The sequence below is a fragment of the Cryptomeria japonica genome, chromosome 4 (assembly GCF_030272615.1).
Source record: "Cryptomeria japonica chromosome 4, Sugi_1.0, whole genome shotgun sequence".
In the NCBI taxonomy this organism is placed as follows: Eukaryota; Viridiplantae; Streptophyta; class Pinopsida; order Cupressales; family Cupressaceae; genus Cryptomeria; species Cryptomeria japonica.
In genome coordinates, this window is record NC_081408.1 from 543,381,171 (window position 1) to 543,525,349 (window position 144,179).

The following is a 144,179-nucleotide window of genomic DNA, read 5'->3' on the forward strand; positions in this document are numbered from 1 at the left end:
GAGGATCAGTTCAAGTCAACCTTTACCATAAAATGGGAAACAACGGCTTATAGGAAAATGACTTTTGGATTTTCAAATGCAGGATCCACATTACAAAGGGCCATGCATATGGCTTTTGAAGGTCTTATGAACAAGCTTGTGCTAGTATATCTTGATGACATTAGTGTATTTTCAAAGGATGCTAATGATATTTTTCTTCACTTAAGGAAAGTATTTGAAAAATGTAGAGAATATGGGATTTCATTGAATCCTAAGAAGAGTATATTTTTTGTTCATGAAGGAAATCTTCTTTGTCACATAGTGTCCAAACATGGTATATCTATTGATCCTGAAAGGGTAAGTGTCATTCTTGCTTTACCATTGTCAGGTCACAAGAAAGCACTCCAAAGTTTTCTTGGTAGAATTAATTTTGTAAGGAGGTTTATTCCTAATATTGCTACTCTTTTGAAGCCTCTAACTTTTATGCTCAAGAAAGATACGAGTTTCAGCTGCACCAAATAAGGCAAGAGGAGTTTTTGTTGAGAATGGGTGTCTCAAACTTACTAGTTGAAATATTGAACAATTGGCACTTGGTCTCTAGAATGAGTAGTTTTGACTAAATAACCTTCATGTTATTATTATAGTAGTTGATAACCTTGATGTTATGCACTTGGCTGGAGAAGCAGTGATTTTGGTATAGCATCTGGGTTCAGTAAGACTCCACTAGGCAGTTTGGAGAAGTCACTCCTCTTACCGATGTCAAGGAGATAATTGATGTGTCTTGTCGACATGAAGTGGTTTCAGTGTGACATTCTCTATTGCTAAGATACTCCAAGCAGCCGGTTGAAGTCAACTTTTTTCTCTGATGAGATACCATGTTGGTAAGACATCACAGTGGTCTAGGCAAAAAAGACCATTTCATTGTAGCTTGGGGTTTTTCAGTAAGATTGTTTGAAGGAGGTAACAAAAGTCTCACTTTGTAGTGATAAAGGCTATATTGGTATGGCGGTGTTTAAGTCTTGGCGACAAAAAGGTGTTTGGTATGACATTAGCTTTAACTGAGACTTACCAAGCCAACATCATGCAAAAGTGTTAATGGTCGAACATGAGATTTCGGTAGCCAAAGTCACTTTTCTAACAAAGTGCGATCAACCGATAAAAGAATTGTGAGGGGCCCACTATCGAGGATCAGAGATTGGGTGGAAAAAAGCGTGAAGAATTAATGAGTTACACTTACGTCGAGTAGCGATATGGTGATAACCTTTGAGATTTGGTGGGGACCACAATGGACTCATTTTGACTTACCGAATTGTCTCCTGATGATTGGTGGAAACTGGAATGAATCAAAGGAAGTGATGACGACAACATGTGTGTTATTGACAGTCTATGAAGTTCGATAGTTGGACAATTGAAACGAACTATTTTTCAACAAAGACATATAAAACATCTGGAAAACAATAGTAGTTGATTAGATCATGTGGTGATTTTTCTATCATGGTGTAAAAGAGGATTGTAGCAATCAATTGGTAATTCTGTAAAAAGTTTAATTGAAAGGCTGATTAAGATTGTAATCTTTTGTACTGCTCCTTGAATAGAGATTAGATCAAAGGTCTAAAATTTGTATGTAATTGTTTTACTATAATACAAGGGATTACTATGGTGTGTGGGTTTTTCACCTGTAAGGGTTTGTTCCACATGAAATCTGGTGTGCATCTCTATGTTTGTGTTTTTCATGTTACTCTATTTATCCTGTATTGTGTATCTTAGTTGTTGTAATTCGAATTGAAACACCCATTTTCTTCACTTATCTAATAAATTGACATTAGGAAGGCGATTTCTGCACTCTGTTTTCCTTTCAAGTGGTATCAAAGCTTGGCCAGTGGTGTTATCCTTGTGGGTAGGACAATTTTTTTGTGTTAATTCTGTAGTGGGAGTTTTGCAGAGGTTTGTTTGAAATTGCAGACTGAGATCACGAGTATATCAAGAAGAGTGGACATTGAGAAATTCAATGGTAGCAACTACGAGTTATGGAAAATCAAGATGGAAGACCTATTGGTTGATAGAGACCTCTGGGTTGCAATGTCTGGATCAAAACCAATAGGCATGGAACAAGAAGATTGGGATCTCATATATAGGAAGGCCAAAGGGTTGATTAGATTATGCCTTATGGATTTTGTTCTCTTAAATGTTCATGAGGAGAAGACAACAACTTCTTTGTGGAAGAAATTGGTGATATTTATCAAGGAAAGTCTCTGGTAAATAAGATGTTCCTAAGGAATAAGTTATACTCCTTGAAGATGAGTGAAGGGACATCTATGGCAGATCATTTAAATGCCTTTAACACAATTGTTGCACAGTTAACTTCTGTGGGAGATATGATTAAGGATGAGGATCGATGTATGCTTCTATTATGTTCCTTGTTGGAAACATGGGACCATCTAGTGATGGCTATCAAGAGTACAACAACCACTTTCAAAATGGAGGATGTGGTTTATTCACTTCTCTCAAAGGAGGAATGAAGAAAGTCTTTTGAAATGGAAAAGGAGGCCCTTTCTATAAGATGTTCCTGAGGAATAAGTTATACTCCTTCACTAGTACATTCGGAGCTGATTTCCGACGGCCGTTTGTTGGATTTTCAATGAATTTTCATCAGAGTGTCGACAAAATCCACCATCAAAAACTCAGCGTCGGGTTGGTCAATGATGCCATGCTCGTCGGAAATTCGACAATCCAATGGACTTTGCCGACGGTCAAAGAAGTCATTGGTCGAACGCTTGGTATTCGTCGTAATTCTGACGATGATCATTTTTATAAAAAAAAAAATATAAAAGAGCCATCGAAGGAAGGAAGTTCTTTCAATTTGTTTTAAATCGTAAGGGGTTCAGGGTTTAGGTTTTAAGTCACTTCAATACCTAAGAAAAACCCTTTTGGTTTCTAATTTGGCGTTACTTTATTCACTTAAGTGATGGGTCCATTTATCATAAAAGTGTTCTCCCCTTGTCATTTACCTAGGCGGTCCCTTTAAATATTTTATTCTTGTTCATTTTTAATCTTCCTTTTCTAATGTCCGTTGGGCCTTATAAGTATCATGTGATTTTCTATTGATCTGATGGCTCGCATTGATTCGCGACCAAAAAGTGCTCAAAACTTAGTTTCCGTGAAGTAGCGAAAGGTGAAGGTGGACTCGGCATATAGGTTTGGACCAAAGCTAAACACCGATCAAGTTTCATCTAATTAGATAGACAACGTGGTTTCGTGAGATCAAGCTGAACATGTTTTAACCTTTGCGAAGTGGCGAAAGGGTTTGGCGGGTCCCAGAGATAAGCAATCTTCTTTGGTTAAAGAATGATCGGGTTGGAAAAAGATCAATGGCTTCTTGTTGTTTCATGTCTAGGAGATCCACGAGCTATACCTTTAGCGAAATAGCGAAAAGGTGGAGGGTCTCGCTAAGAGTGGTAGTAAATGTGGTAACCCCAGTTGGCAATGACATGGCAGTGACAAGGCACTCAGTTGGCAGTATGCAGTGGGTCCGGGCAAGGTTGTCATAAAAAGAGTAAACAATGAGCAAGTTCTTGAGATCTAACAGCTCGTGTGAATTCGCGAAGATAAGATGCTAGCAAGTTAGTCATTGCGAAGTAGCGAAAAGGCCGATGGGCCCAAGGGACAGACATGGCATGAAGTTAAAAGCAGATCAAGTCTGTTTTGATCTAACGGTTCTCGTGGTTTCATGGCTGCAAGCCAAATGAAGAATAATGTTCGCAAATTCATGAAAGACAGATGGAAATCACATGGAGGAGTGATGTGGCATAACAGCTGCCACTTTTTGTAGAGCTTGATAGTAATGTGTCGAGTGACACGTGGTTTAAAAAAGTGGTTGAGGGCCCGCCTAGGTGTAACCGGCAGTTATGTGGGAATAGTAAAAGGGAACACGTGGCAGATTAAGGGTGGAACCAAAGGGAGTTTCCAGGGCTAATGGCCGACTGCCATGTGGCATTTATTAACTGGATAACAAGTGGGGTAAGTAATTCCCAGATAAAGGGCCCACTTAAAAGGCATTCATCTCAAGATTGATCCAACACTTCTCGTTGTTTCATGAACCAAAGATGCCTGCAGCTTAACCTCAGCAAAATGGCGAAAACCGTTAGCCGTCAAGATGAGGCGCGGTTAGTTAAAAGGATTGACGGTCCCGGTTGGAGTTAAAGGCCGAGTGATTTGAGTTTGATCTAACTCTTGGCACGGCCTCGCGAAGGAAAAGTGCATGACTATTAAATTCCACGAAGTGGCGAAGAGGAGGTAGGGCCCGACACTAAAGCAAAGAGATTAAACAGAGATAAAGGTGATGTAAGTTCTTGAGATCCAACGGCCAGTGTTGTTTCGTGAAAGAAAAGAGCACGGGTTTTCTGTTCTGCGAAGTAGAGAAAGAGCGAAACAGAGGAAAGACTTAGAGAAATTATGACCCGTTGGAGCCAGTTTTGAATTCGATTTAGCGAATTTAATTCTTAAAAGAAAGCCGAAGCATGTGGAGTTAATTTCTAAAAACTTAAATGCCAACTTGCCCTTTTCAGTCCGCATCAACTTGATTGCTAAGTATTGTTTCATCGAAGTTTATTGCAGAGCAAATTGTTGCAGAGTGACTTGTTGCAGAGTGATTTTCTTCAAGCGAATAATCAGGTTTCTTGTGCTTTTCTTGATAACTCTTGGTTTTTCTCAAATACTGTTGTGTGAATTACTTCATTAGAGGTCTGTGCTAGCTTCTAGTGGTATAATTGTTTGACCAGAATGGCACCTAGAAGAGAATTTACAGGGAAAGTGAATTACCAGGACCAAAATATCTGTGATGATTTTTTAGAGCAATTAACCATGTCCACCAATGTTGGGGCTAAGGCCAAAGAGCTAGTACCTAAGAACCCTCGTCTAAAAATTGGAGATGGCCTTTATGATAAGGGTAATTGGTTGAGGGACCCTGAAATAGGATTGTCAGGCTTAGGACTCTTCAAAGTCGGTTTTGGGTAGAGGAATTCCCCAGCTCCTTTGAATAGCATATGGGAGCAGGCTGTAGGAAAGCTTGTGGTCCTAGGTGTTTTTATGGATGTAGATCTGTTAGCCCCGATTGCACAGAATTATGACTCTGTGGCAAGATGCATCAGGAACATAAAGGGATCAGTCTTGATTGAGATAAATGAAGATGAATTCAGGAAAGTGTTTAAACTCAGTGAGTCCTCCAATTTGTTAGAACCTATTGACTTTGACTCATTAGCCCGGGTTTACAATACACAAAGGGATCATCTTAGAAGTGGCCCATTGAAAGAATTCTTTGTAAAGATAGGGGGGTTAACAGTTGTAGGCCCCAAGACAATGGAACTATTCTCTCTCAACCTATTCACTCTAAGAGCTAAGGGTATGTATTGGGCATTATGCCAGATTTTTAGAGAGGATGCTGAAAAGAATATGCCAACCCATTATATGTTAATGATTGCACAAATTCTAAACCCCTCCCTAGCAATAACATTTGATTATGCCTCATACCTTGCTGATGCAATTCATAAAGGGCTAGTAGGAATAAAAAATGGTAAGGTGGATAGGCCATTTGGATGGTACTCCATGTTAATGCATATGTTTCTGTTCAAAGGGGCTGATTATTTTGGAAAGGAGATGGACCTGATTAAGGTCAAGGATAAAGAGGAGATGCTAGTACAATTGTGGAGTACTATTCTATCTTGGGATAGAGAAGATGGAAGTTATTTGAAGTGTGATAGATGCTTTTCATCTAAAATTAGGATTCTTCTATGCAAAGAAAACCCTAGAATTCCTAAGGCTCTTTTGGAGTTACTTAGACCAAAGGACTTTGCAGAGGATATCAAGATTGTTCACAATTGGGGAGACATATATTTGTACCTCGTGTCTACTATTTTTAGAGTGTTTGGATTTAGAGGCACCCCCTTTTTACTACCCTATCAGGTCCCATTGAAGATAGGGATTGTAGAATTCTTGAGACAAATTGGGGGAGTACAAGAAGCAAAGTTAACCAATAGAGGTAAAGGGACTATTTTCCCAACTATTACCATGGCTCACCATTTTGTGATCACTAAGGGTGGATGGAGATTTTTTGAAGAATTCTTTAAGACATATAGGCTGTCTACTACAGTGTCAAGATGTGCAAACCCTGAGGATTTTTTCAATGGCATGTTCAGAAAAAGAGCTGCATGCAGAGGTAGGCCACATCAATTTCAATTCCCAGAAGATCTGATTAGAAATGAATTCAGCTTAGATGAGCAAGAACTAAGGAAGGAGAAGTGGGTGGCATATAAGAAAGCCCTTGATTTTATCCATCAATTTGACACTGGCTATGACCCCCTTTCTAGCTTCAATCCATTTGAGGAGAAAATAAAATTCCTGATTCTTTATTTTGAAGATCTCATGCAGACCTTAAAAGAAAAGAGGGAGGCCATAATGCAAAATGAGCCTGATAAGGCTAAGATGGTATTGGCTAAGCCTGCATTTGCTAGAGATATCCAACGTGGTGACTATGTAATGCACAAAAGGTCAAAGTACACTATGATAATGCTAGTGATAGGTGAGCCTTCCACTTCAAAAGGGAAGAGGAAAATTGAAGATGTCATTGACATCCAAGATTCCCTTAAGAAGCAAAGAGTGGGAAAGGAAATTGAAACTGATGAGCCTCAATATTCTCCATCTTAGTCTCCTATCCACATTGGAGATGAACAAGTTTTGGCTGAACAATTATTGCAGTTAGGGAGTCTCAGTGAGATTGCTTATACCTATGAGGAGACCCAAGAGGGGATGCTCGAAGAGCCACCTAATGCTGAAATGGATTTGACTGACGGTGAGTTAAAGGGCCAAGAAATGGACCTTACTATTAAGAAAGCTAGTGAATAATTCCTAGCTGATAACAATTTTGTCACATCAGGAGCTTTTATACAGTTTCTATGGAAGCAAAATATTGATCAATTCAAGACTAGATGTGAATAGAGGAAAAGTGAATAGCCTCTTAAAAATACAACTTAGGTAGAAGAAGAGGTTAAGCAAGAAATGATGGAGGAGTTCAAAGAAATCACCCCTGAGAAATGAAGAGAAATGGTAGCAAAGGCTGGTGTGTTGATTCTCCCTGAATGGGATATAGCTGATGCCTTAGTGCTTGATGTAGTGAGGAAAGAAACAAAGCCTATGGAAGGAGTGACATTTAGCAAAGATAATGCTGCTCTTGTCATGTGGTCTTTAAAGAAGAATGAAAACAAAAGAAGGAAGGATGCATAAGATTCTAGCCTCTTAGAAGGCATGATAGTTAAAAAAGTCCAAGACATAGGGGTAGTGGAAGCTGCAAGCACAGTCGTAGAGACTGCAAAATTCAGTGTTGCGGTGGCAGAGAAAGAGGCACAAGAATAGGCTAATCTCCAATTGAAGTTGGAGACTATTTTAAAAGCTTAAAATGATGCTAAAGAAGGAATAGCCAACAGAGACAACATAATTGCTAGACTCCAGAGTCAACTGGCAGATCAATATCACCCTGACGAATCTTCTACACTTGTGATAGCCTCCTCTCCAGCAAGACCCCCTCCTACTAGTCCCATCATTGAATATCCCCCTTCTCCTATGCCTTCTAGTTCCAAATTACCTGAAAATGTCCAACATGAGTTGGAAAAATTGAAACAAGCTCATGAATTGTATGCAAACAAATATGAGGAGAAGGTGAAAGCCACCATCTTGAAGTTTGCTGACTCAGTCAAAACCTCCAATGTATACATAAATATGAAGAGGATTCTTGAGATTTTGATCAAATTGAGAGAAGAAAAAGCCACTTTGGAACCAATCCTGAAAAGTGGGTTCCTAGAGGTAAAGAGTTAGAGCTCATGTGTTCTTCCCATGCAGATGCAGAAGAGAATGACAATCTAAGGTCCACATGTGAGTTTATAAAAGAGATGAATATTCTTTTAGTGGAAGGAGCAGCTATAAAAAGGAAAGCCCAACTTTATAGGAAAGAATATTCAAATCATAAATTTGAAATGTTTCCAGGAGGTTTCATTGGTCCTGTCCAGCTAAAGGAAGAGAAGACTTGGTTAAAGGAGGTGGACCACAATTTGTCCCTAAGGATCAATCAGATTATTAGTACTGATGACACATCCTTATTTGTCTAAACAATTGAGGAAATTGAAAAAGTGAAATCTCATTATGGTTTCATAGAAACAGAGATTGGGCATGTATGAGTCACTTGGAAGTAGCTAGAAGATATGAAACAGAAGATTGCTAGTTTTACTTGGCCCAGTGATGATGTGTATCAAGAGTGGAAAGATAAGCATATGGGATAGAAAGAAGATGCTCATGAGTAGTTACAGGAGGTTGCAACAGAACAACAAGCAGAGGAAGTCGCAGATGCTGAAAAAGACTTATAACCGCTTCTTGAAAATGACCGGTTGTTTGTAACAAACTTTATTTTGAAGGGTCTAAAGCTTGTATGCATCCATACTATTATAAATGGATACCAGGACTCCTAAAAAAATGATCGCAAGTAATTGTAAGAAAACGTTGCAGAAATTTATCTGAACTTTTTTCTAGTCTTATGGAGAATACTCTGAGTTTTGTAATATTTTCTCAAAATTAATATCAATATACAGATTAGAAATAGTGTATATACATAAATGTGCATAGCAGTCATAGGGAAAATCATGTCAAATGTGCAACTCAATACAATAAATAATCTTAGTTTTTAGCCCTATAGCATCATAATGCAGCCCTTGACCAAGTATGCATACAAGAAACATCTAGTTCTATTAAGGCACAAGCATCAAAGTTAGAGGTTATGACAACTAGTGAAAAACATCAAGAACAAAAATTTTAGTCTCAAGAATTAAGAGTTGTAATAAAAAACTTACAAGGATGAGGCATATTCATAACTTTTGCAGTCCCACCTTGGATATCAACACTAGAAGCAACTCATATTGTTCGTGTACAGACAAGACAATAGGGGAGTTCATTATACCCAGCAACTCGTGGTGTTGTTGTTCGTGTTGGCTTTGTTGGACCCTACAATTAAGATTCAATATACATTATTCAATAAGATTAACTGTGCAACATAATGAAATATTGAAAAGTGTGTTACCTTGTTGAGCTTCGCTTGGTTTCGAGAATAGTTTAATATTCTCTACTTAACAGGGCCAACCACATGAAGGTGGAAGCTCATTTGGCCCCTCCCCCCCCCTAACATCACTCTAAATTCCTTGTTAACATCTTATAACATTCATTTATTAATTCTTTCTACCATTAATAAAATATAACATTCATTCATTAATATCACATAATGTTCATTAACACATAACATTGATTAACATTAATTAACATGCAACATTAATCAATATTAATTAACACATATCATCCATAACCATTAATTAGCACATAATTACATTCACTAACACATAAAAATCAGTCATTATCAAATAAGTTAGATTACAATCATTTCTTTCTTTGTCTTTTCTTTGAAGCTATGAAAAGACTAAGTGGAACATCGATGTCTTCATCATTTCCCCCCTCTACAGATGTTCCGCCAATTGCTCGTGATCTCAATGTATGCCTAGTCCTATACTAAGGATGAGGACACTGAAGCGAAGGGGGGTCCTCTGCAATAACAAAGAAATGGGTTAAATTCAAAAAAAAATAAAATTTATTGTTACAAGTATTTCATTAATTTAGAGAACATAATTGTTGTGCTCTTTACCTGATGGGGCCACATCATTTTGTGTAGCCTCAACCTCAACATGCTGAACACCACGGTCCTCTTCACCTGAGTGGGGAACATCACGTTCTTGAGGTTGTGTACCCAGATCATGCTCCCCTTGCTCACCATCGACTACATGCTCTAAAATATTAACAGGAAAGGTTACATTAATTACTACTCTAATTACAAATTAAGATGTTTAATTGTATTAATAGCTAAATAAATAAATTTGAATAGCAAATGAATACCTCCACTACTGGGATGCACATCCGGACCTTCATGTGCAAGTGGTGTTTCACAATTAGCAGGCTGCATTCCAATGACATGCACATTGGTATCATTGCTTGCTTATTTAAAACAAATATATTCACTTTATGTTGGAACTCAACATCAATTAGATTATTGGTAAAGTATTCAATTTGAAACGACTTCCATTTAGCATATTTACCTGTGTGACGGATGCACTCGAATGTTGTGTATGCCCACTCAATTCTTGTAGCCAATCACCCACGGCTGAATAGCCTTGCTGGTAGGTAATTCTCTTGTCATCTTCTGTGGGCGCTCTATTGAATTCAGAGCCCTGCATTTTTGCTTGGTACCATGAATTTTGCTTGCATTGTTTGATAAAAAAAAAGTTTGCAATTTATTAATATTTTGAGACAATATGGGAGTTTACATGAGATACTTACAATTCGTGCAACAAGTTTCATGTAACCACCAGAGCCGAGTTTGTGTTGCCCGTGCTTTTCTTGCCTTGCCTTGGTTGCCTTTGATGTGTCACTCAGTCTATAAAAAGTTTGAAATATATTAGATTATATAAATATAAAGAGTAATTAATTAGTACATAATTACATTCTTAATAGTATCTCGTACCTTCTTCTGGCATCTACTAGTGTATTTCTTTTTTTCCTTTCAATTCTCTCCTTGGCATTCAAAATTAGGTCCTTCCACTCCCTCTCTGGAATCATGGGGGGACGCTTGTACTTTAGGTTCCTCTCCAAATGGGTCCTGTATTGGTCCCTCACATACTTTAGATATGTGCCAACTTTTTCAAGGAGCTTGGTTTTGTCAAAGGTGTCATTTCCAAACCACTCAACCATTTGGTTTGTCAATTCATCTTTTAACCTTTTTTCTTGGTCATTCCACCTTTTAAAGCAAAAACAAACCTGTTAGATTCAGAAATGAACTGAAGCTACATTTATTACACTTCAAGAAATGGATCAAAGGAAAAGTATTCTAGCAATGATATGAAATCAAAAGTTGATAAGGGTTAGTTCACATATGATGTACTACCTTTTATGTATGGTGGGCCCAAATATCTGCAATGCAATGTCACTAAGATGTTTATAGAAAATATCATTGCCTACAAAAAATTCATGGTATCAATATTAGTCCAAAATGAGTGATCATAAAGTAAATTACAATTAGAGTATATATAATAATAATTTTAAAGTACCTGGAACCTTTTGTATCTTTAAGGGAAGCATTTCTTCGTCGCTCACCATGAATGTGGCCTGCAATGTTCCCATACTAGCAATACAAGAAGATCCAGGAAACGATGCTATGTTATCAATAGTAGTCGCCTGTGGCACATCTTCATGTGCATCTCCTCCTACAAAAAATGAATCCACTATGAAATGGCATTAGAATTCAAGAAAGAACGCTTGAAGGGAAATAAACACATGACAGAAGATAGAGCAAAAGAGGGATCTACCAATAGTGGGTGGGCCAATATGATGTGCACTAGAGGATGTCTGCATGCTATGTGTTGCAGACATTGGAGTCGGCAATATAGGTGAGGGTGACCTCTGATGAGGCGGCATCGACATTTGCACAGTAACATTGATAGCACCTAAAGAATAATACATTAAATATATCAAACATTAAATATATGAAAAGTGCAAGAATTGTAAACAAGGATGAACCTTTATTTTGAAAATTGACAGTATCAAGTATGATGTGTTTTGGGTACTCAGAGTGATAAGCCAAGCAAGTGATAATACAAGAAAATCGTCATCACCTGATCCTGCAACACCCTGATCATAGGAACGACTTTCATGAGGGCGGATAAATTGCTGTAAAAACAATACGTACATATTTTAGTTAATGACATAAAAAGAGAATAAAATATAAACCATTATTGAACTTTTGTTATAATTAAAGCTTTCATTATTGCTTACTTGCAAGTTTTCTGTTGTCTTATACAATAATTCCACCCTCTTTCGTATCTCATTAGTGGTAGGATGCATGGCTGCCAAAGCAACAATCTCTTTTCTAATTTTTATAAGAGGCATTTTAAAGAATTTCACAAGGTTTGTGGGATCTTTAGGGTCATTATTGCTTAACCCTAATGATTCCACATCCATAGAAAGGTGCTCAAGTACTGCAACTCCCTTTACCTTTCCCCAAACATCTGTCTGTGTCAAGAATATCATTAACAATTACAAAATTAGTATAAATCACTAAAAAAAAGAACAAAATAATGTAACAGTTTGCTTCTACCTAATTTGTACAATTACAATGAGGTTTACTTGCTCGGTAGAAGTGTCGCAAGGTACATCTCTGTCTGCGATATGTGATGGATCCATGTTGGCCTGTGACAAAGAAAAAATATAAAAAACATTAGCGAAATTACATCATACACAACATGAACAACATGAACTTTGTAGACAAAAAGAGTATTAAATAATAAAAAGATGTTGTCATCAAAGTCATTGTAAATTTTGTAATTCCTTACCTTTACTTTATGTAGACTATGTAGGATCCTCAACTAAATGGTCACATAAATAGTCACATAGCTAATAAACAATCCAATTTCCATAAATAAACACAGTTTAGAAATTGTCACATAAATAGTCACACCCCCTATCTCCATCTCCATATTAAAAGGTGCATCATGAATAAATTATGTAATGGCATTAGAATTCAAAATAGAATGAATTAATTATGTAAAAAAAATTCTATCAAGAAGTCAATATTCAATAGATAATATACTAATCGCATTCCTCATCATCATGAACATCAAGGTCATCATCATCATCATCATCATCAACGTCTTCACCATCATCATCAGCATCATCACCACCACCGTCATCATCATCATCATCATCATCATCATCATCATCATCATCATCATCATCATCATCATCATCATCATCATCATCATCATCATCAACGTCTTCACCATCATCATCAGCATCATCACCACCACCGTCATCATCATCATCATCATCATCATCATCATCATCATCATCATCATCATCATCTTTTTCTTCTTCTTCTTCTTCTTCTTCTTCTTCATCATCATTGTGAAACTGTCAATCGTGATCATCATCCACGTCATCTTCTACTTCTTCGGATCTTCTTCTTCCATCACATTATACTTTATTGACCTTCCTCTTGGATCATGTCTAACAACAAATGACCAACCCGGTTTATGTGGAACCTCTGAGTAAAATACTTGCTCACATTGGCTTGGAAGAACATAGGGCTCATCCCCAACTAGTTCAAATAACCTTGTATTTAGCATTATAAAACCATTATCATGTTCAATAACAGTTCTATTAGGATCATTTTTATTCAATCGTAGCCTGTACCATTTGACGACAAACAAAACTAATTTGAAGGAATTAAAGTCACACTCAAGTATATCATCCAAAATGCCATAGTATCAATTTTGAGACTATTGAGGATGAATGTCATTTCTCGATGAAATATTTGTCACCTCAAAGACTGCAGTGATGCCAGAATCACAAGTTTTCTTCGTGTCATCTAACTTTTTTATGCGAAATTTATGACCATTGCAGCACATAGCGTTGTGGTGTTTGAATTGCAATATGTGAAACATGTAAAATTTATTGCATTGTGAGTTGATAAACATATGGGTGATTAATAAATTTATACTTACCTGTTTATCTCTTAAACCATATGCTAAATCAATTTCCCTTTGCATAACATTGGAATCTCCATTACGATGTGCTTCTTTAACCAATGAAGCCACACCTTTCCATGTTAACGTGCGTCCAGAATGTTGACAACGTTCAATCCATACCGTCATCCAATCAAGATTGTTTGCAATATACAAATGTAGTGCATCCCCCTCTCGACCAACTGTACAAAAAATAAATAGATGTCTTACAATCGATTTATTTTGAAGATTAAGAATTAATTAACTACAATAACATCTTATAATTACCTCTCACTTTCCTCAATCTACCTTTTGCCGTCAAGTATTCCCCTTCAAATTTGTTAATGGTGTTGGGATCCCAAATGCGATCCACGTGGATCTTTGCTGCAAACTTAGGAAGATATTCAGAAATGTACACCATAGTCTGGTATACCATATATCCCTCCACCATAGAACCCTCAGGATGTGCTCTTTGTCAAACCAAAGCCTTCAAAAATTTCAAGTGCCTCTCAACCATCCACATTGACCTAGTGTGTACAGGTCCAAGCAATTCAATCTCCTCAACTTGGTGTATGAGGTAGTGTTCTTGTGCATTGAAAAAAGATGGAGGTAGACACTTTTGCATTTCACACATTAAATGAGGAATTTTTCTCTTCCAATATTTTATATCATCTTTATGGATTTCTTTACATGACAACCACCTACAAGGTATTCAAGATGCAAAAAAATATATTACATAAGAAGTAAAACAAATCGCAAATATAATATCTATAGAACGAACTAAACAAATATCATACTTACCTCATGTATTTTCCAAGATCATATATGACTTGCTTGACACTATTGTCAAAGTCGTCTGGGAGAGATAGAGGTAGAATGTACTGCAACAATTATAAAATTATCTTTTCATTTTTTTGTAACATAATGAAAAGTACACGTACGCTCAGTACTTAGATACATACTAAAAACACAAGAACATGAATTACCTTAATGAAGGTATGCCAATCATGCATTTTCATCCCTGGCCCAAATTCACTTTTCTTTGATATGAGATTATTTATGTTCGCAACAAATCCTGTGGGAAATCAAATTTTTTGTATGACTTCTTTTATAGCATTGCTTTGCTGGTCCGTTAATAACCAAGGAAGCTCACTTATATTAATCTGGTCTTCATGGCTATTTGATTGAATGCCATTTATCATTGCATGATTGGAATCTTGAATGTCACTACATATTTTGACAATTTTTTCTTTGTCACGCCTTCCATCCAATATTTTCCATAATGTCTTTGTTATATTCTTTCCAATATGCATACTATCAAACAAATGAACAATTTGTAACTGCTCGTAGTAGGGTAACCTACTAAATTGTCGGGGATAACTTTTTATTCCCTTAGGAAGGTGGTCATTTATGCCTTCACGACCTTCATGATTATCAATCACATCATCAGTAAACAAAACAAAATAAAAAAGATGTTTTATGACAAACCAATAGATGGAATGGCATTACCTTGACGATTAATTCTATTATATTCCAACTTCCATAGGTGAGATGTCATTCTTCGTGGCTTTGATGCATTATCTTCTTTCCCATTGAAAATATGTTTTTTAGTATTTTGATACTTATGATTTTTATGGAGAAAGTGCCTATACTCATCAAACACTTGCTTTCCTAAAATTTTTGAATGACGAGATTTCATCTTTGGACCACAGACAAGACATGCAAATTTTCCCTTTGTTTGAAGACCTATGAGATAATGTATAATTGGATTAAATATGATAATCTTTTGAATTATAATGTTCATGCACAACTTAAACACTATAACATACCACAAAAATGTCTTAGCCCTGGGGCATCACGTATTGTCCATAGAAGCATCGCATGTAATTTAAATTGTCTTTGTCCTATTGGTTTAGAGACGTCATACATAGTGACACCATTCCATAACTCCAGCAACTCGTCGATAAGAGGCTCGATATATACATTCATATCTTTAACTTGGTACTTACCTAATCAAATGAACAAAAACATTATATAATTATTATGACCATTTTACTGCAATATTTATAATTAAATTTAGACGACTGTATTTAAATGATAAAATGCCTGGAACAATCATTGCAAACATTATGTGCTCCCTCTTTATTGACATCCATGGAGGAATGTTATTGTTGATAACAAAAATAGGCCACACTGAGTAAACAGGTCTCATCTCTCCAAATGGATTGACACCGTCCGCTGCCAATGAAATCCTGAGATTACGAAGTTCTTCTTTAAAGTGTGGCCACTTTTCCTCTATGTCCATAAATGCTGAACCATCCGCAGGCATTCGAATAATGTCATCTCGACTTCTATTGCGTGCATGGTAATCCATAAATTGTGCCAAGCTAGTGCACTTGAATAATCATTGCATACGTGGAATAATGAGAATATAGCGAAGAACCTTGCGAGGAACCCTTTTTGTTATTTGATCTATTCGATATCTACTGAGATGACATTCAGGGCATTTAGTTCAAAATTCATGTTGTTTATGATATATAATATGATCATTGGGACAAGCATCTATTGCTTGATACTCCATTCCAATATCTTTCATAACAGCAGGTAATTCTCGATATGAGCGAGGTAGAATATCTGATGGTGGTAACAAAAACTCACCTATCAATCTACAGCAACAAAATATAATTTATAATAAAGAATATTAATGGTACAACATGATTCATAGTTTATTATGACATATATGACATGCCTTAACATACGTGACATTGTTATGTAGGATAAACCATTCATAACCTTCAAGTTCACCAACAACAATACAACGGAGAGAAGAGTTGCCTGCGAGCCTTCATAAAGGGCCTCAGATGCCTTCTTAAGTAGAGGGACATCATGAACAACATCAAGGTCATCTTCATCATCATGATCAGCTGCGCGAGTACTAAATGAGTCATGGATCAATGTATTTGTACCATCATCTTCAATTGTGTTTTCTGGCTCATGATCGTCATCTTCCACGGGATCATTATCTTCAGCTTCGATATTCACACCTCCATGTTCGTCCACTTCGAAAACCATATTCTCAGGGTTGTGTTGATCCATGCCATGTGCTCCGGGGTGCTCAACCTATATAAAATTGATATACATAAATAATCCGTGATCATGATCTCATCATCACGTGATTTATTATGTATATAAATTGTCAAAATGATATAATGAAAAACTTACCAATGATGATAATCATGTCCACCTTCAATGTGACCATGTAGCCTACAATGTTTCTTTGTTGTTTTGATTAGAAGTCTTCTAGTCTTTAACCCCTTACAAATTTTACATAGACAATAACATTTTATATCACCTTTTCTTTTCAAGTTAGACCACAATCTAGCAATTGTCTCCTTATTTTGTTGTTCATTGATATTGTTTGACATGGTCTTTCTTCATAGGCAAGAAAATAGAAATTAATGTCTGACATGGTCTTGCCCTCAGGAGCTGGCAGATCCTGCTTCCATATTTTAATTCTATTTTCTCAAAGGACAATCCTAAAAATCCATGCATTGCAAACAACTTTTTACACCTTTGTTGGGTGTGGTGGCGTCACAGAGAGCTTACATCAATAAATGAAGAACATGCCAATGCTTTTAATACAGCAGTAGAAGTCTATCTCTTATTCAATATCTCTAGTGAAACCCCTATGATCTTTTGTTGGAGTAGAATTTGTTATATTATAGAAAGGGTATTGTCCTTTGTTGATGGGATATTCATCTACCTCAAGAAATAACTGTTCTTTTCTCCAACAAGAAGTGGAACTAAATGAAGATCTAGCACCATGAAATGAATCCTCAAAAGGATTACTATAGTTAGTTTTGGTAGATAATGATCTGGGTAAAATACTAATGTGGCTTTACGAAACATTATGTACTAGCTTAGCATACTCTAACAACTTTGGTGCGACATGCTACATCCAATTAAGTCTCCATCGGTATCTCTATTGTGTTTATGGATTGGGATTGAATGTACTCTTTTTATACACAAATTTTACTTTCAACTGAGGAGGTTTGTATGTACTTATCTTTCGCTTGTATCCCTATTTCAAGAATTTATTCTATCAACAAATCATTTGTTGTAAGTTGTACAAGTGGAAGCTTGAACATGCCTTCCATGCTAGCCTTGTTGATACATTCAACACCATCTTGTGCAACAAATCTTTAGAACTCCATTTTTCCGAATTGAAGAGTGAGTAGTAGGGACAATCTAGGACACTTACAGAGGTTTTGCAAGAGAGATAAATAGACCTAAATATTATGGTTTAATAATGATCAATAGGTAAACAGATAAGAAACTCTCAATATCAAAATGACTTTCTCAATTGTCTTTACTAGAACTGGAAAGATCTGCTAATAATAGCTTTATGACTGTATGTCAACTTTAGACTCAATCCAAGAAGAGCTATAACTAATATGCGATATCTAGATTTATGATCTCTATAATATAACAATCCCATAATTATGTTTCCATGCATCTATACCACAACACAAACATCATGCTAGTGTTCAGCCATAGCAATTGATATCCTAATTATAGAATGTGAAATATGCACATAACTATGAATAAAGATTAAGAAAAACAAAGAAAGATGCTTATTGCAAACATAAATGACTAATGGACAAGAATTGAATTCATTGTAGATAGTTTTGAATATCAACTTCACTTATTTGTGTGCATTTAGTAACTCATGTACTTGTGGCCAACCATTTATCTCTTTCATAAATTAAACACTTATTAATAACATTAAATGGCTGAGTAATTATGTTTTAGTTGAAATTGAAAATAAAATATTTTATTTTAGGACAACTCACACTATTCCCTATCATATTTTAGACTCTTGGTTTTGTTAGTAGTGGTTTGATGTCTTTGGAGCTGATCATTGCATTTCTTTAGTTACGTTTGCCAGCCTACTCCCAACCTGTGCCAAAATGGGAGCTTTGGAACAGGGTATGGACATCCATCAAAGCATAAAAGATAGAGGAATTTTGTCAGATGTAGTTGCAACTGCACAAAATGGATTTGTTGAGAAGGCTTTAGAAACTTTCAAGCAAATGCAATCGGTAGGTGTAAAGCCAAATTCCACGACCATTGCTACTATCCTCCCTGCCTGTACCAAAATGGGAGATTTGGAACAGGGTATGGACATTCATCGAAGCATAAAGGATAGAGAAATTTTGTCAGATGTTGTAGTTGTAACTGCCTTGGTAGACATGTATGCAAAATGTGGAAGCATAGACAAGGCATGTGAACTATTTGATAGAATGCCTGAAAGAAATGTCGTGGACTACAATGATTGTTGGATATGCACAAAATGGATTTGTCAAAAAGGCTTTAGACACTTTCAAGCAAATGAAATTGGAAGGCATAAAGCCAAATTCCACAACCTTTGCCAACATCCTCCCTGCCTGTGCAAAAATGGGAGCTTTGGAATAGGGTATGGACATCCATCAAAGCATAACGGATAGAGGAATTTTGTTAGGTGTTGTACTTGCAAATGCCCTGCTTGACATGAATGCAAAATGTGGAAACATGGACAAGGCTCGTGAATTGTTTGATACAATGCCGCAAAGAGATGTGATCTCATGTGAACAATCAACACGCATGTATACAGGAGGAAGGGATTGCTGATACAAAATTGAACACTCACTCCTCAATCACAATTCTATGGTTTTACGAGATTAAACTAGGACAATTAACCACCACATGTATATTTTTTGCAACATGAAATTAAAAACTAGGGCAATTTGAATCTACCTCCTGTGTGGGATTGCCTTCGATGTGGGTTTGATGTTCTTGGGGGTTGAAGTCGCCATGGATGCCTATGCGGGATTGCAATTCACAAATGAATTCCCCACCTCTTTTTTAATTTTGTAATGGCCGCTATCGTCAGAATTACGATGAACTCGAGCCATTTTTTGAAAAAAAGAAAATTCTCATTGCTAATGCCTTTTTCATCAAAACCAAATGGGTAATTTCCATTGGAATTACGATGAATGCAGGCATTTTTTCAAAAAAAAATCAAATTTGGCCATAATATACCTTCTCCGTCGGAAACCTCAGTCGAAAATCTAGTCCAAATGTATTAGTGCTTGAAGATGAGTGAAGGGACATCTATGGCAGATCATTTAAATGCCTTTAACACAATTGTTGCATAGTTAACTTCTATGGGAGATATGATTGAGGATGAGGATCGATGTATGCTTCTATTGTGTTCCTTGTCTGAAACATGGGACCATCTGGTGATGGCTATCAGGAGTACAACAACCACTTTCAAAATGGAGGATGTGGTTTCTTCACTTCTCTCAAAGGCACGAAGAAAGTCTTTTGAAATGGCAAATGAGGCCCTTGCTATTCGAGGCAGATCAAAATAGAAAGGAAAAAAGAAGGACAATAAGTTCAAATCAAAATCAAAGGAGAGATCAAAGTCTCCTTGGAAGAAGTCCAAGGTGAAATGTTGGAATTATGGGTAGACTGGCCATATCCGAAAGGATTATAAAGAGGAGAAAAAGAAGATTTTTTTTTTATACTGAATCTTCTCATAGCGATGCAGATGCCTTCATTGCTACCTTGGAAACACAGACAACTGATAATGTCTGGTTGATTGATTCTGGTGCATCTTTCCATATGAAATTTCATAGAGAATGGTTTTCCAAGTATGAAGAGTATGATGGTGGAAAGGTTTACCTGGCTAGTGATTCATCTCTTGAAATTGTTGGTCAAGGGAGAGTCAGAATTTAGTTTCCTAATGGAAGAACGAAGGGAATTGATGGCGTAATGCACATAGCAGGTCTGGCTCATAATTTTCTTTCTATTAGTAAGATAAATGATGCTGGTGTACAAATATTATTCTCAGGGGGTGGCTATAAGATGACTAGAGGCACTATAGTGCTAGCTAAGGGTGCAAGGATTGGTACTATGTTCAAGTTGGATGCACAGTCTGTTTAATGTAATAGTGTCTCTGGAAAGTCAAATAAGGCTTCTTGGAAGAAGAACATTGCAAGTTCAAAGGAGGTTAAACTTCCTGCTGAGAAAACCATGCTTTGTCATCATAGACTCAGTCACATAGGAGAGAAAGGCTTAAAATCATTGAAAAACAAAAACCCGGTAGAGGGGCTTAATGATTGTAACTTTGAATTTGAATTTTGTGAACACTGTATATATGGAAAGCAACATTGTGTTCCATTTTATTCTAGTCCTCATAAATCTTCTGGTTTGCTAGATTATATTCACTCTGATGTATTTGGTCCACTTATTGTTCCTTCATTGTCAAATTCTATATATAATGTTTCTTTTATAGATGATTATTCAAGAAGGGCATTTGTGTTTTTTTTGAAAAACAAATAAGAAGTGTTCAATCAGTTTAAGGAGTTTAAAACCTTCATTGAAAATTTGACTGGTAGGAAAATTAAATGCCTAAGGATTGATAATGGTGGCGAGTTTTGTTCAGCAGAATTTGATCAATTTTGGAAATACCATGGAATTAAAAGGCATAAGACCGCACTTTACACTCCATAACAAATGGAGTTGCCAAAAGGCTAAATAGAATGTTGATGGAAAAGGCAAGAAGCATGTTGAGTAGTGCTGGTTTGGAGTAGAAGTTTTGGACTGAGGTTGTGTCTACAACATGTTATATACAAAATAGATCTCCCACTTTAGCGTTGGTGAATAAAATGCCCATGGAAGCATGGTCTGGTAAGAAGCCCTCTTTGAGACATATTTGTGTCTTTGGCTGTGAGGTATATGCTTATGTTCCTGATGTAAATAGATCTAAGTTGGATAGCAAATCTTTTAAGTGTATCTTTATTGGCTATGACTTGGGAGTGAAAGGATACAAGATTTGGAATCTAGTAATTGAGAAGGTATTGTAAAATAGAAGTGTTATCTTCTATGAGTTGAAGACCACCTCAGTTGATTTGTAGTCTGAAAAGATAGAGAAAGAGGAAGCAGAAGTTGAAATTCCTCTAACCCTAGAAAAGGAGGAACTTCAAACTCCATGTGTACCTAAAAGTAAGGAAATATTTGATGTAGAGTGGGCAACAAGAAGGTAAGGAGACCCAATTCACCCTTCAAAGCCTAGACAAGGCTTATTTCAACCCACAACTAGGGTTCTACACACACACACCAATGTACTCAATCAACCACAACACTTCCTAAGGAGGGTTTGGTCTATTTGACACACAAGGTCACTCATCCTATGCCTTTAATCCAAGTTTTAAGACTTCCTACTACACTCAGGTCAAGGAACCCCCAATTAGGCCTATTCCTTGCAGCCCTATCTGACCGATGTTTCTCAAATAATACAAATTTTACTCAAAACACCCTAGGAAAAAATTACATTTTAGAGTACCCTTTTGGATCTTACATCCACATCCAAAAGATAGAGTTATGACCTTGCTCCATAACCCCTAAGAACCTACTAGGTTTGTGGACCTAATAAGCCTAATTAGGCCCATTTTCCAAACCAACTACTTAAGAATGGGGTTGCAGAATTTAAATCACTCCTTGGGAATATTAATTAGGTTTCTAATGGACCAAATCCACCATTAAAGTGGTTCCCAAACACTCCCTAGGTGATTGTTTTCTCATTCCTCTTTATGGCTAGGCTAAACACATGGTTTTGTTTAACCTAGGGTTTGGTGGAAACCACACCAAAAATCACTCCCAGATTCCACCCTTTTGTAACCACAATATACACACCCTCAACCTACATTTCCCAAAGGTCCATTTAATTCCTCAATAGGATCTGCAAGTTAGGGTTATGCTTTTGATGAAACCCTATGAACCGGGTCTTTGAGTGACAGATTTTGTTAAACTGCCCACCACTTTCTCCAGACTCCACCAATTTGAGTCAAACTACTTGCATTCAAACCAAAATCCAAACAATTCAAATTTTCATGCTAGCCAATCATCTGTCAGATCGTACAGTATGGAAAACCAGTGAAAAATGGGCAAAATCTAAGTTTTTTTTGTTTATTCAAACCACCAAATTCATACATTCATCATCCAATCCACGCATAGATGATCTCAAAGGCACAAATAAGCATTCCCCCAATGGCTAAAATTTATTTCCAACTAGTTATGACCATTGGAAATTCTTTACCAATTGGTGGGTAAATGTTGCTTAGCAACTTTTGCAACTTTTTACAACTTTTGACAACATTTCAAATTTGACATTCCAAAGTCCCTAATGGACTTGTAGACCAACCCTAGGCCTAAAACAACTTAGGACAACCTAAAAAAATACCTCCTACCCTACATGAACCCATGGTCATAGTTGGTTTCTAGGTTTATAAATGACCTAGAGCCAATTGACCTTACAAAAGGTTCTTTATTACATTCATAAGATCCAAAGATCCAATCTGATCCAAAACACCATCCTAGGGTGTAGGACCACCTACCAACACACAAAAAAGAAACAAAATCCAAAACCAAGAAGTTCCCTACACCAATCTTAAGCAGCTCTGATAGTTTTGGTCAAGAAGAAGATCAAGAACCTCCACCATTGCCATTGAGGAGGTCTAAATGGGAGAGAAGACAACCTAATAGGTATGATTTATCATTGTTGGATACAAATTGTGCCTATGCTTTGGTTACTAACATTGATAAGCCTAGGATTGTGAAAGAGGAAATACAAATACCTGATTTAAATTCTTGGTTGGAGGCCATGAATGAAGAAATGGCTTCATTAAAGAAGAATGAAACCTAGGATCTAGTGTCGTTGCCTGAAGGTAGAAGACCCATTGGCTGCAAATGGGTATTTAAAAAGAAAATTGGTCTAGATGGAAACATGGAAAGTATAAAGCCAGATTGGTTGCGAAGGGCTATTCCCAAGTTGAGGGAATTGATTATGGAGAAAAAATTTCTGTTGTAGCAAAGCTAACATCTATCAGATTTCTTTTGTCACTTGCAGCAGCATATGACTTTGAGATCAAGTAGATGGATGTGAAGACAATGTTCCTTCATGGTGACTTGGAGGAATAAATTTGATATGTCTCAGCCTAAGCATTTTGTGGTGAAAGGTAAATATAGAATCCTTGGTTCGCAAGTTGAAAAAGTCTCTTTCTAGTTTAAAATAATCACCTAGAATGTGGTACTAGAAGTTTGACACCCTTGTGTTGTCTTTGGGGTTTGTAAGGTCAAAATATGATCATTGTGTGTATTACAAGATTGAGAATAATCGTTTAATTATCATTTCTCTATATGTGGACAATATGTTGTTCGTTGGAAATGATAAGGGTATGATTGCTGACTTAAAATCTCAGTTGTCAACATGTTTTGAAATGAAAGATTTTGGTGCAGCCAAGTATATTTTGGGGATGGAAATCAATAGGGATAGAACGAATAGAAAGATTTGGCTCAATCAGAGCAAGTACATTAGTACTGTCTTGGAGATATTTAACATGTCAGATTGCAAGCAATTAGTTGTTCCAGTGTTGCAAGGAACAAAGCTTTCTATTGAAGATTGTCTGAAATCTTCTACTGAGAAGGAGGACATGGCCAAGGTGCCTTATGCAAGTGCATTTGATAGCCTAATGTATGCAAGGGTTTGTACAAGGCCAAACATTGCCCAAGCAGTGGGAGTATTAAATCTATTTATGGAAAATCTAGGAAGACTACATTGGGATGTTGTGAAGAGAGTGTTTAGATACCTGAAAGGTACCTCTTAGTATGCTCTGTTTTACCATGGGAATTTGGTTGGGTCATAGAGGATTGTAAGCATTCAGGGATATGTGGATTCTGATTGGGAAAGGGACATTGACAACAAAAGATCCACCAATGGATACATATTCATGTTGAATGGTGGTGCAATTAGTTGGATGAGCAAGTGACAAGTTGTAATTGCTTTGTCCACTACAGAGGTAGAGTACATGGCAACAACTTGTTCTTGTCAAGAGGCTTTTTGGCTTGCATTTTTGTTCTGATGTTGGGTTTAATGAAGGACAAGTTTCTATTTGTTACGACAGTGAGAGTGCCATTTGTTTGGCAAAAAAATCACACTTTTCATGCCATGACAAAACATGTTGATGTACGATAACACTTTGTTTGTGACATGGTGGAAGATGGAAAGGTTAATCTAGAAAAGGTGGATACTTTGAAGAATGTTGTAGATGCATTGACAAAAATTGTGAACACAGTAAAGTTAAAATGGTGCGCCAATTCGATGGGCCTTGAAGCCCATGAATCTCATTAATTTATAAGTGTTTTGGAGATACCAGTAAGTTCGTCAAGTGAGAGAATGTTGAGAATGGGTGTCTCAAACTTACTGGATGAAATATTGAATAGATGACACTTGGTCTCTGGAATGAGTAGTTTAGTTTGAATAACCTTCATGTTATTGATATAGTGGTTGATAACCTTCATGTTATGCACTCAGCTAGAGAAGCAGTGATTTCAATATAGCATCTGGGTTTAGTAAGACTCCACCAAGCAGTTTGGAGAAGTCTCTCCTCTTACCAATGTCGGGGAGGCAGTTGATGTGTCTTGCTGACATGAAGCAGTTTTGGTGTAACAGTCAATGTCGCTAAGATACTCCAAGCAGTAAGTTGAAGTCGCTTTGTTTCTCCGATGAGATACCATGTCGGTAAGACATTAGAGTGGTCTGGGTGAAAAAGATCATTTCAGTGTAGCTTGGGGTTTTCAATAAGATTGTCTGAAGGAGGTAACAAAAGTCTCACTTTGTGGCGATAAAGGCTATATTGTTATGACGGTGTTGAAGTCTTGGTGATAAAAAGGTGTTCGGTATGACATTAGCTTTCACTGAGACTCACCAAGTCAGTATCATGCAAAAGTGTTATTGGTCGAACATGAGTTTTCAGTAGCCAAAGTTAGTTTTTTGACAAAGTGAGATTAACTGATAAGACATGAGGGGCCCACTATTAGGGATCAGAGATCAGGTGGAACAAAGCGTGAAGAACTAATGAGTTACACTTCCATCAGGTAGCGATATGCCAATAACCTTTGAGATTTGGTGGGGACCACAATGGACTCCTTTTTACTTGTTGAATTGTCTACTGACAATTGGTGGAAACTGGAACAACTCAGAAAAAGTGATGGAGACAACGTGCGTGTTATTGATAGTCTGGGAAGTTCGATAGTTGGGCAACATAAACAAACTGTTTTTCAATAGAGACATAAAAATGTCTAGAAAATAGTTGTAGTTGGTTGGATCATGTGGTGATGTTTTCTATCATGGTGTAAAAGAGGATTGTAGCAATCATTTCGTAATTCTATAAAAAGTTGAATTGAAAAGACATTTAAGATTGTAATCTTTTGTACTACTCCCTGAACAGAGATCAGATCAAAGGTCTGAAACTTGTATGCAATTGTTTTACTATAGTACAAGGGATTACTTTGGTGTGTGGATTTTTCACTCGTAAGGGTTTTCCCACGTGAAATTTGGTGTACATATTTGTGTTTGTGTTTTTCATGTTGCTCTATTTATCCTGTATTGTGTATCTTAGTTGTTGTATTTCAAATTGAAACACTCATCTGCTTCACTTCTCTAAGAAATTGACACTAGGAAGAAGATTTCTACACTCTGCTTTCCTTACAGTTTTGAAGGAATAAAGGAAGCAATAACATCAGCCCCAACATTTATAAATCCTGTTTATTCCAAAAATTTCATCTTGTATACATTTGGGAGTGTTGAGACAATCTCAACAATGCTGGTTGAACAAAATCACAAAGGTTTAGAGTAGCCCATTACATTTTTCAGTCAGGTATTGAAAGATTATGAGGTTTCATATTCATTTGTTGAAAATCATGTCTTGGTTGTTATAAGAAGTCTCAAGAAATTTAGATACATGCTTTCAAATAATGAGATACATTTGTTGGTTGCTCATCCTTTTGTTAAAGAGCTTTTGTTAAGCAAAGACTTGAATGAAAATAGAGCTAGTTGGGTCACAAAAGTGATGGATTATGATGTGGATATCAAGGTTACTAAGCTTGTTAGAGGTAAGGGACTACGTGAGCAGCTATCTGGAGATGTAGAGAACAACAAGGAGAGTGAAAATCAGGTTGTCTTAGTGCATGGTGATGAAGAAGAGCTAGCTGTAGAAGCACCTTCTACAAGTTGGGTTCAAGAAATGGTGCATTATCTTCAGACCAGAGAGTGTCCCATTGGTTTAAATAATTCAAAAAGAAGTTATTTTAGATTGCAAGTCATCATTCATGGATTTTTGTTTAGGAAAGACTATAATGGAATGTTGTTAAGATGTGTTGAATATGATCAAACAAGTAGGATTTTTGAGGAGTTTCATGATGGATCAGTTGGTGACCATTTTTCTCCAATAAAAATAGCATATAAAATCATGAGGGTTGGTTATTATTAGCCTAATTTGTTCAAGGATGCTCATGAATGGGTGAGAAAATATAGGAAGTGTTCATTGTTTGCAAGAAAACAAACTTTGGTAGCCCTTCCATTGCAACTAATAAAAGTAGAGTAGCCCTTCATGAAGTGGGGTCTTGACTTCATAAGTCCTATTAATCCATCTTCAAGTGTTGGTCATAGATGGATTTTGATAGAAGCTAATTATATTACAAAGCGGACAAAGGGTGTGGCACTAAGAGAAACAAATGATTTACTGCTATCCTAAACTTCTATCAAGATTTGGTTGAAAGGTTTGGAGTTCTTGAATCAATTATTTCTGATAATGCATTATCTTTTATTGGTATGAATTGATTAGGCTATTGAAAATGGTATATATTTTAATACTTCTTCCAATTATTACCCACAGGGTAATGGACAAGCATATTTCACTAACAATAATCTGATTAGGATCATAAAAAAGGACAATAGAGGACAATAAAATGAGTTGGCATTGCAAGCTAAAGTTAGCCTTATGGGTTGATAGGATCACTCCTAAGAGATCCATAGGTAATTCTCCATATGTGTTAGTGTATGACAAGGAAGAAAGGCTGCCAATTTTAGTGGAGTTACCAGATTTGAATTTGATCAAAGAGTTGAAAATGATGGAGGAAGAACTAATGCAAATCAAATTTTCTAAGTTGATGGAGTTGGGATAAATAAGGAGGAAAGCTCTCATAAATATTGAGAACCATCATACCCAAATGAAGAGGACTTTTGATAAGAAGGTTGTCCCAAGAATTTTTAGAGAAGGTGATTTGGTTTTCAAGTGGAATGAGTTGAAGAGAAGACCTGGACAACATACAAAGTTTTATGTAATGTGGGATGGTCCTTACATCATCACAAATTGCAAGATGCATAATGCCTATCAATTGTCCAAGCTGGATGGAGAAGAATTACCTATCCTAGTCTATGAGATACACCTCAAGCTTTGTTATTGAGGTGATGGTTCATCTTTTGTACATATTAGAGTAGTTTCTCTTCCAATAAGATGTTGTAACATTATTGGTTAGAATATATTTGTGTTAATTAGTTATGTTAGTGTTTAGTTTGTGTTCCTCCAAGTGCTTCAACATAATTTTTAGGTCTGTTAGTAGATTAGGTGTTGTTTTTGATTAAGAAAAAACATCTTTTGAGGGGACCTGAAACCCCTTACATCATAGACCAATGATAAAGAATTAAAGCATCAAAACCAGAATGAAGACATAAAGACAAAATAGGCTACAACATATAAAAACAACACAATCCCAACAACCAAAGAAAAGACAACAAAAAGCCAACGAGGAGCTAGCAACAACAACAACAAAAAGAAACAAAGACCAGCTACATAAAAACTTTTAAGGCATCAAAGGCCTCTTTCTCTAGCATCAACATAGCTTTAGCAACTTCCTTGAGGTTAATAAGATCTTGTGGGATGGAATCCACCACAACCTTAGAGATTTGTTTGGTCTGCCTTGAGCTTCCAGGAGTATCCTTAGTAGTGGTAACCCTAGCATCCTTCTCCAAATCCACAAATTTTCTTTCATTATGCATCTTCTCCAGTCTAGTAACCAGCACATTCATATTGGTAGTAGACACCCTTAGCATAGTTGCATTGTTCTCCATAATCTTCTTGAGTGCTTCCTCAATTTTCTGCATTGTCTTATTAACCTCTTCAATATTTTCATCATATCTTCTCCTAAATGACTCAATGGCCTCCCCATTTTTCTTGAGGCACTCCAGCATCATACTTTTTTCACTCTCTTTCCATAGAGCACATTCATTGGTCTCAAAAATGGAACCTTTCCCCTTGTTCTTGTTATACTCCTAATTCTCTTTCTCCATAGCCTCTTGAACCCCTTCCACCTTAGCAATGATAGCCCTCTGCTTCAACTGCAAAGTCTTGATTTCATGGAACACCCAGCACTGAAACATGTACAAATCAATCGATGAGCTTATAGCAGTGCCCAAAATATTGAGCAGAGGTACTGGCTTATCCTGCAAGTCCTGAGAATCCAAATCCATTGGTTCTAACTCCTGGTCTTCAGAGATATGAGGGGGCAAGTCACCCCCAACTTCAGAATCAGAAAAAATGATTTCCATGCCCTTCCCCTTAGATTTTACCTTCTGAGTGGTAATGTCCTCCCCCAAGGGCTCTTCATTCTTCTTCTTGGGGATCCTAACCCTCCTCTTTGGGGGGATGGAGGCATCAACCTCTTCCTCAGAGGCAGAATCCTCAGAAGCCTCACTAGGAATGTAATCCCTATCATTATCTTGCACATTAGCCTGCATTCTATTAGCCCAAGCTTCACAATACTAAAAAATTAATAAAATAAGCCCTTGGTGAGACAAAGGTCTCAACTTGGGGTTCTTAATATAGTCCCCCAGACTATCATTAAGAGAATAAGATAGATAGTAAGGAAAAGAAACCTTAATCCCATGTCTAAAGTGATTAAGGAGAACAAAGTGGTAATTGTAAACTTTAGAAAACCTCCCATCAACCAAGACATACTCCATAATAACTTTGAGCATTTTGCACCAAAAACTCTTTACCTGATAGGGGGAAATGTGGGTTTTGTAGAGTTTCACAAGCTTCTCCTCTCAGCATCTTCCTTCAGGAACATCTTAACATCATTATTAGAGAGCTTTCTATCTCTGAAAAACTTAGCACCCTCCGTCGATAGGCTAGTAACCTCCGCCACCAACTTTTCATCCACCTTCACAATTTTCCCAAAGAGAATAACTTTCTTTTTATTCAAACCCTTTACAAAAATCTTGGAGATATGATCCTTTTTTCCATGTAATTTGTCCATATACCCAATTAGCCCACCTTTTTGCAATCTTCTCCATACTTTTTGTTCGATTTTCCATCCTTCATAGCTAGGTGGTTCATTCATGTTAATATTACCCCCATTGTATCTGTAGACCCAACAATGCCTCTCATGCCAAAGTAAAAAATACCTCTGCAAAGATACCAAAGAAACACAAAACTCAAACAGATGCCACAAAAAATAACCCACAATACGTGCGGAATAAGCTAGCTCACAACACCTAGAAACTTCCCACAATCAAAACCATTATTCATAATACAATTCAGTTTTTGAGCAATCATGAGATTCTAAAGGAATGGCATTTCCATTAATACAATCATAATATAATTTCTCTTTAGCCTCCAATAGCAGATTACTTTCACCTTGCCAAATAATAGGGGCAGCTAAATTAACTCCAATGTTAGCAAAAGTGTCTGCCGCTTTATTTTCTTCCCTATAGGCGTGAGTAATTACACACCTATCCAAACCTTCAATAATTTTAAGGGTTCTATTTATAATGTTATTAATTCCCCAAGAGGGTTTCGCTGACCCATTGAGGCAATTAATAATATTTAAAGAATCCCCTTCTATCCACACTTTTTTCAACTTTAATTTTTCAATAATTTTAAGAGTTTCCAGAGCTCCCATAGCTTCAGCTTTGTGATTAGTCTGAACTCCCATTGGAAGAGACACAACAACAACACAAAGACCATTAGAGTCTCTAATCACCCCTCCACTCCTAGCCATCCCAGGGTTCCCCTTAGCCGCTCCATCAAAATTGGATTTCACTCTACCCTCAGGAGGGTAGTTCCAGACAACTCTTTCTCTAGTCTTCTTAGCTTTAAACTTACTAATATCAAGCTCTAACCCCCAATCTTTAGAAATATACCCATCCTCCTCACAAACATATGAAGAGGGAAGGTGGGTGAAACTTTGCCAATTAACTTCATATTTTCTCTGATAGACCTGCAGATCTTATCAAAAACAATTTTAGTTGTACAGTAATACACAAGATGCCACTGAGAGGGGGGGTGAATCAGTGGTTTTTTATATTTTAACCTTTTAATCCTAAATGTGTATACCAGTTAGCTATTCAGACACTAAGTGAATGTACCAGTGAGATAGGAGAAGACCAAAATGGAAGCACACCCAAAAGGCACATCACATAACACCAGATATACAAGGAAAACCCAATATGGAAAAACCTTGGTGAGAAATGCTAGTAGAGTCTACTTCTCTAATCCAACCTCAAAATAAACAACTGTTACAATGTTTAGGGTACCAACCCAAGGAGCACCAACCCCTGCCGATTTAGGGCACCAAGCCAAGGAGCACCAACACCTGCTGATTTAGGGAACCAACTTGATGAGCACCAACCAAAAGGAGCACCAACCCCTGCACTGACCACCAATTCAGTGATTACAATGAATACTAACAATACAATAGTAATAACCCGGTTACAAATGAGTTATGTAACATCTACAATTATCTCTTCACCGATTCACCTCTTCTCACTTTCTTCGACTCTTTCTCTACTCTACCTCTGCTTCTGCCTTGCCAGATCTATTCACTCTGTCGGTTATGTTCACTCTGTCGATTCTTTGCCTTTCCTTACTTCTATTCTCTGTCGGTTCTTTGATCACTCTGACCCATTTCTACTTGTCACCACCGATACTCTTCTTACCCTCTCTGGATCTTCTGCTACTCAGCCTATGTCGTGTCTGACCTCTTCTCACTCTCTTTGCTCTCCTTTGCTCACTACTGTTGCCTTACCAGTTCAGAATCAATCGATTAGTTGAACTATCAGACCATGCACATGGTTATTGGTTACTCTCCTTACCAGTTAAACCCTTCTTACTAGTTCTCTCCTCAAGCACTCAGTTACTTCAATGTTCTTCGATGAACTCTCTGACTGATTAACTCTCTGATGCACACTCACCCTGTCTCTGGTTTGGCACCATGACATCAATCATCTTTGATCTTTGGTCTGCACATTTATACTTGTTCTTTCTCACCAAAAACATAAATTCAATCTTGGTGTGCTAGGGTTTTGTCCACAAACTTCATCCATATTAGATCAGATCTGATCTCATCTATGAGATTCACAACCTACAATAAATCAGATGACATCGACATATCTCTTTTCTTCCAATACACATTTTCTATACTTAGCAAACTACGACCTGTTTGTCAGCATGTTTTTTGATCAATCACCATGCTCTGCACCTGGACACCCTACATCAATCATGATGTCAAGGAATTAGATCTCTGTCCTTTGATATGTCTTGAGTTGCAACCCTCTGCACTTCAACTGTGATTTTTGCAGTCGACATTTATTGCAGACTCAATTGGAAACTACCTCACTGACTCACTCATCACCGACCACTGCATTATTTACACCTGGATTCCATGTGTCTTCTTTTTCGGCATCCACCTTAGCTTATTCTTTTGGTTTAGGTATGGTCACCGACTACAACACACAATTGGTGTATACCTTATACTGTCGATTCATCTTACCTTGTTGATGATGCTCTAACCATTTAACCTACATGCCAAATCTTCTTTGTTCTGCTGGTGGGATCACATTTGCCCAGTCACCAAACTTGCCAATCCATAGCATGTATCTAGAGTGAGTCACTATATCCATCTTCATCTGATGAGAGCTCTTTAGTTTGCCTATTTTCTCGCTTACCGGTTGACATAGACATGTCACCAGTCTCTAATGCATGCTTCCTATCATACCGGTGGCATGATAATCTCAGACATCAATCATCAATAGACAACTATGTTGATATCAATGACCTAAAGTCAATCCATGTCTACAAATGCTAACACTTACCTTCTTCTTCATTTGACCGGTTCTCCTCTCAACTAGTTTGTCAAAGTGACAAACTCATCACTCCTTAGCTGTCCTGGTAGCTCATCATGCTTTTGCTGATCCGGTGCACATCTCTGGTTTCATGGACCTAAGGCATCATTATGTTTTACTTTGTTCATTTGGTGTGTGCCTTCAACCACCTACCTTATATCTCTTAATTGTCTTATCTCAGAGGGTTATGATGCATTCCATGCATATTGTGAGATAAACTAAGTAATACCACTTACTGGTAGAAGTGGATCTTTGTTGCTTTCTAACTACCGTCTGATGGGAACTGGTTAACATTACATTGCTCAGTCTGCTTCCGACATTGCACAAATATGACTTCCCGGTTTGAGCAGACACAACTTCAACTAGACATATGATCTGATTGAGCACACTCTCTATCAGTCTTCTCTTCATCCTATGATACTATCTTCATCTAGTGGGAGTCCTGCTAATTATCATCAAACTGCATATCGATTGCTTTCACTTTCTCTATTTTCTTAACCTTGCTTCCTTATCGGTCACATGCTTATCGGTTGGCAAGAACACACTACCAACTCATCACTCACCTGTTGACATTGCCATAATGCTAACTGTCTCTAATGTCAACTCATCAGTTAATAGTCCATACCGATCTCCAAACTTACTCATCGGTTAACTCCAACTTGTACTATACCGGTTGACATCCCATACTTATCGGTGATAGGCTATACCGGTAACATGCTATACCAGTTGACATCAATGACAACATAATGCCAACAATCTCCCCCTTTGGCATTGATGTCAACACATGTAGTATCCGGTATACTACAGGTTTTCTCTCCCCCTTTGACAACAATGGAAAAGGGTATTGACAAAACTTTCTACTGGTTGCTTCTCCCCCTTTGACCATTATACTCTGCATCCTCTCATCCAACAACACATGAGATAGAGGGCCCAGATGCCAACTGATACCAATTGAAATAAATACCAATTGTATATACAAGTTTGATACCAATCAGATACCTCTGATACCCTTGTAATAGGTGTGTCAGTGAATTTAACTTAGCCACTGGTTAGACTGCATCTTCTCCCCCTTAGATATGTAGGTAGTTATTCTGACACCAATTTGTTGACACCAATACTAATACCAATTGTTGAACATAGGATACCAATTGTATGTTCTCCCCCTGTGTAGGCAACTCTCTCAGTAGACCTAACTAGTGTTCCTTTCACCCGGTGGTCCAATTGTGATTTCAATTAAGTATAAATTGAATAGACACTAAAGGAAATCACAAACAAGAACTGATGAGCACTTCCCAATGTCTCAAACATACCGGTGCAACAACATAGACACTTGATCTCCCCCTGTGTCAAGAATGTCTGATACCAATCAGAAGATATGGTTGTGAACTCCCCTTGAACCGTAGGTCTCAGATCTTCTTTGTCTGCTAGATGTTAAACCAAAGCTCCAATTTTCACCTTGTATTGGTAGAGATGAGTATATGTGATCTACTGATGATCTTCCGATTCCATGACATCCATCACAACTTATGACATGATCTTACATGACCACAATGCCAAACCGCATCATAATCATGTCAACTATCAAACCAGTTAAGACAAAATGAAGCATGCATATAAGGTCACCTATTGGACCAACACAATGTCATTTAGGACTTCTCCAATATCGCCTGAGACATAATTTCATCAAACCAAGACATCAGAGTCATTGCAATTATCATAATCTGCAATACTGGTTGACCCTATACTGGTCCAATATTTCCACTAGAACACTTTGTCCATCAGTCTATGTCTTCTTGTGTCAAGTGTCTCTAATCCCAAATTCAGTTTGAACCATCCATTGACACATGTAGCAGTAATCCATCTCACATATGTAGATGTGTAGCCAAAGCAGTAACTACACACATGGTCATTTCATTTTCCCCCTTATACTGGTAGCAAATAGTCCTTTCATCTGTCCATTTCCACTAAGGGGGTGAATGGTGTGATCAAAATGTAGCTCCCCCTAAAGTCTTGCATCTCCTTTAAGCCTTGGGAGATATCACATGTGCATTGAATGCACAGTGCCTGCCCATGGATATTTTCTCTTGCTTCTTTCTCCATACCTGCTTGGTCTCCCTCCTTTTCTCATTTGCTATCTCTGGAGTAGTGGTAATTTTCTTTTTCTGATTTGTCCTTGCTCTACAAGATTCTGCAGTATGATGAAAAACATTGCTGTAGTAGCGGATTGTGTTCATGCCTGACAAATGATTGGAGGACCTTCTATCAAACCGGTTTGATCTTCTTCTCCAAACCATGTCATTGTGACCAACAGATGGAACAAAAGAATTTCTTGACATTCTAGGAGCACTTCTGATTTTGTTCCATGCAAAACTTTGTCTCTCATACATTCTATTATCTCTTTCATGTTGACCATAGTTGCTATACCTTGCAATTTTGTTGGAAGAGAAGGTGGAAGGGCTGCCATATGTCTGACAATTCTTCTTCCTACACTCATGACTTCTATGGCCAAACCATTACACTTTGACAAACTAAATTACTAATCCTAGGAAAAATATTTTGTCTATTCCTAGACCTCATTTTACATTCATCTTCTCTATGACCATATCCTTTACATGAAAAGCAGTAACCAGAGAAGGAGGGCTTGTTACTTACAAATTTATTCTGCCAAACATGTGGTGATCTTGCAGGCTCGTTTCCTCCATTCCTTCTTCCTTTGTTGCTAATCCTGGGATTCTCATTTACAATAAACATATGTCTTGGCCTTCTCCTACTCTCAATTTTGTATGCAGCAACATCTCTTAGTCTTCTACCAGCTGGAGGTCTTCTAGGTTGTCTTCTTATGTTCTTATTTATGATGAAGTCATCTTCTCTCAACATTCCTTTCCTTTTTGGATCAGCATTGTTTCTTCTTGTAGCACCAGTCTTCATCCTCATGTCTTCACCACTTGCATTTAGTTCTATCTTCCTTCTTGGAGAATTTATGATTGTGAAGGTTTATCTCTTGTTATTTCCATTTGAGGAGACAAACTGAATGTCTTTCTTGGAGATGTCCTTGCTTGTGGAGCATTTACTGGCATCACATCCAATTCCTCTGGTAGCCTTGGAGTATTTTTGTTTGCTCAACATTTTATCTAGAGCTTTAGGGCTGCTAGCATACCAGATTCTCACCGTGAGCTCTCATCTTGACACTTCTCAAGGTCTTTCCTAAGTTTCTCTGTTTCTACCATTAGACTTTGACATTATGTATCCTTGGCCTCTAGCTCTGATGCTAAATGTTTACACCTACACTTCTTGATATAAAAATCTGATTTTGATTCTACACTCACCCTTTTAGCATCATCCACTTGAGATTTTACATTAGCAATGGTTGACTCTGACTCTTGAAGACTCTTTAACAACTGGCCTTGTTCCACAATAGCAACATTCTTGAATATCTTGTATTCTTATCTTACTCTACTAAGATCCTTGAGTGCACTTACAAGTTCTTCAAGATATACTTCAACTTCATCTTCTTCTTCATTACTGCCAAATAAATCTTGTTGGTAGGATTGATCTGAGTTATCATCTTTCAGTGTGTGCACCTCAGTGGAAGTCTTTTGAGCCATGAAGAGATGGGTTTCTTCTTTATCATTGTTGCAACTACTAACCAAACTATATTTATCATCGGTATACTCATGTGTTCCATTTCTCTTCTCGTTCCCACAATCTGGTTCAACAATGGTAGGTTCATTACCATAGAGCTTCTTCAATATGTCCCACAAACTCTTTGCAAATTTTCACTTATCCACCTGTGAATAAACATCACCAGAAAGTCCACTGAGTACAACTTTCATGTCTTTAGCATTTCACTTAGATCTTCTTTCAACTTCAGGACCAGTGGGAGGACTGACAGGACTAAAGAGACCATTAACAACTGACATCCAGACATCATAGCCTAAAGAGGACATGTAGACTTCCATTCTACAACTCCAAATAAAATAGTTTGACCCATTAAACACCGGAGTGAGAATTGACTCAAATTTAACCATTGTGTTCTCAAAATCGGAATCTACCAAATTTGGAGAAAGCTTATCTAACCAGGAACCTAAGCTCTGATACCAATTGTAATACACAAGATGCCACTGAGGGGGGGGTGAATAAGTGGTTTTCAATATTTTAACCTTTTAATCCTAAATGTGTGTACCAGTTAGTTGTTCAGACACTAAGTGAATGTACTAGTGAGATAGGGGAAGACCAAAATGCAAGCACACCCAAAAGGTACATCATATAACACCGAATATACGAGGAAAACCCAATATGGAAAAACCTCGGTGAGAAATGTTACTGGAGTCTACTGCTCCAATCTAGCCTCACAATAAACAACTGTTACAATGTTTAGGGCACCAACCCAAGGAGCACCAACCCCTCCCGATTTAGGGCACCAACCCCTGTAGCAAGCACCAACTCAGTGATTACAATGAATGCTAACAATATAATAGTAATAACCTAGTTACAAATGAGTTCTGTAACCTCTACAATTATCTCTTCACCGGTTCACCTATACTATGTTCTCTATTAGGCCCAATATGGAAAGCTAATGTACTGAGAGGGGAGGGGTGAATCAGTACTCCAAATCCTTTTAACAACAATATCTTTACTGTTATGCATAAACCAAAAACTGCTGCAATATAACATAAAGCTAAAACAAATAAATAACAATCATACATGATTCACTCCATAACACATATATTTTGGTTACATAGAAACTCTTGGTTAGAGAGAAAAACTACGGTGGGGATGCCACCCACAACTTCACTACTGTAATAATAAAGAGTGCTTCATTAGAGCTACATGTTTAACTATTTCTGATAGCTTACCCTCTTAGGAGTATCAAGATCTGTTAGATCTACCTTGCTAAAGGATTTTACAACACTTAAACTAAATGGTGTACCTAGTTAGAGGCTTTACAATTTATAGACTTGGTTAGAGTCTTTTACCCTGTTAAAGGTTTCTCTTACAACTTCAAAATATTTCAATAAAATCTTTACAAATATCTACAACTTTACATCTGGAATGTTATAGCAGATTCTATGTGCTCAAAATAAGATTACCTTGCTTATAGCATACCTCGGTAACCCATAAAGTAACTCAGTAAACCCTTCTATTTACTCTATTCTTTGACTGTTCTCTGAAATCCTTCTCGGTGACCTCTATGTCTCTGTAACAGTCATAACACTTAGTGCTTTCTCATGTATCACACATGTCTTGCTTCATACACCTCCGTATGTCTCTGTCTGTCACATTTTTATCCTTAATCCGTGCTGTATAAATAGATCTCTTATGTCGGTGATCTAATTCATTGCTTTGATCTTATAAACATGATTTATCGAATGAATAACTATACAAAATATTTCATTGGATAAATGACCTCGAAATCATACACAATCTTTAAGTGCAATTTCCAATGAGATAACGGTTCTATGTTCTTCGATCTTGTAACACGTTTTCCCATGTGTGTCTAGATTCAGTGAATCTGGTAACATGTTTCACTTGGTGTATATCAACTCGGTGTATCATTATTTCTGCTCAATAGACATGGAATGATACTCGATAGACAACTCGGTGCATACTGGGCTCTATGAATACTTTCTTCTATAACCGACTCTACTGTGCATACCGACTAAATATTTTGGTAGTAGTAATTGACTAGAGTATATAGAATGACTTTGGATGTAAAACTAATGACAACTTGATAAGTAGTAATAATCTCCCCTTTTGACATTAGTTGAGATGTTTGACAAAACTACTTTCAAAGTCATAACTCAAAAATCTATATACTTACAAAATTTGACTAAACAAACAACCTATACATTAGTCAATGAAATAGTATATTCAGATATACTCCCCTTATCAATATACTGTACAAAATTCTGATTTTGCATGCTCGGTGATCAATGTCCTATGATAACTGCTCGATTCACTGCTCTGTCAAAATTGACTCTATTTTGAATACTATATTTTGCTCAGTATATACTCCCCCTGTATACTACACTCCTTTTGTTTAATACTATATCACTCCCCCTTTTTGACAAACATCAAAATTTAGTTACCATTCGATGGTGGCAACTGGTAAAAAATGGATTTATACTTTGTCCTTGCATCGGTGAGAGTGGTAGAGAGGGCATCCTTAACACTGTCCATGAGTGAATTCTGAGCTGTAATGTCAGCTAACAGTGAAATGAGTCCATCTAGTGTGCTTCCCTCTTGTTGAGTAGATAGGGATGTAGCCTTGTTAATCTCCTCTTGGACGGATGAAAGATCAGGAAGGAATAATGTTTGAAGTGTCATTATGTACATCCTTATCTTGTGTTCTTTGTTCCTTAGTTCCAATTGTTGAGCCATGAGCTGTTGTAGCTTGATATAAAAATTCTGAATGGAATTACACTCAGTGGTCAACTTATTAGAGAGATCGGTGATCTCTTTCTCAATCACTTCAGTTTTATTCTTGATATCTTTAATAAATAAAGAGAATGTATAGAGTTTCTGAAATAAATAAAGAATGTGCTTGAGTTGAGGGGTCAACTCGGCAATAAATTTGACAAGTTTAACTTTGCCAATGGCAATAGCTTTCTGTACTTCTTCAATCATTTTTGCAGTGAGCTCCTTGTCTTTTAATTTTCTCAAATATTCCGATGCATCTACTCCAGATGTCTCTATCTTGGTTAGGAGTTCATCCAGTTGTACATGGATGGCTGCATCTATTGTCACTATGGCTTCAAGTAGCATGTCGATTAAGAGTGCTTTCACCTTCTGAAGTACTTTATTTTTCTTTTGAATAGCCATTTTCTTCTCCTGTTCAGCTTTGGCTTTGCATAGTTCACCGAAATCAATGAGTGCTTGCCCCTTTAATTTGGACATATCAACATTGGGCAACACTATTGGTTTTGACAAATCTACTTTGAAACTATGCTTTTTCATCTTCTTTTCTTTACCTTTCACCGATTGAACTAAGACAATGGCTTGTGAGGCTTGATGACCCTCGGTAGGTTGCTCTGTAGAGGCAACACTTTGGTCGGTTTCTTTAGCCTCTGTAGTGTCCTTTGGTGTCTCGGTTGCAACATTTTCAGTGTTAGAAGGTGCTTGTGAGGTCTGTTCTTGAGAAGTACCTTCTCTTGCTGTAGACTTGTGACCTTCGGTGCCTTGTTCCGTATCCTGAGGGGCCTCGGTTGAGATAGGTTGATTGATCGGAGGATAGGGCTGAACTTGTTCCAAAACTGACTCACTGGATACAAGTTGGGCATAAGCATTCCCTTCTATCATTTCCTGTTTCGGTGCCTCTGTATCCATGATATCTTCTTCTACTTGTATGGTGTCAATAGGGTCTTGCTCGGTGACATCAAGATCTTTCTCGATGACATCAACTATTTCAACTATAGCTTGCTCACCAACATCCTTGATTCTAAAGATTTCTTGCCATTTTTCCTTGGTCCCTTTCTCTACTTCCAGATAAAGTCCATTCATCAATTTTAAAGCTTTTTGCTTGACTAGGAAGTTTTTGTGGTAGTTTGTCAGATTTTCTTTGATTTCATCTACCGACATGTCTGGAAAGAGATGTACCAGACTTCTTTCTCTAATCTATTTTTCTAAGTCCATTACATATTTCCACCGGTTATCAATATGCACATACAATTCTTTTAGAAGAGAATTAGATACTTCTAATGGGACCAATCGGAATTTCAGAAGTGTGCAGATGACAACTTCTTCTATTTGTCTCTTTTCAGCATCATTTCTGGATTCATACTTAACATATCTAAATGATCCAAATCCACCATATTGCTTCAGATTAGCACAAAAATTTTCAACACTATGTACATTTACCTTCTTGCTCTTAACAATCTGAAATTTGCTTGCATCTTCAGATTCAGTGTCACTAGACACTTTTGCCAAAATGAGTCTTTGAGTAGATTTCTTGTAAGTTTTTGTTACCTTGGGTGCGGCAACACTCTTTGTTTTCTTACTCGGTGATGCTTCTGATGCTCTTGTGTTAGGTCGCTTTGCTGGAGGAGTTGGTGAGGCCTTTGATGTATCCTATTTCTTTCTTTTCAACACTTTTCCCTTAGGCAATTCGGTGCTCAGTGTTATAGCTACCTCTTGGGCTTCAGATTCCTCTTCGGTAATGGCTATAGTGCCTTTGATAGGTGTGGAGGAAGAATCTTCTCCAAATTTCTCCGTTAATGCCTTTATCATCTTTGTTGCCTTCCTTGTAGCTTTGGGTACTACAATGCTCATTTTTACTTTTTCCTTCACTTCTTCATATGTTCCATACCTCAGCTCGGTAGCATGCCTTGGTAATGTAAGAAATGCATCAATTTGTTGTTGTGTGATGTCAAAATCAATCTCATAACCCATAGGTGGCAAAGATTGAGTTCTTGGTTCCACAACATTCACATAACAGTAATCAGTGTCCACTTCAAAACATATGTCATCTTTATATTTCTCCACTAGCTTGGGTGGAATCTGGTACCTGTTATGCATCCTTTCCTGAAACTTGCTGAAATAATCATCCATAATATCATTAAAATTATCACCTAGCTTCTTGATGAAGTCATTGATCTGATGGGTGATTGGTCGGTGTAGCTCTCAAACAACTTTACCGACTGATGGAAAGAATTTTTCAAAATAGAAAAATATGCATATTAACAGTGATCCAAACTTTAGTGTATTGGTGGAATTGTTCTTCTTTGGCTTCCTTATGTGTTCAGATTCTCAAACAGGTTTTTCAGCAACACCTCACATAAATCAATTTTCATGCCTTTCTTCACAATTTTATATGCTAAGTCTACTATTGCACAGGGTACACTGTTTTCCCTTGCTGATTGGAAGAAACAGTAACCTATTACTCTAATGACAAACTTTAGTTTTGCATCAGTGACATTGTTCAATTTCAGTCCTCTGCAATCTGATTCTACTCCAGTTAAACTGATCAATTCCTTCTGTGATATCATTTTCTGAGCTCGGGCATGATCATAAATAGGGTAACCAGTGATCAAATGAATGATCTCCTTGGTGATCTTAAATGGTTGGTCTTCTAGCCACATGAAGTCATCATGAACTCTGCTCAGAACAAACTTGATCCATTGGGGTTTGAATACATGGGGATAGGTTAGGGCTTCAATCAATCCCTTGATCTTAATGTGCTCATACTTGCTATCCATTTTACCATCGGTGCACAATTCATCATATGTGTCTTTGATTTCAACGTGACCTAGTTCTTCAACTCGACATTTGGTGAAGAATCTCACATCCTCGACTAATAAAACTCTATCTGGGATGAGTGAAAATGCGGTTTTGTCATCCGGTTCAGATGCAATTTTGGGAGTTAAAGTGTATTTCAGTGAGGGCTTTTTGATGTTCTCAACAACAACGAGATTCTGGATCTTAGGTGCCATTGCAGATTTTAGATAAGAGTTAACAAAAGATCCTTAGGGTTTGAATATTTTCAAACGACAGATGCTTCACACTTAGTAGATAATAACAACTTGATATGATCGGTAAACCAACTTAACAATGCGTTGAGATTGATGTAAATACCTTGATTTTTGCTTTGGAGGTGGTTTGATTGCCTCTGATTCTCTTTGCTCTACTTTCTTGAAAACTTGGTGAGTGAAAATGACCGCGTAAATGCTTTAAGTACACAATATACTTTATTGAGCTCCATGTAGGTTAGGTTAAAAACATTAAATTCACTCGGTTCCACTAAACTTTCTTTCCTTTTTGCGCTTTAACCGAGTAACCAGACTTCCTTCATTTACCAACTTGACAGGCTTCCTGTATTCACCAACTTGACAGTCTTCCTGTATAGTGCTCCAAAAGACTTTGATAGAATTTCAAACTTACGAATACATCTTAGCTATGCAAATTTTGAATTAAGTACATAACAAAATAGGAACTGTTAAGATTTGACCTTTGAGAGAATGCAGTCCCTTCATACCTTTACCGATTAATTTGGAATAGGTGCACCTAACTCGGTAGGTAAGGTGCTTTCTTCATTTGACACAATTTCCTTCCTTTTCCAAATCATCTGTAATTTTTCTTTTATTTCTTCAGTGTCTCCTCTAGGTTGATCTCTGCAATCTCTAGCCAAGTGTCCAACTTTGTGATAATGAAAACATGCCATAGCAAGATTTCTCCATGATCTTTAGTTGTTCTTTCCAAACCTTATAAAGCAGTTGGCACTTATATGTCCATATCTTCCACAACATTCACACCATATCCTTGTATTGTAATCCCATGGTACTGCAGAATATTGTCGGTAAGGATCTGTGTGAGTTCGGTAACCTCCAGTATTTGCTCGGTGTGCAGACCACATGTAGTTCTTTTTCTTAAGCCAACACTTCTCAGTACTATGTCCATATCTATTACAGTTTTTACAAAACCCTTTGAATTTTTCCTTCTGATAATTGTTAACAAACTTTGTCCTACATTGGTTAAATGTATGACCATATTTATTGCAATTGTAACAATAACCATTAGACTTAGTGACATTCAGTTGCTTACCTTTCCTGATTTGGCACATGTTAGTAGTATGACCTTGATTTCCATAGTAGTTGCAAATAAGCTTCTTTCTTTTGATGTGCTTCTTATTTCTAGCTTGCTTTGATGATTCTCCTCTCTCAGTTGTATGAATTCCCTTCTCGGTAGAGTCTTTTCCTTTGTAACCGAGTCCTGCTTCTTTGTTGGGTCTTCTTGTATTCAGTTGCTCATCCAACATCTTTGATGCTTCATATCTCTTCTTTAGTGTTTCCTTGGATTTCTTTTCTGTTTCAAGTTCATTGGTCAACCTTGATATTTCAAGTTTCAATGCTTGATTCTCAACATCTTTCAGATTTGCTTCATGATGTGCATAACCTAATTGATCTAACAGATTTTGTTGAATCCCAGTCAATCTTATGATTTCATCATTCTTTTTAGATACTAATGCTTCAAGCTGTTATTTTTCTCTTTCTAGATCTCTTACTTCATCCTCAGCTGTCCTCAATGCATCAAGATTCTTAGTCATCTGTGTGCTAAAATGTTCATGACCTCTTTTCATTGCTTTTAGTTGATCAACCAGTGCTTTGTTCTTTTCTTTCGATACTCCAATAATTTCTTCAGTCTCTTCAGATATACTATTCTCAGATGATGTCTCAATTTGTTCCACTAACTCTTGAGAGTCCTGCAAATCATCAGATAATCTTCTTCTCACTTTCAATGATTTTTGCATTTGTCTTTGCATGTCTGCAATCACTTGATTAACATGATCCAACTCTTCTTCTAGATACACAATTCTCCAAGATTGTTTATAACCTTCCATTGATAAGATCTTTCTCTTTAGGTTGTTAAACCTTTTTCCAAGATTCAAGCTCTGATACCAATTGTTAGGCCCAATATGGAAAGCTAATGTATTGAGAGGGGAGGGGTGAATCAGTAATTCAAATCCTTTTAACAACAATATCTTTACTGTTATGCATAAACCAAAAACTGCTGCAACATAACATAAAGCTAAAACAAATAAATAACAATCATACATGATTCACTCCATAACACATATATTTTGGTTACGCAGAAACTCTTGGTTAGAGAGAAAAACTGCGGTGGGGATGGCACCCACAACTTCACTACTGCAATAATAAGGAGTGCTTGGTTAGAGCTACATGTTTATCTATTTCTGATAGCTTACCCTGTTAGGAGTATCAAGATCTATTAGATCTACCTTGCTAAAGGATTTTACAACACTTAAACTAAATGTTGTACCTGGTTAGAGGCTTTACAATTTATAGACTTGGTTAGAGTCTTTTACCCTGTTAAAGGTTTCTCTTACAACTTCAAAATATTTCAATAAAATCTTTACAAATATCTGCAACTTTACATTTGGAATGTTATAGCAGATTCTATGTGCTCAAAATAAGATTACCTTGCTTATAGCATACCTCAGTAACCCATAAAGTAACTCGATAAACCCTTCTGTTTACTCTGTTCTTTGACTATTCTCTGAAATCCTTCTCGGTGACCTCTGTGTCTCTGTAATAGTCATAACACTTAGAGCTTTCTCATGGATCACACATGTCTTGCTTCATACACCTCTGTATATCTCTGTCTGTCACATTTTTATCCTTAATCCATGCTGTATAAATAGATCTCTTATGTCAGTGATCTGATTCATTGCTTCGATCTTACAAACATGATTTATCGAATGAATAACTATACAAAATATTTCATTGGATAAATGACCTCGAAATCATACACAATCTTTAAGTACAATTTCCAATGTGATAACGGTTCTATGTTCCTCGATCTTGTAACAAGTTTTCCCATGTGTGTCTAGATTCAATGAATCTAGTAACACATTTCACTCAGTGTATATCAACTCGGTGTATCATTATTTCTGCATGGTAGACATGGAATGATACTTGGTAGACAGCTCGGTGCATACTAGGCTCTGTGAATACTTTCTTCTATAACCGACTGTACTGTGCATACCGACTGAATATTTCGGTAGTAGTAACCGACTAGAGTATATAAAATGACTTTGGATGTAAAACTAATGACAACTTGATAAGTAGTAACATTCTCTACCGGTTCTCTTCTCACGTTCTCTGAATCTTCCTCTACTCTATCTCTGCTTCTGCCTTGCTGGATCTATTCACTCTGTTGGTTACGCTCACTTTGTCGATTCTCTACCTTCCCTTACTTCTATTCTCTATTGGTTCTTTGATCACTCTGACCCACTACTACTTGTCACCATTGGTACTCTTCTCACCCTCTCTGGATCTTCTGCTACTCAGCCTCTGTCATGTTTGACCTCTTCTCACTCTCTCTCTTCTCTCCTTTTCTCACTATTTCTACCTTACCGGTTCAGACTCTACTGGTTAGTTGAATTGCCAAACCATGCACCTAGTTATCAATTACTCTGCTTAACAGTTAAACCCTTCTTACTGTTTCTCTCCTCAAGCACTCAATCACTTCAACGTTCTTTGATGAACTCTCTGACTGATTAACTCTCTGATGCACACTCACCCTCTCTCTGGTTTGACACCACGACATCAATCATCTTTGATCTTTGGTCTACACATTTATACTTGTGCTTTCCCACCAAAAACATAAATTTAATCTTGGCGCGCTAGGGTTTTGTCCACCAACTCCATCTATATCTGATCAGATCTCATCTCATCTCTGAGATTCACAACCTGCAACAAACTAGACGACACCACCATATCCCTTTTCTTCCAACACGTATTTTCTATACTTAGCAAACTATGACCTATTTGTTGACATGGTTTTTCGTCAATCACCATGCTCTGCACTTGGACACCCTGCATCGATCATGATGTCAAGGAATGAAATCTTTTTCATTTGATCTGTCTTGAGCCGCAACCCTCTGCATTTCAACCGTGATTTTCACAGTCAATATTTATTGCAGACTCAGTCAACAACTACCTCATTGACTCACTCATCACCAACCTCTGCACGTTTTACACCTGGAGTCCATGTGTCTTCTTTGTCGACATCCACCTCAGCTCATTGTGTCAGTTCAGGTATGGTCGCCGACCACAACACACAACCGGTGTATACCTTATATTGTTGGTTCATCTTACCCTCTTGGTGATTCTCTAATCGGTTAACCTAAATGCCAGCTCTTCTCTATCTTGCCAGTGGGATCACATTTGCTCGGTCACCAAACTTGCCAATCCACAACATGTATCCAGAGTGAGTCACTATGTCTGTCTTTATTTGATGAGATCTCTTCACTTTTCCTCTTTGCTCACTTATTAGTTGACATCCTTATCAATTGACATAGACATGTCACCAATCTTTAATGCACACCTCCTTTCATATCGGTGGCATGATAATCTCAGACATCAATCATCAACATGAATCTCTATTGATATCAGCAATTAAGAGTGAATCCGTGTATACAAATGCTAACACTTACCTTATTCTTCATTTGATCGATTCTCCTCTCAACTGGTTCGTCAAAGTGACAAACTCATCACTCCTTAGTTGTTGTGGTAGCTCATCATGCTTACTCTTTCTGATCCAGTGCACATCTCTGGTTTCACACGCCTGAGGCATAATTATGTTTCACTTTGTTCATCTGGTGTGTGCCTTCAACCACCTTCCTTATAATGTGAGCATACAATATTAGAAGAAGATGGGCTCACACCTTTGATCTCCCCAAAAGCAACCAGTCTTTGAAGATACCTACTTAAGCTTTCTGCCATAATGGTAAACAAAATAGGGGAGATAGGATCCCCTTGTCATAACCCCCTCAAAGGCTTGAAAAATATAGAGGGGGAACCATTAATGATTACAAAAAGAGAAGGAGTAGAAGAATGTTGCCAAATGATACTTGAGACCCTTTCATCGAAACCAAAAGCTTGGAGGATTTTTCTCAAAAAACACTAATCAACTCTTTCATAAGCTTTAGCAAAATCAAGCTTAATAGTGAAACCCTCTTTCTTAGAAGCATCAAGAGAGTGAATATTCTCATGAACCATGATAATGGAGTCCAGGATTTGCCTACCTAGGACAAAACCATTCTACTGCAGGGAGATGAGGGAAGGAAGGATAGGCAGCATCCTAGAAGTGATAACCTTTGAAATGATTTTATACAGAGAGTTACAAAGGCTAATGGGTCTGAATTTATCCAAAGAATCCACACCTAAATTTTTTTGAATAAGAACCAGGAAAGTAGAGTTGACCTCCTTGAGGAGAGATTTAGTCCCAAAGAATTCCTTAACAACATTAACAATATCCTTCCCCACAATGTGCCAGAAAGAATGAAAGAAAAACATGGGATGCCCATTAGGACTAGGGGCTTTATCTCCCTAAAAGGAAAATGAATCTTCGGCTATAGGAATTGTTGAGATAAGTTTATTTTGTTAAGCTTCAATAACTTTCAGAATGTTCTCTAGCAAAGTATCTTGATCTTTCAGATAGAGATTAGACTCAATAGTCAAAAGAGCAAAAAAAAAGCGAACAACCTCAACAACTATCTCCTCCTCTTTAGTAATGATATTGCCATCAACCGCCAACTAGGATATTTTGTTTACAACTTTATGTTTCATTGTAGACATATGGAAGTATTTGGTATTTTTGTCCCCAGCAGACAACCACAATGCCCTCGACCTTTGTCTCCAAAATTCTTCTTCATTAGCAATGACCTTGTGGTATTTAGGAAGAAATTCATTTTCTTTCGCTCTTGGAACTGACTTATATCCCTCTTTCTGTATGATATCTTGAATATGTTTTAACTCCATTTGCAAAGCATTTTAGTAGCAAAAATGTCTCCAAAGACTTCTTTATTCCAAACTTTGACATTGTCCTTAACTGATCTTAATTTTTTAACAACTTTAAACATAGCAGAACCATACACAAATATGTTCCACCACCTAGCAATATTTTTCTCTAGGTTAGGGTGGGATAACCATATTTTCTCAAATCTGATGGGGAAACAACGTTTCTTCATGATAGAATCAACAAAGAAAGAGATAGGAAAATGATCTGAACCAACTCTATTGATGACCGATAAAGAACAATGATATTTTAAGTACAATCATTAGAAATTAGAGTTCTATCCAATCTTACCTAGATTAGATCATCACCGTCCCTCGTATTAGGCCACATGTAGGAAGCCCCATGCAACTCCACATCAAAAAGAGAAAGATTATTGATAAACATTGTTAAGTCAACTCTACTATCCAATTGTATCTGTGATCCCCCAGATTTTTTGGTTTCCTTTGGAGAGGGGTATTGAAATCACCCATAATCACCCAACTGTCTTGAGCAAAAACTTTCCTCTTCTCCTCAACCTTTCTCCAAAACTTGAATCTAGTTGCTTTGGTATTAGGGATGTAAATATTAGATAGCACCCATGAGAAATGATCCTTAATATGATTAAGTCTGACAGAGATCAGATTACTATCAACTTCAAGCACCTCACCCTCAATGATCTTCTTATTCCAGAAGACAACTCCCCCGAATGCACCTTCTGAACTACTCCCAATTACTCCCCAAGGTTTGAGGAGATTAACTTTTTTTACTTTTTCTTTACTCATCTTAATTTCTTGGATTAAAACAACTTCTAGCTTGTGGTCTCTAACCAGATTCTAGAGGATATCCTGCTTATGGGGACCATTAAGGCCTCGAATGTTCCAAGAGATAATATTCATTTTGTGAATGGAGAACAGGTCTCCAAGATAGTTTGTTGGCTACCATTAGAAATGTTCTATTTACTTTCAAATTCTCTATGACACTTAGTTGATTTCCTTCCCTTTGGTGGTTTAGAAGATCCTACATCAATTTTTGCCCTAGTTCTGGTAATAACTCCATTATTGACTCCCCATTTATTATTTTTCTTTCTCCCAACCACCGTGTCTAAGTCCTCACCATCATCTTCTTTTTCTGCAAGCTTGTTGTATATGGTGAAAATGGATAACAATAATAACGATATTGAAAGGTTAAATGAATTCAACCACAAAACCTTAGCCTAACAACAAAAAAGATCCACCATAACATATGAAGATTACCTAAGGCAATGCAAATCAAATGAATTCACAAAGATTATACCATCACATGTCCAATAGGGTTTGGATCTCCATTCTTCCTATCTCCATTGATCTTGCTTGATATATTTGCTCTCAGATTTTATGTGTGCACAAGAGCTCAACAAAGAACAGAAATGTGGTTGCAAGTAGGATCACATATGCCAAGTAGTCAATTGATCAAGTAGTTAGAATGATTGATTAGGGTTTGATAATGAAGGAAACATCTCCTTATATAGAAGACACTATAAGAAATGGAGGGATAATATTGAGAGGTGTAAAAGGAGGTCGGCTATGATTAGAGGGTAAGTAAAAGAAATAATAAAATAATGAAAGGGGTAGGTAGTGTATGAATTAAGAGATGAATGACATGTGTCATGGGTAGAAAAGGTTAATGAATTAATTAAATAAATAAAGATTTATTTAATTAATAGAAGAAGTGGGATAATTAAATAAATAAGATATTTATTTAATTTAGGAAAAGGATAATTTAAATAAATAAATGTATTTATTTAAATGAGAAATAAGGCTAGAAGAGGATAAATGAATTAATTAAATAAATAAAGATTTATTTAATTAATAGAAGAATTAAGCTTAGATAATTAAATAAATAAAATATTTATTTAATTAGACTGGACAATTTTGGGTGTCTACATTTTGCCTCTCTTTGAGACAATGCGGCTTGTCGTGTTGTTTCAAAGAAGATAATATGAACTGATACAGAGTTGCCCCAAGATGGGAATGGTATGCCCCCTCGAGAGATTGGATGAAAATGTCTGAAAAGATCGCAGACAATCTCTCGATAAGAAAGACGGGATAGAATGGATTGACCGGATAAAGTGACAAAGTCACGGGATAATGAAGGCTGACTCGGGAAATGAGAGCTAGGACTAGGACTAGGGCAGTCTATAAGACATCCTCATTGTCATCCACACATCCATGAGAGCAGAGTGCAGAGCGAAATAGAGCAGCAGCAGTCAGCAACGATAGCAATGGTTCACAAATTCGACCGCGTTTGCCGATTCCAGAGGCCATCAGAGGCAGGAGAGCCAGTAAGTACCATGAAACCTCCTTGTACTTTGTTGCATTTATTGTTGTCATTAATGCATACTAGGTAATGTAATAAATGCATGTTTATGTCAGGAAAGCACGTTTGTGTCCAAATATGTGAATTTTTGTCTTCTAGGTCAAATCAGCAATTCTGTGATGAACATAAGCTGTTGATTGGATAAGCTGCTGAGAGGATACACTCAAGCATGTCCTCTAGGGAAAACTAGGATAGCAAATAGGGCTAGGATTGACAATTCTGTGATAGAACATACGTTGCCAATTAGGAAACTACTCAAGAGGATTCACTCAAGCATAGGCCCTAGAATAAGATAGATCAAGGCACTTTGTGATGAACAATGAGTACCAAGATATAGTACTTTGTGATGAACAGGGAGTACTAAAATATGAGCAGCACTTTGTGATGAACAGTGAGTGCAAATGTGAGCAGCACTTTGTGATGAACAGGGAGTCAAACACGTAGTACTTTGTGATGAACAGGGAGTACCACTAGGATAGAAGCAACACTTTGTGATGAACAGTGAGTGTCACTAGGACTAAGATGATTGATTTGTGTGACTACAGAAGTATTTGCCTATGCTGGAGTCATGGGAGAGATTCTCATTGACTTAGAGGTTGCGACTTGAGTTGATAGCTGAGGACTGAGCTGTGATTGAGGCTATGGGTTTGCGATATATTCTGTATGTGCCTAAGTTTCGGGTGAACATGGGATTGCTGACTGCACTGGCGGAGAGGTGGCACTCTGAGACTTGCACTTTTCATTTGCCGATGGGGGAGATGATAGTCACCTTGGAGGATGTATATAGGATTCTGCGGATACCGATTGATGGGGAGCTGATTTCGTACGATTGAGATGGAGATAGGGAGGCCTTGAGATGAGTGTTTCAGGATCCAGGACTAGAGATGAGGGCCGAACACATGGCATGGGACACAATGACACAAACAGAATTAGCACTACCAGTAGTATTGGCAGGAGTTATCAGTGGGTTCCTCTGTCTGGATAGGGCAACACAAGGATTGGTTGTAGCCATATGTATTTTGACATCATTGTATCATGACACTTATGATTTTGATATATATATGAGATGATTCATCTTTGTGGCAGCTATATGCATGTGTACCTATGTGATGAGATGTTTCTATGTGATGCTTATGATATGGATGCAAATATGTATATGATGCAATGCAATATATTTTTTTGATACTTTTATGTTTTATATGTGTATGCATGATGCAAATGTGAATGTATGTAATGCAGATGAATATGATAATGCAAATGTAAATTTTGCTAACAGGTGTTGTGTGCAGGATGCGATGCAGTTGTGATATCTATATGTATGTATGAAATGCTTATATGTGGTAATGCAGGTGCAACTACATGAAATGCAAATGTTTTTGGTGTGTCATTATACTCAGTCATGTGATAGCAGGCTACGCGGACTTGAGAAGAACGATGGAAGTCAATCAAGGAAGGGGATGGAAGATAGAAGATATGAAAGTGAAAGAGCTTCTTGTGCTTTATCATCATTGAGCTTTATTATGGAAAAATAGGTTATGACAATCAAGGCATATGTTCGACCCAGAAAGTCATTGTACCCATTTGCATGGAGATAAGACAATGACAAACAAGGAATGCCCCAGTTCATACTTGACTCTCAGTGTCCTCATATCCTTGGACAAGTCATAGCATTACTAAGAGACAATCCACAGACAACAAATACAAGTAGGTGACGATACCCCATCCTCGCCTTTCTAGTCAAAGACATCCTGGAGATAGAATCTCTAGTCAGAGACATCCTGAAAAAGCTAAAAGATATGTCACCAAAAGATAAAATCAAAAGAAAACCAAGACTCGACACCAACATCCACTGTAGTCCTCAAATTTAGTGTCTCTTGTCACTTGTATAAGTCTTATTTGATTGTGGTCACAATGTTTACTTTCACAGAAAGGATAGATAGCACTGAACCATATGTTGTCTGAGTCTGTTGAAAGATTTGATTTGTTGAAGCCCATTGTTGCTGTTGTGTCTCATTTGAAACTGACTGAATCCATGAAACTGATACCTTATTGTGGAGAAGACGAAACTCTATTGTGGATTTGTGATGTAAATGTTTCTTTATTGCGAATTGTGCGCGGATAGACTGAAGGAAACTGGAAGAAATTGTACTCCTCGAAACATGTGATGTTCTCAGTTCCACACCCATCACTAGATGTAGGATTTGCCTTAGCCACAGATAGGATTTGATTTATTATGGATGGAAAGGGAGGTGAAAAGGGAGGTTTATTATGAATGGCTAACCAATCTTGGGTAGATCAATAACAAGCCATGATGGGAATGGGTAAGTTTATTATGGATGAATTGGTCGTGAGTGTGTGCAAAGTGAAGTGATGAAAGAGAATTCTGAAGGAGGGAGGAGCAATGTCTCTACACATGGCGTTGGTGACCCAGTTTTCACCATGGTACTTGCCCAGGGTGCCACCGAAGTGGTTTTCACCGGTGGACGAAATTATTTCTCTATACTTTTTTCGATTTTTCAATGTTTTTTGTGTCACAAGGCGCCTGTTTGCCAGGTTTTCACCAAGTAATGATTTTTTCTGTTTTATAATTTTTTTGTTGTATTTTTGAAATTTTTTGAATTTTTTTTGTATTTTTGAATTTTTTTTTTTTTTTTTTGTATTTTTGAAATTAGGATACTCTGAAGAGCTATGTGTAAAATCTGTGAAGGTGCATGCTGTTGATAGGATCCTCCAAAGGTTCACATTCTATAGTTGAGAGCTGATATGCACCAGATCCATATGCTGCTGTAATGATGTAAGGACCAAGCCAATTTGGTTCGAACTTGCCCTTCTTCTCTCTTTCTTGCTGATTTTTGGAATTTTCTCTAAGAACTAAGTCACCTACTTCAAATGTGCAAGGCTTGACTTTGTGATTGTAGTTGCATTGTTCCTTGACTGAATGATGTGTAGCTTGAGTGTCTGTCTTCCTTGATGAAGGAATTGAGATAGAATTACTAGTGTGTGGACTACGTAGGCCCGTATGCATGTCACTTGAAGAAGTTTGGGCATCCCTGATAACAAAGTCCCTTGAGGAAGTTCCATTAAAGATCCATGATGTATCACCAGAAGGGAAAGGATGTGTGGAACAAGTGGATGAGTGATGGAGGCTTATGATTGCGAAAAGAAGTGAAAGTAGGATAGCATGATGGAGACTTAGGATCAACAAGTATGCTTTTTGACTCAAAATATTAGAACTTTTGCCCCCAGTTATTTTGATATTAGGGGAGATCAACTCTTGTTCTTTTTGCTTCATAGGATTTTTATCCTTGACTTTGATTTTTGCAGAGTCCAATAGCTTTTGATTTTGATTTGTACTAAAGGACTTATCTTTAGTTTTGACTTTTAGTTTTTTCTTTTCAAAGCTTGATTTTTGATCTCCAATGAGTAAGGGATTTTGTAATTCTTGTTGATCCAAGTTTGGAAGTGGAGTGGAAATGGAATGATTGGATGATATGGTAAGGCTATGTGAGCTCTCAAGAGGGTTGGCGATACACTCAATAGATTCTTTGTTGGAACCACTCTTAGGATTATTGATATCAAGAGATGCTTGCACCACTGGAGGAGATTTGCATTCAGACTTAGTAGCCACAACACTAGGTGGTTCACACCCAATTCCTTGCAAATTGTTTATAGATTGATCCTGTTGACTCAATCTCTTAGGAGATAGTGGGAGTTGATCAACATGAAAGATATACTCACCACATCCCATGTCTTTAAACTTGAACTTTTCTTTGAGCTTTGCGTGCTTTGATGTAGAAGGTTTCAAGGATTCTGGATCCACATATGCTGATGAAGGAATAGCTTCTCGATTGACTGGAATTGTTATTTCTGATCTAGGTCGCAAATTGTTGCAATATATGAATGGATTTGGGTCAGCTTTGATGGTCACTTGAACTCCATTGTGTGGAAACTTGATGCATCGATGATATGTAGATGGTACTACGTTCATCTCATGAATCCATGGGCATCCTAGCAATATGTTGTATGTGAGATCCAGGTCTAGGACTCGACAAACCACATCCTTTGTAACTGGTCCAACTCTGAGAGGCAAGGTGACTGTACCTTTAGATGAACGCTCTTCATCATCATATGCCTTGATGGTAATTTTGTTTGTAGAATTCATGGCTTTATCCGAATATCCCAATTTTTTAATAGTGCTCAATGTACAAATGTTTAGACCTGCTCCTCCATCTATCAGGACTCGTTTGATTCTATGTTTGTGTATGAAGGCTTCAATGTGTAAAGGTGCATTATGTGGCTGACTTATGGAGGCGTCATCAGCTTCTATGAATGTAAGGGAGTGTGGAATGGAAAGGTATCCCACCATGGCTTGAAACTGGTCCACGTTCAGATCAGTAGGAACAGGAGTTTCTCTCAAGATTTTGTCAAGAATGGATTTATGTGTGGGGGATATGCGTAGGAGCTCAAGAATGGAGATGAGCGCAGGTGTCTTCCCTAATTTTTCTACAAGGTCATACTCAGGTTTGGTTGATGAGGAAGCGATGTTCTTGGCTAGAGCACCTTGCAAAGTGATTTTACCTCGATGGGTTGTAACATGACATTCAGAGGTAGGTTCGGAAGAAGATCCAACACCTTTTAGGACAATCCTGGGTCTCCGGGTAGAATTCTCAAGGTTTTTGTCCTTGATGATAATGGTAGAGACGTAATTGTCCATTGAAATGTGATTGATAGTTGAATCATAGTTATAGGTTGCTCTGGTATAGTTGGTTTGGTCATCTGTGGCTTTAGCTTTTCCCTTGTCATGCTTTGGGAATGGTTCCTTAAACATCTCATGTTCTTGATTGGATGAGTGTCCCTCAATCTCAATGTCACCTCTATCAATGAGATCTTGTATGATGTTCTTCAGTCGATGACAATTTCCTGTCTTATGACCCTTGCTCTTATGAAATTCACAATACTCATTATCATTCCACCAATTTGGTTTAACCTTTGGTTCATATGGAGGAAAATCTGGAACTGTGATTACCTTGTTTGCCACTAGCTTTTTGAAAACTGACTCAAGTGGTTCTCCCAATGGAGTGTACTTCCTTCATGAATTAGAAGTTGTTTGAGTAGTCACCTGATTTGATCCCGAAAAAACAAATTTGGGTCACACTGTATTGGCATCAACAACACCATCATTGACTGTGTTCTTATTTTTATTCCAAAATCTTGGCTTGTCTTTTCCTTTAAAGTCATCTTTGTTTTCCTTGAATATCTTAATGACTCCTTGTTCAATTAGGACCTTTTCTATTGCTAAGCCTTTTTCAATGATGTCCTTGAAGGTGGAAAAACAAGCTTTCCTTAGATCATAGCCAATGTCTTTGTTAACATTTTGGGTGAACATCTCTACCATTTGTTTTTGTGGAATTTCACAAGAGCATCTGCTGGCTAGATTCCTCCATCTTTGTAAAAATGATGCAAAAGACTCTCCCTCTTTTTGCTTGGTGTTGCACAAAGTAGTGACTGATATGTCTATCTCTATGTTGTAGGAGAAATGTTGAATAAATGCCTCTGCTAGATCACCCCATGACATAATGTCAGGTGGAAGTTGGGAGAACCATTCCATAGCTTGATCACCTAAGCTTTGTGGGAATAATCTCATCAAATATGTCTCTTCTGCTGCTACCTAAATGCAAGCTATGAAAAACTGTCTTATGTGTGCCTTAGGATCCCCTTTTCCTCTATACTTATCAAACTTAGGTGTCACAAAGTGTGTAGGAAAAGGAGGCATTGGGATGCTCTTGTCAAATGGATAAGGACATATGTCTCTCATTGTGTATGTTGGCTTTGGTGTATTTATGTCCTCCATTTTCTTTTGTAAGTCCCTGATTTGTTGCTCCAAATTGCTCTTAGGTGGAGATCGACTTCTTGGACCATACCCCATGCTTGAGGCACCAATTGGAGGAGGAGCATGTTGCATATATGGATGATATTGATCATACACATGTTCATATGGAGGAGGTCTATAATGATGCTGTGTATATGGACCACTTGGTATAGAGTCATGTTGAGGAACGAAATATCTGCTTTGTCCATGTATACCATACTCTACAGGCATGTCATGAGTTTGTTCTAGTGTGTTGCCCCCAAATTTGACATGGGGTTTTCTTGTGTCCAAATTTTGAGCATGCCTTTGAATATCCAATTGCTTTGGTAGTTGGTCCTTAGCATTGGTATGTGATTGAGCATATTTCTCTGCATAAGACTTCCATAATGGTCTGCGAAGGTGAGTATCATATGCTTGACCATGTGTATGTGGGACCTCTAGTTTTTGAAATAAAGATGATGGTGATTCAGGTACCATATGTGGTCCTCTATTACCTCCACTATTAGGTCTCCTTTGATCCATGTTGGAGTGAGGTTGTTGCAAAGGTCGATTTTCCATTATTTGAGACATGTCAAAATCATGAGGTATCTTGGCTCCACTTTGTGCCATCATTTGTAAGAAGTATTGTCTATCCCTCCTCACTATTTCCTCAACCAATCAATTGAAATGGGGATCCATAATGGAGTCTTCCACTTCTGCTGAATGTATTGAAATTTTGTCCATATTGTCATTGTGTGTATCATTGTTGTTTGTAGTGTCCATGTTCTCAACATTTGGAATGTTTCTATAGGCATCCATGTCAGGTAATGTAGTATGATCAGAATTGAAAAAGATATCATTGTCATACTCATAAGAACTCATGTTTGCGGACTCTTAAGCCTCTTTAGTTTCTCTCCTATATTTTTGAAGACGGGTTTCAACCATGAACTAGGTATTGACCGAGATGTGTGAGACTAGATGAAAATGGAAAAGAGTATGGAAGACCAAGAGTTGGATGGAATGTAAATGAATCTGAAGTGTACTTGCAATGTCCAAAGTGTAAGACCAAGTATGTATGTAGTAGAGTAGGTGTGACTTCCAAAGAGAGGATAGTTTCTCTTGATGAGGTAAGTTGACCTTGACTCTAAGTAAGACCAAATGAGACCCAAAGGTGATAGACATTGATGAGGGACCACTTAGCAAAGTGTTGTTGTATGTAGTGTGTTGACAAAGTATGATGAGGACAAGCAAGTGACCTTTTGACTCAAGTTTAGACAAATATAAATTTAATGCAAGATGTAAAGCAATGATGGACTTTGTGAGACCCAAAGACAAGTTGAATGCTAGATGAAAACTCGAAGAAACAACCTAGGAAGCTCAAGAATTCCGAAACTGATTGCTCTTGTTTGCTGGACTGTAAAATTTTTCCAATTTGTGAAGTTGTTGGTTGTGACCAAATCTGAATGTTTGACTATTTTTCATGACAAGAGGACACAATGTTGATGAGGACTCAATGTTTGCAAGTGTGTAGACTCAAAATGACTCCAAGAAAAGTGTGTTGTTTGATGTAAAAATGTTTTGCATACACTTGAAGACACAAAAGACACAATGTTTTGCTGTTTGGTCTTGAATGTTTGGAATGTTTAAAATAAGTCAAGCACAATTCTTATGGCTGGCCAAGACAATAGTTGTTAATCCCACATGGGGTATTACCCCCGAGGCTACGCTATTCAGAGCAGATACTTAGATGCTTGACCTCAATGGCTCCACCCTCGACACTCACTTCTCGGGTCAGCCAAGCATCAGTCCCCACGAAAACTCCCCGTGGCGAACTTTGTATCTCTACTAAGAACCGTATGTGTGTGGGCTGCTACTAGAGGTCCGACCTCCTGCCCCAACAACTAGAAGGATTTGGGCTTTTAAAACAAAAAGGTGCTAGTAAGGGCATTTGCTCGTGTGGCCATACATGCGGCACTTTCAGCTCTGTAAATACAGAAGGCTCCCAGCCGGTAGGGGTTACGCCCTACAACTGATCAAATAAATTTGATCAAATAGGTTTATGGGGAGACATAGTGTCGGTATGAACTAATCAGCACACGTTATCCATAGTTTTCACCATGAATACAATTGTTTATAGTGGTTCTTAAGAGGTGGGTTTTCCTCGCTACCACTTGGGTCGTTCTCTTCTCACTAGTAGTCCTAATGACACAAAAGACAATGGTTCAATTTTAGTGCACCAATTGAAGTGTTTGCTAGTCTATGAAAACAAGGCACATAATAAAAATCTAAAAACCCTTGCCAAGGACCTACAACAAAGATTTATTAGTAGTTTGGATTGTTTCAAATGATCACCCCTTCCTGCAAGCACACAAGTTAGGTAAATTTTAGATCCAAAAGACTATGTGAAATAGGGGCCTTCAACAATGCGTTTTGTTGACCAATTCAAAGATCTGATTCATCATAAAAAAGACCACCTGTAAAATTTCAAAAGATTTCCATAAATGTAAGAAAATCCAAAAAATTTTCTAATTTTCTCCAAAAATTAATTTTTTATGAAAAATCATAAAAAATTCATATAAAATGCAAAATCAATCCAAAAAATCTGAAATTTTTATTGGATAGTCTTGATGGTCTTCCAAACCTGCACAAAAAATTTGATGCCAAAATTCAAAGCCGTTTGTGAGATCTGATCAAAATAAAGAAAAACCCTAATTTTTAAAGATCTGAATTTTAGGGAAACATTTTGCATCAAAATTAAAATCACAAAGAATAGATCCTATGTATAATTATGAGAGATTTCCAAAAATGTAAAAAAATCTAAAAAATTCTCTCATTTGCTCTCAAAATTAATTTTTTATGAAAAATCATAAAAAATTCATAGAAAATGAAAATGTGCTCCAAAAATTCTAAATTTTGGAGTGAGAGCTCCTGATGCTTTCTTCAAGCTGCAAAAAACATTTGGTGCAAAATTTCTAAGCCGTTTGTGAGATATGATTGAATCTCTCAAAGATCTTGATTTTGTGTCCAAAACCCTAGCTACACAAGATTATTCTCCAAATTGTTTTACAAAACAGCAATATAGGGTTAGAAAAATCTGCAAAAAACACAGATCTAACAAAAATCCATGTCCCACAGGGCGTGCCAAAATGTATATGGTGAAAATGGATAACAATAATAGCGATATTGAAAGGCTAAATGAATTCAACCACAAAACCCTAGCCTAACAACAACAAAGATCCACCATAACATATGAAGATTACCTAAGACAATGCAAATCAAATGAAATCACAAAGATTATACCATCACATGTCCAATAGGGTTTGGATCTCCATTCTTCCTATCTCCATTGATCTTTCTTGATATATTTGCTCTCAAATTTTATGTGTGCACAAGAGCTCAACAAAGAACGGAAATGTGGTTGCAAGTAGGAGCGCATATGCCAAGTAGTCAATTGATCAAGTAGTTAGAATGATTGATTAGGGTTTGATAATGAAGGAAACATCTCCTTATATAGAAGACACTATAAGAAATGGAGGGATAAGATTGAGAGGTGTAAAAGGAGGTCGGCTATGATTAGAGGGTAGGTAAAAGAAATAATAAAATAATGAAAGGGGTAGGTAGTGTATGAATTAAGAGATGAATGACATGTGTCATGGGTAGAAAAGGTTAATGAATTAATTAAATAAATAAATATTTATTTAATTAATAGAAGAAGTGGGATAATTAAATAAATAAGATATTTATTTAATTTAGGAAAATGATAATTTAAATAAATAAATGTATTTATTTAAATGAGAAATAAGGCTAGAAGAGGATAAATGAATTAATTAAATAAATAAAGATTTATTTAATTAATAGAAGAATTAAGCTTAGATAATTAAATAAATAAAATATTTATCTAATTAGACTGGACAATTTTGGGTGTCTACACCTGTTACTATTATGATCCTGGCCATCCCCAACACTAAGGACCGAAGTGAAGGGATTCTCCAAAGGGACATTATGAGCTATCAGATTGATAGAACCATTAGACCCTGAACCAACTAATCCATGAGGGCTTGTTGGCATGTTAATTTTCTCAAAGACAGTATTAGGGTTTTTTGAGTTACAACTATCCAAAAAATCACTTACCTTATCAATATTACCTCTATTCAGAGATTTGTCATTTCCATTATTAGTCGAATCTTCAATTTCTCCCTCTTCACAATATTATTCCTCACAATTACCCTTTTATTCTAGGTTAGGAGTTGAGCTCGATCCTTGAGGAAGAACAACGAGATCTTTCCTGGTGGTTCCACCTTCAACATTAATCTACCTAGAGTCTTCCATCATACCATCTCTAGATTGGTTTAATGGAGGATCAAGATTATTCGTTTGTTACTGCCTAGTCCCTTCAGTATTACCCTCACCTTTATTTTGTTTTTCCCTCCATATTTTCTTATGAGGTCCATTACTTTTTAGAAGACTCCTTTGATTACTGGGACAAACCCTAGCCTAGTGTCCAATGTTTTTGTAGTGGAAGAAAACAAAAGGCAACGATTCATACTCAATAGGTTTCTCCCATTTCCCCAACTTTGAGAAAATATCTATCGAATAAGGAAGATCTATATTCTAAAAAGCATTCACACAGATCCTAGCGTAAACCAACCTTTTTCTAGCTATAGTCACGGGGTCCATGGCAAGAAGCTCTCCAAAGGAGCTGTCAATGCCCTTGAAAACATCTTGAAACCAGAACTCCATCGGTAATCCAGGCAACCTCACCGAAATAGGGGCCAATTCAGAAAAAGATTCGTTTAGCTCCAGTTTAGTAGACCACTTCCTTAAAGACAACGAAGTTTTTCCAATCATCCAAGGACCTCCACACAAAACACCCTCCAAATCTACCAAGCATGAGAAGTTGAAAGAAAAAAACCCTTTTGGCATCGCTAATATTTCCACTTGGCCTTTCAAATGCCACTTATTTTTTGCAAAAGATCTCACCACTTCAATGTTCGATCTTGGGCCAACAAATTTTCCAACTAGAGTAAAGGCCATCAATGATATATTACGTTCAATGACAGCATTAGGAATGGAAATGGCGAACTTACCCGTTGCCTTATCTGAAATATCTAAGACACTAGGAAAGACAGATTTTTCGGTGGGTTTAGTGCCAAATAGTCCTGACCAAGATTTGGAGGGTCCCTTTTAATTATCATTCTTTTTTAGCTCAGCTCCATCTTTCAAGATTCCCTCCCCATTTGAAACATCTTCACGTGAACCCCATTTGTCTTCTGGATCAAAAGGAGGGTCCCTAGGTCGTGGGTCCCCATCCTTTTTTCTATCTCCATCCTCTTTCTCTTCAATAGATCTGTTTGATTCCTTCTGCTTGTACAGAGAAGACAAAAAGATTCCAACGATTGCCAAAATAGTATTCCTGCCCAACTCCATTCAAATTTCCACGCCTTTCTCCTTGTTGATCCATTATAGCAATAGGTTTTTAGTTCTTTATGAGTATTTTTTTAGTCATGTCAAAGCTTCATTTTAGGTTTAATGTGGGTCTTAAGTGTTGTTCTATGTTTCTAACAACAAGATCTTAGATTGTTCAAGTCTGATTTCTAAGTTCTTAAGTCTTTGTGCCCAATGGAAGTCATGAAGGTCACTAGTCTATCATTGCTTAGTAGGAAAGAAACCCTGAGATGTTGCGAGATGTTATCCAATTTAATTGTGTATCTTAAATGCACTCAGGAAGTCTTAAGCCTCATTTCATGTTTGGTTTGTTTTGTTTCCATAAATAAAGTTTTAATCCTAATGATTTATTTAAAATGTAAGGTGGGTATTTGTTTTTATGAGTTTTGTTTTCTCCTTTAAATAATTCTTCTAAAGACTATAATATGAGTTCATTTTGGTCTCATGCTTTTAGAAGAAAAGGAAATAAGGTTTTAGAGGGAATTTTTGTCAAGAATTTTCAACGTATGCTCTAACTAAGGTTTTAACTCATTATCAAGAAAAAGTTTAAGAAAGAATTTGTGATTCACAAGGAGAAGACTACAATGTTCATAAAAGAGAAGCCTTGATTTCGTGCTAATAGCTTTTCATGGCCTTCAATGATAAACACCTCTTAGATGAAAGGAGCAGTTCTGGGAGTTTCCCTCATTGATCTCTCAGACCCAACAAGTAGATTTAAAGGCATGGAGAGAAATAAGGAAAATAACAATGAGTTTTAAGAAGCAAGAACATCAGATGGAGCCACGTTTTTAGTTTCTAGTGTAGATGTCAAAGAGTTTTCAAGAGAGAGAGGTAGGATCTTAACAAAATCTACAAGCCCAAATACATTGATCTTATTTTATATTTTCATGGAGAGTTAATGGCAAGAATGCATCCCCAAAACCTACTCTAGATCAGTAAAGAGGAATGGGGAAAAACAAAGGATGGGCACATTTGAAGGGTTTTGGACAATCAAAAGGAAAAATAATGTCAAATGAGTGTTCTGAGACCTTTAGAGATGGTTGTCCTAAGCACCCAGTCACACTCAGAGTAGAGAAAAGAATCTTTTGTTGCAACATCAATACAAATTACAAGGTTCCATAAGACAACAAATAGTGCAACATAAAGAGCAAGATCTTAGCCCTTGCGAGGTCAACAAAGCGCATTAGAAAGAAATAAAATCCAAAGAGATACTTGTCAAAATCATTCAAGAAATAATAAGCTCTAGGGCAGTCTTGAGCTATCTGAGGAGAGACAATAATGAAGCCATCTTTAAAATTGACGAATGGAAAGCATTTGTTGAAAAGCATGTGTGATAATAGTCCATAGTATGAAGAGAACAATAGTCTAATGCTAGATGCCATTTTCAAAGGAAGCCTTCAAATTAAATGACATTGTTTCAAAAGTATTCAATCATAATCCGAAAAATGACAACCTAACAGGGTTATAAGACCAAGATTTATGGCATATCAATGAAAAGCGTCATAGAAACCACAGTCATTAGGTAAAGCCCACACAAGCATATTAGTTTGTCCCAACCAAAGACAAATGGGTATGGACTAGCAGTGAGTAGCAATAAAGACAGTCAATGGGCCTTATAACAGTCATCTTAAACAAAGTCAAAAGGATCATACAAAGACATTACAACATTAGAATTCAGAGACATATAAAGTCTATTGAAGAGTAGGGCAGTCCTAAGACAAACATTATGATAGTGAGCATACTTGAAAAATATCATTATCAATATGAGGATTGACATTCAAAGACCAAAAAATGAAGAGATACAAGGATATTCACAAGTAAAACCGCATGGCAATATTAATCATAGAAAAAATTCATGCATTAAGGATCATCAAACTGTTGGCAATATGGAGGAATTGATTATGTGTTGCATTGATGTTTTGTCATTGATATCAACACTAGCTATTTTGGTTGGTTACCAACAGACATGTTTTGGTTACTAGTAGAAGAACTAGTGTTACCGGTAATAGTTTAAGGTTTTACCAGCAGAGCTTTTACTGAGAATCTTTGACATGATACATAAGTGGTGTTGGTGCTGCTTCAAGATGGAATACAAGATGTAGAAGGTGATCCTTGTTCGTGCCTCGACTGATTGGAAACATCACTTTGGCGTGGTGGACCCAGTTTAGGTCTGGTACCTATCTAGGTTATGGATCAGTATCATTTTAACATATTCTCTACACGTTACCAGGATGTTTTATGGATTGGTTAATGTTGTTTTGGTCTAAATCCAACATGGCATATCATTGTAATCTAGATGTATGTAATGATCTTATTGTAATATCTTTTAGGTGGTTGACCTAATTGGTTTAGGCCTTAGGGTTTGTATAAATTGATGTAAGATCTCATTGTAGATCATGGTGGTCAAATATGTTCGTGGTCATGGAATGAAATATCATATGTGAAGGAGATCTGGTCAATCATAGGTGATCGAATTGGGTTTAAGTAAGAGGTCAAAGGCCTCTGGTATTGAGCTTAACCAGGACTGTAATCAGGCATGGTAGATGCTATCTCTAGCAGTTCATTCTTCTGGATTGTTGTCCAATTATCTTGAGGTGGTTATAACCTCTTTGTAGTCAGTGAGACTCCTTTGTAATGAGCAGTACGCTCTAGGCAGTGTGCCTTCCTGCATGTGTAGACCGCTTATTATATCACATACTTTCTGCAGAAGTATCATCTGACTGTGGGTAGGCTTCCCACTGTGGTTTTTCTCTTTACCAAGTTTTCCATGTACAAATCATGGTGTTATGTGGTATGGTTGCATTGTGTTAATTCTCTGTTTCATTCTTAAGTTTTATTGCTTACCGGTATCTATTTTTGCTATTCTGATATTCAATGTTTATGTGCTCCGGTTAAAGGTTATAAAGTGGTTTGATTAATATAATCTGTTGACAACTGATTCACCCCCCCCCCCTCTCAGTTGTCCACTAGTTATCCTAACAATTGGTATTAGAGCTTTGGTCCTCTTTTGCAAAAGCTTAACCGCTTGAGGTAGATCCTATGGCAACTAATACTTCAAATCCACTGTCAACTATTTTTAGAAGAGAAATCCCTAAGCTTAATGGAACAAATTATGGGATATAGAAAATCCAAATGGAGACTCATCTTAGATTTCTTGGCAAGGATATTTGGGAGATCACTAAGAAAGGATATACACCTTATGATTCGGCATCTGGCAATCCTGCTCCTGTAGACTTGGACAAGAATATTGAAAATGATTGCAGAGCTAGAGAATCTCTCTTGTGTGCACTTATTGATCAACAAATCATGGGATTGACTGATAAATCATCTGCAAAGGTTATGTGGAAAATTGCAAAATCTGAATGAAGGTGATCCTACTGTCAAAATTGCTAAACTTGATGGTTACCGGGTAAGATATGAGAACTTGAAGATGGAAGATAATGAAAGAATTGCTACATTTATGTAAAGAGTAAATGAGATTGTCATGGGAATTCAATGTTGTGGAGGATCTTTGAGTGAAGATGAAATAGTTTCCAAAGTCTTGAGAGCCCTTCCACCGGCTTACAAGATGAAGGCAACTGCAATTAATGAATTGAAAACAATGGCAAACACTTTAGTTAACGGAGACATTCTGATTGGGAAATTATCTGCTTTTGAGCTTGAAGAATTTGGACCCTTTGGAGATGCAAAATCTGAACTTGCTTTTCATGCATCATCATCTACCAACAAAAGTGATTGGAAAGCCTTATATGCAAAAGAATTGGAAGATATGAGGAAATATGATGAAGAATTTGAGCAACTTGAAGCCTTATTTTCTAGAAGAGTACCTAAAGGACCGATAGGAAGTAAGTTTGAAGGAAAAGCACCTTTTAAATGTTTTGCATGTAATAAGATTGGTCATTTTGCATCTAGATGTCCTGAAAGGAATGCAAGATTTGAAGAAAGAGTTAAGAAATCAGAACAAATATAGTGGATGAGGAAGGAGTAAGTGATGACTCTGAGGACGAACCGGCAACAGAGTCTACTAGTGGATTCGATAATGGAAAGGAATGGGTGTTCTATGCTTTAAAGGAAGATGAACTGGAACCGGCTATCAAGAATGATAGTAGCAAAAGTTGAAGACAAGGATGAATGGGTAATTAATAGTGGATGCTCACATCATATGACTGGAGATAAAAGAAAATCTGTTCCTGTAAGAATACAATGGCGGTCAAGTCAGATTTGGGGATGACAAATCATGTATGATCAAATGTAGAGGTATCATTTCTATGGATGGAAAGCATAATACTAATAATGTCTATTATGTAGAAGGTTTAAAGAATAATATTTTAAGTGTTGGTCAATTGGTGGACAAGGGATTCCAACTTCAGTTTAAAGATAGAAAATACAAAATCATTAACAAAACTAGTTTAGAGATTGCAACCGGTACTCAGACTGGAGGTAATATGTTTCACTTGAACACTGGTAATAAGACATGTTTGATTGCTCATATTGATGAGAGTTGGTTACAACATAAGACGTTGTGTCATGTTAATTTTGATTATATTGTTAAGATCAATTAAACAAAGGCAATTAGAGATATACCTAAGATTATAAAGCCTCATAATCCGGTATGTAAGGAATGTCAATTGGGAAAGCAAGTTATAACTTCTTTTAAGAGCATACATGATAAATCTAATGATATGTTTGATTTTATTTATACTGACCTATGTGGTCCAACAAGGACTAGAAGCTTTCAAGGTGATAGATACTTCATGCTAATAATTGATGACTATTTTAGAATTATATGGGTGACTTTTCTAAGGGAGAAGTCTGAAGCTTTTGAGAAATTCAAGATCTTTAAAGAAAAGGTGGAAACAGAAAGTGGATTGAAAATCAAATGTCTGAGATCAGATCAAGGTGGTGAGTTCACTTCTCATGAATTTAACAATTTTTGTGAGACAAATGGAATTAGAAGACATTTATCTGCACCCCGGACTCCTCAACAAAATGGAGTAGTGGAAAGGAAGAATAGAACCATTTTGGATGCAACAAGAACCATGATGATGGAAGCCAAATTTCCTCACATCTACTGGAGAGAAGTAGTGAGTACAACAGTCTACACATTCAATAGAGTTCATATCAAAGGTGAAACTGATAAGACCCCTTATGAATTATGGTTTGGACATACACCTACTGTTAAATATTTTAGAATTTTTGGAAGTAAATGTTATATCAAAAGGGATGATTCAATTGGGAAGTTTGATCCTAGATGTGATGAAGGAATATTTCTTGGATATTCAATTCAAAGCAAAGCATATAGATGTTATAACAAAAGATTGCAGAAAATTATGGAGAGCACAAATGTGAAAGTGGATGAGCAATACAGAAATCAATTTATATCATATGACGGGGAACCAATAGTGGAAATGATCATAACTAAACTGACAATGTCTCAACTAGTACAAGACACTGAGACAGATACATTGACACAATCAAAAAATTCAACTGTGACAGATGATCAGAGTAGTGAACCTGAAGATCAGAAGACACCAAGGTATGTAAGATTAAATCATTCTGAAGATCAAATCATTGGAGATAGGAACAAGGGAGTTATGACAAGAAGAAGACTGGCAAATGAAGAGGTATGTCTTATTTCTCAAATTGAGCCAGAATCTATTATTGAAGCTTGCAAAGATAAACATTGGTTAAAGGTTATGGAAGATGAATTAGATCAGATAGAGAAGAATAACACTTGGACTTTAGTTCCCCGACCTAAAAATAAGAATGTTATTGGAACTAAATGGGTTTTAAAGAAATAAACTAAATGAGGATGGTCAAATTGTAAGAAACAAGGCTAGACTGGTTTGTAAAGGATATTCTCAAATGGAAGGAATTGATTATGGTGAGACATTTGCACTTGTAGCTAGAATTGAAGCTGTTAGACTATTTCTTGCCTATGCAACATATAAGAACTATAATGTCTATCAAATGGATGTTAAATGTGCATTTTTGAATGGTGAACTTGAGGAAGAGGTATACATTGAGCAGCCTGATGGATTTTCACTGACAGATGACAAATATATGGTTTGCAGGTTAAGGAAAGCATTATATGGATTGAAACAAGCTCCTAGAGCTTGGTATGCAAGGTTGGATAAATATCTTTTGAAGCTTGGTTTTACTAAAGACAGTGCTGACAGTAATTTATATTACAAGATCACTGATGATGATAATTTGATTATTGAAGTATTTGTTGATGATATCATTTTTGGAGGTGAAGATAAATTGTGCATGGAATTCTCTAATAATATGAAGAATGAATTTGAAATGTCCATGATTGGTGAGATGAGATTTTTCTTAGGCTTGTAGATTACTCAATCCGACAAAGGCATTTTTATCTGTCAAACTAAGTATCTAAGGGAATTTTTGAAGAAGTTGGGTATGGATAATTCCAAACTGGTAAGTACTCATATGGTGACAAGTGAGAAATTATCTATCAAAGACACATCTGCACTGGTAATTTCAACAAGCTATAAGTCTATGATTGGTGGCTTTTTATATCTAACTCAGACTAGAACATATATTATGAATGTAGTAAGTACTGTTTCAAGATATAAAAGTAATCCTAAAGAAAATCATGAATGTGCAGTAAAGAGGATATTTCAGTATTTGCAAGGAACAACAGAATATCGCTTATGGTATTCTTGAGATGATAACTTCACTTTATGTGCATATATAGATTCAAATTGGGCAAGAGATACTGATGACAGAAATAGCACTTCTGGTGGAGCTTTCTTTCTTGGAAATAAATTGGTTTCATGGATCGGGAAAACACAGTCATGCATTTCTTTATCTACTATAGAAGCTGAATATGTTGTAGCAACAACTAATTGCACTCAAGTCTTGTGGATGAAGAAAATGTTGAAGGATATCAAGGTAAATTATAGTGAATTGGTAGTTATCTATTGTGATAACTCTGCAGCTATTGACATGTCTAAGAATCCGGTATTTCACTCTAAGACTAAGCACATTTCAATAAAATATAACTTTCTGAAGGACAAGGTGGAAGAAAAGGAAGTCAAATTGGTTTATGTAAACACTAAAGAGAAGATTGCAGATATATTCACTAAACCACTGTCTAAGGAATCATTTGAGTATTTGAGAGATAGGTTAGGGTATTTACCCCTCTAATGGAAACTTAATTGATGGAGTAGTGCATCAGTTCGATATGCATCATCAGCTTTATCCTTTGCTTCGGGTTGATGTAGTGGTGCTACTACTCAGAGGGAGTAGTCAGCTTTGCGATTCACAGAATTTTGATATCTATGTCATATCTTTGGCATTCATGTCAAAGGGGGAGAGAGTTATATGTGAAAAATAATGTTTATGGGAGAAAAATACAGATCAATTTCAGATTGGATTGCACTCCTCAGGGGGAGTTGCTGGGATTTTTTAGTTTTTCATTGTTATATCTTCTATGAGAAATGTTTGGTACTTCTTGGCACTTAGATGTTTCTTTTTCACATCTAGTGTTGCCATCAATGCCAAAGGAGGAGATTGTTGGCAATATGGAGGAAATGACTATGTGTTGCATTGATGTCAACACTAGCTATTTTGGTTGGTTACCGGTAGATAGGTTTTGGTTATCGATAGAAGAACTAGTGTTACCGGTAAGGGTTTAAGGTTTTACCGATAGAGCTTTTACTGAGAATATTTGACAGGATGCATAAGTGGTGTTGGTGCCACTTCTAAATAGAATTTAAGATGCAAAAGGAGATCCTTGTTCATACCTCGACTGATTGGAGATATTGCTTTGGTGTGGTGGACCCTGTTTAGGTTTGGTATCTATCTAGGTTATGGACCGGTATCATGTTAATGTATTCTCTACACGTTACCAAGATGTTTTATGGATTGGTTAATGTTGTTTTGGTCTAAAGATAACATGACATATCATTGTAATCTAGATGTATGTAATGATCTTATTGTAGTATCTTTTAGGTGGCCGACCTAATTGGTTTAGGCCTTAGGGTTTGTATAAATTGATGTAATATCTCATTGTAGATCGTGGTGGTGAAATATGTTTGTGGTCGTGGAATGAAATATCATATGCAAAGTAGATCTGGTCGATCATAGGTGATTGAATTGGGTTTAAGTAAGAGGTCAAAGGCCTTCGGTATTGAGCTTAACCGAGACTGTAATCAGGCATGATAGATGCTATCTCTGGTAGTTCATTCTTCTAGATTGTTGTCCAATTATCTTGAGGTGGTTATAACCTCTCTGTAGTCAGTGAGATTCCTTTGTAATAAGAAATATGCTCTAGGTAGTGTGCCTTCCTGCATGTGCAGGCCCCTTATTGTATCACATACTTTCTGCAGAAGTATCATATGATTGTGGGTAGGCTTCCCACCGTGGTTTTTCCCTTTACTGAGTTTTCTATGTACAAATCATGGTGTTATGTGGTATGGTTGAATTGTGTTAATTCTCTATTTCATTCTTAAGTTTTATTGCTTACCGGTATTTGTTTCTGCTATTTCGATATTTAATGTTTATGTGCTCCTGTTAAAGGTTATAAAGTGGTTTGTTTAATATAATCTGTTGACAATTGATTCACCCCCCCTCTTAGAATACAAGGCTAGAGCATCAATACAAGGCATAGTAACACAATCATAATGTAAAATATACCCAATCTAAAGATCTCAGACTCTAGAACAAATTGTTGATGAAGCATTGTCCAAGAATCTTAGTCATAAAAGCTTGGTGTAGGAAAAGTGTTTCAAATCAAATATAAAAAAGGTAGAGTTCTCATTGAAATCCAATCATAGTGAACACCATCAAATTTCATAAGAGCCAACACAGTGATAAGTATTGATGCATAAACGAATAATGATCAGCTTTGGGAAGCCACAAAATGTCTAGTCACAAAGACTATGAGCATAAAACAGTGAAATAATATTGCCATCATATAACTTGTGGTATCAGATTTTATCAATAATAATGCTTAGGGAAGTATGAAACATCTTCAAGGATATCCATCATAGAGACCACAATAACAGTGATTGTTACAAAGCACCATAGGCCAAAGGATATAGAGAAACCTAATGCAGCTGGGGTCACAGTGAACATCTATAGTCAATGCACAACTTTCCACATTTAGAACAAAAAAATTAATAAGATAGTGGTAGAAACAGCTATAGCAGTTCCAATACAGTGTCAAGACATTATTGTAGCTTCATGAACAGAGACTGTGGCATGTAGAACAAAGGATAAGGTAAAAAGGTGTCTCCAAAAGAAATCCCACACAAGTAGGATCAAAAGATAGAAAAGTAGTATAGAGTATGAGGTTAAAAGTATCATTCATCATGGGAAATCCTTGATAATAGCTAGTATTGATGGTTGTCACAAATAATATAGCCACCATGGACAAAGTGTTATGAGGCAAACAACTAAATGGACACTTAACAAGAGTTTGGCCCTTTTAAAAAAGAAGAGCATTCTTAGAACCTTGGGTAGGTCCTTTGAATAACCTCTAAAGTATTGTGAGCACAAAGTGAGGTGGTAAAGGAATAATGGTTCATGGGATAGCTCAATCATATTTTGACAATTAATGAGAAACTAGTATGACATTGAACAATAGATGTTTGCAATGAGGACAAAAGTATGAGTGCATTTGATCAAGGATTGTTATGAGACACTGGTATGATCATCAAAGCATTATAAGGATTATAATAGTAAATATTCAAGATGCAAATCCTTATTGTGACAAAAAGTGGAGTTGAATGCATTGGTTTCAAATTTTCAATTTTGAATTTCAAATTCAAACTAATCATCAATGCAAACTTGAGTCCAAATTTCAAAATGAGTTAAGGGAGTCATCAAAAGGGAAATCCCACATTTTAAGGGGGATTTTGAGACAAGATCTGCAGTTCAACCCCTGATTTGAGGGCCCCAAAGGGTGATTCATCAACCAAAATGAGTTTTGGAGCCCCAAACAGATATATATCTTTAGTTCCAGCCCTATTTTATAGGCTTTTCAAGTCAACTAGCCCAGCAAATTTAATTTCAAAATTTACAATCAATTAAGTACCTAATTTCAAGGATAAGGAGCAACTAGCACATTTACAGATCAGCTCAGTCATTAATCCAAAAATGAGCCATTTTTTTCAAATTTGAAAATTTTGGAGGAACTTTTCATAAAAGGCAATGTCAACTCATTTTCAAAGTTAGTTCTTGCTTCTTTTTTTCTTTGTATGACAACAAAAAATTGATATTGTAACTCATACTTTAGCATTTTGAATTCAGTTATTCTTTGATTTATCTATGTACTTAGTTGTGTTACATTTGTGTATAAAAAATCAGATTTGTTTCTATGTATGACACTCAGATTCTTTTGAAAATCAATGAAGAATACTGCTTTTACTACTCATTTTTGTGTCATTTACATTGTATTATGCTGAGTATATGTTGTGATTTGACTTGGAGTCCTTTGTTGTTTTATACATCAATATAATGTTTTAGTAAGTATTCCTTTGATTTGATCAGGTTATATGTTTCAGCCAACATTATTGTACGAGTTACTTCATCTCTCATGCAACTTGAAAGGAACGACCTCTATGAAGTGCTTTTAGTCATCATAGGAGCAAATGAATTGTGAACATAATTAGTAACTTTGTTGAATCAATTGTAATTAATCATTTTAAACCAGCAAAAAACAAAAATATCTTGGTGCATTACCTCAAGTTAGTGTGGGTTTTCACTTTCAAGGTAGTCCTTCTATCCCTTTCCTTGTTAGAAAATTAGTAGTTTTAGCAAATTTCAAAGGGAACTAGCCCTCTCTGGAGGTCTACTTTCATTATAGGGTAACCAAAACCTGAAAGTAGTCCCATGTGTCACAGATTAGCTGAGTTTAGGATTAGCTAGGGTGAAAACCATAGTGATAACAGTTGCAACTATCTCAAACCAATGATCTGTGTTTCATTATTACTTCTTTGTGCACATGAGAGTGAAGCCAGCTAGATCCATTCATCATCCTTGATGCAATGACCTCGAATATCATTGCCTCATCATCTTCATTCTTTTGTTCTGCTAATCTACTTGTGTCCTAGATATGTGGTATATGGGTGAAGCCCAATAAGCATCATTCCTTCCCTTTTCCTCAAAATCGGGCAAGGGTGACACCTAGCAAACTCTCAGATGCATGCCTAAAAAAAAAAGCTTTAAAATGAAAATGTGCAAAGTTGATAGATGACATCTTCACACACCTTAAAATAACCTTGAGTTGTGGTATTGCAACAAACTATGCCAAGCTACCAAATGGTGCATTGTGGTGTGGATTCTTTATATTCAAAATTCAATCCCATGCTTTAAAAGGTTAAAATTAGATAAAGGCAAAGGTTGCAAACCTTATAAGTATGACAAATTATATGATTTAACCTCAAGCTAATGTAGATTGGTTAGAATGGGGTGTGTTGTGGAAGAACACACACTTACAAAATGCATATGTTTCTTAAGGTGTCTTATCAACTTAAGCTCCACAACCCTTCTATGATGTTTTATAGTAGAATCTTTTGAAGTGTTCTTCATCTCTACCATTTTCACTACCACCAATAGATTTATTGGTCTCATTTTTATCCACTCATACAATTTTTTATATATATTCTAGCCTATATTCTATACACTTTAAAAATAATAATTATTATTATTATAAAAAAAATAAGGTGGGGAATACTTATTTTTTATATTTTAAGATGTGTCTACTTCAAAATTTAAATAAAAATCATAAACTAAAGACATAAACTATGTCATGTTAACTAATTTTCCACAAAAATAATTTTGAAATACTTAAAAAATGTCAACATTTTAGGGAGAGTGCACTCAATGCTAGGTTATATTTTTGTAACAAAAATATGAGCACCCTATGTTCTCCCCTTATTTTACCTTCTTAATCTCTATCATTTAAAAAATTGATATTTGAAAAAATAGATTCTAATCACTACTTATCTTGTTCTTGCCACATCTTCAAGTATTGAGCATGGTTGTCTTGAATTTCTTATCCAAGTTCTATACTAATTTATTTAATATATAAAATGCCACTTTTGACCTCCTTTGTCCTCCATTTACATGCACATACTTTGATAATGAATGGTTATTTGGGATGACTTATGTTTATAGGTGCACAACTGTAAACAAGGGGAAAGAGTCTCATAAGATAATCACTAGGCTTGTTAGTACTTCACACTTTTAAGTCTTTATTAACTAATGTCAAATTGATGGTTGGGGAGGATTAAGTTCAATGTGTAGGTTTAAATATCTTCATGATTGACAATTACATCTTGGAGGGAGTCGCTTGTGTATTTGAGCTAGAGATTTAATATTGTGAGAGGAAAAGTTAGGCATTTAATAAAAATCCATAAATCCCACATCAGTGAAGGTATAGAAATAAAGCATAAACAAGGAAGTAAGGTAAGAAAATGCAAACCATCCTTCATATGCTTGAAATGATCCCCTCCATTATCCTTCTTTCTTCTCTAATCAAATGGTATGTGGCTCTCAAACTCCAAATTGTAAATTTGTTGAAAGCTAGGGCGAGAAGATTCAAAAATTTGAAATTAATTTGACAACATATAGTTACTCAAAATGTGGATGTCAATGATGAAGAAATAGGCTCAGTCTATGGGCAAGGTCATGAGAATATGAAATTGGAATGAAAAATCTGAAAGAGGAAAATTCTTTCGAAAAGGGAATGATTATGACAAAATATGACACATTTCTATGTAAAAAATATGACATATTTCTATGCAAATAACTATGACAAGTTTCTACGCATGAATTTATGAGGAATTGCTATGTCATTTTATGACAAAATGAGTTAATTGTGGAGGTAAAATTGTCATTCAAAAATGAGGAAAGTGGAAGGCTAGAAAAGAGGAGGGGAATCTGGAAAAGAGGAGGGAAGCTAAAAAAAAGAGGAGAGGAGCTAAAAAAGAGGAGAAGTGGGAGAGGGAGAAATGAGGTGGAATTAATAATTAAAAATTATTAATTCCACTCATAACTCAAACTAGCCAATTAATATATAAAATATTAATTATGACATGGACAAAGAGGATGAATAAATAAATATAAATTTATTTATTAAAAAAGGGACATGTTAACAAAGGAGTTGATTAATTATTTAATTAATCAACCTAGGGAAATGATTTGAATAATTTAAGATACCAACCCTAATGACGAACTAGGTAGCAATAATGATGATTAATTGGCTAATAATTAATAACAATTGACTGAGGTTGACAACAAAATAGGACAAAGGATAAAAAAAGACCCAAGATTGATAATGATTTTGATAAGAGACTGATAAGCTTGATAAGATCAATTGACAATGACTTGATAAAGGATTGATAAGATGAATTAATAAAGTGTCATGCAAGGTTGATAAAATGCCATAGAGGACTAATTGACATTAATTGATAATGAGGTTGATAATTAATGACTAATTAATTATCAACAAATAAGGAATTAAGTCTAATTGTCAAGATGAGACCAATTCGAATGATTTGAAAATGATAAAATGTCAATCATAATGATTTAGGACCAAATGTGAATGGAGAAGACTAATTAGGGTTGGATTTGAAATGAACTGAAACCAGAGGAATGACACAATGTCAACATATGATGAAGATCAAATGTGACATAGAAGACATGTTAAAAATTAGGTTAGCGACATAGGAGTATGACCAATTTTGAGTGTCTTCAATTATGTATAGTGTACTTAGAGTAATACTATTGTAGACACCTAAAATTAATATTTAATTAATTTAAGCCTATCAACATAATTAATTAATTTAATTGTGTTATCCTTATTCCTCTCAGAATCAATTAAATCTAATTTAATTAATCCTGTCACTATTGTTCAATAATTAATTTATCAAATATATTAATTATCCCCTATTCTTCTAAAGTCATCTCAATAATTATTTCCTCTAAACCCACTCAGTTAATTAATTCTAATTAATTAACCTAGTCATGTGACTCCTACAAATCACTTTTTCCTAATCCCACTCAACCTAATTAATCTTTCTAGAATCTCTCATAATCATGATTATCATTATTCTCTTATTTTTTAATTCCCACTCATGTCACATCAACATTGAGTCTCTCAAAGAAATTCAAATTTCTTTGAATCCATCAATGCATGCTTATTTTGGAATTTTTAATTCCTCAAGTTTGAAATTCAAATTTCTCCCCCCTTTTTCGAAAGGAATTTTATATTCCTGTTTATTTTCCCAAGGCACCCTTGATCCATACCTTCTATCTAAAATAAATCCCAACCCTTCATAATCAAATCAATCTTGGCCCTCCATTGGCCTTTTCCAGTCTATAAATTGGAGCTTATTCTCCTCACAAAGAATCCACTTCTCATGCATTGTCATGTTGCTCCTTTCTCCTCTTCTTTCTCCAATCTTTCAATTCAAATCCATCCAAAGTCCATCCAATAATCCTATCAAATCCTTCAATCCACCTTGTTGAGCACAAAGGAGAGCATTCCACATCAAAATCAAGCAAGGAGCAAATGAAGTGGAGCATCATCAAGGGGCACCTTCACTTCATCAAGCTCAATCCGAGGGAGAGGTAAAGATAGCAAGGTATAAGCATTATTTTCATATTTTTATGTGGTTTTATGCATGTTTCATGTTTTAATCTCTTTTAGTCTTTTGTTTGTGCACTAACCACTTGAATCCACCTTGCTGGTTTTTCCTATCTTCAACTATTATTGTGTATATGGTATATTGGCTCATTGGTATAATTGTAATCATTATCATCAATATCAAGAATTATTATGTACCATTCATTGGTTGATTATTTAAATATTTATGAAATTAGATTATTAATAGAATTTATTAATGATTACATGTGTAAATTTACATTTTATTGTAAAAAGTGAAGAAAGTTTTCTAGGCATATTTTAGGGTATTTTACAAGAAGATATTTGGAAGACTAAACAATAAATATGGGCATTATGATTGGTTATCGTAATTACTATTATGATATTGATGACAATGTGTGCAAGGAATTCACAAAAAAGTTATAATAATCTATCTTTCAAGGGAGGAACAATTAATCCATGTTAAGTGAGTTTTTCAAAGGTTAGATAAACAAAAATTATCACGAAATCTAAATAAATATGGATTTTGTAAGGAATATTTGTTATAATTAGGACATGTTGGAGGAGATGATGAGTTAAATGTAGACCAACAATTGTAATCTTGTTTACATGAAAAAATACTATAGAAATTAGAAGTTATTTTTAGGATTTGTAAAATTCATGAGAAAGTTTATATCTTATTTTCCAACATAATTGCACCTTTGAATAAAATTGTATTAGAAGGGAAGAAATTTACTTAGGATAAAAAATATAATAAAACATTCAAAATTTTAAAGTATATAATAATTCATATTCCTATTTTAATTCTTCTTGACATATAAAATTAATTTTTGAGGTAGAAATAGGTGTCATCTTGCTTCAAGGTGGTTAGCCTATGTGTCATAAATTATAAGTTTTTACTTCAATAGATAAAAGTTATAAAAAATTTGATAAAAATTTGACTCTATGCGCCAATTTAAGTTATTCAAGTAGAAGTGCTATTTATTTGGTAGAGAAGATATTTTGCATACTAACAAAAGCTCACTACAATATTTGCAAGAACAAAATAAATTACTAAAAACAAGAAAATAGAAATAGATGGGTTTCCTTGAACAATTTTATTTCCTAACCAAAAATAAAAAATGAGACTAGTAGACCCGTTAATGGACCTAGTAGGATTAATCTTTCTCAATAGGTAGAGGATAGAGTGGTTTGGTAAAAGCCTGAGTTGGGTTGGATAAAAATTAATTTTGATGGGGCCTCAAAGGGGAATCTAGGAGTCTCGGGTGCAGGTTGTATTGCAAAAAATGAAGCAGGAGTTGTTTTGGCAAGGGGAGCTCAACGACTGAAGAATGGCACCAATAATAAAGCAGAGGCACAAGCCACTTTGCTTGTTGTCTCACTCACAGATAGACTTTCAGTCACCAAGTTACACTTGGAAGGTGACTCCAAAATAGTAATGAAGGCGATTGCTAAAGGGGTATCACATTGGTAGTGAATAAATAAAATCATTTATATTATTGGGCAAACACTTATAAAAAACCATTATTTTAAAATATCACTTGTGCGGCAGGAAGAGAATGCCAAAGCAGACCAATTATCAAATCAAGAATGTGATTTAAACGAAGAAAGTGTGAGGTGGTGGAATGGCCCTAGTATTTTAATTTCTCATGGTCTATTGGAGCGATTTCGAGGGGTTGGTGGGAATGAGGCAGAATTCAAACCCTTTGTTCTCTGGAACGATGGAGGGGACAAAGTAGGCACGGGTGGGTTGGGAGACCTTGAAATATTACATTCATGAGAAGGAGGTGGCGATGAGGATGGTGTGGGCGGTGGAGTAGAAGGCCGTGGGGACGAAGACCAAATTCTGGAGGACTACTGGGTTAACGGCCCTGGTAAAAGAAAATGGAAGTTTAGAAAGATTGTAGTTTTTTGTCACATTTTATTTAAAATTTTGTAAATTGCAAAGTTTATATTTAAAGCTTGTACAGTGGTTGAAAGTCAAATTTTGGGTAATGGGTAGTGAATGGGTAGTGAATTGTAGTAGGAAGTCTTTGATTAGTATGGTATCTGGATGGTAATAGTCGAATGGTATGTTTTTTTCAAATGGTTCTGGGGTTAATTTTCATTTTTGGTTATGGATGACAAAATGATGTATGGAATTTTCAGTAAGGGTAGTGAATTGTAGTAGGAATTGATTAGTATGGTATCTCGATGGTAATAGTCGAATAGTATGCTTTTTTTCAAATGGTTAAGGGGTTAATCCTTATTTTTGGTTATGGATGACAAAATGATGTATGGAATTTTAAATATTAATCAAAATAGAAAAAAAAAATTAAAAAATGAGACTAGTTTAATTTTGTAGTATACATTTTATCTAGACCTCTTATAATGGTGATTGTTATGGTAACTCACTTTGGGAATTTCAGAAAAGATGGTCATGTTGAAGAATATATGCACGGTAAATATTACAGTGAGAAATATAAAGAGCTTATATTCTACAAAATTATAAAAAGTGAAGAATTCTTTTGTATTCAAGATGGGCTAGTATATAAGGTAGGGAATTTATGAGTGCCAATAGAACCAAGGCTTCTATTGATGAACAACTCATACCTCTCTAATATGGTTGATCAATTTAAAATAGAAAAAAATAGTAGCTCGTTTATAAAGGTATATATTTTTACCAAACATGTAATAGGAAATAGTATAGTTTGTTAGAAGTTTTATGTTATGTTGCATTAGCCAATCTAAAATAAGAAAGGAATGCATGTATATGCCATTTTCTATTTCCACAAGATATTTAATGAGAAAGTGTTTCAATTTATTATGTAGGAGTATTACTTATGAGTAGATATATGGGCATGATCACTTATTTGTCATAATTGACATGTTTATAGAATATCTACTTTAATGGCTTGTGAAAAGACTATCATAAGAAAATAAGTATTTAAAATGTTCTTTAACAATATATAGGGTACATTTGGGGCTACCTAAGTCTATTATTAATAATAGAGATACATGTTTCGTTGGTATGTTTCAGTCTATATTATTGATGATTATGAAAACTAAATTAAAGAAAATCATAGTTTTTCACCTACAAATAGATGATCATATAAAATTGGTTAATAGGACTTTTGTACAACTCATTAGTGGATATAATTATTAATGTTCCAAGACATGTGAAAAATTACTTCTATACATTCAACATTCTTATAGTTGAGCATTGCATCCTTCTACTAATAAGTCATCATTTGAAGCATGCTTAGGAATATCTAATATGTAGCTTTTGATAAGCAATATGGAATGGAAAAGGTAATAAGATGACTAAAGCATCTAAATTTGTTGATTTGATTAAGAAAATTTATAACTCAAAGTTAAATAACAATTTGAAAGAGATCAACAATTGTATAAGAAAATACATGATCATCATAGAAATGAACACAAACTCAAGCAAGGAGATAAAATTTTAATTTCATTGGGTAAGGAAAGGCTTCAAGGAAAACTGACAAAAATGAAGATATTGTGGTATTTAATAATAGTTTTAAAGGTCATGAGTGAAAATGCGTTCAAAATTGATCTTCCTTCTTTCATGAAGATGTATTCAATTGTTAATTGTGAGCACTTATAGCTTTATGAACCCTCTATGCTAGATAAAATTTAAGAACAAGTGATACCATCATTAAAATATTTGGGTGTGGAAGGAAGAACAATGTTCCATAAGGATGTGGTACTAGAAAAGAAAACAAGAGAAACAAGAAATGAAGTCTACAAAAATTGGAAAACTAATTCAAATATTACAAGTTTAGCTAAGCTAATTGTAATTCCAAGTAGAGATTAAAAGAAACAAAATAGATATCTTAGAGTATATCTCTTCAAAGTTTATAACCCGCAATTTTATAAGGATTTTGATGTCATATTAGAATATTTACCTTTGTTTTTTAAATATTGTTGGTGTAAATAAATATTCATTATGGATATTATTACACTTTACTTAAGTTAACTTAGGATAATGCATTTCTTCGTAGTTTGGATTTGAGGCACTTAGGGAAGTGTGCACATAGGGATAGAGCTTGTAGGAAAAATTCCACCTTTTGTGGTCTTGTTTTGTTGTTACACTCCACATTCGGTGGGTCATCCACCTCTTGTGGAATATTATATTATTTCTCCTACCTACCCCTAGTATTTCTTACTTACCCTTGTTTCTCATTGAGCCACATGTCATGATTATGTGCTCGTACATCTATATGGCCTTGCCTATATAAGAAGGCCTATATTCATTGTATTGGTGAATCCAGTTGATCATTTTCATATTGATGAGAATACAATTTGTTCTTGTCATTCTTTTGTCTCTATTTTTATACTTTTCATTGTGCCCTTGATCTTGGCAAAATCTCACATGGTATCAGAGCCATTGGGGCTTCATTGATTGGTTTTTGGAGACATCGTGGAAGACTTCTAATTTTGGATCTGAGGAACTGCGCTTTTTGGAGGCATCTTGAAGCATTTTCGATCTCACCATTGCATCCAGGAGGCTGTTTCCATAAAAATGGAGTATAAATTCGACCTATTTTGGCAAAAATCAATTTTTGGGTGTGGAGGAAATTTTCTGCCCAATTCCGACGATATGGTACGAAATTTTCGGATTTTTTTCAGAAAAAAAAAAAAGAAAAAAAATTTGAAAATTATTATTGGGATCCGTACCTTCTACCCGGTCAGCAGCGCATGGTCAGCGCCCTGTCAGCAGCACCCAGTCAGTGCCCAGTCAGCATTTTCTTTGGAAATTTTTAAACCCCTCTCTGTTGAGCAGTTTGGATTTTTGGGTCAACTTTGGAGGCCCATAACTTGCTCAATTTTGCTCCTTTTTGGGTGCAATTTTTTTTTATTTGGGCTAATTTTTTGTGCTCTTCGCAATGGTGTGGTTATCTTATAGTTTTGGTGCATATATTTTTTGAAATTTTTAGATTCTCTTAGTTGTACCTGTCCAATCCTCAATTCTGCAACTTCAAAGGCCTCGTTTGAGCTCATACGACCTCCTTTTCAAGTGCCATTTTTTTTGAAAGTGCATTTTTTTTCATCTACTTTCATAATCTATGATCATATTTCAGATATTTTAAGTAGAAATTGTACTTTCAGATATTGGTCTTATTTGGCCTATTTGGTACTTGTAAATTGCTTGGATCTTAGTTTAGATCTCTTGCATTATTAGTTTGAGTCTCTTTTGGCCTTATTGAGGCAGTTGTAAAATTGAAATCAGAAGTCCACTTTGCCATTTTTTGCAAGTGGCCCATTGTACATGCACTAAGTATAAAGTGTCAAATCATCACTTTTGGGGGGGGTTCTTTGATTGAGTGAATTTGGGGGGGTGTCTTGTGTGATTGTGCCTCTCTTTCGTTATGCTCTTTCATTTTTTTTGCAATGAGTCCTCATAAATTTCCACCTTTAACTCCACATAATTATGCATCATGGAAAATTAAAGTATGGAGCAAATTAATGGAAAAAGGTCTCACACATTACATAGATGGAACAATAGCAGCACCACCTGATCCTAAGGCTGATCCTAATTCTCAATTAGAATGGCTCACTAAGAATTGCATGGCTCTTGGAACTTTGCGCGAGTATGTATCAGATGACCTCATCTTTCATATTGAAAAGTGTACTACAATCAAAGATGCTTGGGATATGTTTCAGAAATTGTATGGTCAAGTTGATGAAATCATAGGTTATAAGATTGACAATGAGCTCACTAACTTGGATCCCAAGAGTTTTGATACAATACAAGATTATGTCACCAAAGCAAATGAGCTAAGAGCAAAGCTTAAAGATTGTGGAATTAACAAAAAGGATGCTCAGTTGATATTCAACTTGTTGGACAAGCTTGCACCAGAATATGCAGCATTTGTGTCTAGCTTCCAAACTCATCATTTGACAGTGGGGAGTTCCTATGTTATGCCTTCATTTGATGCTTTCACAGAAATATTGATATTGGAACAATCTAAGTTGTTGAACATGGGGTTTCTCAAGTCTTCAAAGTCCAAGGCTTTGGTGGCTAATCAAGGGAATCAAGGAAGTCAAGGAAAAGATTCCAACAAGAAGAAGAAGCAATCTAAGTCACAGCCATAGCAGGAAAAAGGACAATCATCCTCTCCATCACAAGGCAATTTTTCATCCTCTTCCAAGAAGGGGACACCACCTAAGAAGGATAAGCCAACTTGTGCATATTGCAAGAAGTATGGTCATGATGAGCATCGATGCCACACAAAACAAGTTCATGAGTTAACTAAGCTTCTTAAGAAAAACAACATCAACTTGCCATCCGCCTACACAAAGAAGGATTCATCTCCATGCTCTTCCTCACAGTCTAAGGGAAAAGGGCAAGCATTTGTGGCTACAACAAGTTCTTCACAACAGTGGATACTTGACTCAAGTGCCTCATATCACATGGGTTCTACAAAGGAGCAGTTTTCTTCATTGGAGCCATCTAAGGTACCTCACATTTACATAGGTGATGATACACAAGTAGAGGTTGAAGGGAAAGGTTCAGTTGACATGGATGATGGAACATTTGAGAATGTTCTCTATGTTCCTAACTTGTTTACCAACCTTCTCTCTATCTACCAAATCACTCACTATAGGATTGGGAAAAAGGTTGAGTTTACACCAGATTCAGTTGTGGTAAAGAAACTTGATGATGATGCCTTGGTAGCAGTGGGACAAGTCAATGACAACTCAAGGCTTTATTCATTCTCCCACTTTGTGCCAAGTTCACCTTCTAGGGCCTTGCTTACTCATTCAAATTCAGAAAGTAAGCTATGGCATGAGCGGTTTGGTCACCTCAACTACCGCTATCTTCAGTAGCTTAGCACTAAAGACATAGTCACAAGTCTACCTCGAATTAGTTTTTCAGAGGGTGTATCTTCAGGTTGCTCCATGGGCAAGCATCCCGAGGAAAAGTTTGATAAGGGGAAAGCTTGGAGAGCTTTGGAAGTTCTTCAACTTGTTCACAACGATGTAGAAGGTCCATTTCCAACACCTTCATTTAGTAAGGCCCGCTATGTCCTCACCTTCATTGATGACTACTCTCGCTTCACTTGGGTCTACTTTCTTATTCATAAGAGTGAAGTATTTGATAGATTTCAGGACTTCAAGACTCGTGTGGAGAAGCAATCTAGGAAAGTGGTGAAGATTCTTCGTACAGATAATGGAAGGGAATATGTAAACAAGAGACTTGAGGATTTTTGTACATTTGAGGGGATTGATCTTCAGCATTCTGTAGCGTACACTCCACAGTAGAATGGAGTTGCAGAATGCAAGAATAGAACTCTCAAAGAAATGGCTAGCTGTATGATTCATGCAGGTTCTCTTGATCCCGCTTTTTGGGCTGAGGCTATCAGTTGTGCCACACACATCCAGAATCGGGTTCCTCGCAAAGCTTTGCAAGGTATTACTCCTTTCAAGGCTTGGGCTGGTAGGAAACCGATTGTGAGACATTTCAGAGTCTTTGGGTGTCCAACATGGGCTCGCATACCTCCACAGAAATGCAAGGCATTGGAACCTCAGAGTCGGCCTTGCATATTTGTTGGATAACCTGAGGGTGTTAAGGCATATAGATTGATGGATCCTGAGACACATGAGGTATTTATTGAGAGGAGTGTTCACTTTGAGGAAAGCTCACCTATCTTAGCCTCTCTACCTCCTCCACCTTCCTCCATTATAGATAGTCATGCTAGTGATTCAGATGATGAGACTCCTTCAACTTCGACTCGCAAGGTTACACCTCCGTAGGGTCCACTTGTAGTTGAGGAGCCTCATTCTCCACCTCCACCTCGACCTCATTGGGCTCGACAGACACTTGAGTCAGCGGGTTCTCTTGTTGGGGATCCTTCAGATATATGAAGGACTCAATCACAACATCAGGATATTCCACATGCATTCATTGCTACCACTTCCAATCCATAGACATTTAGGGAAGCATCAGGGGTTCCTGAGTGGGATCAAGTTATGGAGGAGGAGTATAGTTCCTTGATGAGGAACAACACCTGGGATTTAGTCCATCTCCCTAAGGGGAGAAAGATGGTTCGATGTAAGTGGATTTGTCGGACCAAGTATGTTGTGGATGGTAGTGTGGATAAGTATAAGGCTCGGCTTGTTGCGAAAGGTTTCTCTTAGGTTGCAGGTGTTGACTATACTGAGACCTTTGCACCCGTAGCCAAGATGAACTCCATTTGCTTGACACTTGCTATTGTTGTAGCTCATGGTTGGGCTATACATCAAATGGATGTGAAGAGTGCTTTTCTTCATGGTGATCTTGATGAGGAGATTTATATGGAGCAGCCACAGGATTTCATCCAGGATACTTCTTTGGTTTATAGACTAAGGAAATATCTCTATGGCCTTAAGTAGGCCCCCAGGGCTTGGTATGCCAAGATGGATTCCTTTCTTCTCTCCGCAGGGTTCACCAGGTGTCATTCTGATCCGAATGTGTACATTTTACGACATGATGACTCTCACTTGATACTTGTGCTCTATGTTGATGACTTGATCATTACAAGGAGTACTACATCCATCATTAGCAGGGTCAAATCTGCTTTGCATGACAGATTTGCTATGACTGACTTGGGTCTTTTGCACTACTTTCTCAGGATAGAGATTTCATAGTCACCTTCCGAGATTACACTATCGCAGCCCAAGTATGCTCTTGATCTACTTGCCCGCTTTCATATGGCTTATTGTAAGCCTGCCCCGACTCCCTTTCTTTTAGGAGTCAAGCTTGAGGCTCAATGTTCTTCTCCACCAGTTGATGCCACTTTGTATTGTCAGCTTGTCGGTAGTCTCATCTACTTGACCCATACACGCCTTGATATTTCATTTGCAGTTGGCATGGTTTCTCGCTTCATGTAGGAACCACATGAGCTTCATTGGAAAGCTGCCAAACGCATCCTTCATTACATCCAAGGTACACATCACTATGGGATTCACTATGCAGCAGGCACAGGACTTCGCTTGGTTGGTTACACAGACTCTGATTGGGCTGGCGATCTTGATGATCGTAAGTCTACATCCGGTTATAGTTTTCACCTTGGTTCAGGCCCCATTTGTTGGTAGAGCAAGAAGCAGCATGCTATTGCTCTTTCTTCGACTAAGGCTGAGTATCGAGGCGCTGTTAACGCAACGACTAAGACCATTTGGCTCCAGCAGATTCTCACAGAGTTTGGGTTCACCACTCCACAACCGACAGTTCTACATTGCGACAATCAGAATGCTATTGCAATCTCAAAGAACTCAGTCCAACACCAGCGGACTAAACACATCAAGATCCATATGCACTATATCTGAGAGTTGATTCAGGAGCAGGTCATTGATTTGCAATATTGTCCTACAACAGAGCAGGTTGCAGACATATTCACCAAACCTTTCATCAAGAGTAAGTTCCAGCAGTTGTGAGCTCTCTTGGGCGTGCGGGATGTGTCATTAGGGGGGGTCAGCTGACTTCTCCTTCCTCTCTTATGGGGGGGACTTTTTCCTCTTTGAGGTTTTGTCCTTCTTCTTTGAGAGTCTTTTGTACTTTCATCTCTCTTTTGGGGGGGAGTTTTTTCCCACTGGGTTTTCTCCTTTTCTCTGTTTGTGAGATATTGCATTGCATAGTTTTGCTTGCATTTTCATATTGTACATGGGTACCTATCATGGCCTAGTAGTCGGGACCCATCTTGCATTGTTGACTTGAGTCTTCATTCCCCTAAGTTGCACTTAAGGGGGGGTGTTGGTATAAATAAATATTCATTATGGATATTATTACACTTTACTTAAGTTAACTTAGGATAATGCATTTCTTCGTAGTTTGGATTTGAGACACTTAGGGAAGTGTGCACATAGGGATAGAGCTTGTAGGAGAAATTCCACCTTTTGTGGTCTTGTTTTGTTGTTACACTCCACATTCGGTGGGTCATCCACCTCTTGTGGAATATTATATTATTTCTCCTACCTACCCCTAGTATTTCTTACCTACCCTTGTTTCTCATTGAGCCACATGTCATGATTGTGTTCTTGTACATCCATATGGCCTTGCCTATATAAAAAGGCCTATATTCATTGTATTGGTGAATCCAGTTGATCATTTTCATATTGATGAGAATACAGTTTGTTCTTGTCATTCTTTTGTCTCTATTTTTATACTTTTCATTGTGCCCTTGATCTTGGCAAAATTTCACAAATATATTTATCTATATACACTTATATCTCCACCTTCCCACCTTCCTACTCCATCAATAACATGTTCCTATTTTTTTAATAATTAAATTTCTAAAGAAAATATCAAAGTTTCATCTCAACAAAGAGAACTCTCATATTATTCTTCATATAAATTCAATTAAGAGACACAAACATGCATCCATACGCACACACACACTCATAATTTTAATTTGAGTTTGAAGATCATATTATATTTTTTGAGAGGAAACTATCTATTTAGAAGCACCTTTTTGGTCCAATATAAGATAGAACACAATTTCATATAGTTATGGGGTTTAGTTGATGTATAACTCACTCTTCTGTTGGAATCAAAGAACGCTGAGAGGGGGGGGGGGGTGGTGAATCAATGTTCTACAATTTACTAGATTATTAAACTGATTTTTAAACCATCGAATACATAAGATAGAAAGTGTAATACAGAAAATCAAAGTAAATAACCATACAACCATAACACCAAAATTTTTAAATGGAAACTCGGAAAGGGAAAAACCACGGTGGGATTTGAACCCACAATATTATTATACTATGACTAGTAGTAGAACAATATTACAAAAGGGGAATGCACTCGCATTCAAGCACACTGCCTAGAGCTCACTGCTCAAATACAAAACATGGCTGCAACCCCAGAGGACTCACTGTTCTACAAATGAGATATAAAAGAAATTACAAAGTTTGAACTAGAATTCATCATCTACAAATGCCGAAAATAAGTTCTGGTTATGCTCAAAATGATCCTCTGCCACTAATCTGAAAATCTACTTTGTTATGCTCTGCTACCAAATACTGAATCAACAAAACTCAAGATGCGCACGTGAAACTATGCTCAATCGCACCCAAAACAATTTCTCACACATATATATTGGACACAATGGATCATTAACAGGTGGGTGAATCAGTGATTTAAACACTTCTTTCCTAATCAGGGATATACTGGTACAATATAAAACAAACAGAGTGTTGTCCGGTAAACCAAACAATGCAAACTAAGTGAGTGAAAATATTTGCTATAAAATTAATATAACACATACACAAGAATGCATCACATAGCATCAGATATATGAGGAAAACCCAATGTGGGAAAAACCTCGGTGAGAGTAGTTGTTGGAGATATTCTGCTCCAATCTAGCCTCACAATGAAAATGATTCGATTATAATTTTAGGGCACCAACCCAAGGAGCAACTGTTGGCAATTGACACTCATTGGATTCATATGTTGTCATTGATGGCAACAAGATTCTATAGAAGGCATATACCGGTAGATACCAACATTTGGAGGCATACACCGACAGATACCGTCACTGGAGTATTTAGGGTCATCACTGGCACCGACACCGACATCCAACACTTCGGTGAAGCTGACGTCAGTCTAGGATCCGAAAGGTTTTATTTGTAAAATTATTTTGTAATTGTTGTATAGGGCTGACATTCAATATCTTTTGTATTGTAAGCTGACATAAGGCATATTGTTTGTAAAGGGTATATAAGTCAGTCTGTTAGGTCATTTTGATATATGACAAGGTAGAAGAACCATGTAATGTGAAGGATATGTATGTAGGTCATTTGTATGTGAATGTTATATCATGCAATGATCAGTAGATGGTTTGTAAAACATTCTTGGAGGACAAGAGATACCGGCAGAAGGGTTCAGGGTTTATGAACCGGTACAAAGCAGAGCTATAACCGGAACTCTTTTTGGCATTGCAAATGCATTTTGTGAGTTCGCCATTAATGTTTTATCTCAACAGAAGCTTGTATTCAGTGAGACTCTTTTGTGTTGAGCAGTGTGCCTTCCTGCATGTGCAGCCCCCCATGCTGTGTAATATCTTTCATATGGCCAGTGAATTGATATTATGGGTCACAAATCCCACCATGGTTTTTCCTCTTTGAGGTTTTCCACATATAAACTTAGTGTGTTATGGTGTTCATTCATGTGGCTAGTTTATTTACTTCATGTTATATGTTTCTTCATTTATCAGTTTATATGTGTATGTTATAAAAGGTTAAAATCTTATGTTACCGACAGAACATTAATTCACCCCCCCTCTCAGTGTTCTTGGATTCCAACAATTGGTATCAGAGCCTGGTATCTCAGAGAAATTTTAGCAGCTTGAGGAAGATCCTAAAATCAGAATCATTGAACATGGCTATGGAAAAGCAACTTGAGATGGGACTTGAGGATTATGATGCTGAAAGGATGAAGAACCTAAAACTACAAGATGAATTGAATTCTGCTAATGAATTCATTCTTGTTCTGCAAGAAAGGTTATCATCTACTCAAGCTAAGAGGAAGGAACTTTTACAAAACCAAGATGATGAAGAGAAAAATGCACTTTAGGAACAATGGCAGAAACTAAGACAAGCAAACATGCTCATGAAGAATTAAATGCAAGACCTGACTATGAGAATGTCAAAAGATATTGAGGGCAGAAAGAAGAAGGAAGAAAATCTTGCTATATCTCTGAAAAACAAATTTGAAGAATGTGACAGATTGACTCATGAGAACAATCTGTTGAGAACTGATTTGGTACAATCCTGGGATAATGATCAAGAGCTAGAGAGATAAATAATGACTCTAAGAGATGATCTAACTACTACAAGTGAGTATAAAGAAAAATTCAGGATTAGTGCTGCACAGTTGGATGATTTATTGAAAAGACAAAGGCAAAGTGAAGATTCTAGAGGAATTGGATTTGTACAAGGTGAAAGCTTTGGTACTGCAAATGAAAATCAGACAACCGGTATGCAGAACTCATTAGACTAGAGGAAACTAGTAAGGCAATCTAATGCTTACAAATTCAATGGTAGATGTTTTGTTTGCAATAAATTTGAGCATATGGCTAGACAATGTAGAAATAGAGCAAATCAAAACTACAATTCAGTTCTCGGTCAATGCACAAATTGCAAGAAATATGGTCACAAGTCAGAAGATTGCGGAATGAATGTTAAATGTTATGCATGTGGAAAGTTTGGACATTTGGTGAATCAATGTAGGTCAAGGAATGACACCGGATATGTCAAAGCAATTAAAAAGAACAATGTTATATGTTATGCATGCAACAAAATAGGTCATATTGCTAAGTACTGTAGAAGAAAGACTACATCGATTAACAATGATAAAGAAAATGAGAAAGGAAAGTAGAGGGTAGATGAAATACAACAAGATCACACCAAGAGATGGGTTATAAAGTCTGAAGAACCAAGTGGAGATGCAACTACACCGGTAACTGCACCATTAACTCCACCGATAGAACATAGCATTCCTGCACTAGCAAGAAATTCAACTAGTAATTGAGGCATATGCCTTAGGGTTGGAAAATTCATTTCAAATCTTGCATATTCCTCGGAAGAGATCTGGAGAGTGGTATTGATCATTGATGGAGGTTTATTCAGCATAAAACTGTGAAACTGACATCCGGTAGGGCACATCGCTAAGCCTTTATGATAGTGATGAATTAAGGTTTACTTGCTGATAAAAAGGGAAAATGGACTCATTTTCACTCACCCAACACTCGAGAAAACCAGAGCAAAGAAAAGGTGAATCATAGGTGATCAAGAGCGAGAAAAGACATTCCAAAAAAATTCCAAAAGTAATCAAAATATTTTCAACCGACGATCGTTATCCAAGTATTTCTTGGAAATGGCATCCATATCATCATCTGCTCCTACTTTCATTGCAAATCCCACTGTTGTTGACGTTAAGGATAGGCTTAGACCTGTTTTCAAGGAAGTTCCTCAAATTACTATGAAGGAAGACTCTACTGGCGCATTTTTGAGGGTTCCTGATGGCGTGGTTTATGTGGAAGATGTCAGGGCCTATATTCACTGCACCTTGGAGGATTTAAGCACTAAGGAAATCAAGGGAATGTATCAATATGTGATACTAGGTAGCTCTGGAACAATCAAGCCAGAATATCAAATCATTGAGGACCTAGGGTTAACCAGAATCCTGTATATACCAGAATTCAAGGATGAAGTGATCAGGTATGTTCTGAACATGGTTCATAATGAATTTATCTGGCTAGACCGGCCTCACATGATCACCAAAGAAGCAATTCAGGTGGTCACTGGCTTACCCAAAGTTGGACAGGAACCGGGAAAGAAGATCTCCAACACTGCGGTTGAGAAGCTCACCGACGCAACCCATGATGGAAGATCAATGAGGGTTAGCACCATCAAAGATACATATGTGAAATTTGCTAGCATGATCATCGACTACAAGGTAACTCAATCAAGTCTATTGAACTCTGTTGCTAGTTCCTGTATCCATGCTGCATATCAAATGATAAAGAATAATGAAAAGTATGGCTTATGTGAATGGTTAAGGAGTGAATTAAAGTTAAATCTTGGCAAGATCAAAGGTGTTAAGAAAGGAACTTTTCGATTTGGCAATCTTATTGTCTATTTGATGTTGTACTTCATGAATGAGCTATCGGGTTTGGGAAAGAAACATTGTCCTTGTGATATACCGGTAGGTATGTATATCAAAGATGCAATCACCGGTCTTGGCACTAACAGGGATGAGAAGCTTTTGGGCTACTTTAAAACCTTTCAAGAAAACATGAGACTGAAAGAAAGAATCTCCAAACACATTGTGAAGAAATACTCCACTAATATTTTCTTCATGGTAAAAGTAGATGAGACACTGATGGAAGCAGTGGAACCTATAACTATAAGGGTCACTGAATTGGGTTATGAAGTAGATGACAACATCTTGGAGCTATATGCTAAAATGCTGATTGATGCTCCTTTGGATGATAAGGATGAACACTTTGGCACTGTAGAGGAGAAGGCTCTTGAGGTTAAAATTGGTTTCAACAAGAAAAGGAGGGAAAAGAAGATAGACAAAATGTAATTCATAGGATAGATACAGAACTAGGTTCTGGATCTAAACCGGTAGATCAATTGACATCAGTTAGTGCTCCTGAGGTAAAGAGGCATGAGACTTTCATTTCTTCTATCACTTCTGACTCTGATCCAGAGGATAATCAACCTCTTACATTCAGAAGGGTACAAAGGAAGAAAGTTGGCAAGCCTCCGATAGAAGAGAAGAAGGTGGAACCAAGGAGGAAGCTAGGAAGAAAGGTAACAATTGCATCCACACCTCCGGCAAGAAAACCTACTCAAAAGAGGTAGTTTGCTCCATCCACTCCCGCAACCCCCAACAAGAAGAAAAAGAGTGATGAAGCAACTGAATCTGGTAATATGACTTGTGCAGAGTTAATTGATGAGGTAACTAAAGATAAAATTTTGAAGAATGTGTCAAATTTCTATGAATATTTAGATGATAATGAACAAAATGAAATGGAAGAAGCAATTTTGTTACATTTAGATATATATAAGAAGGATTTCATAGATATTTTGAAGGAAATTCCTTTATCATTGTATAATAAGTTAGATGCAAGGAGATTAGATGCAATCAGAAGGGACAAAGAGATTAAGGATGTTGAACTTTTGAGTATGTATAGCTCTATAAATAATGAGTAAATGAAAAGATGTATAGAAGTTGCAAATAGAACAATCTTTAGTAGCAAACCCCGACAAATGAGATTAATGATGGGTAGAGATAATGAGATAATAAATGAGACCAGAGATGGTTGGGCTAAATTATTCCAAAAGAATCATGATTTTCTCACTTCTCAAGAAGAATTTTCTAAGGCAACAACTCCCACCATTCCGGATAGATCTAAAGGGAAAGGAATTTTGGGAAGTTCAGATCAAATTTTGAATGAACCGACAGTTAAACCTAAAACTAATGAGAGTGTACAGACTAAACTAGTAGAGACAACATTTGTACAGTCTAAGCAAAGAAAAATAGATAATGCACAGGTTATAGATAATATTGTGGACAATACTCCACTAGCAGTAATAGATACTACACCAAGTGGCGAAGCCACTGATGCAAAAGAGGATGAGAAAAGGGATATACCGGGAGAGGATAAGGAAACAGAGACTGATAAGACACCTAGTACCATACCGGCAGTTGATTCAACAAAACTTTTGGCAATTTACACTTCTCAAGTTGAGAAGAAATCAATCACAGAGATGAGTCCCGCAAAGCTAATGATGATGGCTACTCAAAAGCTAATGAAGGAAGGATTTGCAGATAAAGGAATAATAGATTAGTTAATAATAGTTTTACATAGATTGATTCCTGATTATATGATTGAAAATGAAGCAAGCCCTTTCAACAAGCTTAAGGCATTGATAGAGCACATATCTAAAAACTTTCAATCATTGCAGCAAATTTTCGACAAGAAAGCATTTGAAAGATTTACTCTGGCCAAGAAAGTTGCTTTTGACCATATTATTGAGATAGAGAAGAGGAAGGTTGAAGAGAAACTTATGCTTATTGATAATTCTTTGAAATAGTGTACTAACATCTATAGGGTCTATTGTAATATAGTGATTCTTACAGCAAATGTAGATAAGAGGTTAAAGGAGTTACATGAATAGATTGCTAATATTGCCAATTCTTTTGATGGACTAACTTGACTTAGAACTTCTATTGATGGAAAAATTTTGACTTTAGAGAACCAAGTTTTTACTTTTGAAAAGGAAAGAGACAAGATTATTCGGAGAGAAAGGAGACTCAGAGGTTTGGTGAGTCCAAGATTGGATTCACTTGGTGTACATAAGAGGGAATGTATGGATATGCTTGCAAAGTCCACACCAGTAGAAGTCACTGAGAAAGAAACACTTGCATATTTAATGAGTGGACTTGTATGCATATCTGAAACATTCAAAATTGGTCGAGATACCTATGTACAGTTGCTAGAGAAAGCTTACCCAGAAATCTTGAGATTGGTCAAGCTTCGGTAAAGTAATCTATAACAATTCTTTCAATTCTTTCACCGATCTTTGGCATTGATGCCAAAGGGGGAGTGCATATGTATGTGAAAAATATATAATCCTAGGGGGAGGATATTACACAGAGCATATTGCAAACATCATCAATCAACTCAGGGGGAGCATGTTTCATGTTTCAGTTGAACTGATAGGGAATCCATTTTTCACATGAGTGTTGCCATCAATGCCAAAGGGGGAGATTGTTGGAAATTGACACTCATTGGATTCATATGTTGTCATTTATGGCAACAAGATTCTATAGAAGGCATATACTAGCAGATACCGACATTTGGAAGCATACACTGACAGATATCGATATTGGAGTATTTAGGGTCATCACCGACATTGGCACCAGTATCCAACACTTTAGTGAAGCCAACATTAGTCTGGGATCTGAAAGGTTTTATTTGTAAAATCATTTTGTAATTGTTGTATAGGGCCGACATTGAATATCTTTTGTACTGTAAGCCGACATAAGGCATATTGTTTGTAAAGGGTATATAAGTCAGTTTGTTAGGTCATTTTGATATATGACAAGGTAGAAGAACTATGTAATATGAAGGATATGTATGTAGGTCATTTGTATGTGAATGTTATATCATGCAATGATCAGTAGATAGTTTGTAAATCATTCTTGGAGGATAGGAGATACCGGTAGAAGGGTTCAGGGTTCATGAACCGGTACAATGCAGAGCTATAACTGGAACTCTTTTTGGCATTGCAGATGCATTTTGTGAGTTCACCGTTACTGTTTTATCTCAGTAGAAGCTTGTAGTCAGTGAGACTCTTTTGTGTTGAGCAATGTGCTCTAGGCAATGTGCCTTCCTGCATGTTCAGGCCCCCATGCTATGTAATATCTTTCATATGGCCAATGAATTGATATTGTGGGTCACAAATCCCACCATGGTTTTTCCTCTTTGAGGTTTTCCACGTATGAATTCAGTGTGTTATGGTGTTCATTCATGTGGCTAGTTTATTTACTTCATGTTATATGTTTCTTCATTTACTGGTTTATATGTGTATGTTATAAAAGGTTAAAATCTTATGTTCTCGGTAGATTACTGATTCACCCCCCCCCCCCCCCCCCCCTCAGTGTTCTTGGATTCCAATAGCACCAACCCCTAATTTATGAGCACTGACTCAAAGGAGCACCAACCCTTGATCAATTTATAGGATACAACCTAAAGGAGCTACAAACCCTGCACTAAGCACCTACTTAGTGAAGACAATATGAAGATACAAATAAATTCCCTATTGCAAATGAAGTTTTGCAACCCTTCAATACTCTACACTACTGGTTTCAATCTTACTAGTCTATGAAAACTCCACACACCCTACAACAATGCCTTTCTACAGATTCTTACTCTGCTAAAACTTCTCTCCCTCTGACTACTGGGTTCAATTCACACTTGACCACACTTTGCAAGGCTCTACCTCTGCCGGTTTTCACACCTCTGTGTTCTTCACTAACTCTGTTGGTTTGTCCTTTACACTGTTTTTCTTGTTCCTTCTCACTGGTACACAAAAACTTCAGATTTTTCTTATTTTTCACTCAAACAAACTTTTCCCACTCACTTTCATTCTCTAGCATCATGACATATCACTCTTAGGTTGACATCTTTAAACTTGAGGCTTCCCACCAAAAACTAATTCAAACTTAGGATAGTTAAGGTTTCCCTCCTCCGATCAAATCTGTGAATTTGATCCGATCTACATTGGGTCGCTCACCTGCTTTGAAGGGATAAATCATCATGTGTTTTTCATCTGTCCAAAGCATGTTTTCTAAAAGTAGAAAACTTAACCCTATTTTCTGGCCTTGAAATCTATTGACACATTTATGATCCAGTTGTTTCTTTCTCAAGGTCAATCTACAATCGTATTTCATGCTTCGACCACAATCCCTGAACTGTCTGATCATTCTTTGTCATCCATTCTTCCTCGAGTTGCATCAATCTATTATCAATCCATGGTTTGTAGTTTTATCATTTAATGACCAGCTACTACATAGACAACCATGTCGATGAACATTTCACCAACCTCTACATGTTTTCCACCTCATCTCCTTGGGGCACACATCAACATACATTCAACTCACCGACATAGGGTCGGTTCAAACTAGAACATCCGACAAGTCCTTCTATCGGTACAAACCCTTACCAGTATGTCCAACAAACTGAACAATCACTCTTACCGACAACACATTCTCCTGACCATTCATCTTGCCTTTCGGTATGTCTTCATGCCATATTTTCTGTTCTGCTCACCGGATGTTGTTGTGATTCATATAACATTTTGCCTCTTCATCACAAACAAACAACCAACCTTCATACTGGTTTATGCCTTACCAGTTATCACTCAAGCATGTTGACACACTCTTGCATCTCACCTCATACCAGTGATATCATCTGTCAACTCATAATATACTTCTCTTCCACCGTTCTTGTCTTCTTTATGCCAGTTCAATCTTCTTCATACCGGTTGACACTTAGTATATGATCATGTCAACAAGACCATGCCAACAACTCCTACTCACTGACTGACATCAATGATAGCATGTTAACTATTCTCCCATAACGGTTGACATACTCTACTGATAACCTACAATACCGGTTGACATCAATGACAACTCAATGCCAACAATCTCCCCCTTTGGCATTGATATCAACACTTTCTGTACCGATTTATCTCCCCCTTTGACAACAATAGCAAAGGGAACCTTAGTCTGACACCAATCATACTACTAGACTCCAACCTTATTCTCTCCCTTTAGTAGTTATGGAATAAGAAGTTGGACAAGTTGAATTACAACTCGTGCCTTCAATCGGTAGGACACATTCTCCCCCTATGTCCATGCTTCATGATTCAAGAGTCATAAGATAATAAGAATTATTGACTCCCCCTAAACCATATATCTCCCTACACATTTAAGTGTTGCATGATGGTGGGACAACTCCCAACTTTTGGCTCAAGTACTTAAATGTGCCCAAAGGAAGTGGCTTGATAAATATGTCAGCAATCTTCTCACCGGTTGGAACATACTCTACTATGACCTCCTTGTCTGCTATGTTCTCCCTCAAGAAGTGATAGTTGATTGCAATGTGTTTTTTTCTTGAGTGCATTACTGGATTCTTGGAGATGTTGATTGCACTTGAGTTATCACATCAAATTGGAATAGGTTCCGGTATCTCCACCTGTATGTCCTTAAGTGTTTGCTTCATCCACAATACATGTGAACAACATGTAGCAGCTGCTATATGCTCAGCCTCGGTAGTAGATAATGACATTGAATCTTTCTTCTTGTTGTGTCATGATACTAATTGGTCTCCTAAGTAGAAAGCACCTCCACTTGTCCTCTTCCGGTCATCAATACATCCTACCCAATCTACATTAGTATAAGCTTGCAAAGTGAAGTCTCCTTTCTTTGGATACCACAGGCCATAACTGATTGTTCCTTGCAAGTACCTCAAGATTCTCCTGACTGTATTTGAGTGAGACTGTTTAGGAGCATCTTGGAATCTTGCAACCATGCAAACTGCTTGAACTATATCTGGTCTAGATGTTGTTAGATATAATAGACTACCAAGCATAGACCTATACAATGTACCAATTGTATTGACATAGATGGTTGATTACCTCTTGAAAAAATTCTTGTTTCTGACCTTCATCAAATGAATCAAAATATTCCTTTACATTATCAAATCATTTCCTCCCTAATATTTTTAATGTCCTCTCAAAATCAGTAATTGGTTTGAATGATGTAACAATAATAGGAGTACTTTGCTTTGAAATGTCTCATACTAGTTTGGATTTCTTACCAGTCCATTTCATCTTCTTTGGTTCTTCTTCAGTGTCATTGTCCTTAGATTCTGCTTGAAGAATGAGATGTCTACCTCTCTTCTTTGTTGCAGTCTTCTTCTTTGCATATACTTTGGGTACAGGTTCCTTTTTTATTTGAATACTTCTAGTCACCCTTGTACCTATGGTCACAGAAGTTGCTTGCTCAACTTTCTTCTTTTTCTCCTTGGCAATACTAGGTTGAGCAAGTGCAATCCTTTCCTGGTAAGTTCCCAATATTTTTTTATTCTTATCCTTAGGAGATGCCAAAAGTTTGTTGGCATAACCAATTAACAAGTCATAGTTGACTTCATAGCTCATTTCTTCCATCTCTTCTTCTTTGGGCTCAACAGCCTCCATAAGGCAAAAGTCAGTGGTTACAGTGAAACAGATGTCTTTTTCAAAGTGTTTCAACATTTCATCGGATAGCCTTAATCTCATGCGCATCTTCTTTTGAAACTCATTAAAATATTTGTTCATGGCAACTGAAAATGTGTTCTTCACAACCTTAATGCTATTCTTGATTTGGGTTGTAACCTGTATGTCCTTGGACCATTGAATATGTAATGTTCCTACTAATTTGGTTACTCAAATCCTGCAACATAAGTCAACTATTTAATTAAATGGTGATGATATCCAGTTGCTCTTACCTTAAATTAGAAAAAAAAGAATATTCATTAAGGCTTTAAACAGGTTGTACTAGAGGGGCCCAGGAACCTCGTGATAGTTACTTTCCATTCCCTAACATGCCTTCCTTATGGACAGGTCATCCTAGAGCTGGACAAGGAAACTCAGGGTGACTCCCCTCCTCTAACCATGCTTTCTCCTCATATATTTATCATCATAGAGGAACATTAAGGAAGACATAGTGGGGCCTTTGGCACGATGAATCTAAGTTCCAGGTTTATTCCCCTTGGACATGCTTAGATACCCGCTTACCCTCTTACCTACTCTCCTCTTTCCCATATGCTATGATGGACTAGTTTAATGTTAATTCGGTTTGGTTACATTTGTTTATCCTTTGAATATTAGTTATTACTTCCCAATTATGTGTAATAGTGAATAGGTTAATAAAAGGGTGGACCCTTTTTTTGCCTGTGTGCATTCTAACCATGAACTGCTTATGACATTATGCACTATTGTTTTGCTAGGCTAGTTGTAATCCTAATGCATAACGATTGATCATTAATAGTTGTGAAGGATTTATTCAGTATTACCTAATTTATAATATACCTGGCATGTGTGTTCTGTTGCCGCTATGGTAGACAATTCTCTAGTAATCTGCACCGCACTTTAGAATGAATTCGATTGATTGAATTGGGTTGAATGGCAGTTATTTCCCCAATATATATGTTCCTCCCAAACTGGCATATGTATATTGTTTGCTGGGTAATGGTCCCAACTGTATTTCTCCTCCTGTGAACTTTCGCTGGTCTCTGTCTTCCTCTGTGATGCTATTCTCCTTTGCTTTTGTCCTCCTCTTCTAGCCTCCCCCTTCTTCAAGCATGGATGCCTACATATAGCCTGCTTCGGACAGGTCGCACTCTTCTACTGGTGTGACGTGACCAATGTAGATGCGCTCCATGCCGCTTCACACACTCACAGGGAAGGGTCACAACAATATTTCAGATGCTATGTTTATTTTATTGACTGTTTATTATGAATGGTTAATTATTTTTAATTGCCAACCTTATGGTGTGAGCTTAATTAAATTAATTTTTAGATGTTATTTAGTATCCTTAATAATTCGAATATTATTTATTAAATATTCAAACCTTTATTTTAATAGTTATTTATTAAAATAAATAACTATTAAAAGTAATTGCCATAAGATTATTTTAAATGTTATGTGAATACTATTGTTTAAGTCAATTATTATTTTTAAATATTATTTATTTAAATATAACCTTCATATTATTATTTTGATTAAATAATCGTTATTAATCGTTATTATTCATTCATTATTTCCAATAATTTATTATTATGATATAATACAATACACTTTTACATGACCTAATTATGGCTCATGACAGTCCACCCCTCCCAAATTTGCTTGTCCTCAAGCAACTTTTGGTCGTGAAATTATTTCCTCTCCTACCCATGTGGCATCTTCTTCTGGCAGATTTTTCCATTTGACCAAGTACTCGAGAATAGTCCTATTCCTCAAACTCCTTTCGTGCTTATCCAAAATAACTTCTGGTTCCAACACGAGTTTCCCTTCATCATCTAGTGGTGTCAATTCGATGCATGGGTTGACCTGTTGCCTCGGGACTTTCTTAAGTCGGGATACATTAAAAACATTATGGATTTTACTATTTTCTAGCAACTCGATCTCATAGGCTACTTCCCTGATTCGTCTTAGGACTTTGTATGGTCCACATAATCTAGGTTTCAATTTCTCTGCTCCACTCTTCTTGATTGATGCCTGTCTATAAGGTTGAAGCCTCAAGAAAACCAATTCTCCGACTTCGAATGTCCTCTCTGGTCATTTTCGGTCAGTGTATATTTTCTATTGGTTCTTTGCATGGTGAAGATTGTCCTTTAGTGTTTTCATTAAATCCATATTGTATTGTATAAAGTCTTTAGCTTTAGGCACATTACTACCCATAGCAATTAAGTTCCCAAATGAGGTGGCCTCATAACCATATAATGTTGTAAAGGGACTCATGTCGATGGACATGTGATGCGTAGTGTTGTAGCAATGCTCTCCTAAATGTAACCACTTGATCCAGGCATTCTGCTGACCTGTGACATAATTTTGGAGATAGCCTTCTGTCCATTTGTTTACAATTTCTATCTAACCATCTGTCTGGGGGTGGTAACTAGTGCTGGGCGTCAGATCTGTTCCTGCCAATCGAAACAATTCTTGCCAGAATTGGCTTAGAAACCGACTATCTCTGTCACTAATTATGTTTCTTGGTAATCCGTGTAGTCTGAAGATTTCTCTGAAGAAGATTTCTGCTATTTGGGGGGCCTTGTAGTCTGTTGCTATTGCAAAGAAGTGTGCATATTTAGTCAATCGATCTACTATCACATAAATGCAATCTTTCCCTTGTACCTTAGGCAGTCCTGTGATGAAATCCATAGAAATACTCTCCCATTTTTGTTCAGGGATGGGTAGTGGTTGTAGAAGGCCTGTTGGGAAGTTGTGTTCTTTCTTGTTCCTTTGGCAAGTCATACATTCTTGGACGTATTTCATTACATCCCTTTTTAAGCCCTTCTAAGAGAACCTTTCTCTTATTTGTTTGTAGGTTTTGTACCGGATGGCCTGCTAGGGGGTTATCGTGATATTCTTTCATAATCTTTCCTTTCATTTTCAAGTTATGAGCAAGGAATATTCTTCCCTTGTGCAAAATGAGTTCATCCATTACCTTGTGATCATCATTTGGTAGTACTCCTTCCAACATCTCTCTGGCTTGGGGGTCTTTTGCATACTCGGCAATAATGTCATTCTTCCACTCCCTTGTGATGTTGGTTATAGAGTTTAGGTAGCCTCGGTGGGATAAAGTGTCTGCTACCACATTATTGGCACCTTTGACATATTCTATGTCGAAATCATAAGCCTGAACTTTGCTTACCCATTTCTGTTGGCGATCGTTAAGGTCTTTATGGTTCATGAAGAACCTAAGGCTATTATGATCTATTTTAACATTGAACTTCCCACATATGAGGTATTGTCTAAATTTGGCTAGGGCATGCATTATTGCCAACATTTCCTTGTCATAGATAGAGTAATGTTTTTCGACTTCAGTAAGTTTGCGGCTTTCAAATGCTATGGGATGTTTATTCTGCATAAGGACTGCCCCTATTCCTTCACCTGAGGCATCACATTGGAGCTCAAAGGGTATTGTAAAATCTGGTATGGCTAAAATCGGGCATGTGCTCATTGCTTTCTTTAATTTCTCAAAAGCTTGTTGTGCTAAATCACCCCACTTAAATGCTCCTTTCTTGGTTAGGTCTGTTAAGGGAGCTGCTATTTTGGAAAATCCCCTGATGAAACACCTATAGTAACTGCACAATCCCACAAATCCCCTAAGTTGTGTTAAGGTTTTGGGCTTGGGCCACTCTTTGATAGCTTTTATCTTCTCATCATCCACACTTACTCCTTCTGCACTTATTTTGTGGCCTAAATAAAGGATTTCTTCTAGTCCGAACTCGCATTTTGATGCTTTGGCAAATAGTGATTTTGATTCTAAGATATTTAGGACTTCTTCAATGTGTCTAAGGTGCTCTTCCCATGTTTTACTGTAGATGAGAATGTCATCAAAGAATACCAGTAGGAATCCCCTCAATTGTTTCCGAAAAATGTGATTCATACATGATTGGAAGGTAGCCGGAGCATTAGTGAGACCAAATGGTAGAACTAGGAACTCAAAATGACCATAATGACATCTAAAAGCTATTTTATGTACATCTTTTGCTCTCATCCGGATTTGATGATATCCCAACCGTAGATCAATTTTTGAAAAGTATAGGGCTCCATGTAGTTCATCAATTAACTCGTCAATCCTAGGTATGGGATATCGATTTTTAATGGTCTTTTTATTAATAGCTCTGTAATCTATGCACATTCTAAATGTTCCATCCTTCTTTTTTACCAACACTACTAAAGATGCAAAGGGGCTAGTGTTGGGCTGAATGTGACCCATTTCTAATAGTTCCCTGATAGTCTCCTCAATTTCTTCTTTGAACTTATGTGGATGTCTATAGGGTGTGGTAATTACTGGCCTGGCGCCTGTTTCCAATTCTATAGTGTGCTCGAATCCTCTTTTAGGAGGAAGCTCCGGGGGAATATCTTCAAAAACTCTTTTGTGACTGTTCAAGATGGGCTGGATATCTATATGAATTGCTTGACCTTGGGCTAAAGATTTATCCAAAATCATACATTGCACCACCCATTCAGCTTGATAATGCCTGAATATTCTCTCTATTCTATTACAAGAGACTACCTTTGGTGATCCATTGGGTAATCCCTTTAGTGTAACTTCTTGCCCATCATGTTTGAAGTAGATTTCTAAGTTTGGATGGTCCATAGTGAAATGCCTTAATGAGTGTATCCATGGCATTCCAAGAATTACATCATATTGTAAGTTTACCATGTAGAAGTCTCTCTTGATAGTGTGCTCTCCAATTGTGATTTCCAGCTGTGGTACAATCTTGATGCATGGGTCAATGTTCCCATTTGCAAAGGCCACCTTGAATCCATTAAAGTCCTCAGTTTTAAGCTTTCTTTTTGTAACTAGATTTTCACTAATAAAGTCATGAGAAGCTCCGTTGTCCACCAAGGCAATTACCCTTTGTCCCTTGAGGGTGCCCTTGAGCCTAAAGGGCCGGTTTTCATTGACTTGGGAGATTGTGGCAAGAGACCTGTGTACCTCTTCATCTATTTTTGCTTTCTTTTGGGGTCCCTCATCTATATTTGTTGTCCACTCTACATTACGTATATGGCTTCCCTTCTTGCATGTGTGATGGCGATCCCAAGGCTCCTTGCATTGGAAACATAAGTTCCTTCATCTTAGTTCACCCCGTTGTCTTTGTGCTTCTACTCCTTTGCACAAATGTCCTTTCTCCCATGGTTCTTTGCAATGAAAAGATGGATTCTCTTTAGTTGGCTCCCTTTTTCATTTATCTTCCTTTGATGGGAATTTTTTGAAATGATCTTTGGGTGGTGTATGATCAAACTTCTTTGCTTTAGAAATTGCTTTGCTTAAGGTGGAGGGCTCAAAAGCACTCACCGTACTTCGAATTGATTCTTTTAATCCTTCTATGAAAAGATATGTGAGTCGCTCTTGTGAAATTTTAGGAACCATGATTGCTAATTTTTGAAATTCATTGGCAAATTCTTCTATCGATCCATGTTGTCTTAGCTGGGTCAACTCTTTAAAATACCATTGGGGGTGCCTTTGATAAAATCTCTTGATGAGTTTCTAGGTGAACTCATCATATGAAGTTATAAGTAAATGGTCTTGCGTGATCAGTCCATAATGCTACCATTCATGGGCTACACCTCCCAAGTGTAACATGGCAAATTTGATTGCATTATCTTCTATCATCGGACTTAAGGATAAGTACGCGTCCAACTTTTGGACCCAGGCTCGAGTAGAGAGCTTGTCACTCCCATCAAAATTGGGTATGGTTATTTTATTGATTTTCTCCTTAAAGTCTTTATTTGATTTCTTTTTCCTTGTGTAGGTGTGTTTTGCTTTCATTTTGGCATCATAATAGTCCTTAAAGGAAGTATGATCTCTTAATTCAGGGGCAAGTCTAGAGTATGCTTCTAATATTTCATCAACATTATCTTGAGGTTGTTCGTTTGCTACCTCCTCTTCCTCCTGGTTTTCTTTGGGTAAAAATGAGGGTCTTGTTGGCCTAGGGTGAGATAATTTTGGGGATGAATTATGGTTATTCTCCGAATGATTTGAATTAGTGTCTCTTCCATTGGTTGGGTTGGTTCTAGGTATATTATTGCTCATACTCTGTATGGCTTGCAGGAGGGTCTGATTTTGTGCCATAAGCGCTTGGGTGGTTTGGGCAGTTTGTTCCATGAAAGCTTTTATTTCATTGCTTAGTTGATCACTCATTTTCTTTCCCTTCCTTTGATATGTTTTCATAAACTGTTCAGCACAGGATGGCAGGATAACTTGCTCTGATACCACTGTAATGTTCCTACTAATTGTTAGTGTAGGTTTTTTATTTTCCTTATGTTAGGGGATATTTATTTTTTCCTACACATATATTATTTAAGCTTGCTTAGATTAATAGGAGTGGTTTATATGAGGACACCTGGTGAAATACTTCAGCTACATGTGTAACTCTCCACCTCACATGGGTAGTTGAGTTACACACCCTCTTTTGGCTTGTTGTGCTACCTCTCATAACCACTATTTTGTCATTTCCTAAGTGGGTTATGGGGTAGTTGAGTTACACACCCTCTTTTGGCTTGTTGTGCCACCTCTCATAACCACTATTTTGTCATTTCCTAAGTGGGTTATGGGGTAGTTGGGTTTCACGCCCTCTTTTGGCCTTATGTGCCAACTTTCTCAACTCCTTTTTTGTCTTCATGTAAGGAGGTTATGCCACATGTTTTGGCATTTACCAAGAAGGTAAAACCTCCCACTTTTTATGGGGAATAGGAGTTAATGCACCTCTTGGATGTATATGCTTATATTTTTCTATATAATAAGCACTATACTCTCACCTTCACTAGTCAAGCAGGTGAAGTGATAGCTCGGTGAGAGTCTTCTACAAATTCTCTTCTTTGTCTCTATTTCTCTCTCATATCAAAATTATCTTCATTCAGCTATTTTGATCTTTGATCATCTGTTGCATGAGGAGTTGCATGTGATTTATGACCGACATCAGATCTTGGTTCGATTCTCACTTTTCGTAGAATCTCACACTAATTTGGTTACTCAAATCCTGCAACATAAGTCAGCTATTTAATTAAATGGTGATGATATCCAGTTGCTCTTACCTTAAATTAGAAAAAAAAGAATATTCATTAAGGCTTTAAACAGGCTGTACTAGAGGGGGCTAGGAACCCCGTGATAGTTACTTTGCATTCCCTAACATGCCTTCCATACGGACAGGTCATCCTAGAGTTGGACAAGGAAACTCAGGGCAACTCCCCTCCTCTAACCATGCTTTCTCCTCATATATTTATCATCATAGAGGAACATTAAGGTAGACATAGTGGGGCCTTTGGCATGGCGAATCTAAGTTCCAGGTTTATTCCCCTTGAACATGCTTAGATACCCACTTATCCTCTTACCTACTCTCCTCTTTCCCGTATGCTATGATGGACGGGTTTAATGTTAATTCAGTTTGGTTACATTTGTTTATCCTTTGAATATTAGTTATTACTTCCCAATTATGTGTAATAGTGAATAGATTAATAAAAGGGTGGACCCTTTTTTTGCCTGTGTGCATTCTAACCATGAACTGCTTATGACATTATGCACTATTCTTTTGCTAGGCTAGTTGTAATCCTAATGCATAACTATTGATCATTAATAGTTGTGAAGGATTTATTCAGTATTACCTAATTTATAATATACCTGGCATGTGTGTTCTGTTGCCGCTATGGTAGACAATTCTCTAATAATCTGCACTGCACTTTAGAATGATTTCGATTGATTGAATTGGGTTGAATGGCAGTTATTCCCCCAATATATATGTTCCTCCCAGACTGGCATATGTATATTGTTTGCTGGGTAATGGTCCCAACTGTATTTCTCCTCCCGTGAACTTCCGCTGGTCTCTGTCTTCCTCTGTGATGCTACTCTCCTTTGCTTCCGTCCTCCTCTTGTAGCCTCCCCCTTCTTCCAGCATGGATGCCTACATATAGCCTACTTCGGACGGGTTGCACTCTTTTGCTGGTGCAACGTGACCAGTGCAGATGCACTCCATGCCGCTTCACGCACTCGCAGGGAAGGGTCACAACAATATTTCAGATGCTATGTTTATTTTATTGACTATTTATTATGAATGGTTAATTATTTTTAATTGCCAACCTTATGATGTGAGCTTAATTAAATTAATTTTTAGATGTTATTTAGTATCCTTAATAATTCGAATATTATTTACTTTTTATTATTTATTAAATATTCAAACCTTTATTTTAATAGTTATTTATTAAAATAAATAACTATTAAAATTAATTGCCATAAGATTGTTTTAAATGTTATGTGAATACTATTGTTTAAGTCAATTATTATTTTTAAATATTATTTATTTAAATATAACCTTCATATTATTATTTTGATTAAATAGTCGTTATTAATTGTTATTATTCATTCATTATTTCCAATAATTTATTATTATGATATAATACAATACACTTGTACATGACCTAATTATGGCTCATGACAGAATATCACCAATTCTTGGAATGAAAATTTGAAAGTAGAAGAATATACCAATCAACAGTTGACCATATTTGAACTTTTGACTATTGTCATTCTTAATTGATTTTAAGTTCAACATCAATTGACTTCTCATTGCCTCGCATAAATCATAATCTGCATTCTCTACCATCATCCTATAGGTGGCATGCACAACAACAGATGGTACACTATTCATCCTGTTGGAATGGAATTCCGATAGCCAATAACCATAGTTGCAAATCTAACTACTGGATCTGCAATGTTATTAACCAATATAGCATGACCATCAGCAGTGGTCTGTGTCAGTGAAATAATGGTCTCTTTTGAAATTGTTCTCAATTTTGGTACTTCACTGGTTTGGCAGAAACAAGTTACTGCATGAGCAACTTCCTTTGTGATTGTGTGCGACTTGCCAAGATACATATCCCCTCCATGTACACGACTAAGGATAATCCTAACATGCTCTTCCTCAAAATCTTCAAGAAAATAAGCTACATTATGAAAACCCTTTTCATAAACCCTAATATATTCGGGTTTGATTTTCCCATTCTTATCACACAAAGATTTGAGCTAAGAATATATTGCTAATGATCCTAGATCCTCAATTTTACAATCAATGCAACTAGACAAATCTCCTTTAATAAAAAAACCATCAGGAACTTGAGACAATGCATTATATGATTCTATTTTATCTGAACCCATAGACTCCACCGCTTTTGCAATAATCATAAGACTCTTTGTTGGTGTAGACGACGATGCCATTTGAAATAATCTGACTTACAAGAGAATATTGATCAAAATACCTTAATCCCTTCGAGCTGGTAGGGTTTCTGGTTGATCTCTCATTTTCACACCCATTTTGCCTTTTCGTATCTTCGAATTAGATTCAACTTTTGATCCATAGCACAAATCTGTTCGCAATCAGCTAACAATGCTCTGTTTTTCTCTACAAGTTCTCACAAATTCTCCTTCAAATGCAATTAGGGTAATAATAACTTAGTAAAACTTTCTTATATAAACTTACCCATTGCATTAATTACACTACCGATAGGGTAACAAACCCTAATTACCACTTAACAAACTTGCTTGTACTGGTAGGCATATAACCGGTTGGTAATCCTTAGAAAATCAATAGGTAATAATAAAAAAAATTATCATATTACAAATCAAAATGCAAAACTCTCATACCATACACTCTTCTAGGGGCCCAGAAGTAGATTTATTGCTATGCTCCCCTTAGGCTTGTTGAAAATCTCAATTCACCGGTGTAGCATTATCCACACTAGGTGAAGGGTTTGATTCTTCTGCTGGCTTGTCCTCACTTTTCTTCTTCCATATTCTATTCATTTCCGCTCTGGTTTCTTCAACATCAACCTTCTACTTTCCTTTTTGATCTTCAGAGTGGTTTATCGGTTTGTTCTTCTTTTCTCTACAGAACTTAGCCATGTGTCTCGATTTGTGACAATGATAGTAGGCCATCCTAGATGCTCTCCAAGGTCTTGCATTACCCCTTCCAGTCCTTCTCCTACAATTCATAGCCACATGACCAAAGTTATTGCAAATTGTGCAAATTACATTGGTTACCTTCTTCATCTCATAGGGACTGAACCGGTTGACATAGCTTTTTTGCCAGTTGATGTTTCTCTTGTTGTCATAAGTCCTTCTCCAGTCACCGATAGGTCTTGGATTCATGTGAGGTGCCAGATTGTTCACCCCATATCTGCATTCAACTGATCTATGTCTATACATATTGCATGTGTAACAATGACCTTCAAATCTCCTAGACACATATCTAGTATTTGCATTATAGTTTGTGTTCTCATTAGATATGCTTCTACACACATTAGCAGTATGTCCAGGTTTGTGACAGATAAAGCAAACAAGTTTGTAAGCTTTCTTACCGGTAGGCTTCTTAGCCTTAGGAGAAGTTTTACCTTCATGCATGTTGCTCTTGGTACCAAAAGATTCTCCTTTCTCTGATGTGTTGAATCCTAATCCAAATGTGTCACCTTTCATTCTCTGAGATTGGATATGTTCATCCAACATAGAGGAGATTTTGTTAAATTTGTCAATCTTCCCATTAGTGTCAATAAGCTCTTTGGTAAGATCTTCATTATTCTTGGTAAGAGTCTCTCTAAGACACATTGCCATCTCAGGATCTAACTGAAGTGCTTATTTCTCTTCCTTCTCCTCTTGCCAATATTCATGTAAAGCTGCATTCTCCTACTTGATCTTGGAAGTCTCATGATCTCTATCTTTGATCAGGTCTTCAGCTACCCTCCTTGCTTCAAGTTCTTGACTCATTCAGATTGTTAGGGATTCAAGCTCTCTCTTTAAGTTTAGCTTCTCACCATTCAGTTTCTCCACTTCTTTAGCTAGTGCATCAATATTGGCCTCATCTGAAGAACTGTTATCAAAGATCTCCAATAATTGCTCAGTCAACTCTCTCATCTTTACTTGTGAAGCTTTGAATCTACCTCTCAAGGTTTAAAGTTCTTCCCTGGTTGCATTAAGTACTCTAGCCAGCTCTCTATAACTCATATCCCCCATATTGACTTTAGGGTTTCCTTCCAAGCAGTTAGGCCTTAAGGAAGTTAGGCTCTGATACCAATTGATAGACTTATAAAGAACTGAGAAGGGGGGGGGGGTGAATCAGTGATAGCAAAAACAATAACACTTTAAACCCATACTGGTAAAAACAATTAACCAGTTTACTTAAGACTTTGCATGCAATCCAAAGTATTATAACAACATTCATAATAAGTAAAACATTCACCATAGCACAAGTGTTTATACGTGGAAAAACCAACTGGGAAAAACCATGGTGAAATGGAACTCACAAGTTTTATTATCTGCAGAAATAGGTAACTGACCGGTTAAGGTCTACAAAGTGCTCAGTTGGGAGCGAATCTTGTTAAAGATCCCAAAGGCCTATTAGGAGCTATACCCGGTTAAAGGTAGTACCTTGTTAGGAGTAACCTCAGTAGAGGATTTCAAACCCAAACTAATGGATCACCTGGTTAGAGGATTTGTACAATGAAGCTTGTTAGAGCTTACCCAGTTAGGGGATTTAATTGTTGTAGTGATTAGAAAACAACAGGTGGAATGATCTAGAAATAACACATCTTGCTTGTATAGATCCTCTTCTTCTCACTCAATATTGTATCACCGACATACTCTACAATTCGCATCAACTTGAACTCATAATATCACTTGTATCTCGCATCATGAAAATAGTTCATCACAATGTCATTTTATAGACATTAGATTTCATGTCGGCCTCAAATACCTTATCACAATTTCCTAGTTTCAGTGTATCTGGACAATCTTCCATAACACATTACAGATCACCACAAAAACTTTCAATTAGAGATAACTCATCACGACTAGTGATAACTCATCACATAATTTGTGAAACCGGTTTGAACACCGATACCGATTGAGTGTTAACCACTTCCAACTCATATACCAATTGTCCTCCATTCATCTCCTTGTCGATCTCCGCTACATCTTGAAACTGGTGTCAGTGGAATTGACCAAAACCAAATGTCATTCCTGCATATACTAGTTGTCAACATATATCAGTTTAGACACCTTCATGTCGATTGGACTTCACTATACAAATGATACCAGTTTGCAATATAAAGACTATAGTACCAGTTTGACTTAACTAATATGTGTCTGTGTGTATGTGTTCCATCAATGACAACACATAAAGTCATCCAATACAAAAATCATCATCAAGCCAACAATAATTGGAATGTCTGAACTGATAAACAACATCTACAAATGCCAAAAAAAGTTTTGGTTAAGCACAAAATACTCTGTTCTGTAACACTTCTTTTCTTTGAAGTTTTTCTATATTCTGGAACACAAATGCTTCAGCCGCACACGTGAAATTGTGCATAATCGCTTATACACACTTCACATAAATCTACCAATACCAAAAAATGATCAAATCAATCGATCATATATATCTGTAGCATCAAATTAGATCTATTTCATGTCGGCCCAAAAACGCATAACACGCAAATGAAACGTGTTACCCAAATCGGCTCAATACGATCCAAAACAACCATGCAGACCAGAATAAATTGTCCACATGCTTCCCATATGATGGCTTAACAGCCTTGAAAACATAAAAAATCACCAAAATTTCTTCACACGATCCGCATAATGAATATCCACACGTTACTACCAATGAACACTATTCTACCAAAAAACCTGTTTATCGGATCTTCCAATTTACACAAGACTCATCACCGGAGGCCACAAACCTAGAATAAGGCATATTACATGACCATAATGCATCTTCGAGATCTGCAACACCAATTACTTAACACAAAATATCCACCAAAAAAATATTGTACACTCTGCTGGATGTCCTGTTCTTCTCACCGGACCCGAATCTCTCTTCTGGTATGAATGAATTATGAACTGCGGATGGCATATTTGACTCAATTTGCCATCAATGACAACATCTAAACAACAATGCAGTGTCTCTTGCCAACAACAACAACTTGTGGATGGACTATGAGCTCTAAAATTGTTTTGCTAAAACATTGGTGCCTCATGTCTAAAACTATCTGATCCATATAGATATTTAAAATATATCTATCTAGAATGAGCTCTAAAGTTGTTTTGTTAAAATAGTGGTGTCTCATTTTTGAAAGCTATCTAATTCGTATAGACATCTTAAATATATCTATCTAAAAATGATGAGACGTATCAATTTGGAGCTATTTTATTCACTTAAAAGTTAAGTATTTTTTTAGAATTATTTTATTTATTACAAAAATATAATAAATAAATCTTATGTGTTGCTTATTTTAGAACTATTATGCTTATTATATATTAATATTTGACATGTAAATAGTTCCAAACTTAATATGGATATGTGCAAAAGGATGGGGGATCCAAAAGTGACGCAATCACTTTTTGGTGCATCTAGGGCATAACATGAGCACATTATAATGTACATGTGTTTTGGCTCAGTAATGATCGAACCTAGGTTGATCACTACCAAGCCATAGCACGACTTATATTATAATATGATTGCATTGCAACGTAAGCACATTATAACATGAGAGTATTATAACATGTTCATGTTATGTCTATCATAAAGAGAGATAGAGATGGGTAAGAAGATAGAGAGGAAGATGGAGAGGGAGAGGGAGAGGGAAAGTGAGAGAGGGGGAGGCAGGGAGACATAAATAGATATATAGAAGAGAGAGGGATAGAGAGTGATGGAGAGAAAAAATATATAGAGACAGAGAGATGAAAAGAGGGAGGAAGAAAAAAAGATAAAGAAAAGAAAGATAGAGAGATTATTCTATTTTTTATAAGGTAGTTTTAAAAAAAAAAAATCTTTAGAAACATTGCCTCCAAACACTTTCCATAATCATTACCATAACTATATAACTTACATATTTCCAAAAAAGAAAATAAAATGAAATAGATCTCTTATAGAATATTTCTTCATAATCAATAAAACACAATTTTAAAAGAACTTTAATATCATATGAAACTTAACTGTTTTGTATATACTAATATATACTTCTCTCCCTACGTCACTAAGCCATCAATATCATTTTTCTATTTTTTCACTAATTAAGTTTCTAAAGAATATTGAAGCTTTGCCTCAACAAAGAAAACTCTCATATCTCAACAAAGAATACAAATAAAAAATATTACATAAAAAGGTGAACGCCATTCAAACTTGCAATTCTTTCCAAAAACAATTTAAAGCTGCACATTACTAAAATCATATTTAGAATGCAATTAACTAAAGGACTGTTTCATTTAAAATTAAGTCATATTCAAAGCCCGTATATTTTTCCTAGTGCAAAATTTGTTTATATATCAATTTTGGAAAGAACTACTTTGAACTTGTCAGCTATCTTCTGAAATATGTTAATAATGTGCTTTATTTTGTATGGTATACAAAGCAAAAGTAAATGAGCTAGGAAAGTGACAGTTTAACATATGCTATGCAATTATTGTATGATATATTAAATGAGGTAGTTAATAGAATTGTTTAGATTATCTAACCTGTCCAAATTAATATGGGTCTGGTAAAATTTCTTATAATTGCATGAAATCTAAGTTGGAATAAATGTCTTAAAATTTATTTAATATTGTTTAGATGTTAAAAAAGAAATGATATTTATTTATAAAAAGTTAAGCAAGAAATGAAGATAATTAAAGTAAATTTATAAGAATGAGATGACACTTCATGTTAAAGGAGTGAAATAATATTTTATGTTTTACAAAATGAAACATAATTTTTTAAAAAGCAGTGAGAACTCTCGCTCTTTGACAATGGCAATCATAACTAATTTGTAAGTAATTAATTTATTTAGATACATTTAATATAATATGTAACAAATACATAACTATTTGTGCTTGATAAATATTAAACTAATTGGGCACCCCCTTTATGCACAATATAAGATAAAATTGAATCTCAAATAAAAAATTATCACACCCATGTATGAAAATGAATAAAAAGAGAGAGGAAGGACTAGGATGAATCCTAAGGAACAACTTTATAAATCTCAACAAAACTCACAAATGAACATACTTTCTGATTTTGAAGGGCTCAATGAAGATGTCTACAATGTATTCTAAAGTAAGACAGAATTGTAGATTGACAACATGCTTATGGATGGTCTCTTGGATGCAATGCATATGGACCTTGATGTTCTTGTGTAGAGTTAGAAATTTCCTACTTTGCAACTTCTAGTGTATGTAATGTACTTATTTTAGAGTTTATTCCCTTACTACATATTATTTATCGTATGTAATTTAATCATTCTCCTTTATAGGCTCACCAAGATGTGTACATGTGTCTTCTACCTAAATTGAACATTTATTAGAATTGAAATCTACTTTCTTCCCACATAGACACTAGCTCAATCACAATAGAGATCTAGGCTCCACAACAACTATAGTAACATTCCCAACGTTTATACCATCCATACATAGCTCATACCACACACATTCTATATCCCTTTGAATTTTATAATTGTTGACATATAATATTTATGTACCTAACACAAAGCACCCTAAGATAATCTCACATACTTCCAATGCTTTCATACTACTCAAAGTTGAAATATACTAAATAAAGATTTTATTGAGGCTAATTCCCTAGAAATCCGATCCTTTTCCCCTAATGTATAGATCCAAGCTACATTTCTCTTTTCACATAGATCATATTCCACTTCTAACAAGCTAAGGCATACCAAATATAAAAAACCTAAAGGTTTTATGAAGCGAGGGCATGGTGTTGATTCCCTAGTCCCCATTGTGTTTGTTGAAGTGTCCTCTTTTCTTGAACCCTGACAAATTTCTATTTTTCTCAAACTAGTCTATGCAATCTTAATAGGTTTATTTTCCATACAACAAAGCTTAAGTACTAAATTAAATGCACTCTAGTTGACGTGCTTCTACTTCTTTATTTCAAATAAAGTAGTTTAAATTAATAGTTTATTTAGTACATGTTAGATTAGAAGTGAAAGTATATCTTTTATTCCTTTTAGTTTGGTTCTTTGATGTTGGACCAAGTTCCTCGATCTTATAATGAAACTTTTATTATCATAATAGATGATTGAGATGAATAGTAAAATGCATAAGGGAACTATTGAATCTATATGACATCTATAGTGACATTAATCAGTCCCTAATTTTTAACCTCTACAGAAGATAGAGGAATAACATGTTGTCAATTGCACAATTAATGTATGGGGATAAAATGAAGATGAAAGTTGTAATATGAAGTTGACTATAACTTATTTAAAGACTTGATAGTATGTAGCATATATTTGATACATTGAGGTAAAATGTATTCTATTTGTATTTGATTTTAATTTATTCATTACTAGTTGGGTTTATGGAACCTTTGTTTGAAATTCATAATGGTAAAGATTATTGTACAATGCATTTGAGGTCTTATACAACTTCATACTTAAGTTCTATGTATAAGGATAATTTATTGGCCAAGGTTTTTCCATGCACATTGAGAAACTATCTTATTGAGTTGTTCTAATATCTCACATGTTTCCATTCATACATTTTATAATTTGGGCAAAGAATTTGTGTGTCACATACATGTGAATATGATGTTGAAAGTTACAATTTAATATTTATTTAATTGTGAATACGGAATTAATGAGCATATTCATTCACCATGTAGTATGATTTTAGTATTTGTGTTTCAATATGCAACAACAACTCTTGGATAATGAACTCTAGAGTTTTTCCCTTAATTTAACATTGATGCCTCCTATCTAAAAACTATCTAATTAGTATAGATGTCTTAAATACATCTATCTAAAAATGCTGACATATCAATTTGGAGCTATTTTATTTACTTTAAAATTATTTATTTTTCTTCAGAATTATTTTATATATTACAAAAAAGGATAAATAAATGTCATATGTTGATTATTTAAGAATTATTATATATGTTATTTAATATTAATATTTTAACATGTAAATAGTTTCCAAATTTAAGATGGATGTGTGCAAAAAGATGAGGGACCAAAAAGTAGCCACAACCATTTTTTGGTCCATCCAAAGCATATCATGAACACATTAAAACACAATTGCATTTTTTCTCAGTAGTGATCAAGCCTAGGCCAGTCACAACCAAGCCATAACACGAGTCACATTATAACACAAGTATATTATAATGTAAGCACATGACAACGTGAGAACATTATAACATGCTTGGGTCATGCCTATCATAAAGAGAGGGAGATGGGTAAGGAGATAGAGATAGAGAGGGATGGGGACAAATAACGAGATATAAAGAGGAGAGAGGGATAGAGAGAGATGGAGATAAAAATATATAGAAAGGGAGAGATGGAAGGAGGGAAGAAGAGGGGGAAATAAAGAAAGAGGGAGAGATAAGAGATTCTTCTATATATATACTTTAGAGACACTACCCCAAACACCCTCAATAACCACCAAAATAAAATAAAATAAAATAAAATAAAATCTTTCTTGGAAAAAAAAAAAAAAAAGAGCATTTTGAAGGCTGCCTTTACTCCTAAAGACTACAAACTTTATCAAACTTTATAAGGAAAAACCAAAAATCAAAGGAAAATAAGGGATTTGTATTTACCAAATAAAAAGATGCGCTGTGTATAAAAGACATAACAGAAATGATTAGATAAAAGTGAAAGCCATCAAAACTTGCAATTCTTTCCACAATAATTTAAAGCTACATAATAATAAAAACATAGTTAAAATTGCAATCAACTAAAGGATTGTTTCATTTAAATATAAGTCATATTTACAGCCTGTAGATTCTTCCTACTACAAAATTTGTTTATATATCATTTTTGGAAAAAAAAACTAGAGTTCATTACCATCACTCTTAACTACTCTGAATTTGTCTGCTATCTTCTGAAATCTGTTAATAAATGTAGTTTAATGTGTTTTATTATGTATGGTATACAAGGAAGAGTAAATGGAACTAGGAAAGTCAAATAGACTTGTTTAGATTATCTAAGTTGTCTAACTTGAATATAAGTTATGTAAGATTTCTTATTTACGTTGGAATAAATGTTTAAGATTTATTTAATATTATTTAGATGGTCAAAATAAATGATATAGATTCAAAACGTAATGAACAAATATTAATTATTTTATTTATAATATATATAAATAATAAATGTTTATAAAAGATTAAAGAAGAGATAGATAACTCAAAGTAAATTTAAAAGAATGAGGTGATACTTCGTGTTTGAAAGAAGGAGATAATACTTTTTGTTTCAAAGGATGAAACATAACTTTTAAGAAATTAGGTAACATCTCACTTTTTAGCAATGACAAGCATAACTAAAGTTTTAAATAATCAAATTACTTAAGTAAATTTAATGTGATGTGTAATAAATACATAACTATTTGTGCAACAAATATTAAACTAATTGAGCACCCTCTTAAGCACAACATAAGTGGATAAAATTGTACTTCAAAAAAATATTATCGTATTAGATGCCCATGTATAAAAATGAATAGAAAGTGAGAGGAAGGACTAGGATGAACCTTAAGTAACGAATTTATAAATCTCCAAAAAATCACAAATGAACATGTTTTTTTTTTTTGAAGGACTTGGTGAAGATGTCTACAACCTATTTTAAAATAGGATGAAATTGTAGATTGACAACATGCTTTGGATAATCTCTTGGATGCAACACATATAGACTTTGATGTGTTTGTGTAGAGTTAGAAATTTCTTACTTTGCAATTTCCAATCTATATAATGTGCTTATTTTAGTGTTTATTCCCTTCAAATATTTTATGATCTATTATATTTAACTTAATCACCCCCCTTTATAGCTTCACCAAGATGTCAACATGTATCTTCTACCTAAATTAAACATTTCTTAGAATTTAAGTCTACTTTAGATTTCTAATTAGACACTAACACAATCGAAATAGAGTTCTAGACTCCACAACAATTGTCATAATGTTCCCAACATTTAAACCATCCATACAAAAACCAAACCCCATGGTTGGGCATTCCAATGAAAAAATTCCAAATTTCATGACATTTTTTGAGTTTATCCAATGAGCTATTCAAATTATTTATAAAATTCCCCCCTCAGAAACTCAAAACTAGTCATTTGATATTTTTCTTAATCCAACTTCCCATGAATATCTTATGTGACAGTGTTTTTCAAATTTTTCCTATAAGATCTATACTTTCTTTATACATCCAAATATATTTTATAATTTTTGAAGTATATTATTTATCTACCTAGTATGAAACACCCTAGGATAATTTCACATGCTTCCAATATTTTCATGCCACACATAGAATTGAAATATACAAAATAGGGGTCTTATTGAGGCCGATTCTCAAGAAATCACAACCATTTCTAACTAATGTAGAGGTCCAATATATATTCTCTTTTCACATAGAACATATTCCCCTTTTGCAAGTGCTATGAGTTTTCACAAGTTAAGGCATACCAAATCTAAAAATTTAAAGGTTGTATGAAGCAAGGACATGGCTATGATTCCCTAATATCTACTATGTTTCTTGAAGTGTAGTCTATTCTTTAACCCAAAAAAAAATCCCATTTTTCTCACACTACTCTATGCAATTTCTCTTTGGCTTCCAATTTATAAAACTTTATTATCAAGGATGTTTTTCTTTACCTCTCTTATCTTATAAGAAATTTTCATTTCCTTAGTCTAGATTCATTTTTTAAACTTGATTCATAATCTTACAAGAATTATTTTTCATACAATCAATCTTAAGTACTAGATTAGATAAGGATTTTAATTTGCTTGCTTCTACTTATTTATCTTTAAAAAAAAGTCATTTCAATTGATAGTTTAGTTAGTATGTGTTAGAGTAGAAGCAGAAGTGTCTCTTTTATTTCCTTTAGTTTGGTTTTTTAATGTCGAACCAAGTTCCTTGATTTTATAATGATACTTTGATTATCATTATAGAGGATTGAAATGAATAGAAAACTATGTGAGAGAATTATTGAATTCATATGTCTTCTACAATGACATTAATTACCCCTACTATTCAACATCTATAGAAGATATAGAGCAATAGCATGTTTCTTCTTACTCAGCCAATGTATGGGGATAAAATGAAGATGAAAAACTTTATATAAAGTGGACTTATACTTATTTAAAGGCTTAATAGAATTGAGAATATAGTTGATACCTTTAATAGAAGTAAGGATCATGAATATATTCAAGAAAAATATACTCTACTTTTATTTGATATATTTTAATTCATCCATCATTAGTTGGGTTTTGAAATCCTTTTTTGAGATGCATAATGGTAAAGGTTACCCCACAACACATTCGAGGTCTTGTACACCTTCATATATATATATATATATATATGGATAAATGATTAGCCAAGGTTTTTCCATGCACATTGAAAGACTATGCAATTGAGTGGGTTTGATATCTTTTGTATGTGCCCATTCATCCATTTTACTATTTTGGAAAATAATTTGTCACATGTATGTGAATATGGGGTTGAATGTTATGCCCTTCTCGTTTGTAGCCTTGATATATCTATATCTTAGTATTATTTATCAACTATGTATTAGGGGATGCATAGGTCATGTGTGTGGTTGTTGTCTTAAGTGTTGTACGATGTGATTGGACAACCCACATGTTTTTAGATGAGGTTCAACATGTAGGTTGTTGGTATTGTTTGCATTGAAATACATGCATGCCATTGTGTCAAGTTCCTTGTGAAGACTAGGTGTATTTTGATGTTGTGGTATTTCCTAAGATGCATGCAAGATTCTTTTATGATCGATTTATCATTATGTTTCAATTCATATATATGTACATTAATATTTATATGGTGATTAAATATTATCATGATTTATATCATTTAGATGTATTTATTTACTATATGTGATATTACATACCTCGTCGAATGATTATGATATGCTTAAGCTATTTATGTATTGAGTAGGTACACTTGACATATTCATTGAGTGGTTATAGGTGTAAGTTTATTTCTCCATCAAGCTATCTCCCAACATTATATTCAAAGATGTCACACTATGCCTCCCTATTGTGTTCTCCAATCATACTCAAATTGAGTATGGTATATGTCATGTTTGATCCTTATATGTTAACCCAAATTCTATTCAGAGGAAATATTTGAATTCCATCTATGTTGTGAGTTACTAGTTAATGTATAATTTAAATCAATAGTTTAATTTCATCAATTTTTTTTTTACTTTTAAGGAAAGTTTAATATTTTTGAAAAATTCCCTTGTTGGAAAATGTACGTTTATCTTGATCTAATCATCTTTGATGGAATTATTGTAAATGAATGAATACTGAATGTTAATTTTGCTCAATTGAGTTTTGAGAAAAGAAATGAAAAAATAAATAAAGAAAATAAAGAAAATGGAAAATAGAAAATAGAAAATAGGAAAATGGTTAAAATAAAAAGTCATTTTTGCATTTTTCACATTTTTGAAAAATCTGGCTCTTCAAAACCTGCATATGGAAAATTTGAAATCAGGTAGATTTGAATTGTAATGATTGGGGAGTTGGATAGGTTGGAATAGTAAATAGATCATGCTCACGTGTTTGTGATTCTGTCTTCTTAAAATTGTTAAATTGCAAGGCTTTATGTGTTTTTTTGTGCATTCAAATTTGAGGTAATCTTTTTTTCGTCTCCATTTCTTGAGCTCTTTTCTTCTTTAGATGTCATTCTTACTCTTAAAGGAGCATAATAATTCTTTTGTAGGATTGAATTCAAAGTAATAAAGTTTGATGGAGGATAAATAAAATAGTGGACATAGTGGATGCTACAAAAGGAGAAGGTGGTAGAAAATGGATAAGAAAAAAATATTAGAGGGGATAAATTTAAGAACAGGATAAAATAGTGTAAGTTGAGAGTAGGGATTGAAATCCATGGAAGAAGGAGAATAGATTGGTGAAATAAATTGAGTTCTAAGAGTGTGAAATAGAAAGTTGTTTGGAAGAGAATTTGGGAATAAGGAAAGATGATGAAATATAACATCATTTTATAAGGATAATAGAGAGAGAGAGAGAGAGAGAGAGAGAGAGAGAGAGAGAGAGAGAGAGAGAGAGAGAGAGAGAGAGAGAGAGAGAGAGAGAGAGAGAGAGAGTGTCATTATTTTTTTAAGTTCTGGCATATATGAAAGGAACAATGTAGAGTTTATTGTAAAATCGTATGCATGTGTTGAGGTTAGAATATGGCTGGTTTACTAGCCTAAAGTCTAGTTCCATCAATCAACCATTATTTTTTATTACTATGCTCACAAATTACTTGTCTAGAGTGTTTAATATAAGATCATTCTAGACTAGAAAATAATTTTGCATTACCCAAAAGAAACCCCTTCTAGTTTATTTTCTTGTTATTTTCTTATGCCACAATTAGATTTTATTGGCATGGTATTTAGTTCAACATCAAGAAAATAGATAGAATTATTTGCACAACAATACATTTGATCACATTGCCATGTAGATTTTCTAGAGCACTATTATATCACTCTAATCATGCCTACTCATTTGATATTTCATTATTATTAAAAAATAGTTGTCCACTAGATTAGTTAAAGGAAGTCTATACCTTATGCACCAATACTTAAGGTATTTATTGAAAAAGTCATTTAAGGAGACTTATTGGTCCCATGAAGGGCCATATCTAGGACTACATTAGATTTTGAGCAATAATTATTATCACTAGGTCAACCAAGAGCATTCTACACCAAGGGTACACTATAAAAGGAAGTATAATTCATTTGCATAATTAAAATGGGATGCAAGGAGATATTTGAGGACCAAATAATGTCCAAGTATCTTAGATTAGATGAATATAGGTTATATCTACCCAAGGATATCCATGTTTAAGTTACATTCTAAGCTACTTGAATAAGGTCTAGATTAACTATATGCCTTTACAACATAAAGTAGGGACAATTTTATATATTGAACATAATAGTATACACTTATGTTCTACACATCACATGAAAAGTGCTTTTAAGAGTAAAACTCTTTAAATTGATAAGAAAAGTTATGTAGCAAAGGGATTTATTTGTGAAATTATATAGCATTTACCATTTACCTCAAGTTTTGAGAGATTAGATTAGTTTTTTATCAAATATAAACGCACAAAGTTAGGTCCCAATCTCGTGGAAGTCCGTGGGTTGGGAAAAGAGCCCGCTAGAAATGGGTGCCCGATTTTTACAAATCGAGCACCTGTTTTTCTTTGGGTGCCCGAGCCATTCAAAAATGGGTGCCCGTTTAGCAACAGGTGCCCGAAGCTAAACGGGAACCCGTTTTTGAAATGTATTTATTTAATTTTTTAAAACCATTTTCCATCATTTTCACTGTTTCAAAAATGGGTAGACGTTTCAGAGGAGCACGGGTACCCATTTTTTTCACCCCAGTTGACCCCCCAGACCATTTTTTCCCTCCTTCTAGGTACTTAGTTTTATTTTTTATATTCGGTTTTATTTATTTTTATTATTTTTCATAAAAAAATGTTAAGTTATTGTTATTTTTTAATTTTAGTGTTTTAAAGTTTGAAAAACATTTTTTATTTTATTTTATTTCATGTTTAAAATAGTTTTTAGTTTTTAAATATTGCAAAAAACATGAATAGTAAAAACCGTAGGAAAAAAAGCAAAAACATGAATAGTAAAAATTGTAGGAAAAAAATAAAAAACAAAAATGTAAATGAACAATAAACATTAGACACAAAAAATAGACAATAAACCCTAAACAGAAAAATGAACACTAAACCCTAGATAGAAAAAAACGAACAATAAACTCTAGAAAATAAACGAACAACAAACCCTAAAAAATTAACAAACAATAAACTCTAGATGAAAATCAACAATAAACCCCCCTTCCCTCTCTCTCACACACGTACATGTTACCATCTCTGTCATTACTCTCTCTCTCTCTCTCTCTCTCTCTCTCTCTCTCTCTCTCTCTGTGTGTGTGTGTGTGTGTGTGTGTGTGTGTGTGTGTGTGTGTGTGTGTTTTAATCATGCGTAAAAGTCTGAATGTTTAAATTTATATTTCTAAATGTTGTATTTAATTATAGGATTATTTTGTAAAAGTTAGATGTTTAATTTATGTTTAAATTGAACTTTAAAATGATAATGAATATAAATGTGTTTTTTTGTGTGTGTGAAAAATTGGATTCTTAAATTTGATAATACTCTAACTATCACTATTAATCCTCACTACTTCCTAACTTAGCCCAATCTCTAAAGATATAATATATATTTACAAACATGATAGCATGTCCTTTTTCTTTTCTTTTTTTTCTCTTTGCTTTATCCTTTTATCTTCCTCTAATAACCAATGCCTCCTTTTTATAGTAAATACCCCCCTAATAAGAGAGATAAAATGAGAATACAAAACTCCCCATAAAGAAGTAGGTCACATGCTAATGATGAAAGATTGAAGAAAAAATATGATCCATTACTTGCAAACAACATTTTTTTTCTTTTAGGAAGAAATAAATACATTGGTGACTAGAAATGTCATTATAATAAGTTGGGTAAATACAAAATTCAAATCTAAATAGACTTGTGTCTCTAAAAACTTCACAAATATTCACATGTTGGAACAAAATGATGATAAAGAATCTTGTGAGGATCGAAGTAGAATGAGCACCAAAGATAATATGATGGGTTGCCAATGATGGCATAGCTATCATGAAAGAGGATATCAATATCCTCAAAATAATATTTAACATATGTAATTCTAAACTCCTCAAACAAGGATAATATATTCAAAAGATATGAATCCCAAGTGGTCATGTTTAGAAGGTGATTAATGCCATGCTAGACTAAATCAATTGGGTTTATGGAATTGTTGATAATAATCTAAAATAATAAAAAACATTTAAGATGGATATTAGGTCTTGATAGGATGAGTACTTGAAGAATGAGACAAGCCTCTAAATTGTCAAAACATGCAAGACCTATGATATAATAAATTTCCTCGTAAATATCACCATCGAAGGGTATGTGATCTTCATCTACAAAGGGAATGAAACAATCTACAATAGGATCCTTTAGGAATGGAGAGATATGAGGGTATCCATGGATCTCCTAAATTCTATTCCAAAGTGTGTGGGGGAAATCAATATCCAATGCAATACACATAGATTCATGATCTTGATACTAGATCAAATCACTCCTACATGGTCAATGATGTTACACCAAGATTATATAATTTCTAGTGTTTCTAGTTTAGGTATGAGTCCATACATAAAAGGAAAATGATTACACCACCTAAAACTTATCAAGATATCATTTTACAAAAGAATCATAGTTATCCCTTTCTAATTTTACCACAAAATGATGAATAGAGAAACCTATGATACCTCCTCAAATAAAAAATTAAAAGATCAATAAAATCAATACATATAAAACATATCAAACAAATTCATCTCATGTAATACAATCATTTTCAAGTGCCAAGATGTTCAAGTAAATGACTAGAATGTGAAATCACAAAAAATAAAATATAAAATACGAGGGAATATTCTAGAAAATAATTGTGTGATCTATGAAGATTTATGAACCACCTTTTCAATGCCACATGAAGCATGAAAAAATATGCTCTCTATCAAAAGTTACGAGGCTTTAAATTTACATAGCTTGATTTAAGTTAAGAGGACAATAAATCACACTAGTGGCAGATTTAATAAAAATAAGAATCAAATATAGATCAATATTGGAATCACATTTTGTGGGTTGTGACTTTGAACAAGAAAATACCAATATAAAATTGAATATAAAAAAAATAGACCTTTTTTTTGTTTTAACTCCTCCAAGAGTAGAGAACCTACTATTTATTCAAGCTTCAACTCAGTGTAGTACTACTAGTTGCAATCACTAAATCATCCAATGATTCTAGCAAAGAACACAACAAAGTAGTACATGTATTGACAAGTTCATAGATATAACTTATGACTTTAATGAATTTAGTTAATTTAACCAAAAGAGAGTAGTTGAATCAAATCCTATCAAATTGAAAATATAAAGTGGTAGCCTAATTGATGATAATGGTTAAATATTGCAAGGGTACTAAATTGTAATTCCATGGAAGTTACCTTCATTATCTAAACCAATGGAGTCATTTATTCATTATCTATTCTCTCTCTCATGATTATTTTTATGATTTTGATGGAACTTATACTAATGCATCTTTAGATGTTAAAAAGTATTGTTTGAGTTGCATGGGCATTATGATGTTTTATTTTGTAGAATATTTCTTATACTTTGATTTAAGTGGATAATATTTCTTAAATGATGCTTATTATTAAAATAGACCCACCTATTAATAATATTATAGATCTATGTGAGTTTCCTTTTTTAATATTTAAGTTGCTAAATTGTATTTAATTATAATTTTTTTTGGAAGGTGAAATGTAAATTAAATAGTTTGTAATTGTAAATTTTCATGTTTGTATATATATGCAGATTATTTTCACAGAATGGACGAGTTTGAGATAGATGAGCTATTAGGTCTAGCACCACCTCCACCTCCACCCCCTCCACCTCCACCTCCACCTCTACCTCCACCTCCACCCAATTAGTTGAGGTAGACAATTAGGACAAATATTGATTCTTTGATTAGAGATATCCATACTATTAGACATGAGCCTCATCCACCTCCGCAGTTGTTACGCCTTGCATATAGTATGCAAGGGATTGTACAGTCTGTACAGGCTTTAGATAGCGAGCTAGATAGCTATCATAGTTGGCGGGAGAGATTGCGTGCATTTTATGCTGATAGCCTAACATACAAACAAGTCAATGAATTAAAAATAACAAAAATAGATTTGAAACAATATTTTTTGAACCCTAAGATGAGTGAAGAGATAGATCCAAAGAAGCCACAGATCTCAATTCGATGGTGTAGGCACCCAGGCATAGATAGACACTTTTGGGAGTAGTGGTGGATGGCCTTTGACCATCCACCACACTCCAATCATGAGGTCCTAATGTATTTTTTGAAGAAATTATGGGCCGAATTTGAATTGGGCAAAAAGCCCAATTACTTTGATATTAGATCATTTCAGGGGGTCAAGAGAGGCATGCCCCAGGTTAGGCTAGGAGCAAAATTGAGCGATGGGGTTAGAAACCATGTACGCGATGATCCATTGGTTCCTCTTCCATCACCAATTGTTCCAACATTTGCCCATCATCGAGTAGTGGATTCTAGTCTAGGTTCATTGAGTGCCCTGTCGGGCAATTTGGTACAACAATTGCACGAGGTGAGGGTTGCCCCTAGCTTAGCACATGTTTGCACGAGTTGTAGGGATGTATGTACTGGTCCACAGAGTGAGGTTACCCCTGTAGGAGATGGTGATTTTGATGATGCTGATGCTGCCCATGGTGGTTATGATGATGTTGAGGAGGCTGCACATGTTGATGTTGTCTCTTCATATGTTGATCTTCTGTGGGCAGACGATGATCAGCCTACAAAGGTACAAATTTATTTATATAATTTACAGTGCAATATTAAATTCCTTATATATACACATATGAACCATAACATGAGTCATTTTTTTTCTGAACAGAGGATGGATCATACCACATCATTGAGGAACCGACATCATGTTACGTCAGTGCCTAGAGATGTTGGTGCCCCATTTATGGTAGGCACTTTCATCTAGATACATTGTATTGATATGTACATTTAAAATAAACAATAAAATTTTTAATGTAATGATGTGTATGATATATTTTTTTAATTTTGTAGGGTTCTTTGTGTAGCACCAAGGTGGGTAGTTCTTCACGTGACCCGTGGACCACTGAGGCTCAGCCTCATATACCACTAGTATGTTTTTCATCCATTAATTTGAAGTGTTTATATGCTTACTAATTTATGTACAACTTTGATTCATGTTCGTTATTTTTTGCAATTGTAGGCTTCTGGTTGTTTGATAGTGCATCACATGTACGCCCTTACCCATCAGTTACTTTTCCTACATCACATGTATGCTTTTCTACAATAATCTTGTAATCTATATATATACTTTATAATTTATGTATATATACAAGTTTGATTCATGCTTTATATATGTTGTTTAGGTCGATACCACTACCAGTATTGGTATGGCTATGGGATTGAGCCAAATGCAACCATCAACATTGTCATTTGCGGTGATGATTAGAAAAATAATTTCTAATTTGTTTATACTATGTATCTGGCTTTTATAGGGATTATCAAAATTGATGTATAGTGTTTTTTTTTTTAGGACTTGACTGCAACCACTTTTCTTGTACAGGAGGGTGGAGACACTGATACTGCACAGGAAGGTGGAGTCATTGATACTGCACAGGAGGGTGGAGACACTGATATTGCACACACACAGGATGGTGCATCTCAAGACCACGTGCAATAGGACGATTCATCTCAGCCACCTTCATGTGGAGTGAAGAGGGTTACAGATGAGATGCACTCAAGTTCTTGGATTATATATTTTATATAATATCATGTTATTGTATTATGGACATTTTATGATGACACTTGTTATGTTATCCTAGGACTTGTTATTATGTGATTATATATAGGACTTGTTGTTATGTGATTATATATAGGACTTTTTATTATGTCATTTCGTTGCTATTATGATATCAGGTCGTGTTATGTGATTTGGCGTACTCTAGTGATTATATGTGATGTTGTTTTGATATTATGTTATTTGGACTTGTTTTAATGTCATTTCCTTATTTTATTTTTTTCAAGACTTGTTATTATGTCATCATGAATTGTTATGTCATTGTATATATGACTTGTTATGCGATCTATTTATGACTTTATATTTTAACATTGTGATTGATCATCTTATAGTGCAACAATTTATAATTCAATAAAATAATTATCCCAATTTACAATAACATCCTATTCTTAAAATAATAATAAAATCAAGAACTTACAATTAATCTATGAAGAGATTACGATAAAATAAATATATCATAAAAAATTAGAATTCAATTGTAACACAATTACAATGTGCACAAAATAACATTAAGAAGAAGATAACTAATACAATGTTGTTTATGAAACCAAAATTGTATCAAATGTAGACAAATACAATGTTAAAGGGACAAAGAAAAACAATTATCATGATTAAATATAAAAGAGTTCACACAAGTAACACAAACTTACATGCATATAAATTTGATATGAAAATTATAAAAGGATTATTAATTATAAATTAATCTCATAGAGGAATACAATAGATTGATGGAACTAAGGATAACCAAATTATTAGGAAGGTTTGAAGAACATTATTCAATGATTTGCTAATCTTTGTAAATTTCCTAGCCCTTGATGTTTGAGTGATACAAAATTACATGTCATAGACATTTGATTGGAAGTAGACATAGGTTCTTTCTTGTCAATTTCTTTTTGATATGCATAATTCTTTTGACATTTTGAAGGGTTGGAATAAGTAAAGGAAGCCCTACTATATGGAATAATTACATTGAAAGATGGTAGGTGAACATTGTGACCTCCTTTTCCATAATATAATTCATTTATATAGCTATGATAAACCCATTGGTCAATGAGTGTGTAACAACCTCGAATGCAAAATGTGTAATAGAGTAAGAGCTACAAACATAGTATCCACTTTTCTCTTAAGTTGACCACACTACTTTAGTAGTGTATAGAAGGTTTATAAGTGTGGATAGTAGTGGTATGAAAAGCATGGATAGAATGGAGGATGGCTAAAGAGAGTGAGAGATAGGAGGCAATAGAATGATAGTAAAATAAAAAATCAACTATAAATATAGATTTGTCATACAATGATAAATATAGAGTTGTCATATTTTAGACATAATTCTATCTTTGAACTTACAATTAATCTATGAAGAGATTACAATAAAATAAATATATCATAAAAAATTAGAATTCAATTGTAACACAATTACAATGTGCACAAAATAACATTAAGAAGAAGATAATTAATACAATGCTATTTATGAAACCAAAATTGTATCGAATGTAGACAAATACAATGTTAAAGGGACAAAGAAAAACAATTATCATGATTAAATATAAAAGAGTTCACACAAGTAACACAAACTTACATGCATATAAATTTGATTCAACCTAATATATCATCTACATCTTTTTTCTTCTGCAATGCGTCTATGATTGCCTCATGCTCTTCTACTAAAAGTGTCCACAATACCTTATTAGCAAGTCTACCTTTGTATCTTTCTAATTTGATCTTTGTTGCCACCACCAAATGAGAATAGTGTATAATCTTCTTTTCTGATTGGTAGTCTTCATAAGTTGGTAAGCCATTCCTTCTTGTTAAGTATTTGTGTAGCCATGTTCTAACTACCACAATAGACCCAACTGGATACTGAAAACCATCATCATCTAGTTGATCACATATCAACTTTTTCTTATGTTCTACACATCTAGCTAGCCAATATTCAACTTGCTCATCATTATCCGCAGGTGCAACAACATCATACACATGTCTTAGAAAACAAATTTAAGTACATGTAGAAATAAAACTTGTTAGAATTTATAATTCAACTATGTAATCATAAATTATATGACAATATATAAAAATATATAATTTAAAGTTATAAACAAGAAATTAAATTAAATTACAAGGTTGTATGAGGTCTGAAACATGATCATAATCTTCTAATGTAAATGAATGATCTAGGTCTTCCTTTCTTCTAACATCTTCATATTGTGTCTCACTAGTTGTTAAGGATTTGTGTTGCCATTCTTCGACCCATTCCGTATTCTCGCATTCTTCCCATTCACTTGCAACACAATATTGATAAAAACATGCAAGCTCTCTAGTCCATATAGTCCAAGTGTTAGAATTAGAACTCTTAAATGAATGCCATCTAGCTGACCCATTGATTGTATCACAATCATATCTTGGAAGGATATTCTCCTCTTTAACTAGCTAGAAGAAATGTCTAATTGTAGAGTTCTGACTTGATCTTGTGGATAAATTTGCACTACACACCAATCCACAATTGCACTTGCATTTTTAAATTTAGCCTTTTCCTCAAATTTGAGTTGCTCTTTGCAAAGGGCTCTCTTAACACATGCATCGACACCGTCATGCTCTCCTTTCTCGTGTCCAACATTAAAAAAACTCCACATGTGTTTGATATTAGTTTTCATATGAATCCTACTAAACCAATAAAACATTCTAGCATTCTTGAATTGCCCTGTGCAATTATCAGACCATATTAGATGTTGTGTCATCTGAATTTCTCTCTCCCTCAAATTCTAAAAAAAGGTCTTGAAGCAATACTGGACAAACTCAGATGAGTGTAATTTATTATCACTCATATAGAAATGGTACTCTCTCAAAATTTTGTGATCCTCTTCTGTACTATCTGGTGCATGTCTATAGACAATATGGACAAAAATCGATACTTGCGCTGAATTGTAGTATTGTGATTGGACCTCATCTTGTGGTGCAAGCATGTAGTTCTCTGCAAAGTCAACAACCAAAAGTATACTACCAACAGGAAATGTATCCTTACATATTTGAAACTGACCATCGATCCATCAATCATTTTGAGTGTGTTTACGATATTTATGTATGATGTTTGTAATGCCCCGCCAGGAAACCCCGAAGGGATTAAGCTATAACACAAGAATGGAGTGCAAAATTTTTATTTTTTTTTAAATTTACAACACATAAGATGCAACAAGATATCAAAGATTCAGATTACATAGCGGAAGACTTCAACTAACTCCTAAAGAGTTTCCCAACGAGATTACTTAAATTTTCACAATACACTTTACTCACACAATTAATCCAAAAGCTGAATATCTTAATAACGGGATAATTCACAATCAAGATAATTTCTTTCAAAGGACGGAAATATAAATCACAACAAAGATTCATCCATTAAGATCCATTCATAATCTTCATTCAAGCTTTTCATTTAAAATTACAAACCATACATCTAACATTCTAATACACTAGGATTTCATCATATCATAAGAGATCTTTCCAAGCATATTTAAATTTCTTAACAACAACTGAATATAATTCATTACTCTAAGATACATTATTCCATATTCCAACTTATTGCATTAAAAGGTCGATTTCACACATGCATTACGATAAACCGCATCTCAACCAATTATGCATTCGATCCACATGGCATTCCAGATAGAACTGAATATAAGCATTTAAAGTTAATTTCAATTATCCACTTAACCATTCTAACATAAGCTAATCATGCATGATAAAGCTGAATAAAGGAAACATAAGAGAATACACCACATAACACCATAGTGATCTCGGAGTTCACCCCTAAAGGGCTACATCTCCGGGTCTGCTCAACTACAAGACCCCTTCTGATAATTAATAAGGTTAAGAGTACAAGAGGTTACACTATACCATCCAGCCATCAAGGCAATACATAAACAATATACAACGACCACATCGGTCCATAATACATAAACGATCCTTACAAAGAACAGGATCCAGCTGATCATAATCAAAGCTAAAATAAGAGGTCCAAGAGAGCATCCATAAAACTGAGCCATCACCACCCAAGGTCTAACATGAAACCGACACTCACAAGGGCAGCGACAAAGGATGACTCACAAAGGTACTCAAAACAGGACAAAATGACAACACACTAGCGAACGTAGGGACAAGTGTCATCACACAACCTGGTATGGATACCATGGCAAGTCTTCATAGGTCCCGGCCCATACATTGGTAACCCTGGCAACCTAATCCGAACTTCTGGCCCATCCAAGCCTCCTGTGGACCCACACATCCTCTCGTGAAGACAAGGATGGCAGTTTGCCATTTCAGGCCTTCTCACAGCATGTCGAATCTATGATAGCACTCGTCTCATGTGTGAGGCACATTATCTTATTTAGAGATTATATTATAATCTATTTAGGTTATCACTTATTAGACTCACTTTCGATGGGTTATCCAGCAGCCACTTTGGGCGCGGCCCCCAATCGAAAGCCACTTTCCCATACGACACTAGACTAAACTCAGACGAACTCAAAACCAAGGAGTACACATGGTCAGACGAACGGAGTTCAAAAAAGAGAGAAACAATCATCTGGTCAAACACGACTCAAGGATGAACACTTACTGACAGTACTCTAATTAGAGACCCGACCAACAACGGTCAACCACAATCATCATTCGACTCACACTCAAGGAGGATATGACCAACTATGACAACATCACAATACGACAGTCAACTCGGAAATCGAGGACTAAAACAGGCATCCCAAATCATGCCATACGACAGGGTCCTATTGAACAAAGCAAAACATGCCATTTCATAATTAAAGGCGAATACAGAAATTAAACTCGCAATGCAATAATCAGAAAAGACAATATTTCCTCAATTTGATTTAATCATTAAACGACGATCAAGTTTTCTACAAGATCTAAAACAACTTACAGTCATCTACCTTATCAAGGGATAAGTCGTTCTTGGTTTTCTAACTCGATAAAATTCAAATGCATAAACAGACCTATAAAGCCGTAAAGAGTTTTTTTTAAACCAAATTCATATTAATCAAATTCAGACAACCATTAATCAATTAAAATAAGATATTTAATCTCCAACAAACATCATAGTTTTACTGGTTCAAAACCGTCCTCTACAGATTCATAATTTCCAATCCCAGATGCATAATACGGATCATGAAAATATAAACGTAGAAAGAGAATCTAAATGGAGATAATCACTTCCAAGGCATATCGTTTAAATTCAAACACCCACGATGAATATATCACTTACTTTTCAATTACTCAACTGATATGTCCTACAATAGCATTTAACATCATCAATAGTAATTCCATCGTATTAAAACGATTTCCCAATAACATATTATTCCCTATTATGCTTTTAAGCAATAATACCTTAATCGTACTTACAATTCCGATTATACTTAACATTAAAATAACTTCCTTGAATTAATAATAAATATTACATGCATTTTTTTTTTGATACTAAAAAAATACATATAAAAAAAATAACATCTCAACATTAAAATATCTTTCATTAAAATGATATAAATTATCATATGTTTTTCTTTTTTTTTTTTAACGATAAAAGAAAACATTTAAAAAAAAACCATTTGTAAAAACGATGTTTCATTTAACAACAAAAAAAAATGCATTTAAAAATAGTGGCAGGGCGGGCCGTGCCCTAACCCTAGCCACTGGCGGAAAGCACACACGGGCCGCACCACGGTGGTGCCCGCAGGAGCCGCGGCGCCCTGCGGCCATCGCGGCCCCTGCGGCCACTGCCGTGGGCCGCAGCCGTAGCCACCAACACAGGCGAGCAGGGGGGAGGAGCACGGGACGGGGGGGGGAGGAGAAGGGCGAGTGGGGGAGAGGGGAGGGGGCGGGCGGAGCTCCACTCCCCGCCTCCAAACCCCAAACACAGTCCGCTAAAACAAATAAAACGCCCATCCCGATACAAAAGCAACGCCCAACTCCAAAAAAAGTGAATAAATTTTTCTTAAAACACAGTTCGAAAATGAACTAATAAAATTTCTTTATTTTCTTTGAAACACAGTCCGAAATTCCATAACAAAACGCCCAACTCCAAAATTTGACAAAGAGAAATTTCGATTTGATCAAAGTTCGGTTTAAACGAACTGGGATTGATATCACATTATCATGATGGTTTTCTCATCCTTTTCAAACGCCCAAGGGTTTCAAACACCCAAAAACAAAGAGGATTTAACCAACATCTCAAAACCAAAATCTCAAAACCAAAATTTCCAGCCAATTCAAAATGGACAATCACATTGATTTTCAATAACAAGTTCAGAATCCTACCTTAAAACGCAATCCTGGAATGGCTGAAGGAGAGCCCACCTGCCAGATCCAGCATCATTCATTCCCAAAACCTCCAATTTCATTTCCAATTTTCTTTCCAAAATTTTCTCCAACCAAAGATTTTCCAAATTTGACCCCCCTTCCATTTTTCCCCAATTTTGGGTTATATGGAAGAGTTGACCCAAAAACTCTATTTTGGAATTTAAAACTTTTATTTACAAATAATACTCAAAATTTAATCCTTTTCAACAATATCAACAATATAACTTGCTTTTTCAATTAAAAATCGATTTCCTCATTTAAACAAATTTAATCTTTCAATTCAAATAAGCCAACAGAACACAATTAACTCTATGGCGATAAAATCTAAAACTTTCTTTTTCAATAGCATAAATATAATGCATTTAATAATCCAAATCAATCATTCAATCGAATTTACTCCCAATTAAAACGAGCAATACAATAACAACGAAAATCACATGACGAGAACCCGATTAATTTAATCCATTAATCTTCACTGCACAAACGCATACTTAAACAAGATAATTTACTAAGGACTAATTAATCAATTTAACCATACACACCAAGCACGCAAAACGAGAAGGTCAACCAAACAGACGACTCGCAACCCAAACAAAAAGGGATTACCGACGACGACTGGCGATGCTCACTAGAGCACGACTAAGGTCAACTAGGGTCTTACGACCACCTAATCCAACTCTAAGGATTAAAAAGATATGCTCAAACCTGCAAAACCAGGTGACGACGAACCTCGCACTCATGCGACTTCGTACCTGAAATCTCCTGCAACCAACGATCATACATGCATACTTATATAAAACTTAATGAATGTGTTAGCTCGATGAATACCATGAAATAAGAACACTAAACAACTAGCATAAAACTAGTGTGAGAACCACATCAATAGCTATGCGTTAAATCAAACATCTGATTGTAACATCATATTACGATTAACTAATCAAGATTAAACCAAGGTTAGAGATCGATTACGGTAGGGGTACTACATTCTCCCCCCCTAGGTTCCGACTTACTCCTGGAAGTCGTAAGGCTAGATGAAGAACATGTCGTGCGCATCAGCCCTGAAACTCATTCAACAAAGATCAAATTGCACATAGAAATCTTTCCATAATCAAATGAAATATTATTGCAAAATCCTTAACAAACGCCATTATGCATTGGCAAGATACATCTAAAACCATACATTCCTTAAAATATTCTAGGAATTATCCACCATCATAGCAGAAAAACAAGAATTTTCTTCCTTTCATTGCACCAAATTAAAGCATTACAAGGAGGTAACCAACAATTACCATAATCATCGATCAAAAATGACAGAAAAACATGCCATAAGATCAATTTCCTTTACCAATCCATCTTTCTCATAATATTTTATTGAATAGAACTAGCTCAAAATATCAATTCCTACAGCCAAGTTAACTTTCATGAAATAAGAGCAACAAAATAACTCAATTGATTACACTTGCCAGGCATAAGAAAACCTTTCCAAAGACTATGTCCCATAACATAGCGACAAGTTAACACAATTTACTCCATGATACAAGCAATAATCATCCACAAAACTGGAATGCATAACAGAAAAGGCCACATGTGAGCATGTCTAATGCTCGGTCAAAGGGTAACATGCACGATCATCATCTCTATGCCTGATCTCATAACAACAATATGATCATAAGAATCCAATATCTCACTCAAAGGCTTGATGGTGCTAGGCACACCATAGCGGTGCTACCTTCCATGCAAGACCTTTGTGAATATCCCTTGTTGTGTAAGGTGTTTAGCCTCCAAGAGATAGTCACCACACATAGGTAGGTAGTGGATACTAGCTGCATCACAGCCTCACATACCTCCATCCTCAAGGTTCCTTGCGTCTACTTCCTCGTATACACTCATCAAAGCCTGTCTCCTACATTCTTGGAGAGGAATTCACATTGCAACACAAGACCAGCATACGAAAACAATAATGATAAACCAGTTTAGCCACCAAAGTACAGAAGAATAAAGATAATAAATCCTCAATTCCAACAGTAAGGCAAGAAAATAATCCGGAATCTCAACACCAAATCAAAAGTGCAAAAGATCACAAGATCATGGCTAAACCTTTACAGTCAAAGTAAAATGAATTGCTGATCCCACAAGGAAATAAATAAATAATTAACATAAAATCACAATTGCACATTACATCACTACGTGACTAGTAGCTAGCCACCAACGAGGAAGGAAGGAACAATCATCTAGCTATCCTAGTAGCTCATCATATGGTGTGGCCAAGTCACACATCCACATGGCATGGCAGTGTGCACCTCGACATCACCCCGCATCACGTCGTCACGTGGCATGGCTCTACCCAATACCTAGCGGTAGGCCGCATGGAAATGTCTACTACATCCCGCATCGTGTCTCAGCACGGCATGGCAATACTCCAAGCGGACAAAGCACGCAATGGACGTATCCTGCATGGCAGTGTACCCCGCGGATAAGGCACGCGCTGGTCACACTCCGCATAGTGATGTTCCTAGAAGGATACTCGCCGTAAGCCAAAAGTATACATGGCTAAGGTCTACCCACAAGTCTACCAACACTAGTCAGTTGGCAACTTATGTAAGAACAATAACACGCCTCTCATGAAGACAAGGCAACGGATGCTCCAATAGAATCCAACAATATGCTCAAAAACTGCCATCTATATGCTCAAAATAAAGGATAGGAATAGGCTGGCACACATAAACCTATAAATAGATTCATCAAAAGGGAAAGTATTGAGTACACCTTTGATACAGTTTAGTAGTACAACTATATCATTCCTCGAAGTAGAGAAGCTAAAGTCGCTTCGCGCCGACATTACACGTACGCCAATCCATACTATTCAAGGAACGGTTACTTCGAATACTACCTCTTAACATACCGAGTTACCCACAACCCGAGGGTTGGTACTCAGTAGGGAAACAAATAAGCAACATCACATAAACAGTATGGTCTCCCTTACTCATAAGCAACATATCCTCCATGGTTGATTACTTCACCAATCCATGGGCACATATAATAAGCACTGGTTTCTTACAATACACACAAATCCACCAGCACTGGTTTAATCACATTTACGGGGAATACTTTTCAGTACGCTAACATCTATACAAGGAAGATTCCAATTACGCTTTCTATATAAATGACTGAATCAAATTTACTCTAGATACAAGTACTGAAATTATTAACAATTCACAATTATATAAGGAATTAACATCATTCCTATAGCTTTCTCGAATCTCACTAAGCATTCATAATTAAATTACTAGCTACGCAAATTCATTTCTAAAGCTTAAGACTTCATCTATCACTATGAAGCCAAAAGCAAACACACAATTTCACATGTTTTATAAGCATTCTATTTAAATCAATGCACTCTTTAATACCATTTCTAAAAATCTCATGATTAGGCAAAGAGAAGGGAAAAAGAGTTTGATAACCAAACTATTTCCTACAAAGACACAAGATCAATCAAGATCACGCTATAATATTAAATTTCCCACTATAAGCCTATCATTTAATTACACGGTTTTCATTTCGCTACCGTTAAAGGATGACAATCAGCCTAACAAAAGCATTTCCAATAATTATGGTTGCAACAGGAGGTTCTAGCTTTCCAAACAAAACAGAGATCAAGAGAGGCAATCTTTTCGATAATGCAAGACCTCATAAAAACACTCACTTATAAAAATACAATATAGACACATGTCATAATTGCAACCTATTAGAGAAGATCACATTACGATCAAGATAAGCAAGAAGCTATTACCCAAATAAAACATATTAATGCACGCACATCAAACAAGCTTTTCACTCGCACTTTCTAAACATATTAAGGTAATTACATATACCCAAAAGTGAGTTCAATGGAGCATTTGCTAAATTAAATCTTCAATCAAACTGGTTTAATGAAACACATAAGACAATCTTTCGGAAAACACATTAACACTCTCTCAAAGCTACAATAACATGCTCTTTTTAATACTTCTACAACCAAGCAGTTTCACATAATTCATCTATTCGCATAGTAATGCACCTTACTAAAATAGAATTTAATCATGCTACTCCTACAACATACACATACAGTTTTCTCCCAAAAACCCAAAATAAATTTTTTTTTTTTTTAAACCCATAGCCTTTTAATAATCTAAAAACATAAGCATCATAAAGCTCACACAAGGGTTCAAGAAGTCACACCCTTTTCTCTTGCAAACAAGAAACTCAAATCAAAGATAATTACACATATCTTAATCATTTTAATTTCCAGAAAGAAGAGAGAAATGGTGATGATCATTTAATTTTCTACAAAACAAGCATACAATAATTGCCGTACAAGTCCTTCAAGTGGACAACACTAAGCTAGATCATAATCTTTAAACAAACACAATTCGCACTTTCAGATTCAAGACAAGCATACACATAAGGTCGATACACCTCACACAAATAGAGGGCACACGCGACACCAGAGATCCCAATGTTTGAAACATGGGCTCTGATACCAAATGTAATGCCCTGCCAGGAAACCCCGAAGGGATTAAGCTATAACACAAGAATGGAGTGCAAATTTTTATTTTTTTTTAAATTTACAACACATAAGATGCAACAAGATATCAAAGATTCAGATTACATAGCGGAAGACTTCAACTAACTCCTAAAGAGTTTCCCAACGAGATTACTTAAATTTTCACAATACACTTTACTCACACAATTAATCCAAAAGCTGAATATCTTAATAACGGGATAATTCACAATCAGGATAATTTCTTTCAAAGGACGGAAATATAAATCACAACAAAGATTCATCCATTAAGACCCATTCATAATCTTCATTCAAGCTTTTCATTTAAAATTACAAACCATACATCTAACATTCTAATACACTAGGATTTCATCATATCATAAGAGATCTTTCCAAGCATATTTAAATTTCTTAACAACAACTGAATATAATTCATTACTCTAAGATACATTATTCCATATTCCAACTTATTGCATTAAAAGGTCGATTTCACACATGCATTACGATAAACCGCATCTCAACCAATTATGCATTCGATCCACATGGCATTCCAGATAGAACTGAATATAAGCATTTAAAGTTAATTTCAATTATCCACTTAACCATTCTAACATAAGCTAATCATACATGATAAAGCTGAATAAAGGAAACATAAGAGAATACACCACATAACACCATAGTGATCTCGGAGTTCACCCCTAAAGGGCTACATCTCCGGGTCTGCTCAACTGCAAGACCCCTTCTGATAATTAATAAGGTTAAGAGCACAAGAGGTTACACTATACCATCCAGCCATCAAGGCGATACATAAACAATATACAACGACCACATCGGTCCATAATACATAAACGATCCTTACAAAGAACAAGATCCAGCTGATCATAATCAAAGCTAAAATAAAAGGTCCAAGAGAGCATCCATAAAACTGAGCCATCACCACCCAAGGTCTAACATGAAACCGACACTCACAAGGGCAGCGACAAAGGATGACTCACAAAGGTACTCAAAACAGGACAAAACGACAACACACTAGCGAACATAGGGACAAGTGTCATCACACAACCTGATATGGATACCATGGCAAGTCTTCATAGGTCCCGACCCATACACTGGTAACCCTGGCAACCTAATCCGAACTTTCGGCCCATCCAAGCCTCATGTGGACCCACACATCCTCTCGTGAAGACAAGGATGGTAGTTTGCCATTTCAGGCCTTCTCACAGCATGTCGAATCTATGATAGCACTCGTCTCATGTGTGAGGCACATTATCTTATTTAGAGATTATATTCTAATCTATTTAGGTTATCACTTATTAGACTCACTTTCGACGGGTTATCCAGCAGCCACTTTGGGTGCGGCCCCCAATCGAAAGCCACTTTCCCATACGACACTAGACTAAACTCAGATGAACTCAAAACCAAGGAGTACACATGGTCAGACGAACGGAGTTCAAAAAAGAGAGAAACAATCATCTGGTCAAACACGACTCAAGGATGAACACTTACTGACAGTACTCTAATTAGAGACCCGACCAACAACGGTCAACCACAATCATCATTCGACTCACACTCAAGGAGGATATGACCAACTATGACAACATCACAATACGACAGTCAACTCGGAAATCGAGGACTAAAACAGGCACCCCAAATCATGCCATACGACAGGGTCCTATTGAACAAAGCAAAACATGCCATTTCATAATTAAAGGCGAATACAGAAATTAAACTCGCAATGCAATAATCAGAAAAGACAATATTTCCTCAATTTGATTTAATCATTAAACGACGATCAAGTTTTCTACAAGATCTAAAACAACTTACAGTCATCTACCTTATCAAGGGATAAGTCGTTCTTGGTTTTCTAACTCGATAAAATTCAAATGCATAAACAGACCTATAAAGCCGTAAAGAGTTTTTTTTAAACCAAATTCATATTAATCAAATTCAGACAACCATTAATCAATTAAAATAAGATATTTAATCTCCAACAAACATCATAGTTTTACTGGTTCAAAACCGTCCTCTACAGATTCATAATTTCCAATCCCAGATGCATAATACGGATCACGAAAATATAAACGTAGAAAGAGAATCTAAATGGAGATAATCACTTCCAAGGCATATCGTTTAAATTCAAACACCCACGATGAATATATCACTTACTTTTCAATTACTCAACTGATATGTCCTACAATAGCATTTAACATCATCAATAGTAATTCCATCGTATTAAAACGATTTCCCAATAACATATTATTCCCTATTATGCTTTTAAGCAATAATACCTTAATCGTACTTACAATTCCGATTATACTTAACATTAAAATAACTTCCTTGAATTCATAATAAATATTACATGCATTTTTTTTTTGATACTAAAAATATACATATAAAAAAAATAACATCTCAACATTAAAATATCTTTCATTAAAATGATATAAGTTATCATATGTTTTTCTTTTTTTTTTTTAACGATAAAAGAAAACATTTAAAAAAAAACCATTTGTAAAAACGATGTTTCATTTAACAACAAAAAAAAATGCATTTAAAAATAGTGGCAGGGCGGGCCGTGCCCTAACCCTAGCCACTGGCGGAAAGCACACACGGGCCGCACCACGGTGGTGCCCGCAGGAGCCGCGGCGCCCTGCGGCCACTGCGGCCCCTGCGGCCACTGCGGCCCCTGCGGCCACTGCCGTGGGCCGCAGCCGTAGCCACCAACACAGGCGAGCAGGGGGAGGAGCACGGGATGGGGGGGAGGAGAAGGGCGAGCGGGGGAGAGGGGAGGGGGCGGGCGGAGCTCCGCTCCCCGCCTCCAAACCCCAAACACAGTCCGCTAAAACAAATAAAACGCCCATCCCGATACAAAAGCAACGCCCAACTCCAAAAAAAGTGAATAAATTTTTCTTAAAACACAGTTCGAAAATGAACTAATAAAATTTCTTTATTTTCTTTGAAACACAGTCCGAAATTCCATAACAAAACGCCCAACTCCAAAATTTGACAAAGAGAAATTTCGATTTGATCAAAGTTCGGTTTAAACGAACTGGGATTGATATCACATTATCATGATGGTTTTCTCATCCTTTTCAAACGCCCAAGGGTTTCAAACACCCAAAAACAAAGAGGATTTAACCAACATCTCAAAACCAAAATCTCAAAACCAAAATTTCCAGCCAATTCAAAATGGACAATCACATTGATTTTCAATAACAAGTTCAGAATCCTACCTTAAAACGCAATCCTGGAATGGCTGAAGGAGAGCCCACCTGCCAGATCCAGCATCATTCCTTCCCAAAACCTCCAATTTCATTTCCAATTTTCTTTCCAAAATTTTCTCCAACCAAAGATTTTCCAAATTTGACCCCCCTTCCATTTTTCCCCAATTTTGGGTTATATGGAAGAGTTGACCCAAAAACTCTATTTTGGAATTTAAAACTTTTATTTACAAATAATACTCAAAATTTAATCCTTTTCAACAATATCAACAATATAACTTGCTTTTTCAATTAAAAATCGATTTCCTCATTTAAACAAATTTAATCTTTCAATTCAAATAAGCCAACAGAACACAATTAACTCTATGGCAATAAAATCTAAAACTTTCTTTTTCAACAGCATAAATATAATGCATTTAATAATCCAAATCAATCATTCAATCGAATTTACTCCCAATTAAAACGAGCAATACAATAACAACGAAAATCACATGACGAGAACCCGATTAATTTAATCCATTAATCTTCACTGCACAAACGCATACTTAAACAAGATAATTTACTAAGGACTAATTAATCAATTTAACCATACACACCAAGCACACAAAACGAGAAGGTCAACCAAACAGACGACTCACAACCCAAACAAAAAGGGATTACCGATGACGACTGGCGATGCTCACTAGAGCACGACTAAGGTCAACTAGGGTCTTACGACCACCTAATCCAACTCTAAGGATTAAAAAGATATGCTCAAACCTGCAAAACCAGGTGACGACGAACCTCGCACTCATGCGACTTCGTACCTGAAATATCCTACAACCAACGATCATACATGCATACTTATATAAAACTTAATGAATGTGTTAGCTCGATGAATACCATGAAATAAGAACACTAAACAACTAGCATAAAACTAGTGTGAGAACCACATCAATAGCTATGCGTTAAATCAAACATCTGATTGTAACATCATATTACGATTAACTAATCAAGATTAAACCAAGGTTAGAGATCGATTACGGTAAGGGTACTACAATGTTACTCTTAAATTCATTCATAAATGCATGAACACTAACTTTTTCAATGATTAGATCGCATCGTTTTCCAACCTTTCCATCCTTCAGTGGATTCTCAACAGTTTTAAATCTCTTAACATCAACTAATTGTTGTGCAAAAGCATTTGAAAGATTTTCATGCAAACATTCATCCAACAATGTAAGATTCCCACATATATCACATACACCGGAAACACATGCATTGAAAAGAAAATTTTGCACATTTAGTGGGTTGGAAAACAAACTTGATATAAACTCCTTTATAGTTTCGGGTGGTATATTTATACCACATTCTTGGAACATTCCATTACTATGCATGGTAACACGTATATATCGAAATACATCATAATGGTAGTGAAATTGAACATGAGTTTTGCAACAACATGTGACTCTTTCCTTGTTAATTCGAACATACCAAGGTTTACACTTTTCAAAAGACCTTTGACAAATGCTAATAGTCAACACCTTATCATCCAAATTTTTTTTGTATAATTTAGTTTGAGTCATGTCCAATAGGTGTTTTGGATGTGGATCACAAATTTTTGACCCAACTCTTAATTTAAGAACATCTCTAACATTAGGTGATACTCTCGTATTATCGTGCCAAAATTTTTTGATCAAATTTTTGACTTCACCAGTAAGTTTCATATCAGACCTTGGTAGTCTACCACTAAAAGTCCACAATTTGTTTGCTAGATCACTTTCAAAAATAACTCTTCTTTTTACAGCTCTTGACAAAGTTTTGTGATGAATATTAAGATATCCACTTATGTTACTCATCATTCTTTTATTAGAAGTTGTTTGGCTTACTAAAGTTGTTGTTATTGCCCGTCGTGCCACATTTTTATCTTTATAATGACTTTTCTTGCCAATTGTATCAAAGGCACTAGCAACAGTCGATACAACTTGTTTTAAAGACTCATCCTTCTTCTTGGGTGACATAAAAGCCTAGCTTCTTCATCACTTTTCGCATTTTAGTCATTTTAATTAGTTGTACCATTAATTGACATTGAAACCCAAATTTCTTATTATAAAAAAAATGTCTAAACAATCTATTTGCATGTGTCCTAATTTGTCTCTATGAAACTAACCCAGGAAGGTTGTCTAGTACATCACTTTTAATTTTAAAATTTTCATTTGTTTGATTATCATTCAAACATGTTTCATTTTCAATTGGTGTTTCCATGTCTACATATACATTATTGGTTTTAGTTGCAGGTGGATTTTCAATTTCATTTGGAGTTTCAAATTCGGTTTCAATTTCAGTTTCAAGTTGAGATCTAGTTTTATTTGGGGTTTCAATTTGGATTTCAATTTCAGTTTCAACTTGAGTTCTGATTTCATTTGAGGTTTGATTTTTCAATTGGAATTTCATTTAATAAGTAACCTGCTTCTACTAAATCACCAATTTCTTCATGAGAAAAAATATAGGATTGTGAAGACATACATGTATCCAATAATGGATTAGAAGATGCACCTGAATTAAATGGTTCTATTATGTTTCCTTCGTCAGCATTTATGGTCTCATTGACGTTCTCCTCTTCTGAAATGATTGTGGAACTTGAAGTTCCTTGTCTCATTCTTGATCTTCTCTCTCGTTGACACATTGCCTCCTTCTCCCTATTTGCTGCAATCTCCCTAGTTGTCAGAACCTTCCTTTGCCTCTTCCTGCATTGATTTGTTCCCATGGCTACACCAAATTTTGAATTCGAATCGATCTCCTTACCAAATCGACAATAAGACAAACAAAGAGAATGATTAATCAAAACATTCTCTTTGCAGATCATACCTGTCAGGCAATGATTGAAAAATCATTCAATCATTGGGATTTGTGCTTGTGGGCCAAATTCTAGCCCAACAGATCTTTTCAGAAACAGGTGCCCGTTATTTAATGAAACGGGTGCCCATTTTATAATTGGGTGCCCGTTTTTAAAAACGGGCGCCCATTTCGCTTTCAATGGTACAAAGCGAAATGGGAGCCTGTTTTTTGAATTTAAAAAATGGGCGCCTGTTTGTTAAAATTAGGGGCGGGGAACAACCCTTAGCATTGTTTTTTGCTTCGGGATAGGCTTGGTCCCACCAAGCCTATGCTTGGACCTCCAAAAAAATGACTAAGGTAAAACGACATCAGATTTCTACCTTGGCCTAATTTTTTGAGGGCCTTTCTAATTGAATTTTTTGACGAAACAAAAACCCATTAGAGTTTTCAGCGTCTTGATTTCAGAAATGTAAATTTCATAGTGATAAGATTATTTTTACTATTTTTATATTATTTATTAATCAAAAGTGGAACCTAAACCTAAAATACCAAGGTTCACTAAAACTTTAATAACTTTTTTGTTTTTAAGATTTTAGAGAAATAAATTATATGACATCAATCTACATACAATTATTTTGAATATTAAAAAAAAAATTGAAAAATATGAAATTTTCATCAAATTATGGTGGTCGTACACACGATGTTTTGAAAATATACTTTATTGTCAGTTAAAAATTAATAAAAAAAAATATATTCAATAAAAATATAAGAAAAAATATTCTCATCAATATTTGGTGTCTTAGGTATCATTTCCCAGAAGGATTTACAAAAATTCATTTATTTGCATCAAAAAAGGGTGGTCGTACACATGTGTGGTATGGTCTTGAAACAAGCATTTTGAAAAATTGGTTTTTTAAACATTCCTACTAAAAAGAGATTTCTAGCATGTGGGTATTAAAATAAATTACATATTTGAAAAGTAGACTCCAAGCATTACATTTTCTATTACTTACGTTTTTTGAGATTCAATCTCTAAGTGCATCAAATTTTGACATCAATCGACATAAAATTTGAAAAACAGAGAAAACACTTTCACTTTTTGCCCAAAAGTTTGACTCAACTTCTTGCAACCACCCATATATATTACACACACACACACACACA